The following is a 144,179-nucleotide window of genomic DNA, read 5'->3' as shown; positions in this document are numbered from 1 at the left end:
TTGTGTTCAGAAGATAACATGCATCAGTACAGAATGTGATGATGATGATGATGTTCTGGTTTTCCTCATCAGTGTTTCACAGTTTACAAACCATCAAGTGTTTACAGGCAAGGTGGGGCAATACCTTCACGTATACCTGCACTTGCCTCTCTCTGAGGAGAAATTATTGTTTAAAATATTGGTTCCAAACTTGAGCCAGTACCTCTGTTTAGTGCGGTGAGAGCTCAACAGCTCAGGCAGATTCTGACTTCTGTTCTTAGCAGGTACTTCACTGTGTGGAGTACGTTTACAAGCTGTGCATGACAAGACCCAATTTGTAATTTATAGACAGATTACTGGAGTGGAATCTGACTCTGGTGCTGGAGTCTTTAGAAGAGTGCTCCAAAATCCAAATTATAGGTGTGTATCTGACTTCTTCCCTCATTTACAGCATCTGAATTAAGATTACAGCAGCGATGCTTCCATTTATAGGCTCCTGAAGGTTGTTTCTGTGTGTTCTTTGAAAGAACTGAACAGAGCTGAAGCTCTTTTTGAAAAGACTGTTACACAAAACAGGAGTTTAAGTGGTTAAAAGCTAGGCTTGGAAGATAATCTCCAGCTGAAGCTGAACCGTCCTGCAAAAACGCAAGTTCTTCAGGAGAGGAGAGCAAGGATAGATAAGTGATGGTCTGGCAGCTGGAGCATGTGCTTGGGAGAGGGCAAAATTCATGGGCCTGTCCCCAGGAGACGTATTTTATTTTCAAAGAGCAGAAATAACCCTGTGAAATCTTGCCTTTGTTTTCCCAGTTTCTAAATGCCACCTCTCTTACATGCAGCCACCCACAACCAGTGAGGAACCTTCTGATCTGTTTTACTCGTTCAGCTACAGTGCTCAAAGCGGGATGCCAGGAGCGCGTCTGGCTGTGAATCACCTACATAAGACGCTCTGTTCATTGATATTTTCAGAATTGTATTTAGGCGTATTTTAGCCAGTTCTAGGCAATGTGCTGCCCAGAAAGGACACCTTCCTCCATCATTGCCAGAGTGCAAAGTGAGGAGTGTGTGTGGAGGGCAGTGCTGGAACGCTACATTTTACTTCTCCAGAATGCTTTTGTGTCCAGTGTCTGCCTCACAGTCAGTTTGCTGCTGCTGTTCAGCAGCGATGAAAAAGCACGTCAGTTAGATGTGTCTAACCTGAGCAGCGGTAAAATGAAGGTTCTTGTCATTAATCTTTAGAGTTAACCATCCTATTGGGATGATTGGCTATTCGCACCCTCCTCCTACAGCTGTTGTTTGAGGTTGTTTGTAAGCCCTGGAGTACAGGCACAGCATGACGTACGTACACTTCATGATTAGAATATTCTTTTAATAACCATAAGTACTGGAAACTTAATTTTTGCTAAGGAAAGTTTAGACTGTAGAGCACAGTTCTGCAGCATGTGGTAGCATTTGAGACAAATTTCATGGCATCAGCGCTGCAGAATGTGCTTTGAGATGTCAGATGTGCTTGTATGTAAAATCCAAAGCTTCCTGCCCAGTGGGTAGCTTTTGCTCAGCGGGATGCAAGAGCTGAAGGAAACCTTATTGTGCCTTACTCAAGAAGTGAAAGGGAGCCTACATCTAAGAACATTTCTTTTTTTTTTTTCCCTTCCCAAGGAAGCGGGCTGCCTGCAAATCAGTGAACGGGTCCCATAAGTACAAAGGAAACTCCAAAGATGTGAAGCCTCCTGACCTTTGGATCCATCATGAAAGACTGGAGCTAAAACCCATTGATAAATCTCCAGATCCCAATCCAATCATGACAGATACCCCAATCCCTCGTAACTCCCAAGACATCACCCCAGTTGATAATTCCATGGACAGCAATATCCATCAGAGGCGGAATTCCTACAGAGGTGAGCTATCGATGAGTACTTTGACCGTGATGTTTAAAATGAAATACATTTTACTGTATCTGGGGAAGTCACTTTATTGACATATTATTCCATTACTCTTATCTTTTTTCCTTCTTATTTTCCAAGTGGTGAATTGGGTTTGTGCCTAGTTTCTAAGACCCTCTGAAAAGGATGGATCACATGTTTTACTGAGAAAATTGAGTGCCCAACAGTTAAATCATGAATTTCCCTGGGTAAATACTGATTAGTCATCAGAAGATCATCTAACAAGTGTTTCATATTAAACTATTGAGAGATGTGTGTGACATTTTTTCAGCAAACACACAGTTGGGTTTTGGTGCTTTAACCAGCTACTGCTCAACTCTTGAGGTGTGGGTGAGTTTTCACTTGGTGAGTGGTTAATCCAGCGTGTTTTACCTGTACATGTGACTCTTTGTACTGCCAATCATTCCCAGAACTGCACTGCCAGAGGTTTGCGTTTGCATCATGGCCTGGAGTTTCTCCAGTGCCAATAATCTTTACCCTAACCGTCCTCTTCTCCACCTTCTAGTGAAGGATGAAAGAGCTGTTTTTATCAATTATGAGTCACAGAACTGCTTACAAGCAGGACAGCACAGAAATAAAGAGAGAGGGATTGAAATCATCTGGTATGGTATCACAGAAGTCTTGCTGCAATGATAAATAACCTTCAATGTTTTTCCTTCAGGGCATGAGTCAGAGGATAGCATGTCCACACTGGCAGGAAGAAGGGGGATGAGGCCCAAGATGATGATGCCTTTTGATTCTCAGCCACCTCAGCGTAAGTCAACAGCCCACCTACCAGCTGGCTTGACATGGGGAGCACCCAAACAAGCCTCACTGATGCTGTATGCACAGGCACGCACGCACACGTACTGCCTTCTGCGTACTGCTCCAAAGTAATTCTGACGTATCTGCAGTAGGAGCAGTTCAGAGACGGCATCCTGAACCCCTTGTCGTGAAGGCAGAGTTAGACCAAGTTCAAAGGCGGAACTGCGTAGCTGTATTTGAGTGAGCGGGAGGCACGCTGGACAAGCAGGGAAGTTAGGAATGTGTCCAACGGTCTGTCTGTCCCAGTCTCCAGCAGTGGCAACTGCAGGTGCTTTTTCAACAGCCTGTGAGCCTGGCTGCTTCTCATAGCCCATTCCCTTTGTGCTCTGCCAGCATCCAGCTGTTACATGGGAACTGTAGTGAGATGGTGAATTTGTCACGGTCTTCTCCACTGTTAGTTTTCTCCTCCCCAGACCAAACCGTCACGGCCTTCTTAGCCTCCCCTCACAAGGCAGCTACTCCATCTCCTCTATCACTTTACTTGTCATTCTCAGAACCTTCTCTAACTTTACTATATGCGTCTTGAAACTGAGCGAGGCCAGAGCTGCACACAATACCACCAAGGTCCTACAGAGAGGGAACAGTGTCCTCTGCCTTGGTCTCAGTCCCTTCCTTGCTGAATGAGGTACTACATTCTGTTGGCTTTTCTGGCTGCCATTGTGTATTGAGCTAGTGGTGTCAGAGATCTGTCAACCATATCTCCAAATACTCTTCGCTGAATGATAACTGCCAGCTCTGAGTTCAGCATCACATAAGTGCTGCTTGGATTGTTTTTCCGTCAGTGAAAGGGAAGCGATTGAAGCGATGCTGAAGTTTACCTGCCGTCCCTTTGCCCGCCCACTCAGTCTTGTGAGGCCCCTGTGGAGTTCCTTGCCATCACAATGGCATTTGACTAACCCAAACACCTTAATGTTATTGACAAACTTGAAGATTTCTCTGATTGCTTCTATGTCTGGGTCACTGAGAAAGGTAATTGATTAAAACCAGTCCCAGCACTAATACCTGCAGAATCTCCTGCTTACTCTCCTCTGTCTCGAAAATTGATCATCCAGTCCCTCCCGTGGCCTCGTATCCAACCAGCTTTCAGTCCATAAAAGAGCTTTCCCTCAGCAGCAACTTAGTGTTTTAACTTTGGAGTGGAGCCTTGTCAGAGCCTTTTTGAAAATTTAGCTGTATTATATTCGCTGGTTCCCTTTCTTGACATATTTACTGTCTTGCAACTCTGAGATTAGTGAAGCAGGATTTACTGTTACAGGAGTCGTGCTCACTCTTTTCTAAATGACCGAGTTCACCCATAGCTGGAGTGACCTTACTCTTACACCAACCAGAACTGCTGTCCCCACTGCATGCACAGCTATTTGTGAAGCAGTTCTTGACCAGCTTTACAGTCCATCCGCCTATGGCAAACCAAAATCAACGTGGATTTTTGCTCAAACATGATGGTGGCTCAGGAGCAGCTTCAGAAACAACTCAGCTGCCCACCCAGTAGGAGAGAATTAGAGGTGGGGTGATAGATCACCACACGTCTCGGTGCAAGACATCCCCACTTGGGAGCTAGTCCCCTCATTGACTGAGCAGGAGAAATGGCTCTGAAGGAGCAGCACTGCTCGGCTTTTGGAAAGGCAATATGGCTTTTTGGAAAGCCTGACGTATGTACAGTAGCTTCACTCCACAATGTGTCCGTTACACAAATTTATTAAAATGTGGAGGTTTTGTGAGTCTGGCAGAGCAGACTCTTAAATGAGGAGGATGTCTGGTTTGTTATTTCTTGTGTGTGTATTTCCCTGTCAGTTAATGATGATTTGAGCAAAAGTGCCGAATTGAAATTTTGTTGAGGCAGTAGAAATACATTTTAATTATTATTGTGAAATATTTTAAGAACTTATCTAGTTTTCAAATGATGACTCTGGGACAGAAAGGGACTTGGCTAAACCTCTGAACAACTAGACTGAAACCGTGACCTGAGAACATAAGCAAAAAGTACAAAGCTAGCACACAATGACAGAACTGTGAGGCAAAATTACATGGTGCTTATCTGGTGTGAGCTTTAGACTTTGCTGAGCACTATGTTCATGTTCAACCCTGTAGCCAGGTAATTGCTAGCACAACCTCTTGTGTTTTATGGGATGATTTCAGGCCAGTCTGTTACATTCCAACTTTCAAACATTTTGCTTTATTTACCTGAAGTGAGTGTTCAGTTTTCTTGGCCTCTACGTGCTTTCTCAAGTGTCCTGATTAGCTCATTTGTGAATTTTCTACTGTTGCCTTGTTTTACAACCTTTTTACAGCAGTAGTATCTTTTTTCTTGGTTTTAAAATAAGTAGTCTGAGACTCCATGTTTTCTCCCAGTTTTACATGTATGAGGAAGGAGTGGAGGGTCAGTTTTACACTAAGAATCTTTATTCTGATGAGTTTCTTAAAAGTTTGTCTGCTGTCAAATATGGGTGTCTAACAGGGGACATTGCGGCTATGTGGGATTCTGATGATTTCCTGCCCCATGCCAGGTGCTTGAACATGGTGAATTCAGACTTGTGTGACCCCGTAACAAACTCACACTGCAGTAAGTCTTACCTTGCACTCTTCTAAGGGTTTTTTCTCTAAATGGGATGTGGTGTTGGATACACATAGCATCAGCTAAGCTCATACAGGAGCCTGTGCTGAAGTGTGCTAAGTGCTCCACAGAAACAGCGTAGCAAAGTACCCCTTGTGCTGTGTTACTCAGTGAGAAAGATACTCAGCAACTTAGGCGGTCAGTCCGACATAGGATGAAAAGACATGCAGCTGACACAAGTGATACGGTGGTGTGTATTTCAGGGAGGTAGTGTATTCCAGTTCTACCCTTTGATTGTATTCAAGCTGATGTGATAATGCTGGCAGATACAGTTGTGTTGTGGGTATGATTTTTTCCTTGCAAGCCTAAACCCAGCTGCGACATCCCTTTTTGGTACCAGTCCTGCTGTGTTCGCTTGAAAAGCCTATCTGTTTTCCCCCTCTTTATTAGATATTGCCTTGCCCAGGAAGAACGAACGAGACACAGACACAGCTGGCTCGGTGTGACAGGTTAGCGTGATGCACTAAATGTCAGGAAGGATGCGTAAGGTCTTCTGGCGCCTGAGGGCTTGAGATTGTTTTTGTGACTTTGTTTGACTTTTTACCCTGTTTGCAAAAGCTCTAAGGGCTTCCAGCTGTAGGTTCCTGTTTTACAGTAAGTGGGAACATTAACGTAAAGCCACAGAGAAAACTGACGCTGGTACGTCAGGCCCTTTCTCAGCAAGCAACACAGAAAGCAGGGCCATTTAGTGTGTGTAAGTCTGTGCCCGCGGACACCTTCCTGTGGCTTACCCCCCTCCCCTACTGTAGCATTCAAATCGAGCTATTTACCTCTTCTGTACTGAATTAGGAAAATTTAGTATGTTCAGTTTTAGTATAATTTACAGTAGTGGCGTGTACCTAGTTCGTTCCTTCTTTGACAACTGGAATACAAAAATTCTGGAAGGCTGTTAGGAAGCAAAGGGCTGTTTCTTTCTTAACCTACTACATTTCTCTTTTATCTAGTTCTTCATCTGAACTTTTTATTGAAATCAAACAGATCATCGTCATCCTCATTAAGAGCCGGTGGTACAACATACTGCTTTTTGACCTGGACAGCTATACGTGATTTAGGTCTGATAACCCAGCACATTATTGGCCAATCCCAGCAGTTTAAGCTGGATGGCTAGGTGGCAGGGTAAACTTTCTGGGGACGTGGCTTTTCACTGGATCAGGTTTTCCCCACTTGCTCACCGGATTCTGCTTTGGATAGCACTTCAGAGCTACTGTGATTTTGTGGTGTTCTCCTCATCTCCAGGCTTTTAGGAGATGGCTTGAAAGGTGTAGTGTATGTGCATGATGTTTTATTGTGGTTGCAAAAACCCATAGGCAGTCTTTTCTACTAACATGCGTCATACTTCATAATGATTGAAGTGCTTGCTGAAACACAGGTGTAGACCAGTGGTTTCTACAAATAGAAGTAATTAAAATGTTTATGCCTGTAAAATTTTATGCCTTAAAATCTTTATGCCTCCTACCTTGCTGACACGTAACAAGAACTCCTGTTTTCTCTGATGACTGTTGCCTCTGCCCAGATTGCTGATGGCCAAGCTTTTGCTCCATTTGCCAGTTCCCTGCAAGACAAAGCGGCATTTTAATCTTGCTTGAAGCTCTTACTGGGAAAAACTGATTTTTCACATCCCCTGGACAGCTATCTCACAGGGCTTAAATCTAGAACCTACTGATTACTTGGTATTAGAGTTTAGTTACTCTTCATTTACAAGAGGCTGATAATGGCATTAGCTTTCTTTTGGTGTAACTCAATGGGAGAGAGTTACCAATAGCTGAAAATCTCTAAGTGTATTGCCTCCACTGATCAACTCACAGGTTGTTTTCCAAGAAATGAGGAAGCCGGAGGGTTCAGATTTGTTAGTCAGCCTCTGAGTTCAAACTGCATGCATGAGTGCAAGGAGTCTTATCTGAACTCACCATTCAGATAATGCGTCGTGTCATTGCTAGAAAGCAACTTTCCCAGGCAGCACATCTGGAGAATTTCCAGGAAGGGTTCAAAAGAAAATAACCAGCCACGACTTTTTCTTTTTTTTTTTCTCCTTTATGGTGCTAGTGGTAGCATTTCCCTCCTGTTTTTTGTGTTGAGACTCTTTTTTTTTTTTGTATTATTTTAAGCAATTCAGTATTTTAGTCTGTCATAAGAACTAAATCCTGCGCACACTTTTCTTCCCAGCTGATGAGTAGTGAGAGTTTGTTTTGCTGTTACCACGAAAGGGTGAGGGCAAAGGATGATTTGAGTATAAAATTCAAAAATCTCATACAGGGAAAAAAAACAGCAAGATAAAAAAAAAGAAAAAGAGGCTTTTGGTTTGAGTTTACTGGAGCAGAGCTCTACTACGTCTGCACAGAGGAATGAATGGAGCCTTTGGTGTCTTGCATTATTTAGTTAACCAAAGATGCTATGTTTGGTTACAACGTTAAGAAATTCAATGACGGCCAGAATTTTTTTTCATTTGAGCTCATATGTCTCCTGTGTTAGGTCTGACATTTACAGCACAGCGTGAATGACATGGAAGTTCTAAAGGGAGCTGAACTTTAATTTCCTCAAGTGTAACAAAGTGCTTGAAAGGTGCAGCCAAGAGAGTTGTACTTTCTGCAGAGGGCAATGGAGAGCTCTACCTCTTTTGGGGGCTTTGTGTCTTGGCACGGAGGGAGCTAAAGTGCTGGAGCAGGGTTGGAAAACTGGTATTGAAACAGGGCATCTTGGTGTCACTATAAATCTGCTGAGTGGTGCCTTTGTGGGAGAAGGGAGGGATATGGTGCATTTCAGTACGTGTGCATGCTTGTCTGTATGTTAAGCGTTTTTCTGTCTTATATTCATTCACAGCTGTGATTAGTGCTCATCCCATCCATTCACTCGATAACCCTCACCATCATTTCCACTCCGGCAGCCTCGCTTCTCCAACTCGCAGCTATCTCCATCACCAGGTCAACCCGTGGCCGATTGGCACATCCATGTCCCATTCAGACAGGGCCAATTCCACAGGTGAGATACAAATGATCAGATAGATTTTGCTTGTAATGAGTGAAACATGTGCAAATCAAAGCCTGAAACGTAACTTGGTCGGTCTCCATCGTGGTGTTCCATGAGAGGCAGAGTGATGGGTTTAAGTGCAGATAAAATCCTTGATAGGTTGAGTTTTCTGTAAATAGTTCTCTTGTGTAGATCAGATACTGATCCTTGAGATACATGATGGTGTCCTTGGAAGAGGAGGCTTAATTTTTTATATACAGCTTCAAATAGGAAGATTCCTTTTTCTAAAGTCTTCAGCCCTGGAGTCTGAAACATCAGCTTAAATCTAATTTGAGCTACTTAATACGATAACTTTTTTCCTAATTAGCGGTGTTTAAAACTGAGAGGGGACAAAAGTCCAGACTGTGCTGCTGAGAGCTGACAATCTTCCTGAAGCACCCAGCAAATTGTGATGATTTCTGTGCAGCATTTTCAGGCTTTTGAAGCACAGTCGTTTGCAATCATTTTTGTAATGTCTCCGTCCTCTGAAAAATTCTGAAGAAGCAGTATTGCTAAATTGCACGTAGGTAACATCTTGAGATGAAGTGAAATCTGAGCGTCTCTGGTTTAAGGTCTACATTTTAATTAAGGTGCCGCAGCCAACAGTGTTGTTTCCCGTTTCCTTATGAAAACAGCTCATGAGGCTGCAAATACACAGGCAGACGCTCTGTTAGAGGCAGAGGTTTCCCTTGTTCTGTTTATACTGCTGAAGTGACAGCTCTCACAATCCAGATCTTTTCCTGCCTGTGGTCCAAGTAGGATCCCAGTGCCCTAAATTCAAGGTACCGTCTCATTGTTCTCTCAGATCAGGGTGGAGCCTGCTGCAGACAAACAAATGAAGCCTCTGATTTCATTTTAGCTTTCAGCAAGTAAAGGGATTTCAAGTCTGTCTCAGAAAAAAAATTGGGCTCTTCTGTGTGCACTACAGTGATAAATGCCTAATGTATACCTATTTAAGAATGCAAATACTGTGAAATACTCAAGGGTAAAATGAGAATGAAGATTTGTGTTCCGTGGGGTTTATCTGAGGTCTTACTCCATGTAGCTGTTTCGGTGGAAAACTGTTGATTTGGTATTGCTTATGCCTGTGGAATCATTCAGTTCTCGAGCTTATTTTGTTAGTAGACGGCTGTTGCCCTTCACCTTAAAACAGGACAGTTACACAGGATTGGTGTCATTTGCTACACAGATGGTTAATCTGTGAATTCACTTCTTGCCTTGTAACACTGATCTTGGGAAAAGCGCTTGCAAACACTGCTGTTCTGTTTCCATCTGACCACACAGAACTTTTCTGTTAAAGAAAATAAACTGCCTTTTTTTTTTTTTTTGTCTGTCGTAGAATCTGTTCGAAACACGCCTAGCACGGACACCATGCCGGCTTCTTCGTCTCAGACGTGTGCTGACCACCAGGATCCTGAAAGCACCACAGGGTCTTACCTGGCTAACGCACAGGAAGAGGATGCGGCTCAGAACCTGCCTACAGCACACGTCCGTCCTTCCCACCCGCTGAAGAGTTTTGCGGTGCCAGCGGTTCCACCAGCTGGTTCCACGTATGACCCTGCGTTGCCAAGCACACCATTACTGACTCAGCAAGGTGAGGGGAGGGGGGGGGGAAAGTGGCAGAGACACACTTGCCAAAAAGAGAAAAAGGAGATTTTTAAGAAGAAAATGATGAGAGAAGCTCCTTAAGGAGTCGGGGGCTAGAGCTGGGCATCAAAGGAAATATGTCAGAGGCTGGAGTGAATTTTGTTGGAATAATTTTCAAGGCCCTTTCCTTTTATGTACATAGACAAAAATCCAAATTCAGCACTCCGTAATTTGAAGTGTTCATTTTCCTCTAATAGAATCCTTTTTATTCTCCTACTTTCAAGAGCTTTCTGAATTGGCAAAAGAACTAATTAACTGAGGCATAACTATGTAACAATTTACTTTTAGCTCCTAACCATCCAGTTCACTCGGTGAAGACTGCGTCGATTGGGACTTTAGGAAGAACTCGACCTCCTATGCCAGTGGTAGTTCCCAGTGCCCCTGATGTGCAGGAGACCACCAGGATGCTTGAGGACTCGGAAAGCGTAGGTACTCTTACACTGCCAGTGGCTTTCTTTGGCAGTGCTCATCAAACTGGGGTGAATCTCTCTTTATACAATACTTGTAAACTTCAGTAATGTCTGCACTGAGACTTCCGAAGGCAGAGGATAATGAGGCCTCTGACTTCAAGTGCCATTGCCTGTTAACCCACATAAAAAAGTTTAGTGCAAATACCTTCTACCCAAGGCAGTAAATTCAGAGAATAAGCACTTAAATTGCAAGTAGTAGTAGTGCTTTCTAAATCTGAAAAGGACTTATGAGCATACCTGCATTCCTAATCACACAGCACTGAAGAGATGCAGGGCTGCCACAAAGCCCACGCAGTCAAAAACTGAAAAACCTTCAACAGCATTTTGGCTGAGCTGGGGCTGTTAGCTGAACATACAGTAATGTTCTCCGAGGTTTCCTTTCTTGGCTCATGCTCAGTGCTTCTGGTTTCTGCTAGCCTATGGCAGTTTCAAGAAGAGGAGAGTAAAGACAGGTACCATCTATAGCACTGGTCTTTTCACTGTACACAGGGCCTAGTGGAGCTTTGGGTTATGACTTGGGCGTCCGTAGTGGAGCTGTACAAGGGCCCTGCACATCTGAGTTTTGGCTGCTTGTCTTGATGTAAAGGGCATCTTTGTTCACAGAGCTGAAGGCCTCCAACAATGCTGTTGGCTCTTTGGTTCTGCTTAAAATGTTGTGGTCGTGCTCCCTTTGAGATGTCTGCTTGCCAAGCCTGCTGTGCTTGGGTCCTGTTGAAGTCGTGCCACTGCAGGGCATCCGAAGAGTCATTGCAGATGGAGAACTCAGCATTAATGCCAGAGTGTTTAAAGCCATCATCCCAAATACATACCCGTGTGAAAGTGTTCTGACTTTCGGGGGAAAATGCAACCAACTGTTGGGCTTCTTTGGAAATAGCTTTTAAGAAAGGAGGACGTTTTGGGTGTCAGGCATGGGATGAGCTGTTTTCCTTTCAAATGGCAAGCCAAGAAGTTATTGTATTGGCTATTGTATTACTGCTACAGGAAATGCTTATTTTGAATGAATTTTTCTTTTTTTTCCTTGTTTCCTTATTGTCCTCTCCTTTTTGTCACGTTGTTTTTGTCACCCTCTTGGTTTTATTTCTGTATGCACTGGTCTAGAAACTGCGTGCATGCTTGATTTGGTGCACTTTTGCCCTTCTGTCCAGTTGTCACTCCTACTTTTTTTTTTTGTTAGTACCGAAAATATACTCATTAGTTTATTCAACAACAAATTTGTAATACTTAAATATAGCCATTAAAAAATTCCTTCATTAAGAAATCAGTACAATATAAAGTCACCACAGCACACTAAATACTAGTTGAATTATGAGTTTTAAGACTTAGGATTAGGGAGTGATTTGAAGTGATTCTGCTTTTTTACGAGAGCCTGCAGGAATGAGTGCAAGTACTTCCAGCTCTCTGCTGTTTGTCATTGTCAGCGGTTGGCAGATAAAGACACAGGACAGAGATGGCTTTTCTGGTACAATCTGGATCGCTCGGCAGAATGGCAAGTGCCTGCTGCATTCGCTTCTGTTTAAACGAAAGAACAGGCTTGTGCCTAGAAGCACGGGAAGTGAGATCACAGTCAGGGCTGAGGGCTCCACACTGGGGAGGCGTTTTATGGTGCACAATCAGCTGAGCTTTAATATTAGACTCTAGCCAGGAGGTCTAATAATGGACCTTAAGTATATAGAGCAGAACCTATCAAACAGGAGTTCTGTTGCTTCCAGTTTGGCATTAGCAGAGGTGGTACGTGCAGCCTGGCTTGCCTTCTGCAAGAACCATGTTGAGAGCGCGAAGGGGGTTTGGAGAAATGCTCCAAGAACATAAGGGGCAGAAAACTACACAGTAGTGGGAAAGACTTGGCCAGCTTAGAAAAGGTTTTGAGATTAACTAGTTCATGGCATTTGTCTACATACATGCATTGATAACAGAATGATGATAGCTGGTCAGTTCAGCTGAAGCTAGACAATTGGGGCTAAAAATGGAGTATCATTTTAGCAAGCATAATGATTCTCAAAACAGTTTCATTGAAGTGATTCCTTTGACCTTTTTTTCCAATTAAGCTGGGAAGATATTTCTGAAATATCTACTTTGGTTCAAAGGAAGCTGTTATCTTGAAGCAGGAGTTGATACAAGGAGAACAGCTAAGATGATCACAGTCTTAAAAAATCAGTGAAACTATGAATCACTATTGCAAAAAGATCTGCACTTAAAATAGAGAGTTGTTTCAAGTTATTAATTCCCGTAACTGTTGATAAATCTGCTTCTGCTTATTCATGTGTCAGGGTCACAACCTACACCAGAATCACTGACCATTTCTTCTTATTTCTTACTCTGTCCCTCTTTAATATAAAGCAAGTCACCTTGTGAATAACTCTCTGCATCTCCCGCAGAATTACGAACCGGATGAGCTGACCAAAGAGATGGCCCACCTGGAAGGACTTATGAAGGACCTTAATGCCATCACTACGGCATGACCACCTTCGCCAGGACATGACTCCAAACAGTTTCACAAGTCTTGGGACTCAGCCTTGGAACACAAGGAATTGTACAGAGGGAAAAAAAAAAAAAAGAAAAGAAAAGAAAAAAAAAAAGAACAACCAGAAAGAGGGACAGCACGTGAGAGCATACACAGAACACAAACGAACCAACCAGTGCATTTGTGCTACAGCTGGTCAAAAAGAGGTGACCTTTCCTGTCATCGTCCTGCAATGAAGTCATTGCCAAGTTGAATTCCATTTACCTGCCAAGACCACGCAGGATGGGACACATCGGGCTGAAATCTAGCATCCAGACAAAAGGAATAAAGTGGACTTCACTGTTTTTTTTCTGGTCAGGTTTTGTCTCAGTGGTGTGATTGCCCTGCCTTTTCAGTGTTGGACATTTGCATTTATGTACAATTTTATTTGTGTTTTTATTTTATCTTTTTTTTATAAAAAGGAAAAAATATTGTAAAAAAAAAAAAAAAAAAGGAGAAACTGTTGTTTTCCACAGCTAGACTGATGTTTGACTGCTTGTTCTATTGTGTATGAAAATTCATTGCCAGCGTGGATTGTTCTGGTTTTTATTCTGCGTATAATTACGTCCCCTTCTGGCAGTTAATCCATGGCCTTTTGGGATGCTGCACTGCTATTTGTAAGCTTTTTTTATTATTTTTATATTATAATTATTAAAAGCCTGACTTTCTCCTCTCATCACTGTGAGATTACCAGTCTGTTTGAATTGAAATGTAATTTGAAAGGCTTGTTTGTCGCTTTTTGTGCAGTTTCAATATTTTGAGTGGGGAAAAGTAGATGGGGAAGGGGAGGGGATCCAGGGGGAGGGGATCCAGTGGGAGGTTTCATTATTGTTGTTTTCCTGTCTTTCTGCATTGACTGGAAAGACTGAAGAAAATGAAAGCATCTTCTGTAACGTCCTTCCTTGTAACTTCAGCATACCGTGTCTCTGGTTACTGAATTGCAGTGAGAGTCTCATTTAGAAACATTAAAAAAAAAAAAATTCCTCCTGTGAAGTAGGGTTCCTTATGTTCAAATGACACTACAGCTTATTTTGGCAACAGTGCTCTGTTTTGTTGTTAGTTTAAAGATAGCATCATGAAACTTTGAAGTGCAGATTGAGCGCCTATTCAGCCTGGAGAGCTTAGCACAGGCGGCAGCACACAGCGCAGGACACTTCTCTGCTGGCGGTGCCTAGGTTTGAGCTACCTGGACCTCCCAGAAGCAGAGAGCTGTGGACCTCCTCTCAGCAGCAGCAGACCACAGCATACTTTTGAGAACATTACATGTCCACAGGATCCTTCAGCAACAAGTCCAACCCCAGTGCAATTTCTCTATCCCAGGCCATTTAAACAAGAGTCCTTCTCTTAAGGATTCTTCAGAGACATAAGCAAGGCAAAAACGTATTTTTATACACTTTTGAAACCATTTGAAAAGAAAAACAGTATTAGTGACTCAGGTGCTGTTCACATATCTGTCTAGAAAGGAAGGAAAGTTAGAAGGGAACTCTGTACAAGGGGAAGGAAGAGGGTTTTTTCTGTTCTCCTTGTATGACTGCCTGGCTCTGCCGTACTCTGTGAGGAGGAATGGCATTAAAAGAGGGACTGTGTTTCAGTAAAAAAAGGAAAAGAACAATACCCAGCTGCCTAATGAACTCATGTGCAATTTTCCTTTTAAGATGAAAGGAAACTCAGAACTTCCCAACGATTCAGATGGAGAATCTGTTCCCCCTGAGCAGTCGGGTTTGTGATCGCGGAAGCTCAGCGGTACCGATGGAGGACATGCAGGTAACAGGCCCTCCGGGTGTGGGGCACTGCTGCTGTAGCCCGCGGTGCCTCTGCTAGATGTACCTGCTGGAACACTTAAGAGGAAACACTATATAATCTGCTTAAATTTTAAAAAAATCCCAAGAACTTTGCTTCATTTATTTTCTTTTATCCATTTGACTAAAACTAAAGCTCTGGGCCCATTTTCATAGTCGCTGTCACTAAGAGAAGGGAGACCCAGTCACCCTAGAGAGCAGCAGGGGTTTGGGTTGTAGTTTCACTTCCTTTCTTTTCCTGGACTCTGTGTTGTCATTTCTGGGACATTTGCTGGGTTTATTTATTATTTGAGGGGGAGAGGGAATCAAATGAATTGGAGCACCATGGGCCACCTGGACAATTGATGTTTGGACTTTTAATCAGTACAATTCAGGGCAAAATAAGCTACAGAATATGTATTTAAATAATAAAATACACACCCTGGGGTGTATGTTTTCCTTCGCCTATTTTTTACCTGTACCCAAAGAAATACCATCATACATACACAGTATTCTTAGCTGGTGGGTCTTTGTGAATATTACTTATGTATAACACCATGAATGTTAATATTGTCATTGAATTTGGGGAGGGGGAATATTTTTAATGATAAAACAACTGTTCAAAGTTGGTTTTTTAAGGTTAAACTAAAAAAAAAAACGTTTATTCAATTCAGTGTACAATCTGTATTGCACTTTTTCACATTTTAATGCTACGTTTTCTTACATATCCTGTGATTTTAAATTTGGAACATTGTGTATCCTTGTAGTGTCATAGTCAAGCTGTTAAGTGACAGCTTCCCTCAGAGACATTTGGGGAAAAAACCAAACTTGTATATTGTTTTATGATTCTCATGTAGAATAATTTTGAGGACTGCTGTAGACGTCTACCTTTCTGTACAATTTTTTTTGCTTTTCTGTAGTATTTGCTGTATACTCTATGGCTTTTTTTAATAACTTCATGTTTATTATTTTGTATTGGAAATCCAATACACTTTTTTTAATCCAATCAAATTCTGGTCTGCTTGGAGTATTTGTTCTCATTTTAATTTATTCCTATACCTTTTTTTTCCTAATCACCATGGTGACCAGGTTTGGAATTTTACTCGCCCCTTTTTGTTGTGGTTTGGCAGGTTGTGTCTTCCAGAGAAAGAAGAGAGGAGCTGTTATTCCCCCACCTTTTTGCAGCCACTGAGCATTCTGGCTCACTACCCTGTTTCAAAACTCAATAAAGTATCACCTTCTACCAAGCAAGCATCAGAAGGAAGAGTTTCAAATCAGTGAAGGTACATTTCATAGCCTTAGTAAACCAGTAAATCACAGAAAAATAATAATTATTTGAATATAGCACTGTCTGTCTATAGGTTTTAGAGTGCAGTAATAGCTGTCCTTGTTGTTACCCTTGTGTTAACTCAAGACTTTCAGTACTTGCACCAATCGTCAGCCTCTTCTCTACAAGCTGCCACTTTCCCCAGTTAGCTGTGTCCCTTGCTCTTGGGACCATTAGACCATTCCTCATCCTGACCTCTGCAAACAGGAATACAGGCTACTACGCTGTTTTACACCCTCTGGTCCCACCCCCACCCCATTTGGCTAGTCAGATCCTTCTGTTTACTCATTAAATTGTGTGGCCATGCGGCGGAGGTCTCAGGTGGGAACTGGACCCTGAAACTCTCCTGAAGGGATGCCATGACCCTGCAGCTGGTCAGGGACTTCTCAGCCATGCTAGAATTGGTGGGCTGTGTGCACGTGTATGTGTACAGGAGAGGAGAAATGGGGAACAAAGGTATTAATCGTTGAGTGTCACAAGGCACATCCAAGCTGCAGACAGGCAGAAGGGATACAGAAAAAAAACCACACACCCCCCGCCCTCTGCTTACTAACGGCTACCTTTAAAAGCGAGTATTTCTTGCCAGGTTAGTCAGAGCAGGTTACTTGCTGTGCTCCTTGCCTTGCACATCAAGCCGGAGGAAACAAGGGACAGTTTCTGAGCAGCCCGTTTGAAGCCGGGTAGCAGGAATAGCGGCTGGGACTCGTGCCGGGCGCTGCAGGACAGGGACACTAGAGGGCACCAGTGACTCGCTGGTAAACAGAAAACAAACCAGCACAGCAAACCCACAGCCTACACCATGTTGGCACCCACCTACAAAAGAAGGTGTTTCTCTTCAGCCTAGGTTAAGGAGACTAACATTGGCGATGCTTTCTTGTTGGTAGCAGTTCAGCTAACAAGAACTCCAGTTAACAGAACTCCAGCTGCAAACTGTAGGTTTTTTACGCTGAGCTGTGGCTTTCCTTGATGGCCCTTTGGCTTCCAACACAGAAGCAAGGGGCTGCCTCAAACACCTTCAATAACTTGGTGCAACACTTGCAGGCTTTTTCCCATTAAGACCAGCTGCCTGTCTTAAGATGAATTGAGACTGAATTTAAACTAACAGCCAATACCTGTTCATCTCAAGTAAAACCATTCCTGTAGGGGCTCAACATGATTTAACTAAACTGACTTTGCCAAAAAACATTAAATTGTTATGACTTTTCTGTGGGGCCAGGTCTCCCCTTACTACACAGGGGTGTGCACACATACAACCTGTGTGACTCTCTAGAACCTTCCATAAGCAGACACAGCAAAATTCCTGCCTCCAAAAAAACTTGCCAGCTCTCCAGTGTGATGGGCTCCCTGGAAGCCAAGGGGACAATTATCCTAGCAAGCAAACATGCAGGGCTGACAGGGGCAGAGGCAGCAGACAGGACCAGCAGGTCTGGAAAATAAAAAAGCCAACCCTTGGCAGGCACAACGTGGAAAAGTTGCAACAAGAATGCAAGCGTGAGAGTGAAAAGGTGGTAAACACCCACAGACCCGGACTGTACACCTCCCTTTTGAAAAGGCAGGAAAAGCCTGAATGTGATAGAGTGCCAGGGAGACAAACTAAAATCCAGTGAGGGGGAGCAAAGAAGAATTCGGCCTACTCTGAGTGCTGCTGGCCCACCTTGCTGGGGGGCGGGGGGTGGGGTGGGGGGAGTGTTCTCCACCAGCTGAGAGAGGTTCTCTGAGCAGGATTCCCTACATGCACAGGCACCTGGCTCATCTGCCCCCACAGGCAGGGCTGGTAGCAGTTGCAGTAGGACAATAACCTATTCCCCGTCCTTCAGTAACCAAGAATCAACTTTCTCCAGTTACTTCCCAATTTCAGCTCCCATTTCCTAACCTTCTTCCAGCACATACTGCCTTTCTTCCAGCCCCTCCTCTCTGTAGGGACAGTGGCCAAGACAGCTGGCTCCCATAGGGCTGCAATTCGGAACAAACACTAATTTTCCTTGGTAGATTCTTAGGAGAAAATTCTATTCCCCAACGCGGCCGTCTCAGGACATCCCACCCACTGGCTAAGAGGATGCTGCAGGGTGCTCTGCCCATAGTGGGGTGGGTCACAGTGGCAGTTTAACCACAGCCCTTTTGTTCACCACACAAATTCACCCGTAACACCACCGCCACCCTTGGAAACATGATGTAGTGCGGCTCTAGTATCTGCAAATCCTCACCACCTGAACCAGACACAGCCCTGGTTACAATATCCTTCAGCAACTCCATCACTGCAAAGGCTGGGAGAATTAAATGAGACACGCTAGAGATGTAGCAATAAAATCATCACATGTTAACTTAATCCAAATCAGCAGTACTCACCCTTAGCAGGCTCCACGCAAGGGAAGACTGGACTGCTGCAGGCTCCTCTACCTGGAGGTTTTGCTGTGTCCCTTTTTCCCGTGCTTCATTTTAGGCTGGCTGGCAGTCCCTCCACCTCCTGTAATTTTAGCATTCTGCAAAGAGGGAGTGAGGTTGTCTCTCCTGGGCTGCAAACCTGAAGGGAAAAGAAAGAACAACCCCATTTGTAACCTCAGTCGCTGTCCCTGGCTGGCAGGGCCTCTGCAGGCAGAGCAGGGACATTCAGATGTGCTTGTTGGAAAGCCCTGGCCTGACTTCAGGCCCCCCTTAGGATCCTTTCACAGGGAGCATGACAGACACCCAGGTCCCACCTCACAGCAGGACAGGGGGGACTGGTTTGGGGGCACCCAGCTCCGAGGCCGCAGCACTGTCGGGGGCAGGGGGTTGCAGGACACTGAGGGTTTTTTCCCTCAGGCTCAGCAGAGCCTGGCTGTGCTCAGACACATGGCCTGGCCAGCGAGAGCCTGGCCAGGGGTTTCCCCAGGGGAACGGGGAAACCGGGGATGCTGCGTGCCTGACAGCCCCATCCTGCCCAGCATCCTCCCACATCCCAGCATCCCTGTACGTGAGAAAACCACCAGGCGCTATTCTGCCTCTGTGGGCTCCGTCACCATGGCAACAGCATCCACTTAATCCAGCCAAGCTCTGCGCTGACATGGCGAGGCCCTGGCAGCTTCCCCCCGCACAGGGCTTTCCCTGGCAGCTGCTGCTGGTTTATAAGGCACAGCCCCGGTCCTACACTGCTCCCTCTTCTGTCTGTGAGGAGGGTCCGGAGCCTTGTGACAAAACACCCCTGTCACCGGAGAAGGGCAAGGAAGTATCGGCAGTGAGCAGCTGCCAGGGAAACCTTCCCCAGGGGCTCTACACCACTCCCTGGTGCCATCTGTAAACCCAGGCTGGGCCCTCTCTTGCTTTCCTCTCCCTCTGTCTCTGCATGGCTGCTTTTGCTCCTCTGGAGCGAACCAAAGGTTACGGTATCTCTCCATCCACTCCTGAAGAGTCACGTAGCCCTCACAACCCCCCGTGCCCCCAGGCCAGGCTGGTGGCACAGCCGCATGAGGAGGTGCTGCACAGGGGCTCCCTTCGCCACGTTGCCTCCTGGAGCCCTACAGCGTTTGCTGTCCTCCCTTGCCCAGCGCAGATAACCAGGGTGGTTCTTCCCAGCCCAGCCTGCCTGGGCTCCCCAAGAGTTAATACCTGTCTTGCAGCATTTCACCTCGTCCCTAGTGCTGCCTTTTCAGTGAGCTCCCGCAGCCAACTGCTGCGATGGGCTCAGTAACCCACAAGGTTACTGAGCTGAGGCCACTGCAGCCCCATGTAGGATCAGCCGGGGTTAGAAGGGGGAAAAACAAATGCACTGCTGCAGCTGGCGCTGGTGGAGCACGGCTGGCTGTGCAGGGAAGGCGGTGAAGCCAAAAGGACGAGGCACCCCCAGACGTGGGGCTGGGGAAAGGGGGTGGGGTGGGGTGTGGAGGAAATGCTACCCAGTCCTATCCCCAAACCTGCTAGCACTGGGGGACCCTAAAGACAGAGCACACAGCCCAGTCACCAACACACTGCAGCACATGGCACCTTCCAGACCCTTTCACTCCAACCATATCCCCAGGGCCACCTCAAAGTGGAGGGCAGCCAGGGCCACGGGGGACAGAGTCCCCAGTGTGGACCAGAGTCCCCCAGTAGCACAAAGCCAGGGCTCAGCCTTTCCCCTACAGTTTCTCCCAGCAGCCAGGAATTAGAAGGACCACCAGCCCCCCCCCCGCCCCAAAAGTGGGGTTCAGATAGTGAGCCACCCCAAAATCCCCACCACCCCTCTTACCTAGACAGGCGCAAGAAAACTCTGAGGCTTACTGTGAGGAGCTGGGCTGGAGCCCACCCCTGTGCCCCAGCGCCCCCCCAGGTGTTTCCCACCTCCATCCCCAGGGCGCGGGCCCCACCCCAGCTGCAGGGCATCAGCCTGAGTGCCCAACCCAGTGCTGCTCACCACTGCATGGCCACCTGGCCGGGCTTTGGGCTTCGTTTTGCAAGCCAGCCTGGCTTGTTTGCAGGCCACTGAGACCTGGTAAAACCCAGCAAGCCAACAACACCACCATGACAAAGTAGATATGGATGCTGAGTCCCCAGTGCTTGTGACTCACAGCTCTCAGAGGATATTCCTGAGTCCCCAAGGCTGCTCTCTGCCTCTTTTCATACTACTTGAATCAAATTCATACCACCTGAACCAAACCCTGTGATTTTGGAGACCATTTTGCTGGAGGCAGGGAGGAAAAAAATGTGCGTGCTGTGTCCATGCACAAGTGCCTCCAGGTCTGCCTGTTCATCCCTGGGCTAGCCACAGCTCCTATAGGTACCTTCACCATGGCTCTACGGGGGTCACACTTGAGCCTTTGTGGTAGAGCTGATTAAAAGCTACACATTAAGCATCTTCCTAGAGCTAAGGCTCTGTGTTCTCAGTTGCCACAGCCTTTCTAGTGGCATGAAATACCAAGTTGTCCTGGCACTAAATCTTTACCACAAACCGTGAGCTGCAAGCAGGGCCTGAGGCACCAAGGAAGAGGTTAAAAATCCATCAGGGACACTGCCCCTGCCTAGCAGTGCAGCCATGAACTACAGATGTGGTTCAGGCCAGCAATGTCCTCCCCCTAACATAGTCCTGTGTTTCTGGCTGCTCCTGGGGAGGGAGGTAGAAACACTTACAAAGGAGCAGCACAGAAGCCCTGTCCTCCATCTTTCCTCCCCCTGCTAAGAAGAGAAGAAGTCATTCCCAAGCCTGCTAGGCCCTTCTGACTCCAGTGGGTTTGCGCCAGCAGCACCAGGATGTGCTGTACCCCCCACCCCATGCTGAGTGCTAGGGGTGAGCTCCCTTCTCCCAAGTGGCTTTTTTCCAGGGTAGTGGAGCAGCTGGGCCAACTGGAGCATCAGCAATAGCAAAGCACAACTCCCATGTCCAGCTCCCCCACTCTCTGGCCAGCCACCCCAGGGGCTGTAGTGGCCCACGCAGCACGGCGGAGCGGAGCAGCATGTCAGCGCTGAGCCTCGGCAGAGGAGCTGACAGTGATCGGCATGCACAGGGCCGGAGCTGACAGCATCCTTTGGCCACAGCAGGCGGCCAGCGCGGGTGGACAGGACACCTGAGAGCCAGCACCGGTCTGGCTGTGCCCTCCCATGGGCCACCCCCACTGGCCCTGCATGCTGTCTCCGACAGAGCTGGAGGGGGAGAGCACACGTGTTCCTCCAGAGAGGCTGCTGTGAGCCCTGTGTGGGCGAGCCCCAGCCATTCCCATCACAGCTGAAGAAAGCAGACGTATAAAAACATAAAATAAAAGAGAAGAGGGGAAAAATGACCCTGAAGAGCTCTCTAATTTGCAGCACAGTCAGGGAGAGCAGCTTCCCAGAGAGGGAAGGCATTTAGACATGTGGCACTGGGAGATGCTTTAACACCTTCCTGCCTAGCACTGCAGGACAGCTTCAGGCAGCTCCGTTCCCTTCCTGGCAGGCAGGGCAAGGCACACACAGTGCGGCTGCCTTGGTGGGGGGATTTCTGGAGGAGGCTGCCAGCCCTGCACACAGGGCAGGAGAGCTGCACCCTGCTGTGCCCAACAAGAGGTCACTCAGTGGAAGTCCTACAAAGGGCCTGGCATTTGCTGGGCTAAAGCTCCCATTTTAACCTATCAAGCTGCCGTTTCTCCTCCATTAAAACAAAAGAGCATCTACCTGTTCTGACAGAATTCAGCCAATGTCTTTTCTAATCAGGTGCCTGCTAAAAGGTGGGCTTGAGGAGAACAGTCACTGCTGGTGATTAGGGTCAGCTGGTAGCTGGAGGCTGAAAGGCAGTTGGTTTGCAATGCCTTACAAGAAAATCAATCCACTTTCCTGCAACTGTAAGCGGCAGGACCAAGTTAGGATTTTCTCCCCTTAATTTGCCAATAGTAGATGGCACCATATTCAGCTCCATTAAAATCGGAGGCTAAAGTCAAAGTGGGACTTAGGCACAGGCTCAGTGTGCTGGAATTAGCGAGACAAAATGTCTGAGGCCTCTACAAATGCTGTGACAAAACCAGTCTGCACATACTCCTGTGTTAAACTGCAGCCTTTTTATCAACAGGGAGAAAACAGACAGTTGTTTGAAGACACCTTGCCTATCCAGACAGCAGTTCCGTCAGGTTGCTGGGAGCAGAGACAGGCAGGGAGAGGGACAGGGATATCGGGAAGGCCCCAGCACTGTGCTGGCTCTGATCACAGCCCAGCCCTGGGCAGGCCAGACCTTCAGCTCCCCCAGAGCTTCACTGAGGTGCTGCTAACGGGGTCATCAGGGAGGGTGGCGCTGATAGCAGACAGCTCACATACAGGCTCATCGCACATGTCCAGTGAGGCCTCCTGGCCCAGCACCTTAAACAAGGAAAACACTTGGGATCACAGACTACAGCACTGATGGTCTGTGTTGAAAAACAGGTGGTGCTCAGCTGTGATTTGGGGCCAGGATCTTGGGGTGTCCCAGCTTCCCCACTTTGTTCCCTCCTGTTGGAAAAGCAGGGTTCAGCCAAGCCTACACCTCTGCAAGGAGGTGGGTTGGTTAGCATTGCTCACAATCGGCCTAACTGGCTTGATTTAATTTCTGCAGATTTCTGAGTGTAGCCTTGAGCTTAGAAACCTACTGGCTGGCAGTCACACCCTGCCTGAGGGGCCACAGGCACACATAAAAGCTGGCATCGCAAACTGAGCATTTCTTTGTGTGCGGAAAGGGAGAAATGTGACCAAGGAACTGCATGGCTGATGGAAAGCAGTTGCAAAACCACCTCTGACTCCTGAGGGCAAACCAAAACTGTGTCTTTCTCTGCTCTGCTTCTCTTCCCCACTGCTGAGGGGAATTATTGAGCCCAGCTTTAGCTCACTAGTGGGAAAGGGCCACCTACATCCCTACTCACAGGGCACCAGTCGGTCACCTCAGCCAGAGATGGAGGGGTCTGCAAGGGGGTAATGGTGGATGGGAAGGGCGTCTACGGCACTGAAGTGCCACCGGCAAAATTGGACTGCTTGTTTATGCTAGCACACCCCAGTTTCTTGGCTTTTACCCCCTGCAGCCATCACCCTGGTCCAGCTCTCCTGCAGCACTGCCCCACCACCTGGCAGAGGGGGGGGTCAGCACTGGAGCAGAACATTGGCACTGGGTTCCCAGGGTCCTGGCGTGGGCTGGCCTCCTTCCTCCCGTCTCCTGAGACTCGTATGGTACTGACACCCCAGCTGAACCTTTCAGGGGCTTGGAGAGGTGGCTGCCACCCACCAGTGCTGGGCAGGGAAAATTACCTTCAAGGGAAAAGATCCTGCCTCATCAGGTGCTGGGCCCACACTGGTACCAGCAGCTGCTGTCTCAAGTTCACTAATGCTGAAGCTGTAACACTGGCCTTGCCTATGGGAAGCAGAAACTCCTGGTCAACCTTTCAGTCCAAGCATGACCCCCAGGACCCTACTTGCCAGGGCTGTTGAGAATCCAAGCCTGGCCCCTCTCCTTTCCCTCCCTGGGCTCCCACTCCCTCAGCTACAGGACTTTGGTCCCACTCGGGTACCTCCCTGTATTCTGTATTCCCGTTCTGTACCCTTGTCCCAGCAAGCTACATGGTCTGCTGACAGATGAGCTGGGCTGAAAAGATTTCTGTCCACCCCCCCACCTAAGGTTATTAACATATTGTCTTCCTCCCCCCTCACCATGTTTCCAGTCCCACAGGGAGGTTTTGGGACCCATTCAGTCACTCATGTTCTCTGCAGTGATGTGTGGTGTGACAGTCATGTGGGTGGCCTGCTCCAGCTTTGGCAGCAAGGTATCAGTAAGGGGTTGGAAAAGGAAAGGAAAGCATTGCCAGGAATAGGTGTGTTCCGTTGCCTCCAGCAACACAAAATTTCTCACAAGGTCCAAGAGGTATGAGTTTGGGAGCCCCTGCCTCTCTCCCATAACCACAGACTGCTTGCTCTTCTCTAGGAGGCAAGGCGAGTGGGGTGGGCAGCCAGTCAGTGACAGTTTCCCAAGACAAGGCTGAAATTCCCATGAACAGCCCTGCCCAAACTGCAACTGGGGAAAGGGAGAAACCGCAAGAGCTGGTGATCCTGCCTTTTTCCCCCTCTGAGCCTCCACACCAGCAGGCTGGGTCTTCACAAGGCACTGCAGCAGAGGTAGCAGTGATCAGGAGATGGAGAAACTACCCTTTTGACAGGAGGGTGACTTGGCTCTGGTAACTGAACAAATTTGTTCTTGACAGACACTGTGCAAGTATCATGAGAGCCCAGTGCAGTCTTAAGTCCTTTCAAGAAGACGAGGAGGCATCAACACATACCCTAAACCAGTCAAGCCCTTCCAAGTGTGCTCTTCTACAACTGATGGGGGTTCTTACGGCTTCTCCAGAGAGTGGAGCCACGGCTTTTCTTTGGTCAGGGAAAAGCTGTCTGTGCCATCCTGGTCCACAATGGCCTAGAGCAGAGACATGGCTACTAGCTGTGAGAAATGAGCTAAGCCAGGTCACTGACCCCTCTGGCATCGTGCTTGTCACAAGGACCTCATGGTTACTGTGTTAGTGTGATCTGCTCTGCCCTCAGGGAGGGCATGAGATCCTCCTGATATAGTCCTGACCATCCTTCTGCAACTTGTGGTAGGGGGGCTCTTGAGTTTGTGGAGAACAAAAGACACGTTTCACAAGGAAGCTTAAGAGCTCAAAACTTGGATTTTGTTCTATCTCAGCATGAAAACCTTGAAAGTTTACAAATCTTCAGTGAAATATAATTTTAAAAGAAATTTTTGATTGGGCAGGACTCACTCACAATCCCAGTTCCTCTCTAAGAGTAATGGCATGGAAAATAAAAAAGCCTGGCACACACATTCATTCTCAAAGGCAAACCAAACATTTTACTGCCTGAACTTCCCTCACTGAAACTCCAGGACAACTGACCCACCAGGGAAGAGCCATCTGGTTTCAAGTGAATGGCATTTTCTGACTAAAATGTTTGGTTTACTCTTTCCTCACCAGCTCTGCTTCTTTACAGCCAGACAAGGTCAGAGAATTGATGGAGGAAGACTGACAGGATCTCCCATTTTCCTGTACCATCAGAAGCAGGAGGGAAAACAAAACGTGTATCCTGCTCGGATAGAGCCTGTGCTGTGCTGTGTCAGTGGGAGTGTGTGTGCATCTGTGCAGTCTTCTCTGCAAAACACTGATTTCATTCATAGCCCTGGGCCTTTTTTTTCCCTTCCTCCCCCCCCCGCCCCATCTCTAGCATTGGGAGTCCTGGTAAAAAAGGTCCTGGACCTTGTTCTCATCTCAGCAGGAAAGGCACTCTGTTGAGGCATTAGCAAATCTGAGTCTTTTCAGAGGCTGGGCAAAATGTGAGAGGGCAAAATTGAACCATTGGATGAGAAGGTACAAAGAAAATGAGATTTCAGAGAAGAAAAACTGAATGTGAGACTATCAGCAAGGCAACGTGAGGCACTGCACAGAGGTGAGAGGTGAGGCTCTTGGTTGGCAGAGAGGGAGCAGGGAGGACGGTGTCTAGCTACATCTCGCTGCCACAGGCTGTAGGACAGAGCCCAGCAGCTGGGCTGCTTTGCCCTACGTTTTCCTGGCTATGAAGAAAGGGCACGAGGCCATACAGCTCCTATGTGAGCTACTGACCCAAATCATCCATTTTGTGCAGGCTTCCTAGAGTGGGTTTGGACAAAGACTCAAAGAGGCCATTACAAGAGTGAAATGAAAGCTGAGAGTTGAGGCTAGTTTTACCTTCCTAAAATGCATGAGGTCCTGACCTTGGCATCACCATCCCAGCTTAGTCTGAGACATCAAAACAGCTACTTCCTTTCTCCCATTTCTTGTCCGCTTTCTTGGAATAGATGACAGACCCTATTCCAAGTTGTTAATGTCCATATCCTGCGGTAGGGCTCCTTAGGCTCTTCTCCGGGGATCACAAAGTCAGCCAGTTTCATGTCTGCCATTAATGTGAAGGATTTTCATACACACATTTGCAAAATAACTACCAGATTTCTCCTTTGTACTGTTAAAAATCCAAATATAGGCAAAAGTTTTAAACTTTTACTGTCAATGGCTTAATACAGACTTCCTACAAGAACGTGTGAGGTGGAGATGTGGCAACAGGTAAACACACTACTATAGCTCTAAAGACATCAGGAAAGTAGACAGGAAGTGAGACAAACCCTGCATCGCTGTTCAACAGGAAAGAGATGACTGATGTGCCACCAATTTTTTTTTTCTTCTTTAAACCTCATCTTATGTTGCCTGAAGTTCAACACTTAAAGCAGACAGCAAGTCAGAGGGATGGGTTTTTCATGTTTTTATTTACTAAGGTTTTTATTGTGTGTTTTATATTGCAAACCCCACCCCTAGAACTCTTCCCTCCCTTCCCCCCAAAATAAAATGAAAAATAACAGTAATAATAAATATAGTTCCACCTACTGAGACAAGCCTAGTGTTGACTGGGGTCCAGTCAGAATAACTCAATATTGGCTACTGCACTGCTAAGAACTGGAAAATCAAACAATATCCCCGTGAAAAACAAAGCAAAGGAACTCAACCGAAGAAGGATGTTCACCAGACTGCTGGATGGAACGCACGTCTACCAGAGACATCCCTCGGGGTGTTTCTGTGCACCTCCATTTGTCTGAGTGTCCACAGGGGTTGTTGAGATTCAAGTACCAATGCAGCAGTCACAGGACAGTCATCCATGAGGGCTTGGCATTGCTGGGCTGAAGACCTTTCCCACCTGCTTATATTAGACACCCCAGACCCAAACAGCTTAGCCTCCCAACCTCTTGAGATGCTCATTCTAGGGGCCCTCCAGCATACGGGGAAAAAAGATTGCTAAAACAAATATAAAACTTAAAAGGATACTGTGAGTCTTCCTTCTAGGAACTGCCTCATAGCTATGAAAATACGAGAGGGTCTGTGAGTCTGCTTCAATTCCATCAACTGATTCTGTTTCAAGATGAACCTGTACATATTTGGAGAAGCAGGGTCTATATATTATAATTATCGCCTGCCAATCAGTCCTACAGGAGGGTCAAAATTGACAAGTATTTTAAAACTAGGATATATATATATATATAAATATATGTGTGTGTGTGTGTGCTTACCCATGTGCATAAATAGACTACATATGTGTATAAGTGTATACTATATATATAAAAGCATGTGTGTATATATAGATACATATATAAAATCTATACACACACACACACACACACACACACATGCGTGCACACCCCTCCCACCACACACACTCACACATACATAGTTGTATGTAGCTAGTAGAAAAAACATTTCTAGAGTTCCCCTGACCCTTTAAGGAAGACCAAAGCTGATTACATCTGAATTCTGAGCCACCAAAGCACGTTGAAGCAGGAGTGCCCAGGAATGCTTGCAGCACATTCAAGATACAGGCACGTGTCAAGAGTTTTGCAAACAATTCGGTATAGAAAACAACGGTCAGCCAGTGTTTTAGGAGAGAGTTGGGGTGGGAAGAGGTGAAAGAGGGAGTTACATGGACCTGTATCGTTACTATGATAATAGTTTTTTTGGCACTGCTGCATCAAGTCCTGCTTTCCCTCTGAGGGCTGGAGGGACCCCATGATAGCTGGAAACAGAGGGAGGCTGGACATGTGTTTCTAACAAGTGTTAGAAAAGTGGAGCACCTGACTCTTTACAGTGAGGTGGCCGGACACACCTCTTGGCCTAAAAAAAAAAAAAAAAAAAACAAAAGAGAAAGAAAGGATCAAAGTAAAAGAAAAGGAGACATTTGCTCTAGAGGTAAAGGCTGTAGCTTCTCAGTGCTGTGTGCACCCAATGGCCCCTTACTGTCTTCATCCCACTTTGACTGCCTTAAATCAGGGGAGCCCAAAAAATCCAGCTCAAGGTGCCTGCCAGGCCCCAGATGTGTCCAGTGATGCTGCAACTGCAGGGTGAGACCAAAGCCAATCAGCTGCAGGCTGTTATTGCTGGTGAAATCAAGCAAACGATTTCAAATCCCCCATCAGAGGAGAAGCATGGACCATGGCTGGCCAAATTTCTGGTCTAATCTGGTTTAATGGTATAAACACAATGGCAAATCTGGAGAATTCTCAGCTGGGCACCAGTATTACCCTCGGTGCCTCAAAGCTCAAACTCCCCTAGGCTAAGGAGGAAGAGGGCTGGGGTGACTGCACACCACTTCTCAACCTTTTTCTACACAGTTCTCTTCAAAGCAGTCAGCCCATGGACACTGAGACATTAAAATGAGAGAGGGAAGGTTAAAGTGCTGCCTCTTTCTTCATCCCTCCTCTTGCTTTGCACGGCTCAACCTGGAAGGCAGCACACACGCTTTGCAAACCATGGAGAGGTTGAAACTTGGGCTCTTCTGCTGGCTGAGGCCACCTGCCTGGTGTGCTGGCAGACAGACAGGACTTCTCCCACAACCTATATCCACAACGCCTACAAAAATACAGAGGGGATAGCCTTGGCCCTCCTTGTGACTTACAAGGGATTGCTTCTTATTCCCACTAAAGCATCAGTGGAATAAGGAAGAGACAAGCATCTGAAGTCAGGCCTGTCCATCTCCTGGTCACTTTTATCTTCTTCAGATGGACTCCAAACACAAACTCAGCCCTTCTGAAATCCCTAGAGGTGACCGTATTGATGAAAGTCACCCCTCTTCTTGCTTCCTCTGCAACCTGCTGATCACAGGAGAAAACCTGGGAGGAAGTAAAACTTTCTGATGCACACAGTGAGCCCTCCAAGTCCGCCCATAACTAGGTGCTGCAGGCCAGGTTCACAGCTGGTGCAAAGCAACGCAAAGCTGAGGCCAACCACAGCTGTTCTAAAAACACCAGCTACAGGCCTGACCTGATGTTCCCTTTTATGGCCCATGTCAACCTCAGATCTTTGTCTCAACAGGAAAACCTTTTTTGGTGGCTTCTATGGCTGATCATTCATATGTTCCAGCTCAGGCACACGCCTTGTCTGTGCGTTACCTCGTTGGATTAAATTTGCTCATATCCTTTTGTTCCATGTATTAAAATATTCTATAAAATCAAGTGACCAAAAATCTATAGCTCTAAGAATACCTGGTTATCTTCTTTTTTTTGTTGTTTTTCATGTGTTTTTTGTTTGTTTCTAATCACAGTTAAACCTAAACAAAAGAAATGGAGAAAAAAAAGAGCGGGGGGGGGGGGGGGGAGGGAAGAAAAGGAAAAAATTATTCATGAAAGTCTAATCAGGAACTGAATTGCACGGCTGACATAACCAGCTCTCAGAAGGAGTCCTCACAAATTGGAGGGCAGTTTGGATCTGACAGGTTCCAGATCCCCTGTGAGCACTATGGATTCTTTCCGCCCACCAGCAGTCAGAGAAGCAGCGCCTGCAGCGCTGGCCCCAAACACCAGTGGATGTGGTAAAGAACCTGAGGACATCTGACGTGGTAAAGTCACGCGCCCAGGAATTGAGCTACAAGGCTTCCCAAGAAGTCCAGTCCCTCCACCAGGAAAAGGAGAGAAGCTGGAAACAGATTCTCTAGAGGAATGAGGAGAACTCTGGCTCAGTGTCTGAGCCAGCTCTTGGGGCAACGATGGCTGGGAAGCAGAAATCAACTTGATGTCCTGGTTCAGACGTCCTGGCGGCACAGGTGGTGTGCTCTTGGACTGCAGGATCTGCGGAGGTGGGCTGGCGGTCTGAGGCAGGAGCAGAGATCCATGAGAGCCTGAGGCCCCAGAAGGGCCACATTGAAAAGTTCTTGTTGCCACTGGGCTCTGACTAGGAGGACTAAGGCCAGAAGGGGTATAACAGGGAGAGGCGACACCAGACTGTTGTAGTGGAGACATGGAGGCAAAAGGTGGCCGTTCTTGGTGGAGCTGGGCTACTGTTCCAGTTAAAGATCCTAATGCACTTGGATGTGTTTGGCACAGGCCTGAGGACGGCCCACCAGAGGCCTGTGCCAGCTGACTTAGGCTGGAGGATGGAGAGTTGGAAGAAAGAGGGGGCTGGAAGTGATTCATTCCCCCCAAAGTCCCACTGCCCGAGAGCTGCTGTAACTGTCCCCCCTGCAGCGGTCTTGTGGTGGGCTGGAACTGGTTGAGAAGACTGGGGGGTGAGTTTGATGAGAGCTGGGTGAGTGACGTTGATGGGGAGCTAGTTGTGGCTTGCTGGAAGTGCCCAAATCCACTGCTGGAAAGGGCTGGCTGCTGCTGCTGCTGCTGCTGCTGCTGCTGCTGCTGTGGCTGCTGCATGGCCTGAGCTGTAGCTAAGGGTGATCCAGAAGGTGCATGTTGGAACTGGTTCAGTCCCACTGAGGATGAGCTGCTCAAACCCGGCTGGCTTGAGCCACCTGGAGGGGATCCCACCTGGAACTGGCCTAAGCCAGCGGCAGCTGAGAATCCTGCGAGCTGCTGAATGTGGAAGGAAGAGGACGAAGGGGTTTCTGCTCCTGGTGTATGCAGCTGGGATGGAGTACTGGAGGGAGAGCCAACGGCAGAAGGGCCAGTCGACGGGATTAGAGACTGAAGCCTTTTCAGCTGTCTTGGAGTCTGGTTGGACTGCTGTCCCAAGGAACCCAAGACAGACACGGGAGGACGGAAGATGGCTGTCGGGAGGCGTGGGTGGTGGGTCAGAGCTATAGCGACTGAAGTGGTGGCTGCTGCAGCTTGCAGGGGTGCCTGGATCAGTGGAGTCCAGATGACAGGGGTGGGTGTGGATGCGGCAGCGGCGGCAGCAGCAGCGGCAGCCTGGACATTGTGAGCACAGTGTGCCATCTCTCTGTCATGCTGCACAATCTGCTGGATGATCTCATTCTCTTGATAGTTGAAAACACCCGAATTGAGGTCATGCTGGACTTTATGCAGCAGAATGGAATTTTTCTTGCCTGTAGAGAAAGTGAAGAGAGAAAGAGTCATTCTGATATGTCAAAGCATGGGAGGCTTCCTCAAAGCTTCCTGACAGACTTTCCTTGAATTGTTGGCACTGTCTCCCCTGCACTGTCATTATGGGATCTGTGTACAGTCTCTGTACTCCAGCAACAAGATGATAAACATCACATCTTCTACTCTTGTGGTATGATCAACAAACTTCAAGATCCCATAAAAACGCGCCTGACAGGATACATATTCTTAGTTAAACAGTAAAGCTGCTGTTGGTAAGTGTGGCAGACTGGTAGCAAAGCTTATGAATCTGGAGATTCCCATTTTGCACGTCATAGTCTGAACTTCCTTTAGAAAAAAAGAGAATAAATCCAAAGGCTGCAATATTTTTGAGTTTGCAAAGGAAAACTTCAAAACTATACATCCAGTGAAGTCTCCGGAGTCTTCAGCTACTCTCCTTCAGCTACACCTTTTCCTCATCTGTCTCATGCAACTTGTTTACTCTGGAGTCAAATATGTGTTTTTAGATGAAAGGAAATTTCGCTATGAGTAAGAGACAGAAGGACTTTACATGCTGGAAAAGCTCAGCTGGTCCAAGTAAGAGACCTCAGACATGCTGCAGCTACCATCTTACTTGGCCGTGCCCTACTAGCCCCAACTTTAAGGAAACTGCAGGCTAGCAAACGTCATGTTCCATCTGGACTTCCTAGCCTGCAGCAAAATATTAGCTCAGCGCTTTGCCTTTCCAATGGGCTGGAAAATGTGGCGTAATGAGTTTGTCTGGTCTGAGAGTGCACCTGGCACTGAAGGGATGCACTCTCCTGGACTGAAGGACAGAACCATTCAGTGCAGGGGGATGAGATGCTGCCAGTGATGCCCTTTCACCAGAGCACAAATGCCTTCTCAAAGGAGAGGATTTCTGATGTGGACAGGCTCTCTGCATAATGGCTTTCATATCTCTGTTCACATAACAGCATGTGAATCGGTAACTGTGCCAGCATTGAGTTATAAGGAGCTGGTATATGCTGATTTTAATGATTTTCTTACAAAATTAGTGTGGATTAGATCTCTGATCTTGCCTTTTCAAGGGTCCTCTATCCTGACAACATATGCCAGTTCGAATTGATGACAGCACCTGCCTATGGGCTTCCTTCTCACTGTTTACTGAAGCTGTTTGGGTTTGAAGAGTTCAGCCTACTAAGCTCTGTGTGTGTGCACGCCTCTGTGTGGATGTGCACACCCGGCCCTCTGGTTGCATGTCTGTACACAGCTCAGTTTGTAGCTGAAGCTCAGGGGGTGAGTGTAAAAGGGTCACCTCTAGATGAGGCACCAGCCGGTTTGGATCAGATCAAAAGCTGTATTAATGCTCCTCCTGAACCAAATATATCCTCAGGCTCCGCACCCATTAGCAAACCTCTGCTCTGATTCAAATGTCATTTCTGCTGGTTACTGTCTGATCTCTTCTAGTTCCTGTACAGGACCAGGGCAAGCAGACAGCATCCTGGCAATCGCTGCGGATTTACAGGGCATGAGATAGTGGCAGGTATGGAATGGAGGCCTGGATGTATTTTCTGTATTTTAACCCCCAAATCATGTCATGCTTTAAGAATTAAAGACTGGGAGCACTGCTCATGTCAATTAAGTTTCCTGCAAACAAGGGCTTGTACATTAAACTTGTCTCCATGATTTCACAACTTTCAACATAAGTCAACTGTTGATATTACTGACAAAGACCACAGTATGATATTTAATTTCCCATACAGCATTCTAGTTTAAACTTGTCAGCTGATAGTTTCCAAGAAGCAATGGTTAAGAGTGGACTGCCATGTTGGGTAGTCGTTCCCTGTGAGATTCCAGAAGAATTTCCTTTCAAAACTACACCAGTCAGATCTCAGATCTTTATGTCCTGATGTGGGTACATCTCTGTGCATAGATGACATCCAGATTGTTGTTTGGGTTTCTTAGTGTATGATGTATCTTTTACATCTGTAACAGATACAAGAGTAAGAGTTTAAGGACATGCCTCTTACTCTAGCCAAATGTAAAACCAAACATCTGGCAGTAAGGAACTTGAATGACACTCTGAAGAGGGTAGCTGCTATCCTGGTGTCCTAAAAAGTAACTCTGAAATTAAGTAGAGTCTTGACTATAACTAGTTGAGTTCCAAATCTACCGCCAGAAAAAGGTGAAACAATTATTGCAGAAATAAGGAGAAAATTGTAAAGCATAAGGGAGATACTAGTCACTACCACTTATAATGGTAGGAAGGCATACAGTATGATGTTTTAGTTCTACTGTCTAGCTGCAAAGCATGAAAAGGTACAGAAAATATCCACAAGAATCAGGCTTGAAAAACATCAATGAATAAGTACAACGTATTCAGCTTCTCTCAGAGAAGAGGCAATTTGATACCGATTTATAGGGAATCTCATGGACAAAGGAAGCTCCTAAGAACCATTGCCTTCAGTTCCAGAAGGACCCACGAGATACTGTGATTTTAGACAAGCCCATAAAAGAAACAGGAGCAATCTAACTGTAATTGTAGTTAAGCACTGGAAAAACACACTAAGGATTTTTCCTTTACTGTACTTTTTAAAATCAAGCATTTATCTCTTCATAAAGGATGAGGTGCGTCTCCAGCAACTGAGCACTATGCAACAGTGCTGTGCAATTGTTCAGAGCAGGTAAAGCTTGCAACCTACAGCAGACTGCACTGCGCCATACTACCAAACCACTAAAAAAAATGCTGACAGAGTTGATTCTGGATCTGCAACTGGTGCATTTGGGACGTCTCTGTTGTGGGTAGTGGTACGGGAGGCTTAATGCTTTTGTGTTTTACATACTGCTAACCACTCCCTCCAAAAAAAAAGCAGTAAGGCATATGAACTGGCTTTTCTTATCGCACCCTGGAGAAAGATACCAGCCCTGGAAGGCCACAGTCCTGAAGGCGAACAGCGTTCTGAGCTGCTAATGTCATTACAGGGGCTGGAGAGCTTGGCTGCACTGGAAGCACATGTGTAGCATATGTATATAATGTCTGTTTCATTGCATACCAGACTGGAATAGACAGCACCTGACATCCCCTCACAGACAGACCCTGCTTCTACCTGCCGTTCATGCAGCCAGGCACACCAGAGGGAGCATAAATGTCACCTTTAAACTTGAGAGCTTTTTTGCAGTGAACATACAGCGAAAGGGAGTGAATGGTGTAGAGTGTCACACTGCGCGCGCACACACACACACACACACATCCACCTGGTATCTACTAGAATCACATACACGCTCACAAACAAATTAGATCACTAAGAGCTGCTTAAACCAAAACAGAAATACTAACGGCTCCAAGTTTCGGAGAGAAGGAACAACCTATCTAAATAAAATTGTCAGGTAAGAGAGAATCTGGCCAGCACGCTTGAGTTAGAGGGATTCAGACTGCAGGTCTGTAATCATTGTCTTTCAGGAGTGGAAGGTACAAATCCCAGCATGGGGAATCTGCAGCTATCTTGCACAACTGCAAGGTCAGGATGTGGATGGGAGACAGCATGCTGAGTTCAAAGCAGACAGGCAAAAAACCCGCCTTATCACATTTGCTTTCTTGATAACAGACTGTAGCAAAACCGGGCTGAGGAGGAATGGCTAGGGGTAGAAGAAGGAGCAACAGCAGATGTTGCTAGTGCAGCTTTCCAAAGAGCTCACTACTAGCAACTGCTCCGTGTTTCCGTCATTACACCTCATCTCACTCTTTTAATTCCACGTCACTTGTCTTTGGCTTCTGACTTGCTTGCCTGTGATTGAAGAGCTTGCAATTTCCAGTGCTGCCCCCGATTCAAATGAGAACTCATAGCGATGTTAATCAGAGCTGCACGGATGAATTGAGGGGACTGGTGTTTTCATAACCAGAGCTCTTGAAAACACAGAAAGAGCTGAACTGGTTTCTGGTTTCCTTGGCAGAGCGCTAAATAGAGAATATGCTAACATTTTCCAAGCATGCATACTATTTACTGGAAAATGGTTTAATCAAAGATCCTCAAATTTGTGTCAAATTGATAAAATAGTTCCAGCAAAACCCCTGGAATTAACTTTTTTTTTTTAGTTTTTAAACTGGAACATTTCAGTTTTCCTTTCAAATTACATTCCACTTCACTGTTCTGCTGAGCCAAACTTGAATCTATCAACTGTTTCATTAGATCAAATTTTTCTTTTCTGTTTTGCCAAGTCTCAAATTTCTGCTCCAGAACATTTTTAAAAAATTACTGAAAATGTTCTTTCAGTTACGGAAGAAGAGAGGAATTTTTCAAAACTGTAATTGGTTAGCAAACTGAAAAAACAATTGTTCTATCATTCTAATTAATTGCATAATTTACATGATGTTTCCACACACCAATATAAGTCTTATTAGTTGCTTCTGGAGAAAATCCTCCTTCCAACCAGCACCAGATGAGAACAGGCACACACAGCAGAGTCCTGGCAGGACAAAGACATTTTCCTGGCAGGTCTGACTAAGGTCCTGCATGAAATATAAGCCAACAGAGGAACAAGGCAGTAGGAGCAAGTTTGCTTGGGCCGGTGGTTCTGGGATTATTTCTCCTCCTCATCTTATTTATGAAATTGCTTCAGTTTCAAATTCATTTTTCCTGCTCTGGATTTATTGTGACAGCACCTGGCTCAAAAGGATAGCAGAAAAGACAGCAATCAGAGGACTGAAAGGCTGATTAGTTTGGCTCTGTGTAACCCTAGTTGAAATGATGTTCTGCAGCTCACAGCTACACCCAGTGAACCGCAATAGAGTCCTGTGTTCTTGCTAAGCCAGTGAGAAGCTTCATTAGGAGAAAGGAAAAGGGACTCCTGTTTCCCCTTCAATCTAATCATGGAAGCACGGAGGCTGTATGTACAGAGTTTCTCCTTCTATGTTGTTTATCCCACATAAATTAAAGTGCTGAGCAGAGTCTACAGTACTAAGATAAACAATCCACCCAAGCATTTCTCCTAAACCCAAAAGCACTACACAAATTTACTGAACTGGCATAGGAGCCATCTGCAACCACCTCATACACCAACTCCCCACCTTTGCTTGCTCTGAGGTAGCCCAAGGCCCCTTACCTTTCTACAGAGGAGAGAGGAGCTGCCTTGGGTTTCTGCAGGGCAAGTGGTGTGTGACAACCTGACGCAGGGAGGACTGGGTGGCTCCCAAGCAGCCACTCGGGCTGGATGTGCCCTTGAACAAGACTGAGGGACAGGTCAACTATAATGGAGCCACAGAAGCGCAGCCAGTTCAAGGACTTAAGACTAAAAGGTCTACATGGCACAAGTGACTTTTCTGTTCTCACTGTACAGCTCCTAACGCAGTATGGTTTTTTCCCATAATCAGACAAAAATAAATATCATCAATGGAATGCTCTGGGTTCTAATAACTCCCTATTTTCCTCGCTGAAACAACAGGCTAAATACAGGGGAAAAAAAGAAGATAGAGCCTAGAAGATGCTTGTAGCAAAGCTACTGGTGCTTTGAAGTGGAGTGGGTTACATAAAATTATGGAAACCAAGCAAATAGATGTCACTTCCTTAATAAAGAATTGCAAAGTCAGATTTTCCTCAACTGTAGACATCACACAAAAGAGCAGGGAGAATGGCTCATATGATTTCATAAAAGGAGCCAGCACTCAACAACAATACTTCTATCAAATAATCAAAATTAGCCTTCTGCTGTTAAAATTCTGCACAGACACAGGGGAAATTAGCTGTGACTTTCTGTTCATTTCTCCTTTCAGTTCTGCCTAAGCCCGCTGGCTGCAGTTTAAGAATGCAGGTCACTAAACTGCTTTCTGAATTTGCATGTATTTGAAATAATCTCACTTTATTAGGCTGGCTTATGCCCTGGCCTGCTGTCAAAGTGGCTGCCCTCTGCCACACAGTTACTTCTTTCAGGTCTTTGCTTCTTATTATTCATACAACTGGGTACTAAACACCCTGCTTGGATCACTGGTTGCAGCAAAGGGCTCACAGCACACCATAGCTTTGCAGGTGGTCTTTGCCCTCCCTTGCCTATGGGTTACTTGTGCCCCGAGCTGGTCTCCTGTGGTAATTCAGCTTGCTGCCATCGTCCCCAAGGGGCAATGCAGCAAGCGGCAACTGCAGGCAAAGAAACCCTGGACATACTCAATAACTGGCAGTTTGCCACAGCTGCTTCTGCGCCCCGGGGAATCTTCTGCACTGGGACTATACTGGTTGGAAGGTCTCGCTGCACCAGCTCTTGCCATTCTCTTAAGAGTCCGTGTATACAGGACAATTAGCTGGAACAGAGATTGCAAAATAATTCTTATCTCCCAGTATATGTGCTCTTTTCCTATTCAAGCTTGCCCTTCTCTCAAATATAAGTTAACCCACGCTGAACTGTACTAATTGTCGTGTAAACGTTTCTGCCCAGAATTGAGGTAGCTCTTGGAAGCAAAGCAAAGCCAGCTGGATCAAGCCTAAGAGCATCCACAGAGGAGTTCAGTGCACTTACAGATCTGCTCTAGAAAGTAAGTCAGATTAACTTTCCTGAGAGGCTGTCTGTAAACACATTACAAACTGGATGTACTCGATGAACTGCTCTGCAGTAGTTGCCATTTGTGTACTCTTATGCTATGATACGCATGAGGCAGCACCCACCTGACACCGCAGTTTCATTTCTCTGTTGCTAAAGCTGTATCCTTTGAACACCGGCAGTACATTTAAAGTACAACAATACCTCCTTCTCCTCTGCTCTGTCCTCTGCAAGGCTATGTGGAGTTACACCCGTACACAGGGGTTTTACTGTAGGAAAGCCAAATACTATATTGAAAGGGAAATAAATTTTATCTGTATAGAGCCCATTGTACTGGGGAGGTTAGCTGAATCTGTTTTCTTATTACCATCTCAACAAACAATAACGAGTTAAAAAAACTAAAATGGACAATTCCCTATCGTTCTAAGTGAAGGTCTTCCCTGCCTGTACAGCTCAGGCCTGCCAATGATTGCTTCTCCTCTTCCATAAACCAAATAGGTATCTTCCAAAATACGTGGCATCTCTTTTAACAGACCAAACACAACCTTTAAGTGGGCCAAACTGCTGTAGGTAAAATGATGCACGGTGAATAATGTTATCTGATGAATCTCATGACGGTTAAACAAAACTTAAAATAAATTAACCTCTTCCCCCCACTCTTCACATTTATGCCCATCATACAGAGCTTTGCAGAAAAAAACCTGAATATATAGAGCTGTCTAGAGCAAACTGTTTGTGAATATCCATGAACGGGTGTAAGAACTGTTTAACTCTGGAGTGCCTGTGATGCCCTGTGCTCCCTGAAGCATGGTGTCCTGGCTGTCACTTATCGCTGGAGATTGAAGCCAGAGAGCTGCCTTCTCCTCAAGTGGCAGAAGTGCTTGTGTCTGGAGCCAAAGCTCCTGCACTCAATTCTCAGTGCCCTACTGGAGCTGACAGCTGTGACAGGGACAGATTCTGGAAGACTCTGGACATTCTGGCACTGTTTTTCTGTCATTTGTGTGCTTTGCAGTGTAGTCTGCCTGCAGAGAGCTACTGGACTACCTTCAAGGCAGGAAAAGTCCCCCGAGTCTAGAGGTGTGGTTGGCAAGCAGGCCCTACTTTAGGTAATTAAAGAGGGGGTTGAAAATTATTTTTAAAAGTGTTGGAATGGTAAACTTGTTATCTGAAGAGATGTTTTGTTTTGATGCAGATAGCAAAGAGCCGTGGATGTGGCTCTCTACATATAAAAAGAATCTGGCAACTTGGAGGACCCGTGGAGATGGGGCACAAGCATCTCCTACAACTCACCCAACTCTCTCACTTCTGCTTAATGTTTCCCAGCTAGCTAGCTACCTGTTTGGAGTACTATTGACTCCTACCTAGAGGAGCAAACTTCCCAGAGAACTTGCACCCTGGAAGGCAGACATGGGTTGGGATAAACTGGTATGACCAAGGTCATTTACAAAGTCAAAGACAGATCTCCTGAGATCTCATCACCACCCCCACCTCTCCCTTCTATTGGGATGTCTTAGGCTTTATTTTCCTTCTAGAGTTGCATGAGAAATGGCACTTCATATTCAGGTGAACAGGGTTGCCAGTTCACCTTAATTAAGCTGAAGTAATTTGCATTCACTCACGGCTGGTGAGTTGCTGACATCTTTCCTTAGGCTAAACAGAAAATATTCCGAGTGTGGGCCTTCACTTCCAAATAAAAAAGAACTCAAGTATTCGATTCGTGCTTAAGTCCAAGCTCCTACCGTGCATACCTTTGCTAGATAGCATTTCCAGGGTGTGAGTCACCTAAGTCATTTTAGATATCCACCTTAGGGGAAGAAACGCCTTTTTCCCTCTGCTGACTATAAAAATCATATTGAGATCTCCACATTGTAGTGTTGGAAACGATGGGGGAGGACTTCAGGTGAGACGAATAAACACAGTGGTATGTGAAATTTGATTCCTCATAAACAGTTACGTTAGCGGGTTATTCAGGTGACAAGAGAGGACACAACACAGGAGAACCTGTCGGCCACTGATACCCTTACCTGCTCAGTATGTGGGATAATAAGATTCCACCTCCTTCAAGAGCTGGGCAGAGTTCAACGTGATTTTGAAATAAAGCTTTCTCCCAAAGCACACACACTCTAGCACTGCACACCTGGGCCATTGGAACTTTTACCCTTACATCACCTGTGCCTGTATCAGCAGCCTCAAGTAAGAACCATATATATATATATGTAGCCTTATGACCAAATCTGCTTGCTCATCTCACATGTGCAGCTCTTTGGGGGTTACTCACCTGCATACAGTAAAAAAATTTGGACTACAATGTGGATACAATGCAAAATTTATGCTGAGCACGCATTGTTTTATTTATACACATTTCAGTCCGTTTCACTTCTTCATATGATCTTGCATGGCACCTGCCACAAGGGAGTAGGCAGCTAACAAGCATTCAAAGACTGAGCTCCACCTTTGTTAGCGTTATTTTCCCTGCACAAGAGACGAGGAACTGAGGCACAGAGCAAAGGCACGACAAGGACAAGCAGGGAATCTGTGGCAGGGCTTGGCACAGATCCCAGATCTTCTCATTCACAGTTCACCTAGCCTAACCCAGGCCAGCCCTTCCTCTGAGGCAGCAGATCCCACAGTATTAGTCATGACCTAGACAAGCCGGGTTGCAAACCCAACAGGATTGCAATTGTAGAAGCGTGATCATGAGCTGACAAATAGGGTGCCCAGTCAAAAAGTCTGGGAACAGCTACTTTTGTGCCTTGTTTATATGACAAAGCTTTTAAAACTTCTACCACTATAATATCTTGAACAGATACTCCTGTACTGCAACAGTATTATACAATTATATTTAGAGACTGGTGTTGTGTTGTCTTAGCTTTTCTTTGTCTTTTCAGCATGCCTGCAATGCCTGGAGGAAATGCAAGGCCCTTTTAATCCCAGGTTAACTGGGATCCTTGTATCAAAACAGATGCAATTGGCATTCAAAATGTATGCATTTCAAACTATGTGGTGAAAAATTCCTGATGAAAATGAAAAATTAACTTCCTCTGGCTTTAAGTATGCTTTCAGCTCTCACCAGTGACCTTGATATGGACGGTAAGCAGCTTTACAACATACATTTATGGTATTTATTACAGCACAATGAACAATAAAAAATAATTGTCCCCCAATATTTTTTGAACACACCAGCGAATTTTGATTCGACAATATTCATGACCTGTATTGTGTTTACTTTCAATGAACATTTGAGCGGTTGTGTTTTACAAGTGCAAATACTTGTGAAAATCTAATTTTAAGCTTCAATGGTCACTGAAAGCCAGTTTCAAAGCCAGTCAGGAACAGAATGATGTGACTTACGTAATTGACGCATCGCAAACTGGGACGATTCATAAATGCTTGTCAGACAAAGAATTACTCACTGGAGAAATGAACAAATCATTTCAATACACAAATACTACAAAGTCTTTTACAGCTTGGTCAAGAACAAGAAAAAGAGGAAGATTTAATCAGTGATAAAACGATCATTAATCAGTGATCAGCCTAATTTCCGAGACTCAATCTTCAGGTCCTGAGCCTGTGGAGAGTTAGGTGTGTGATATTCTGCAGGTTGAGGAAGTCTGAAGTTACTCAGAGAGCAGAGTTAAGCAGGGACACAAATCTTTGTAGAACCCCAGCCTTAGTCAACTCATGCAGACTAATCCCTTTCAGTCTTTAAAGAGCTCTGCAAGCACAAACCACCTGGGGAACGTCTTCCCCGGCCATGCATGGCACAGGCAGGAGGCCAATATCAATTCCCGTTAATAACAGAGGTTAGAAGGATTTATCAACATGCCCTTTGCCAAGCGATCAATGTAGCTGACAGCTCCCTGGAGGGCTGTGCCCTTCATGCTGCTGCACTGCGCATCTACCAGCAGGAATCGGTGGGGGCACACAGATCAGGGTGCCTCTGCCCCTCACCTTCCCCTCTGCCCAGCCACAGGCTTTCGAATTGCATTTGCTGTGCAAAGTGAATGCCTCATCGCACCTCCAGTCAACCAGTACTGCTCCTGTTGCTTCAAGGGATGAGGTCTTACGTTCTCATCCTGTCTCCCTGCTACCTAGGTGAACTTAGACCATGCTTTCCAAATCCGCCATAGAGCTGGTAGTTCTGTAAACATCTCTCCAGTCACTGTGACTGGATGGACTGAGATTTTTCTCCCTGCTCTCTTCATTCCTCACTGCACAGGGGGAATACTGGATGGATCTTATCCTGGTACCAGAACAGTGATAGAGCCCTCTGAATCATTTTATGTACTCAGTGAGGCATGGGCTTCTCAAGGACATGTTGTCATCTGGGTAGAAGGGAGTTAGTGAATGCACCACTGACTTGGAAGGAGGCTCCCATTTGCTTCCATCTTGTGTACAGATCCTGAGCCAAATGTAACAGGAACCAAAAATATGGTCCTGCTTCTGTTTATCCCTGGCTTTTATGAACGGCTGTTCCTTAACTTCAGTCTTACAGAATAATCCCTCTGCTTTCAGAGAGAGTGTCAGCAAAATGCAGACTTCCCTAAAAAGTCACGTGCTGTTACACAGCTACCACACTGCTCTTTCTGGACAGTGCACATTTCAGGGGAAGGTGAAGAAATGCCTTACTTATAAAAACAGGGAATTCCATGGGATCTGCCAGTTTCAGTAGGGTGCGCATAACTCCCTTAGGCTCTTTTGGGAAATTCGTTGGAAAGTGCTATGAAGGTGCACTATTTTGCAATAGTAGAGGATGTAAAGTTGAGAGAACAGGCAGCTCTCAAGTCTGATTGCCAGGGAAACAAGGGTGGCACTAGGATTTTCAGTGTACGACTCTGAAGGTCTCTACCTTTTATATGGCACAGGGACTGATGTTGTCTCAGGTCAGCAGAATGGCAAAAGGAGGGGAGGACAATGCCAGAGCTCTGCACCAAAGGGCCTGTTATTCCAGTTGCTCTGTGCCACCTTCTGACCTTATGCTGACATTTTGCAGCTGCCTGTGGAAGGAAATTTCTCCTAGGGGAGGAAGCATGTGAGGTTCTTTGTGCTGGGTCAAAATTTTCCATGAATTTTAGTCATGTGTGCAGCGGCACTCAGAGCAAAAGACAAGAAGCACAGGGTGCCCTGCCCACCTGTATACACAGTCACAGACAGCATCACGCTAGGAATCTGAGCAGCACTGACCACCTAAAGCTGAAGAATTTGAGATAAAGTCAAACTGGCCCATCCCTTGTTGTGCCTGACGTTACATTTTCTTAGTGGTTCATATAGTCTAATTTAAATAACTCAAGTGATGGGACTATTGCCATTTACACTAGGGCCTCATTAGTGTGGGCTTTGCCAAACTCTACATATTTAGCTCATAACCTTTCCCTCAGGGGTCACACTTTCTGATTTGCAGCAGGTAATGAGATGCACAGAATACAATGTTCCTGGCATGAAAAGCCCCAGAGGCACTTCACCCCTTGCTGGGATGCCAGCTTATTCCCTACCCCCTCACCCCATTATCCTCCTCGCCTTCTGCATTGTGCTCAGAACTGCACTGACCTTTTTGATTCTGAAAAGCAATGAAAATGCATGCAGTTTTAAGAGATGTATAATAAGAAGCTGAAGAAGTTAGACTGGGACTCTGAAATGCTCGGTCCGCAGCTCTGCAAAAACTTCTTGCATGACCTTGTGTAAGTCACTTAATCTTTCTGTGTTAAACGTCTCTGGTGGTGACCAAGGAATGCTATTGTGGTCTTCTCTAGTTAGGGATGTTTGCAGCACAGGGTGTCTCCCACAGGACAGGAGACCATCTTGGGATGGGTCACTATGAGCTATAACAACCCAGTAATACTCTTTGGTTAACTGTGTTTACTTTGGGCTCTGAGAGGTTAGTCTTTTATCAATGGTGTATTTACACATTCTAAGCAAAAATTCAAAATCTAATGAATTCACCAGCATGGCCCTGACAGCCTCGGATTGCAGATCTTAGTTCTCAAAAGACCTCTTGGAAACAAATGGAAGCAGGAGCTGGCAGAAATGTGTATGTGCGAAAGAGAGAGAAGGATGTGGATTTAACTGATTGTGAATGGGGCTCCTTGTAGGAGCTGAAGTCAGGCAAGAAGAGACAGGCTGTGATCTCCTCCAGGTCACAACTCCAGTAAAGGAACTAAGGACCAAGCCTGACGATGGGGTGTCAGGGCAGCAGGTAATGGGAAGGAGATCCTCACACCTTCAACTTACCAATTCTGTCCAGCCTGTCAAGAGCCACGGTTTCAAAAGCTCGCCGCATCATGGGATACTCTTCCAGCACCTCGTTGAAGTTGTCCACTGAGAGGGAGTAGAGCCGGCAGTAGGTATCAGCTCGCACGCTGGCTGTGCGCCGGCCACGGGTCAGCAGGCAAATTTCTGGAATGAAAGACCCAGCCTGAGCGCATGGGGATAGGCACCATCACCCCTGCAATACAAGACCTGGTACTGTCACTCACAGGTGGTCCTGCCTGCCACCCAGTCACCTCTCTAGCAGGACTCTACCTGCTCTCCCACTGAAAACATCAACAGTAGTAATATTCTGCATATGCAGTAACATTCAAAAATACCAGGGGCTCAGTTGTGGCAGCTGCTACACACAATTGCACCTCAGGGATTCTGTTGATCTAATTAGCCAGACAAGTTTTGTTATGGTGGATTACCAAAGATATCATCTGTGCAGTCAGACTGGAGAAGCTGTCTTTCTCCAGCTCCTCATAGGCACGGGGAGCAAAAGGTCAAGCCATGCTCTCATTAAAGCTAATTCTCTCTCTAGATTTGTAGTAAAGGCTCTGTGCTGACTTGTGGCTTTGGTGCCTGGTAGTAATTTTGATGCCCATACCAGGAATATTTGTATTTTCAAAGTTTTCAAAGCTTTTGTAGATATGCCACAAGCTTACAGATCGTCAGGGAAAGCCAAGTTAGTGGCAGCTACTAACTCTTGGCATATTTACTTGCAGTCATCTACTCCTAGGAGGATGCTCAGCTGGTTACAGAACAGAAAGCCCTTTACCATAAATGCCTGACTTGGGCACAGATACTCCTTAAACACTCAGCAGAGAGCTCCCAAGTCCTGCTTTTCCACTAATTACACACAGCGTATGGGCAGCTAAGACAGGCACTTAAAGACAGATGGTGTGACCTAAAGACTGACAGCACTCTTCTCTGTGCTGAATGTGGGGTGCCAATCCACCACCACTGCTCTCAGGATTCATTCTGGGTCTATCCCAAAGCACTGGTATAGCAGCACTACAAGGCTATGGCGTGTTATTAGGCTGCTTTCCTAAGGAAATTATGCTGATGAGACCATGCCATGTGTGTGAGGACTTGTGCGTGTGGTATCTAAAACACATTGAATGCCGTGGGCAATTTTAATCAAACCTGTCAGAGTCAGGGTATCCTGATTTCAACCCTGTAACTTCAAATCCCAGCAAACTCACCCAACTTGCTTGCTAGAGACATGCAAAATCCTTCCAGGTAGGTGCAGACAGGTTGTTTCACAGGAACTAAGAGTCTAAGAAGAGTGTAGGAAATGCATGATAGGGATTTTTTAATAGAGAAAAGGCCTTATAGAAGGGAAGGAAAGACAGGTTTCATTCTGCCCCTCTCAGTAGGCCATTAATGTGGTGCATTCAGTGCTTGTACTGAAACTTGCTTCTACCAGGGAATGTAGGGCTTGGGCTGTCTTGGGCTGTCAGTGGGGTCTCCACAGGGCTCTGACAGGTGGGGTGTTTCTGTGTTACTCATAAGAGCAATATCCTAAATCTTCTCTTATAGCCTTTTCTGGCCTCATGCTAGTTTCACTGTTCCAGAGCTCTGCTGCAGATACATTATGCCTGCCTGCTGGGCTTCACGACATTTTGCTGAGCCACAGGCTGGGGAGATGACGGACTATGTTTTTTCCTCCATGTTTATACAGTACCTCATATGATAGATGCCAGACAGTAGGACTAGGTAACACTTATAAATGTGCTTGGAGAATTGAGAATGCTCCATTTTTTTCATTGAGGTTCTCAGCTTCACAGATCTGTCAGTTTGCTTGGGGCAAAAAAGAAATGAATCTACAAGAACTAAGTTTCCCTTCTCTGTCTTGTTATTATTTATTATCTAGACTCCTGCACTACCCATGAGTTCCAGTCACCTCCCACCACACAATTTACTATATGAGAAGCTGCAAGACAGGTGAGATGAACAGAGACCTCTGTGGTGGAGGAGGAGGTGCCTGGGCTATCAGTTCCACATGCTGTCTTCCCTGTGTGCCCAGGACAAGTTAAGGAACATACGAGCAATAGCAGTGGGTATCGCTGTGTAAGGGTGATTGACTAACACGCACCTCCAAAGTAGGAGCCATCTGCCAGCTTGGTCTCCTTGTTGCCTTTGGTGAGGACGCTCACCACCCCATGCTGGATGAAGTACATCTTCTTGCCAATGGTTCCCTCCCGGATGATGTAATCCCCTGGCTGAAACACCTCGAACCGCAACTTAGTCAACATGGATGTCACAAAGTTGGGATCTGCATTGGCAAAGAGGGGCATGGAGGCAACCAGCTTCCGGCAGTTGAAGTTTATGATTTCCTGACCACGATGTGATACAAACGAAAAAGAGAGAGATGGAAGGGGGAAGAAAGGATGGGACAGGAAGCAGAAAAGACACACACATATGTTTAGTCAACACCTAATAACATATGAAGATTCCCCCCCTTGACCTGTACATTCCAAAGTGGAAAAAAAAAATGCTGTTCCCCTAGTCTGGCTCTCACAATGCAGGCTGGAATGGGCTCTGGATGCTCAGAGCATGTAGCAATGGGAGCTGAAGCTGACAGCTTGACGCCACGCTTCACTGCTTTCATTCATATGCTTTCTCTCTGAGCAGGGACAATAGCCCCTAACCTCCCAAATACATACAATATACCTCTTTCTGCAGGAAACCCTAGACTGTGAGAGGTGCATAGCACTGGTGAAATGCTGTATGAAAAAGCCCAGGGCTCCTCTCTGGGAAAATGTTATAACTCACCTTGGCAGCCCTACATTCTCTATTGCCCTTGCTTGTCAATGAGATGTTAAACAGCGCAAATGTGCCAAGGTGCTGAGAGAAAGAATTATCCTGGGCAGATGGGGACAGCATCGAGACAGGGGAGGGAGAGGTACCCACCATGGGGCATGGGCTGGATCACCAACCTCAGATGAATAAAACCCAATTCAGCTGTTCAGCTGTCATACAGTAGACAGGGACTGTGCCTCCTCCTGTGGCTTGGTGTCACTTGGAGGGTATGACAGCATTTTACACTGCACAGGAGCTGCTCTGTGCCATGTCAGCTCAGACTCCGAAAGTGGCAGAAAGTGATACTGAGTAAATCACCTCAGCACAATGCTCCCCAGCCAAGCAGAGAAGGAGCATCTGGATGACTGAGGCAGGAAGAAAGAGGGCTGGGGAAGCATCTGTCTCCTCCTCACTGGGGTTCTTTTCAGAGTTGCCCTTTGAGACTTTGGCAGAACTAATTTTAAAATATGGCTGGTAGACCCTCAGCTCTTCTCTCTCCTATGGAGGTACATTAGTGGAGGGAGGAAAGAGAAGGAAGAACGCTTCTAGTGCTTGTGGGTAACATATTGGAGGCATATACTAGGGAGAACCTGCATTGCTAGGCTTCAGCCTAGAAGTTCCCTTGAAGGAGCTCCCTAGAAGGGAGTTTACTGTTAAGACACCTTTGAAGGGTGGGCCCTGCTAGAAGGCTCCTCCTTCCTTTGACTCTACATGCTGTTACAGCTGATGGATGGGGCACAGATGAGGCCAGCACACTGCATGGTGGTTTATATAAATACATGAGATACAGCTCAATATTAGGCAGCACGAGGTGGGAGCTTACTGAGACGCCGTACCAGGCAGCGGTGCATGTTTGTGCAAGGAGGGAAGGGGGCTTGCAGAAGTGTGAGGTAAATGCAAGGCACTTTCTAGAGCACTCTCCTGCAGGGGCTCTTTGGGAAAGAGGACAACATTGCCAGACATTGCCAAGGCCTCAGAAGATGTACCTACTCACACGCTGAGTGGGTGGCAGGGCCTGCATATTGCAGCCTCCATTACTTTTACGTCAGACATCACTTGTACTGCACCATTTAACAGACTCAGGCAGGAGTCCTGCAAATGCCAAAGGCCTGGGTTTCTTTCTCCACAGCAGTAACTTCTGCCGTGACCAAGGCAAGGGAACATCAGACATACATTAACAGCTAGGACAGTCACTCTCTCTGAATGAAACTGGGTCCGACAGAGACATAGCCAAGCTGTGGACCATGTTCTTCTTGGCCTTCCTCTCCCAGAAAGTCAGGCACAGCACAGGAATAGGTACAGCCCCAAGCAAAATGGGGCTTTTACGGCTGCTCAGACACATGGATGTGCTGCCTCTGCTGGGCATGACACCAGAGCACACACACAGCCAGTGCTAACGGGAAAGCTGGACTCTCACCACTCCCATCACCTGATGGTGTACCCTACACAGGACACTGCACACCAGGAACTCCACAACTGCCAAAGATGACAGGAACATGCATTGCCCATTCACTGCCCGCTCCTTACCTCTCGGAGGGGCTCACTCAGCTCTCCCAGGATGCTCTCCTCATCAAACATCTTCCCCTGGTAGCGGTGCTCATAGTAATCATGGATGCGCTGCCGCATGTCTGCAGGGAGCTTGTGGAAGGACATGTACTGTTCCACTTGTTTGTACTGCGCAGGGGAGAGAGGAAGAGAGGGAGTTACCAGGACATGCGACAAATGGCAGCTGCTCATGGACTGGCACATGCTAGACCATAGCCATACCTGCTTCCTTCAGGCCAAGCCAGGCCCAGGCAGATAAATCTGGTGCAGGAGAGAGCAACTGTCTGAACACACAAGGCGTTTGCAGACATCTTTGTTACATTCCCCAAATGGCTGCCCCATGTTTTAACCTTTAAACTTATCCTCAGCCAGTTACACTGTGGAGACAACTCCTCATTCTCTGGGTGCTGAGCAGCTCAGCTGCTGATTCTCACACACACACAGAGAAAAAGCTGGGAGCAGAGATGAGTAAGAAGTGTTCAGCTGAGAATCTCCTCCCAGCAAATATTGCTGAGTGAAGACTGTCCAAACCCCGTGCAGAATGAGAGCAAGGAAAGTACAATGTGCCCTCAACAGAAGGTTCTTCCATGTCACACAGCAGAATGGCAGCCAGGGTGTATGACCTGTCAGCTTGGCTCTAGACCAGTAAGTGATGTGCAGCACCTCGAGGCCTCAGCCAAGCACAGGAACCCACTGTACCAGGGGTTGTACAAAACAGCAGAACACAGTTCTGCCTTGGATGTTCACAGTCACAGACAAACTGAAGGACACACAGAGACAAATCTGAGTTATTCGGTTGAAGCTACAGTACCCATAGCCTGCTCTTCCTCCCCTCTGTGTTCTTGTCTGCCCCGCTATGATGGCTCCTTTGCTTTCCCACCTAGGCCTGCACAGGTCCTGGTTTTCTTCACCTTTTGCTGTGTCCCTATTGCCCCATGCACTCGTGCTATCTAACCTGTCCATATTTTTACTTAATGATTTGCATTTCCACCATGTCACTTAGAGAGGAATGCAAGGGCACATTTTGACTGATGCCATAGCAGAATTTGGGGATCAATGGTGCTTTCTATGAAGAAAGGACACCTCCTCAAGGGCACAGGACTGTAAATGTGCTTCCCTTGAAGGAAAATGTGCACTTCCCTTGAAGGTGCTGCAGGGACAAGGTGCGTGCATTGCAATCATCATGCTCCCTCCCACTGGTACGCAGTGCAGAATATGATCCTGAGCGTGTACCGTACTAAATAATGCTGACAAAAGGAGTATGCTCCCCCTTTGCCATCCCTCTTTCCCCTCTTCTCCCCGATAAATCTGTCCCTGAATGTCCCTTCACTGCAGCTTGTGCTGAAGAGCCTAATTACCCAACTTCTGCTCATTACAGACCTCCCCTGCACACACTGGTGTCACTCTGCTCTCGGTACAGCCTGTGCTGGCACTGCCTTGCATGCTAACAACTTGATCTGCACCAGAGAGGAGAAGGAATTACTCTAAGAAGCCAAGGTGGCAGAGGGGACACTCGGGGTTTCCTGGCATTTCCAGAGCTTTTTGTCTGTGGCTAGCAGCAGAGGAGCTGGCTGTAAATATTCATGATCACTACAGCATGATCAAAGTCAAGCGAGTCACCACTTCCCCACAGGGAGCCAGGCAGAGAATTGGCAACTAACGCTGCACTTTATTATTTGGATTGCTGAAGTTCTGTAGAGACTGGCAGGACGGTGTAAGGTGGCGCTATGCTGGGTGCTGCCCGGAGTCTGCAGCTGGTGAATGAGGGAGATAAAGGGAGCAGAAACCAGCATCTCGCATGTGGACACTCGCTGCCCCCCATTGAGAATTTTGCAGGTGATGTTCTTAAATGCAGAAAGCTTAACGGCTTGGCTCAGATGCCTGCTGCCACTGGAGATGCACTGCAGCGTTTGAGACATCCATGGGACCTGGCAAATCAGACATAGGATATACAGGATACTCATTATGGAAAGGGGAATTATTAGGCACCAGCTTTTTCTGACCCGAGTTTATTAAATTTATCCTAAATCCACAAACAGTTCTGCTTGTTTTAATGCTGCATTTTTGTTGAATAAATTATTTGCCAAAAATATCACCTTATATTCTCAGTTTTAGCCCAATGCCTTGAATTCGACCACTGACCAGGTCACAAGATGCCTCTCATCACCTACTGCCAGCCACGTGCCTGCTACCCCTCTTCTCTCCACCATAAGCACTTGCTATCAATCTTCAACTGACCTTTGCTTCTCAGGAAAAATACCCCCAGCTTCTCAGACTCACAGGCATTGGCTGGATGGGGCGACTCAGACTCTGTTTACTCACGACTGTACATGGATTTATTGCTTTGTAACAAAGAGCAATAAATTACTACTCTGCAAAGTCCCTAGGGCTTGTCAGATTCCCCTACAATCACTGTCCCTAGATAAGGTTCAGAGTAAAACCAGGACAAATTTATTTCACCAGAAAAAAAAGGTTCTGCTTCCGATTATGAACTAAAAGCATGGTTATAAAAGAAAACTGTAAAATAAGAAACCATAATTCTCTAATTAACAAAAGGTACACATCTTGGCTCTCCTGCCTTTGCTAGGGCTCCCTCCTCTCACCCATGCATGCCAGCTGGAGTTTTGTGGGCTCTTAACTCTCCCTTGCACAGAGATGGAGTCTGCAGAGGTGCTTAGAAATGAAAACATCAGCCCCTCCTCTCTACATCTGATAAACTGAAGATTCATGTGGGGTTTTCCTCTTTTCCTTGGAGCTGCTCAGCCAGGCTGAAGGCCACCACTCTCGCAGTGTCAAGCATCAATAGTGACTAACTGAAAGGCCACTAAAAAACTGCATGAAGGAGGGCCTTTCAAAGTGTAGTGGGATGTACATGTCTCTTCTCAGCTCTAAGCGAGATCGCTTCTGAGGTCACCAGTAGTGCTCAGTGATGGGACAAAACAAAGAGGCAAGGGTAACTGTGTGGTGAACATCAACAGCAGAGTCCATGGGGATTAAAGACTTTGCCTGATAACCCTGAATTTACAGGTCTTCCTTTTTTTCACTGAGGCCCTGATACCGTGCAGATATGGCACTCTCTAAAGCCACTTCATGTCCCCTTGAGCTGGTACCCCTTTGAGTGCCTTTCAGATGTGGCCAGGCCTACCTCGACAGCCCCCTTTTGCCTCCTTTCTCCCTTGTACTTTGTTCAGTCTTCCTACTTGTCTCCATGTCCTCAGTCTGACCTGTGCTCAGAGGAACGCGCAGAGATTAGTGGCCTCTCGGAGTTCGACTAAAAAGACTCATTTAGGAATTATTTAAATCTCTCTGAAGACAACTGAGTCCATTTAATTCCTAACTCATTTTCTTAAGTCTGTTTTTCCTCAAATAAGCCCTTGAAGGAGGTATTAATATATCAAAAGAAAACCATTTAGCTGAATATTTTTCCTTCTATAACTGGCCACTTTCCCTAGTTGTCTCACCACTCCCCTCCTCTTCTACCAAAGCTCAGATCATTTACAGTCCAAAGGGAACTAAATATTTTTAACTCCTTCCACGCTCTCAATCTCTATCATGAATCCTCCTCTCTCTGGCAGTAATAAATCACTGGCCGAAAAGGCTCGATTATTTCCTTGCCCTACTTCTGAATAGAAAAAAAATCCTGCATCTGAGAAGAGCTGCTCCTATCCCAGTCCTGGCATTGACACCTCCTTGAGTCCTCTTCTGGTCCACACACATCATCCTTCAGAGCTTCAGAGAAACGTTGATTTCCATTTTTGCATCTCAGTTAATTCAAACACACACACATTCACAGTACACCTACCGACACGGGCACACCCACATAACCTACTGTAATGAAGGCACTTGGGATGCTTGTCTCCCTCTATCCAAAGATAAATACACATTTCCAATCAGAACTGTTGTACTGCTTGCATCCTTCCAGAAACAGGCTGAAATCACTGTGCGACAGAGTTTAATCTTGATCACAGTCTCCACATCTGGACTCCATGGAAGTCAACAGAGATGCACTTGTGTAAGAAAAAGGAGAATCAACCAGACTAATGCATTTTCAATTAAGGGAAAAATGATGATGCTCTGACAGTATTTCGAATGCTGGTAGTATATAACCTGTGAGATTGGATTAAGATGCACATAAGCAGCCACGATGTACAATGTTGTGGCTCTGACAAGTGGATTAGTGCTTTATAGGGGTAAAGATCAAGTCATGTGATTCACCAGATGGAGCGTCTTGATGGGACACAGTTGTATCTTTGTTTTATTTTCTCTGACCTATGATCAGGACTAGACTGGTGCAACTCCCCAGCATTTAGTAATCATCAAAACCAAATAAATGGTGAGTTCCTTTTATTTTTTGTCTTTTAAGCCATTCATATTCCATCCTCAGGATTTGTTCTATGACCAGATCTACATGTTACTCAAAATGATCGAGACATGCACTCTCGTGGAGTGAAATGACTCTCGGAGTGAGTGGTTTAAGGGAAGAAAAGTGAACTTTTATAACACAATAAAATAATGCTGACACTGCTGGTGTGATCTTTGCTGGTTTCCCTTTACAGAGCTCCATGCTTGTAGCATATTTAGTGTCACTCCTTGCTTATATAATTTTGCTCTTCCCTCTTCCTGAAATTTTGCTGAGAACTGTAACTGGTGCGGGCTACCACAGTTTATCCAACGCTTATGAATGTAGTTGGCTCTACACACATACTCATGCTCATGAGCACTGTCCTGCTGTTTTCCGACAAGAATACAGACATTTCGTAAAATTAAATGTGCACAGGGCTGTCTTCTCCATAGCAATAGGGAAGTGACTGAGAGGAGCTGTATTCAGGCATATGCTGTCCTTCCCACATCCTCTAGCCCCCAGGCAGCAAGAGGATGGGCTCACAGATGAGGCTGAAGAAGGAGCTGCATTCCTTCATGGAAGGAATGAAAGGAAACTCTAAGTGAACTAGTCAGTGGAAAGACAGCTGGGGTGCCTGCATGAGAGGAGTGGTAGCGGGGCGGGGGGGGTGGGATCAGAGGGTGATACAGGCAAATTGTAGCAAGTTGTATAGGAACCAGTAGTTATTTCCACACCAATTCAAACAGAACAACTCACACCACATCTAGCACAGCACCAAACGCTATCAGTGCTACTTTTACTTTCTGATTAACGAGCTAAATTTAAACCCACATCCATCCTCTCTTCAGCTTTGGAAGCCATTTAACAGCTACTTCCATTCTGCAAAAAGCTTTACGTAATGTCCTGGTCCTGACTTCTTCTGAAGATTGGGTTAATTTTTGTACCACGGCAGTAGCTCAATTTGCTACAGGAAGATGACTTTTAAGTGTTGCATGTTACATGCTTAAAAACGTGGAACACTTTTACCCTTACTGCAGTGATACCTTCAGAAATTACCTTACTTGGAATCAGGCTCTTTATCTCTTGCTGTGTTACAAAGACCACAGACAATAGCAGAAAACTCCTGGAGCTTTTTTTCCACTTTCCATACAACATTCATTACATTGAGGATGGCTGTAATGATCAGCTGCTGTAGCTGCCTCCCCTTGCTGTTAATCAGTACCTATTCAGACAAGGATTATGCTTCAGACAATCCTGTTTCTGGGCTGTGAGATATCAACGGACTGAGTAGGGTCAATTATGAGCCTGAGGAAACAGTTGTTTACTTCCCCCCATCAGCTGCACTGCTGCAGTGGCCACAGCGCAAGCCAGGGAACCCCACCACAGGGGATGGCGCCATTAGCACGTAGCGCTGAGTTTGCAGTCACGCACCCAGAGGACATGGCCTGGCTTTGCTGCCAGCAATGGAAATGTCTGCTAACTTCAGGAGTCCTAGGAGAGCAGATCCAAGAACTTTGGGACAAATCTCTTTCAAATGTTGTGGGCAATGCCCTGTTCACCTGCTCTTACAGGTGCTCAGCCTTAAGGTCTAATCCTGTGCATCACAGGAAGCTTGTGCAATGACGAATGTGTAAAGTACAAACCTGTACATCATGGCTACAGAAACAGCTTATTTTCCATGACTAGCTGCAGCTTGGGAAAGGCACCTGAAGAGAAGGCCTTGCTGGGTGTGAGAGGTCACATCCTAGCGTAAGTCAGTAGTCCAGCCCAGGGAACTTCTGGATCTGGTCAATGAACTTTTATTATTCATTAAGCACTGTGAAACTCATATCACAGCATATTTTGGAGATGTCAGGTTGTGTCACTGGATCCACATAGCTAGACGTGTGATGGGGAAAAAGAGATCAACATTACTTTCATCAGGAGAGCAGAACAAGTGAGATGAGGTAAAATCTGCCACCAGACAAAGGCTAGAGATGAGGAAAAGAGAACAGTGAGTCTGTGCAATTTGAAATCAGTATTGCTGGGAGCAGCCTTTTGCCAGGAGAGATGGCTCAGCAGGGAGGCTTAGCGCTTCGCAATATGATGTATTTATTTATTTATTTACTGTTCAAGTGCCAAAATGAATTTCAAAACTGATAATGAAGTTTGAAATCCCACACTGGGATACGAAGAACTGCTGAGGCAAGAGCACTTTCCTTTCCATGACACCACGCGCCGTGCTTGTGCATGCACAAACTACTTCTCAGACCAGGCTGCCATCGACATTGCTCAAAGAACAGAACTATTTGTCTGGCTTCCGCTCTCAGAAACAAGGTGTCAAAACCCTAGCTATAATCACAGGATCTCAGATACAGCAAACCAAGACGAATCTCTAACGTAAACCTGCTGACAGAAGGCAATCTACATGGCAGGTCCGTTTCTCTTTCTGTAAAGATGTGCGACAAAGACACTGCAATGTCACCGACTCCTTCCTTCCCTTGTTGGTGTGAGCATCGAGAGGGACTGCATGCACCCCTCACTTCATTACAGTCATGCGCTCCATATAGGCACCGCCACCCCTAAGACGGACACACTCACACACCTGGGCACTGAACTGTCTGCTTTCAGTGCTGACTGATCACCACCGCATAGATACCTAGAAGACATGTTTTACAGCTTCAAAATGGGCTTCTCTGAGCAACATATGGGTGAACAGTTTCAAGGAATAATAAGTTCACCGATGAAATATTCTTCTGCAAGAGCAAAAACTACTCGACCCCAATTTAGTTAAGGCCATAAAGGGAACATAATTTGCACTGCAAGATGTTTTTAAAAGAAACCACTAAGTTTTCATTCAGAAAAGATTTCCATTTTATAACCAACCCAGGATTCTTTCATGAAAACGATTAAATAACCTTAAAACAATTGATACAAATTTCTGATTTTTTGGTTGAGCTGAACTGAACGAATCATTATTTACACCACCCCATTACCTATTTCTTGCAAACATGCTTCTAAAATCGAGATGGATGTGGTATCTGTAAAAGGGCAGCTGCTTTGCAGTGCTGGATGCACAGTCCTGAGCCTGGCATTCTCATTGAATCTTGCCTGCTCGCTTTTGCATCACAGAGTCAAAGAATTATTCAAGTTGGAAAGGACCTCTGGGCGTCATCTGGTCCAAATCCCCACTCAAAGGAAGGACAACTTACATGAGGTTGCAATTTTCTGGCAGCCTCCTTGGACTTACTATCACACGTGGGTGGATATGCAGACAAGGTGGGGATGGGGGACCCTTTGCTATTCCAGCCATTCTTCAATACGTCAGGGGGGAAGCTGGACCCCTCCTGTTAACTTAAGCTGCACCTAACCTTGCTCCTTTCTCTTGTTGACTCTAGACTGCAAACCAGCCAGAAAACCCAGTCCTGATTACTGCCTAGAGGCAGTGCTGAGACATCAAGTCCAGTGCACATCAGAGACGCTTGCTTCTAGACACAATCTATAAAGCGCATCATTTATAAGCCTTGTTATCAACCCCAAATGCTTTGACTGACAGTAACATGGGACACCATAGTTCTCAGGCCATCTCTTAACAGACTGAGGTAATATACTGCTAGTGCAGTCATAACAGGATAAAGCAAGGCTCTCCAAACTTTTTCCAATTAGGAAATTCGATTAAATTTTGCATTTGATTTCATTTTCCAGACACCTTTAACTTCTGGAGTGCTGCACACTCCCTACCCACTCCTTCACACACATTACCAGAAGAGTAAGGGAGCTTTGCAGCTTTCCCGACATCCAGAACTGAGACTTTAGCTCAGGAGGGGACTTCTACATAACCCCTTTGAACGCTAGGAATATGGGAATGCCACCTGAGAACCTACAGATATTGGTGACCAATCAGCTTGGGAATGTCACTTCAAATCCTGTCCAGACTGCTAATGAACATGAAATTTCCCATCTGACAGCGTTGTGGCAGAGTAGGTGTGGGAATAATGGCAGTCTTTGCCCAACTCCACGCTAACAGAGCAGCTGACACTAGTTATCTTAATGTATCTATGCTGTGTCATCCCCAGGGTAGCACCGGTTAAGCCAACCCTGGAGCCACAAGAATTAATACAGCTTCGATACAGTACTGTGCTTCGGTTAATTAGCTCTGTGTAAAGGAGGGGTGGAGGGGGGCTAATCAGCAAGGGCATGTTGCCAGGCTAATGTGATTATACTGTATCCAGGACCCCAGCTAGGATCTCTGCACCAAATCCCCTGCACACGTTCATTTGGAGGCAGTTCAGAACACCCACTGCAGAGTAAAACGGTGTAGCCATGAAGGGTCAGGCTGAGGGCTCCTCTCACCTGCTGGTGTGTCTCTGACAGCTTCAGGTGCTTTGAGGAAGAGGAGAGAGAATAAAAGAGGCACACAGCAACCCAGCTCCTGGCCATACCCTCCTAGCTTTTCTGACAAAAGCAGATTAGGGATACCCACTGCCAGGGTTTGTAGCTGCATCTTAGCATTCAATAGCACTTGAAAGATCTTCCTTATGTGAATTTGTCTAAATATTCCAAGGCTAATTGAACTTTGGACCTCTGCAGCACCCTGCAGCTCTGAGTTCCATAGTTTAATTACATATCAGAGAAAAATTCAAATCACTCCTTAAACCTAGTGCCTAGTAAGACTCTATACTACTGGTCTCCAAGAAAGAGCAAGGACTGAGTAAGCCCATAAGATAGATTCTCAGCTGTCATTGTTAACGCTCCAGCATTTACATTTACTAAATTTTCCCCAACTAATCTTTCTTGAATTCAGGCTGATGACAGAAGGGCTGAAATGTTCATAGCTGGTCAGTAAAGTGCCTTTTTGCTTGGATAAGCCAGACCATGGGATGTGGCAAGAAGGACTCTGAGGATGGTTAAGCAGGGCTGTTTGAGGAACTCAGAGGTGATGTCATAAGTGCTTCTGCAGGTTTTATAAAGTGATTCTCTCTTTAGTGTTACCTGCTTGCAACTGTGCTGCAGCAGGTGCTTCTTCAGAATAACGACAAGCGAACATGCAAGTATCTGCCCAGTTTCAATACACATTTTAAGAACAAGAGGCATTGGATAGACTGTTCAGGGAGGAGGAGGAGCAGGTGGATGAATGTGGACAGGCGAGAGCTTGAGAGAATGCCAGTGTAGCAGACAGATCTTGAGGACAGATGAGGCTCTGGAAGGAGAGATTACAGCTTTACTGGGCTCGCAACGCTGACAGCAGCAATTCCTACCTCTCATCAGTCATTCTTCCATATGTACCTGAGAAGATAACATGGGAGAGTTGAGCCTCTCTGCAGGATGCCCACCACTGCTTGCATCCTGCTGGGATGGGAGAGCGAAGCCCAGAGCCTCCCTCTGTTTTGTTCCAAGGAGCACGGCTGCAGTAAGCAGCATAATCACCGTTCCCAAAAGCCTCAAGGTTACAAAGTCTGCCGGGGAGGATGAGTGTGTGTGTGTGGTGACTTGACATAAATATTAATCCAGCTGAGCTTTAGGATTAGAGAAAGAAATTAATAGGGGAATCTGCAAAAAGCAAGAAAATAACTTGCATATGAGTCTAGTTTATTCATCTCCTGGGCAGGAAACACTCTTCCTCTCTTGTGAGCCACAGTTACTGCAGGTTGTGGGGTAATTTCACAGTCAATGATGAATTTTCGTGTTAAGGCTTGAGCTGATCCACGAATAGCTGAAAAGGTCCTTGTGCTTCTGCTCATGCTTATGGACCTCCTCCACCAGCACCCTGCACCACCTCTGGCACTCACCGGACTCTACAGTAAGCTAATGCAACCCACCAATCTGGCAGAAAACTAACCCAAAAGAAAGAAATCAGCTCAGTAAAGGTCTGAGAAGTATGAAAGGTGGTGCACAAGAGTGAAACAGCGCAGCTGAGAATGGTGGCAGGGAGCACTGGGTGAGAACGGGTACGTGAGGCTTCTCTTTGGTCAAACCTATCAGATCGATTCAGTTAGAATATGCAACTGCACAACAAGACTTTGGTAAATTTTTCTATCAGAATCCTTCAAGGTGGACTTGTAGCAATATTCTCTCACATGCAGGAAACAGACAGCAATCTTGGGTGCAAAAACATTTCGGAGTTAAACACCAGACTGAGGTTAAGAGACAAGAGCCAGCTCCTGATCCTGCACCGACTCTCTCTGTGACCATGCGCAAGTAATTTAGGGCATAACACACCCTGCAATGCAAGATGGGACAGACAGGTCCCTTCTAACTTTGCCTCTGAGACTGGAAAGAAAACAGTCACTTCAGAGTGCCAGATCTAAAGAGCTGTTCTGATTCAGAGCTTTTCAAGGGAGGCACAGAGCCAGACTTACTTGATGGCTGTGCCACTTCCAGTGCCTGAGCTAGTGTGAGTGCTCTCTGCCACATGGGACTCTCCACTTGTACTCGGAAACACCAGCACTATGCTGTCTTGGAGGGTGCAACTTCCCTCTCCAAATTCTCCATGCTTCCTACCACCCCAACGATCCTACACAGCTTCCCTGCTTTTCAGAAACCAGTATAGCATGGAATCAGATGCCACAGGAGGAGATTTAGACAGGACAGGGATTGAACACCCAAATGTTCAATGAATCCACCCAGAGTGAGACAAGCTTGCTACTGAAGCCAACAGACAGCACATCCTGGCTTTCATTCCTCTTCTCAAAAGCCCTGTTTGTGCAAGGGAAGAACAAATTGGTTTGGCAGAGATCTAGACAATCTGAAGCTTCACCACAAACTCACTCCTGAACCTTGTCCTGAAGCTTACACAAAGCAAAGCCTGTCAGCACAGTTACTTGCTGTAACCTTCTGTCCTGTGACTATGTTATCTCTGCTATTCCTCTCCCTCTTGCCTGTCTCCCCTTTCTTTTGCTACTCCCAGAACAGCTGCTAAAGTCTCTGTAGCCTGAGCCTCTGCTGAGGCGAGAGGCAGAGCCCTCTCTGCAGCCCAAAGGTGTACTCAGCAGAGCTCTCTAAACTTCTGTCTGCTTCTACCAATCGACCTCCAAACTCGTTGAGATTCTTTGCTTATAATATGCTTCAACAGACACATTGTCCCATGAGGACTGAACGAAATTGAGTGGCAGGGCTGCAAATCACGAAGCAGCCTCATTTTAATCATGGCTATTCAAGTGCTAAGGAATGCAGAAAGTAAATACATATTGCGTTTTAGGCCATCATTTGTCCCATTTGCAAGAGGAAAATGAACATACTCAATCCCTGAGGTGTTAATCCTAGGAGAATACCCTGGGAAATGAACCTGCTATAACCACTACACATGAAATACACCCTATGTTAAATCCTCTACCCACTACTTTTGTCACAAAGCTTTTCTCCTGGATCTACTAACCCTCTCATTCACATCTCCACATTATAATAAGGCTTTAACATTTCACACTTCTTCTGCTACCCCCACCGCAGTCCCTGCCAGCTTACTGGTGACTGATTTCCCTGAGCACTGACTGGAATCCAACTTCCAGGGTCAACTTCTGCCCTTGTCTTCAGATCTGACTTAAGAAAAAAAGCATAGTGCCCAGTCCTGCAGGTGTAAACTTGGCTGCGGCTAGATTGACCAGGTGGTTGGATCTGCAAATCAGTCCTTGACTTCTATGCTACTTCAAACACATTTGAATAAATACTCTGCATGCACAGATTTGATCAGCTTGCGTTCCTAGTGCTGCAGTGTCCTTTTCTTTGGCACGCCTTACTCCCGATTAGAATTAGTCCAGCCAATCTGTAATACAGTCGTAAAACTCTATACAAAGCCCAGTACTCTGGTTGCACCCCAGTCCTCCACACTTCTTCCAGGCTTTTTCCATCTTTTAGTTCAAGCTGTGGTTTAAGATCTTCCCTATCCTTAAAGCACGATTCAGCCTCTGGTCTTCTCTGCTTTCACTCTCTGCCCTACTCTCTTTCTGTGGCCCAGCATTGTAATCCCCATGTCTCAAACCTGTTCCTAGGTCATCTAACAAATCGCTTCTCCCACCTCCTCCCTGAACTTTTAAGTTTTTCACCTAGCCTGTGCATGCTAGCCATAGTTTACCCACTCGAATAACAGCTACCCTTTCACCTAATCTAATTGCACTTGGCAGGGTCGGAATAGGGCTAGCAACTACTTCTTCCTCTTTGTAATCTTCAGAACAAACGTACCCACAAGACCCTTGACCACCTCCTTGCCTCATACTTGTGGCATACTCAGCCTGACTAACTGGGGGCAGTTGCTTTTGTTGATGCCTGACAGTAACCTGCTATCTGTGTCCCTTCCTCACCTCTGAGCCACCCAGGCCTTGCGCTCCTGTTTCGTGGAGGTGTGGGCCTACCAGTTCAACCAGAAGTTGAAGACAGAAGTTTTGCCTGTCTATGTCCTGGAGGGAAAAGTATCATTGCGCCAGCAGCCCCTTCATTTTAGGTAACAAAATGTCATTGTACAGATCGCAATTCACTGAAGGCATGGAAAGAGGGAAGGAACTGATGCAGTTCCATGGGTTACCCCTCATCAGCTGGATCATGGTGACTGATCCTGTTTGCTCCTTATCATCCTGCAAATTCACAGCACCACCATAAACCCACCACCACCAGTTACTGCTGCTGCAGTGGTAACCTGCTCAGCTGTGACATTTCTGTCTGTGCCCTACATTATGCAATTCAACAACTGTGCAATTAATTCGATAGCTACCTGGGGAACCTGTTTGGAGCTCCTGAGGTTTGATCTGTGCTTTGGGGTTTGTTACATAGTTTCACTCATAAGCACTGAAGTGAATAATCTGGATACTCTTAAAGAAAGTACTTGCTAAACAAAAGCTGTGCATTCTGGAACATTCACTTGGGATTTGAAACAAGATCTCGGAAAGGAAAATGTGACTTACAGTTTTAGGTATCAGTGACATTGATAATGTTGATCTAAAAAGACAGTCAGAGACAACAAGAATCACCCACTTGCCCTACTATTATTCATCTGATCTTGCATCTATTTCCTCCTGAGGGTCTGTTTGAGTGAATGCATGGGTATGAATTACCAATAAACTGCCACGGTGATGAAGACACCACACCTTTGGCCTCTCACATGGGTCACTGATGGTCCTGGCTTCCTCCAAACAGTATGTAAACCACCCCTGGGTCACACAAGGGTTGCAAAGGCCAGTCCTTACCTTCTCCTGGTACTGACGCCGTGAGGAGTCCAGAGACTGGATTAGGGCTGTGGCATGGCCGATGAACATGGCATAGCAGGTGGCACCGACAATCATGCTCAGCATAGTGAGCCACACATCTGACATGCCAACGGGCGCCTGCTGCCCATAGCCAATGCAGAGCATGTGACTCATTGCCTTGAACAGCGCATAGGAATACTGCTTCCCCCAGGAGTCATTCTAAAGAGACAGATAGACAGACAAAGCTTTAGCAGTGGGACAAGACATTCTCTGAGATGAACACATTTCAAAAGCATACCTAACCCAAAAGTCCATGTTTAAAGCACCTCTATATGTTAAACAGGCAATTTAATTCTTTGGTGGCTTGGAAGTGCTGAGTGCACTTGATTTGGAAAAAAAACCAAAAAAGCCCAAGTTTAGTCATCTGACATTAACTGACTCTGGCCAGGGTTTTTACAGATTGCATGTACTCTTTCCAATAAAACTTTCCAGAAAGGAAGCCAGACAGTCTGACACACTGGTAACCTGGGATAAACTGAGATGATGCATTGGGATAGTTTCAAAATTACCCACGTGTGGGAGAAGGAACTGAAGCAAATTATTACTCCACTGGGAAATGGACGTTAACAGAGAACTGGTAAAAGAGAGCCTGAGCAAGCCTGTCAGCAGCAAGATCTTAGAGTGGGGAAAATTACTGCCCAGCAATTTAGGAAATGGTCAGGATCTCTGGTCATTACCTGAAGAGATGGGAAGGGCAGAAAATTAAGATGATAATGCCCAGACAGCAAGTTCTCAGTGTAAACCAGGTCTTTTTTCAGGGAGCTGAGAAAACTACAAATAGTTGCATTTAAGAGATGCAATAGACCACCATGACAAGCCAGCTGAAGTCAATGGCTTCTTTCTGACACCCTGGGCTCTCCCACTGCAACTAACACAAGAAGCACCTCAGCAATTACATCATTGCAATTGCAATTAAAAAAGGGGAAAAAAAACAGCATAAGTTTCATGATTATTCTGATGAGCCTGAGTTCATGGAACAGCTCAGGGTACATTTACTATCCTGTAGGTATTATATGCTAGCAAGTCCTTGCCACAAAACCTTGTAAAGTAAATGCACTGTCATCACACATTGCTATTACAAGGTAGGTGAAAAAATACCTCTGCTACAGTGACATTCATTGCAGCACATAATCATTACATTCATCAGTCTTCCTTCTGTTCCTAGGAAGGTGTTAACATTATGGATATAGCTGTGCAGACACATATACCATGGCAACTTAGAAGGTCATTGTACAGAAGGCCTGGTTTGTGGCTTGTGAGCCCTGGAGTTTACTGGACACCTCCTTGGAGGTATCTAATCACAATCAGGTGGACAGCTGATTAACCTCTCTGCAAACAGCTCTCTGAGTGTCATTAATGTTGATGGAAATTTTTCAGTAAGCTTACAAGTAGTAAACAGAAGCAAAGCATACTGTCGCTGTTTGTGAGCTGTGGCAAAGAGCTGGAACCTCTGGAGAGTGTTAATGCTTGGTTAGGAGATAAGCACATGGACAAAGACAGGCGATAGTGTTACCCTGGCCATATTTGGTTACATTATGCAAGACAGGCCTGATTCACGCTGCGACAAGAAGGGCAAAGCAACAGAAGCGACAGCGAAGCGGACACAGAAGAAGCAGCACATTCACAGCCCCAGAAGAGACTGCTCCCTGCTGGCGCCAGCCTGTCTGGGCTCACCTCCCTCACAAAGCAGGAACCTGTTCACCTCCTGCACTGGAAAAAACTACCCTTGAGTCAACAGAGAGAGACAAGAGACAATGTGTCCATTGGTGTCTCTCTTCCCGGCTATGCAGTTGGCTTGTCAGTGTTTGAGGAGCTGCAGCCCAAAGGGAAGCCAGCTACAGATGAAGGGAAAGAGCATTTGTACAGGGCAGCAGGAAAGATGTGACCACGGGGGCTGCCTGAGGTGTAAGCACCAAATCTGCTTACTCGTTTGCCTCACCCATGCCTATGCTGTGGCTCCTAGAGTCCTAGCCAAAGAAGGGGCAGGGGATTTTTCCACCACCTAGCTTTTGTGTAGACCCACTTCTGAGCTGTGAAGGCATCAGGCATCTGACACACCTTACACAGACATCCTTGCATCTTCACTGTTAACATTTCCAGGAGCCACAGTCCCTTTCCATCAGCCCTGTAGTACTAGCAGTCATAAAGCTGTGGCCCCTGCACCTACAGAACAGCAAATGCTGTAAACTCTACAGCTTTAGTTCATCTATTGTCGATGCTTCAGCACAGAAGTCATCACCCTGAGACAATGGGCAGGAGCAGACACACTTGACCAATCTTTGCTTAAAATGGTGCATCACCTGTAAAGCTGAGCAGCACATTCACAGCTTTACTGGGGCAGAGGCAGTAGTGCAGGTGTCTTGCCCCATCCCTTCCTTGTTAAATGAATTCCTTTCTCATGCAGGCATTTCTCACTGGACATTGTAGAAATGCTGCTGCCTTCGGAGTTCAGTGTGGCAGTAGTTTAACAAGGCAGCACATCTTCACAACAGAATTGAGAACAGGGAGAAAAGAAATGCCAAGCTGAAATTCCAAAGGGAATTTGGGGAGACAGAACAAGAATAGTTGAGCTGGAACTTAATATATCAGGAAACTGGCTGCCAGGGTCTTTAATGGCCACAAATGATCACAGCCTAAGAGGAACATTTGGGTGTCAGGCAAGTTCAAGTTTTAAAAGCCATTCTTCCAGCAACTTGCTGCTCAGGAGTGTTGTTTACGAGGAAGCTTGCCAGTGTTTTGTAGGAATTAGTCATCCAAAACTACAACATTCAACATCACTGAGCCCCCATAGCCTGCAGAAACACTTCTGGCTCCCTGGGAGCTCTACACTTACAAGTCACAACCCCAACTCCCATCAGCAGCACGGCTCCCTGTGAGGACAGCTCGCTTTGTGCCAGACTGAGGAGATTGCTGAGTAATGACAGACTGAGGGGCAAGAGCTGGAGGAAAACACGGAGTGTTTAAAAAAAAATCCTGAGCAATGTGGTCTTCTGGGAGAAGAGATCAAGGACTGCTGAAAGAGAGGCACTTCCATGAAGGGGAACCCTTTCAGAGCAATCACCTTTAGGATACAACCTCTGAGCAATCTGAGCACCTGTAAAGAGCACTGGATCCTCATGGCACAGTCCATGTGACGACTCTTTGCTTATAGGTCTCGGTATATCTTTAGTTTTTAGGCCTGCTCTACACTTCTTTATCTTTCACAGAAGAAGCAGGCAGGTCAAAAATGCAGTACTTTAAGCCAGACTAGTAGTATTGGTTCCAAATATACTGTGGACACAAGTTTACTAGCACCACAGTGCCTTTTACTGATACAGCTTGTTTCTGTAAGAGCCATACCCCTATACTCAATATACCACTATGCCAGTCCCCAAGGTGGTAGGGTTGTATTACTTCAAACATACTGGAGTGGCTAAAATGGCCCATTAGGGCAGGTAAATGAGGCCTTAAACTGCAGAAAGAAAATGACTCCTCGTTGACCAAATCTCAAAGCAAGCTAAAATGGGGGTTACAGATCTGCGCTTGAACATAGTCAAGAGGGACGTTATCTCAGACACATTCCAGGCACTAAGAGCATTTCCAAAAGGGAGTTAAAATTACTTTGAAGTGGTTTCTCAGACTCGCTTGTTTTTAACATCCACACTGGCAGTACTATAAGGGTTTCTCTGGGATTAGTGTCTGGACTGCAATGCCTCTGCTCAGATCCACCCTTGAATATTTAGAGACACATTCCTGGAACTCTTCAAAGGCAGTGTTTGGTTCTGCAGTACCTTACAGAAGCACCTAAAGAAGCAGTATGGTGTCTTACAGCACGTTCTGGGTCTGATGTACATGTGAATGTACCCAGTTGAATCCTCACTGGAGAACACTAGAGAGTGAGAAGTAAAGACACAGAGAAGTACTAGCAAATTATTGGGGCAGGGGCGTAGTCCACAAGCAGTGTTATGCCTGACTTGAACCACTAACACTTCACAGTATTAAGGAGCTGTCTGTAGTGAAAGGGTAGATTTGCATCTTGTGATCTCCCACATTTGTCTCAGCAGTGATCGTACCTGGCTACAGAGTTGTTACTCGAGGTTTGCTACTGCACAGCACTTAAGTCAAGCTGCGAAATACAGCCTCTGAACATCACTGCCCTCCCCAGGGCAACACTGTCACTGCTGGGCTGGGAAAACAGTTTGAAGGGAATAGCAGGACAAGAAACGGAGATAGATCAAACTTCACGTTGGACAGAATCTGCCTGTTCTGGACTTATTTCCAAGGAGAGCTTTGCATGGCCTTCACCTAACAGAAGAGATTTTCTCAGGACTCTGAGTGCACCAGTCTTAATTGCCCCAGCCAGCCTTGCCTGAGACCCCCACCCATTCACCCATTGTTCCTGGAGCTCCATTTCAGCACAGGCCTGGGCACCCAGACCTTGCCTGAGCTAGCTGTACCTGTGTCCAAACCTGGGCCCTGAGTACGAGCTTTAGTCTCGTTTCCAGCCTTGCCTCTAACCCCATCTCTTGCCGCTCCTAACTGGACTCCCTGGGTAGACCCTGGACGTGACTCTCGCCCTCCCTTCACAGGAATGGTCAATGGACCCTGTTATCACCACTTCTGCTCTGCCCACCCTGTTTCAGACTGGTAGGACTGTGCCCTAGCTGGTGAGGGCACTGCCTGTGCAGGGGTCATGCTTGAGTCCTGGCTCATATCCCATCGTGGAGCAGCCCTACTCTTGCTGTTCCCCGACTTGTTTTATAAAATATGATAATCTACTACACAGCTTCATATGCCTGCTGAGTGAGGGTAGGAGGGATCTCCTGGACCAGAGGCTTGGGATGTAGTTAGGAATCATACAGGAGATCTACGCAGGATTGCTGTCTTCCACAGCACATGCTGCATCCGTTTCTCTTCCTCCTTTCTATCAGCAACCTACAAGAATGTGTTGGGGTGTGTGGAGGGGGATTTAAGCTCAAAGTAAAGCTACTCTTCTTCTTTTAGTAGAAGGGGAGACGATTAGTATTTCCTATGCAAGGTCACTGCATTTGACATGGGGATATTTGCCTTCCCTGCAGGGTTTATCAGCTCAGCACAATACCCAAGGGAGCGAGCCACGTGTTTCCAGCAGCTTTCAGGTCTCAGCAGAGCTCAGATTTCTCTGATGAGGAGCTGCCAGGCAAGGGTCTTGGGGAGATGCTGCTGCCTGCACACATGCCACTCTGCAGCTGACTCACTAGCGTTTCTCTTTTTAATAAAGTGCCCTGTAGGGAAGCTAACGCTGAAGCCCCTGAGATGGGGGATGAGCAATTAATACTGAAAACATCCTTTCCTGCCATTTCAGAGCCGGTTCAGAAAGAAGTCATATAGAGACACATTCCCTCTACAATTGCTAAAGATGAAACATGGTGCATGTAGAAAACACCATAATGAATTGGAACCAGGGATTTACCAAGCCCCCAATATGATTTTGGCAACACCACACCCTTCACAGATCCTCTGGAAGAGGATCAAACCTTTAGGAAGCAGATAGGAGGTGACAAATCTTCTTTCCCTGCTGCATTGGAATCAGAGCTGGTTTTATGGACTGCCAAGTGGCTAGGTGGGAAACCTTGGAGCGGTGGAAGAGCTGCACCAGCATACTCAAGGAGAAAGCCTACAAAGCATTTGGCATCTTGGCTGTAGCTGCTTCAGAAGTTTCGGTTTTTTCCTATAGTGGTTCCATCCCAGCTTTTTGGCTCCTGTGTGTAATCAGGGCAGTTGTGCACCAAGCATATTTATCTCCTCAAAGCTGTGACCAGGTCAGTACAGAATGTCCCAAAATCCACCCTACTGACTCTCTGTCACAGATGTCATCCTGGCCTCCCACCTCCAAACCCTGTTCATCACAGCTCTCAAACAGAGCCATTCTGGAAACTACCATCAAGAGCTTGGCACCAAAGTCTGAGAACAGCCCAGACCACTGGTTTCTCCTTCCTAACTCAGTGGCCTCTCCTATTACTTCACTACAGACTACACGTAAAATTGTTGCACTAATCATGCCATCCATATCCATCAGTGGTCCAAATGACACATCTGGAAATCTTCTCAGGAGATTAGAGGGCAGAATCTTGTTGTGAGAATAAACTATCTGATTCCAGAAGAACTAATTATTCTCTTTGTTAAATGTTATAAAACCAAGCTCTTTTGGGGATGGCATATTCGTGCACAGCTTCTGGAGTGGAAGCCACCTCAACTATATATAGGTGGGGCATATAACCATCTCTCCAGTTCTTCATCCCAGTTTTCTGAGGCTCCATTTCTGAGACAGTCATTGCGACAGTAATATTTTTTTTTCACTTTTATTAAGTGGAAAAAGTGAAGGTGATTTAGCTGCAGAGGAGGATTGGAAAAAAACACACAAGGCAAGTTTAATTCCCAGCTTCCCAGGCTCTCAAGGCTGGAAAGACATGTACTGCAGCGTGAGTCCTTGCCTGGTAAAGCTCTGCTCTGGATAGAAACTTTCTACCCTATTCCTCCTGGAGACTCCACTGAGCCCTAGTGCCTGTGGGATGCATCCTTCCCCCCTCTCCTCAGTCTTGCTGCTAAGAAAGATGCCTAGGCTAAATCTTTTCTTCCTCTGTCTTGTCTCCTGCCACCTTTCAAGACTCTATCCCTTCACTACACAGTTACTTTGATGGTCGATTACAGGCTCTGATCATAGTCTGGCCCAGGTAACTCTTTCTCTAGATTATATAAATTTAGCTTTGTTTCCCTCCTCATCAGGCTCTGATACCACTATGTTTGCAGCTCTTTGTTCCACTGGGTTACACAAGTGGTTTTCTGGCTTTACAGCCTCTGAGTGAAAAGTGTCCAAGAGCCAATTGGCATTAGCTTGCCATGCATTTGTGCAGCCTGCTCAGTACAACCCGAGGTCTCTCCGCCTGTTTTAGATACCTCCCATCACAGCATTCACTTGTTCTCAGAAGCATCTGGGGAGGAAGAACTCTCTGAGCCTCCCATCTGACTTGCCTGGGATCACACAGAACAGAGTTGGGAACTGAACTCAGGTGTCCCACTTTCAGTCAGTGCTTCACTGGATTATTTTTCCTCTCACCAAGTGTGTCTGCCATTGCGAGTTATTACCTTCTGTGAAGGTTCTCCACCCTCCAGTTACCAGCAGACCTGGTTGTTTTGACTCTTCAGGTCACTTTGCAGCTTGTGTTGCAGCTCTCATCCACTGGCCTTTGAGCCAAGTGTGCTACTCACACTTGTAACTCTGCACTTTTACCTCTTCCCCAGGGTTGGATGGGCAAAGCAAATAAAAGTTGTTGCCATCAGACAGCAGGCCCCAACCAAACGTTAGGATAAAGGAAACATGTTTCAAATCTGCTGCTCTGAAGCTGTCCTGCAAGGACACCATGGGCAAGTCGCTTCACTGGATGGAGATGATTTCTGTCTGCACCTCTGAGCTATCCAGGATGAGGAGCTATATGTTCAGGTGAACCTGAACAGCAAAAGCACAATGGGGCCCTGCTCTTTCATTGCTCCTGTCATATAAACAATAAAAGGCAGCGTGGGGGAAGATAAGGCAGCTGCTGCATGGGTTGTTCTTCTGCTGTAGATAAACAAAGGGTTCTAGTCTCCAGAACTGTCAGTCTGGCACCTTTCAACAGCAGGAAGCAAATTATTATTGCAGAGGGAAGAAACGAATAAATAAACACCAAACAGACGACTTTTTCATGGATGCTCACTCTTCTCAGGCATGGGCAGCATGTGCCCACAGCTCCGCATGTGGGAGGCATGGGAAGCTGGCAGTTCTTTTATACGTTTTACATTTGTTCTGTTCTGCCCGAGTGCCTGATTATTTTTTTTTTTTTTTAAAAAGAAATTGGCTGGGGGAATCTGGAGGTTAAGAGCTGCAATAAGAGGCAATTTTTTAAGCTTTGTCAGTTTTTGCTGCTTAATCAACTGGACATTGTCCCTTTGAATAAAAGATTCTGAATTCTCGCTGTAATGGTTGAAAGGTACCACGAACTCCCCGTGCATTTACCATATGGTATAAATCTCCCTTACAGCTAACAGCAGAGACAGCAGCACAGCTTGGGATGTTATCGGGAAGTCTGGCTACTTGAACCCATGATGGGAGGCTGAGCTGTGCCTTGGCAGAGTCTCAGCTCACTCTAATGGGATATTGTGCCTTCTCCCCAGGGAGACGGGTGGGTGATCACACCGACCCCTCAAGTGGATACGGAGCAGAAGGCTTAAGAGTTTCCTTGGGACCAGTAATGGGCATTATGGATCAGACCCAGCTACGGCTCCAGGACCCCCTCTGCCTCCGGCCTTTAGCTCAGTATGCCCAGACCCCAGCAGAAAACCGTTCCCATTCTTGCTCTTTGCTGCTTCCTGCCAGCAGGGGGAGCCTGGCTCCTGCCTTCTGCTGCCGGCAGCTCGCAGCAGGCTCTGCTGGGGCTGGTTCCTGCTCTGCAGCCCTAAGACTGCCTCGTTGCAGAGACTGCCTCCAAGGAGCCTCCATGCCCACAGTGCCGTGGCTTTACAAGCGCCTGCTGGACAGTGGAGGAAGGCCCTAAAAGGAGGTGGGGGGAAATGGGAAGCTGGGGGATGCCACGTTAGTGCTGGGAGGTAGATGCAGAAATGGTGATGTGACCGAGGGCCTGGGTTTAGGGCCGTGAGGGAGCAAGCAGGGCAGGCACTTACCACCATGCGGTTGAGGGACACCCAACAATCGTCAGGGAAGTCCTGCAGCATAGGCACAAGGAACTGGAGGCAGCCATCCCAGTGACACAGCAGCAGCATCATCCCAATCAGGTTCACAATCCGCACCACTGCACTGGCCAGATCGTAGGTCATGTGGAAGATCTGCAGAGGCCAACACAGAGAGCAGCTTAGATGGCAGCTCCCCAAACAACCAACCCCACAAAACTGGATGCAGAATCAGGGTCAAGAACCTTGCTAAAGTAACAGAAAGGGCTGCATCAGCTCAGCTCAGGTCAGTCCCTGTATGCAAGCAAAACCAGCTGAAAAACAGACTAAAAAACAAAACGCAAAATCATCATCATTCACCCTCTTACCCTTTGATTTTGCCTTCTAATTTACATTAAAAGCTCTGTAACTCATTTTATAAAATAAGTTGGTTGCATATATTTCTGGAACATCAGCCACTCCTCAGAAATAAACTCTATCATTACACCTTTTTGACTGCAATGCCCTTCTTTGATTTCTGCTCTTGCTGAATATATGCTACACACTGACCCATGGTGGAAGCTGTCTTTGTACTGGATGTCAGATGCAGTCTCTGCAAGTATCAAATGCAAGAAAGAATGGCCTCAAACTAGCAGAGACTTCTAGAAGAGGATCCGATTCAACTGTTTTCTTGTATCTCTTGTATTCTCCTGCTGTATCACTTCCAGTCTTATGTGAAGGTGGGCAAGGAAAAGAGAAACACGGCAGAGCTGTACAGCAGTTCTTAGCAAGGAAGGCCAGGCAACAGCAACCACACCTCTGCAGTCAGTGCTCTAATGCAAAGGGAGTCTATGGCCGTGTTGTCCATTGTACTAGTCAGAAGCAGAACACACCAAAAAACTCAGGTGCCCTATTATCAAAGCTGCATATGCAGTCAAGAATTACTTGATGGACACTATTTTTTTCCTACGAGGTGGTGTGTGGTGGAGATATTGGGGGTCCTTGGCTCTTTTATGCCCAGCTTTGTGATGACAGGCACACAGGGCGTGCCAGTGGCTCCTATCCTGAGCTACGTAACTTCCCAGGTGCGGTTTTCCCTACCTTACACCATGCCACAGTGAGGAAAGATGGGCTCTGGACAGCGTGGCTGGCCCCGTGTGGCTCAGCACAGAGCCCACCTTCTGGCCTCTTTTGCCATTAACACAGCTCATGGAGAGAAGAGACCTTCCAACTGTCACTGGGCAACGGTTTGGATCCAGTAAGGACAAAACACAGTCCTCACAGTGTGCTGGCTTCCAGCTAAAGAAGCCTACTGCATTACTCTGAAAACTAAGACCCTGAACACATCTGGCATCCTCTCCCACATGCTGTTGTGTCACCACAGCAATTTGTGACAGACATGGGATGGATGGAGGCCTGACAGCCATGCCCCAGCCCTGCCAACGCGTCCTGCCCTAGAGCCTTCTCTGAAGAAATGTTACTCACTGCTCCCCACACATGGTCTTGCTGTTTCTGGTACAGAAGGAGTGAAATATTTGGACAGCTGAATATGAATGAAGCGGAGAGACTCACTGCTGTCAGCTGACGTAGCTGGGCCTTCTCAGGAGGCTGCCCCATGCTTTGAAGGCACATACAGCCTGGTTGTTTTGCAGCCCAGCCCACGATCTGGTGACACAATGTCCTAGTTGGATTTCATGGAAGGGAACAAAAAGCAGAGGAATGTGAGGAGCAAAGGAGACTGCTGTGATTCAGATGAGGCTGGACGTCCCAGCTCTACTCCTGCACTGCCACCCTGACCAGTAGAATGGCACTCCCTTCCAGGATGTATTTCAATCAGCTCTGTCCTAATCCAGATACATCAGCTTGAAGCTTCCCACAGGGATTGTTTACCCCACCCTGCAGCCCCTCCTGTTCTCTCAGTCCTGGACTCCCCAACAGCCCTGCCACAGCCCCTCCACTCCGGCCCACAGCCTCTCTGCAGTGTCACCTGCAGAGTCCCCCTCCACAGCTCTGCTCTTGTACCGCAGCTCTGCCCTGCTGCTCCTCCAGCCCTGCGTGGTCACACTCTCTTTTCTGACCTGCCACCTCACCTCTCATTGCAGTCTGACTCCCAGTGCTGCTGTAAAACTGACCTCCAAGTGAGCCACGCAGAGCACACAGTGACACCTATCCAAGCTCACCATTTCCATAGGGATGTAGCAGGATTAACCGTCAGTTCTTCAGACGTAAAATAAATACGTAAACACAACTTACTTATGGGGCACCAGGCAGTGGGCCAAAAGGCAGTTTGCTGTGTTATTGATAAAAATGGACAGTGCAGTGACTGAAACTGCAGGGAGAAGCAGACCTAGTGCCTCCTGAGCGCCGAACACCCCCAGAGCACTGCCTGGGCTCTACTGAGCCTCAGTGCAGGAGGACAGGCAAGCAGCGAGAGCGGGTGACTCAGCTGCCTGGGAATCACCTCCAGAGGGGCAGGCCTGTTACTGAGGAAGCTGACTCTCAGGGAAGTACCTGAAGCAGGGGGAAGGCCATAGGCATGCTGTGTGACTGTATGGCTAAGTCCATGTAACTCCTTGCTGCCCTGACAGCGAGGGTCCTGCTCCTCCCAACCACCCATGGCAGTATGTACCTGCCATCTTTGCCTATACCACGGATCAGCCTCCTCTGATCCCATAGTGAGTAAGCTCAAGAAGCTAAAAAGGCAGAAAACTTTTGTTATAAAAAAAGGAATCATGGTTTGTCAGTTTAGCTGCCTGAATCGGCTCATCACTGTGTTGTCAGAGCTGGCTGTTCAATTTGAATGCCTGTTTCCACAACAGATATTAGCACTTCCTCACCTAATCAGGATGCCATGAGGCCATACGCATTGAGAGATGCCGACATGCTCAACCCAGACCGGGAGGGAGCCACAGAAGAACACTGGAAACCAGAAGGATGAATGATTTGGATAACTGCTTCTAAACTCCATTATTTCCGCTGCATCCAAGATGCAGCTGGAGTCCACAGTGTCACTTAGTGTGAGAAAGGCCATTCTAGCGATATTTCTGGGACGAAAAGAAGAAAATATCCAAAATCCAGCATGAAAGGCTGCTCTAGGAAATCCAGCTCTCATTCCTGACTCAATAGGTCAGTATGAAAGCTGAGCACATAATTCATAAAGAATAATTCCTACTGGTTTCATTTTTTTTTCCATTGCAGAAATGATCATTCTCATTTAGATAACCCAAGGCAAATCCAGCCTATTTGAGTGACAGCCATGGGCTCTGCTTCTAATGAAGCCAGAGCAGCAGTTTGCAGAAGGATCTCTGAATGGATCTTTTGTATCACCAGGGTTTTACTGTGCTAATGACTTCTCCTCTCCCACCTATGTGTGTTTTTCAAAGAGCTCCAGCCCTCCTGTAACCCAGGGAACTCCAGCCAGGGACAGGGAGAAACCTTGTCAAATTTAGGAAGTGCCTTTCTTCCTTTAATATATTAAAAACAGAGGGTGAAGAGCCTGAAGGAATGGATGGTTGAAGGGAAAGGTGAATGGACATGGAGCTCCTTACATGATGATTGGGGTCTGTTCTACTCAGGCTAGGGCAGAAAGCCTTTCTTCTTTTGTGCACCTCCAAAAACCAGGAATAAACAAGTGTGATTGGTTCTACCATTAGGCCCTGCTACCTCCTCTCATGTATTAATAACCGATACATTTGCTGGCAGCCTAGAAATGGCACCTCTGTGCAGAGTGTGTACATCTAGGCTCACAGGTCTTCCTTCACTGCTGGGTCACCGCCCATCACATAACCCACCCGTAAATGTAGGACCCAGTGTTGAAGCACAAAGGGGAGGAGAGTTCTGCCTCTGTATGAACACAAGGGTGCATCTGCCCAGACGCACAGATGTTTCCAGTGCAGAGCTCAGAGTGGCCAGGAGCTCAGTGGCCACTTGGCATTGCCCTCTGATGCCCAGCACTGACCAAAGGGAAGGATGACAACTGGGCTGACACAAACTTCCCACACAGGCAGAGACAATATCTACTTTACTCGAGGGTGGATTCAGCTCACCTACTTGGGACCTTGAGATCTAACTATATCATTAGAGTCACTGGATGGAAACACACAGCCAGAGGGTGACACATCCGTTTTGTGGCACTTGTTTACCCGAGAAGGAGCTGCACTGCATCTCAGGAATTCCTGTTTCTCTCTGCAGCCCATAAAGTAAGCCCAGATAACGAACTCCAACTATAAATGTCTGAACTGCAGGTGAGACAAATCCAATTTCAAATGCCACTCTCAGGAGTTACCAGCTCATGCCCACTCTTTGGAATACATTTGCATTCACATGCAAGAGAAAAGTAAGAAACACTCACTGTGCAGCACACAGGAATAACTGTGAAGGGATGTGAACGAACACCTTTCACTGAGAAGAAGCTCCTACTGTAAATAGGTGCCTGTGTTGCGGGGAATACTAACTCCTGTAAGTGTGCTGGAGAGTGTCTAAGCCAGTGCTGCAGTGCCCTAAAACAGTCTATAGCTTGCCAGGGGGAGGTGGGGAAGAAATATTCTAGAATAGCCAGTCTACGAGCAGAGGAACATGAGCAGTAACTGGAACTTCTCTGGTTTTCATCATGAACACTCAGGGCTTTCTTGTCCTGTTGTAACACAACCCAGGCTGGGTCCCAGAGCATCACACCTCCTTCTGCTCCTGGAATTGCTGGTGCTTTCCGGCTTTCTGCAGCCTGTGATTTGGAAAAACGGAGTGAGGAGGAAGATAAGGACAAAGCACAGATTCATGCTTAAAAGCACCTCTTTCCAAAGGTATTCTCTGACAGAGAGAATATCCCTGTTTCTTGATTGTCCAAAACAAGCTGTGGCTTCAGAATCCCTGTCACAAAGTTGGGTCTGTCCTTCTAGCCAAAGGACACCTTGCAACACTTTCTGAAAGGACAGCCTGGGAAACGGGGAGGACCAAAACTTTCCTCAAGAAAGTCATCTCTAGTTATGTAAGAGCTCCATCTTGGAAATCCTACTTATACAGAACAAGCTATCGGGATCCCATCAGTATGAATCTGAAATCTTGTCAGCCCCAAATAATTCTGTACAGTACTTCTCAATTGGCTCTGGACTGCAGCAGGATTCCTCTAACCTTCCTCACTTGAGCTGGAAGAAATCAAGGACACCTTGGAGAAGTGGGGGCCTGGCTCTGGCAGTGAAATAAGGGCTTTGACTGAAATCAAAGTTGTATGTTTAATTGAGTGTGTTGTTTTAGGTTGGCACACAGCTCGGTGTGGCTATCCAAACCAACAGGTCACCAGAAGTTCTCAGATCCTTGACAGCAACGTTGCATCAGTGCATCTGTCTGCCTAGGGCCATGGAGGCTGGACTGCTCTGAGAGACTGAGAGCGCACCGAGGGGACGCTGCGGGGAGTGCTGTGCCGGCAGCTCGGTCCAGGCACACTCTGCACCAGCCCTGCCAGGCCCTGGCCAGCTCTGGCAAAGCCTCTGTCTCTGTGCTTAGCTCCTCAGAATGTCAGGGTCTGCAGGCTGGGGTGTGACTCCAGATCCCGGCTGGCTCGGCATGTAACACAGGTGCTACGTTTGGAACAAATGGGTTTTCCTGAGGGGCTGGAAACCGCGACGCAGAGGTGTACCAACGATTGTTTGGAGCCAGCACGGCTGAGCCAGAGCTAAACACCCTGCCAGAGAGAGCTAACAGCATCCTTACTTGCTCAGCTGAACGCTGGCTCTACACAGAACTGACTTCCATCCACTGGGTTTATGAACAACAGATTCTGCACCACAGGAAAGCAGTGAAACTGCTTGTTGCCCTTCGCTACCTCTACAAGCAACATAAGAGTGTTTCTGTAGCACTGCATCCAAACTAAGAAAGCCTGCTGGTCCTGAGCCAGTGCCTCTGCTGAGGATAGTCTATACCCACACTATGGTTAATATACAACTGTGATAAAACCCCTGTGGATAATCAAGTAGCTGTGACACTGCTCCAGCTTTACAGAAAGCACAGAATTTACTCTTAATTTACAGTTTCAAAAAACCAAAGATTCTAAAAGGAAATACAAATCTCAAAAGAGAATCAAAACAGTATCATATGTCATTCTGAGTGCTGTAGGGTAGAGTTAAGGTTGTTCTGCTGTGAGGAAATACATGTTTACTTACATTTAAGAAAAGTATTTGTGGACTATGGGGAAGAAAGTTGACATGTCTTTCACGCTTCCTTTCTTTACTTGGCTTTTCTAGATAACAGAGGTAAAGATACACTTTCCTCACAGAGGCATTAGCTGCCTTTTCAAACTTCAGTGTTAATCTCTTGATATACTGGGGATAGGTGGTTGCTGTGAAGAGCTTTTCTGAGCCCAAAATACTGTTAAGACAAATTACTGTAGGGTGGTTGTACTAAGTCCCTGCACCATCAGCTACAGCGCCTCCAGGTATCACCTATCTAATCACTGACTGGGCCCCATCCTGTTTAGTTACGAAAACTGATCGGACAATAGCTTCCTCATTCTGGCCAACATGCAAACTCAAGGCAGCTCATTGGAAAAACAGTGGCTTTGCTTATTTAGGGATCACTACCACAAATCTGTGCCAATTCTTGTGGCAAGGGGCAAAATGTCACCTTCTCCACACTCTGCAAGAGTCTTGACTGACACAACCCACCTAAGAGGGGAAGGGAGCTTTGATGCGCAGATCTATCCTGGGAGGCTGAAGCAAGGGGAGAGACAAACAACAAGCAGAACTCGCAGGATGGGCTTCCCCCAGGAGGAAAAAATCCTCTCCAGGCACACACAGCATTATGCACATTAAAGCACCGAAGCATGGAAGCCACGAGCACACACAAGGCGCACACAGAGCCAAAACCCCTGAGCAACTCAGACGCAGTAAGGACGCACAAAAATCAGAGTTGAGAGAGAAAGGGCAGCTCCCCAAGAAATTCAGCCTGTTGAGTAAACTCAAACCATTGGGAAACACAATGTTTCAGCAAAGCAACACAAAAGATCTCAGCTCAGGCTGGCCTGCTGAAAAGGTGCTTAGTTAAGGAAGAAAAATTATATAAAAGAACGCAGTTGGGCTTATTTACAACTTCACAGTGTACTGGGAAGCAGGAGTCCCTTATGAAGGAGCAGCTTTCGGTCAGACAGCTTTGGGCTGTGCTAAGCACAATGTGTTGGGCAGAATGGCACAGTGGTATAGGAGAGAGGGAGCTTTGGGATCCAGATTGTATTGGGACAACGCTGAAAGCACCAGCCAGCACACAGCAGATGGACTGGAGATGGGAAATCATCTGTGGTGTGCAGATACCTCTGCAAGCAGCGTGCAGATTCAGAGATGTGCTTGACAGTTGGAGATGGTGTGGGATTTGGTTTTGCCTGCTTTTTGCTGTGCCAGCAAGGAAAACTATAGTCAGAAGATCAAGTTTTAGATGAAGGCAAGAGTTTGGGGTTGATTCTCTTTTTATGCTTGCTTTGCACCAAATGACATAATCAATGTCAGCAGAGTTGCTGATGCTGCCTTGAGTCAGTGCGAGCGGAGAATCAGGTCCGTGATTCATTAGGTTTAATGCTCATGGGGGATGATACTGTGGAGTGTGCTTGTCTCAGGGCTGCCTGGAACAGTGAGTTTGAGGGAAGTGCACTGAGTGCCAGGTGTTAAGAGAGATATCCAAGTAGATTTTACACTTAAAATATAATAATCCTTTGTGCTGCTGTGGCAGTTTTCATCTGAAGGTCTCAAGGGGCTCAGCTGACATTAATCTGGTATGCTTCAGTATCTCCAGTGAATGTGTGATCTCCATTATTCTAGATGGGCAAAATGAGGCACATAAAAGGGAAAAGCCACTTGCCAGAGGTTGCACAGGAAGCTGAGAGCAAAGTTTTGAGCCAAATCTAAGGATGCCAGCTCTGATCTCCTGCTCTAATGACTGCTCGTGTATTGTGGCTACTAACTAGAGCCCAAGGAGGTACCCTTCACGTTCAGAAACAGCCACTTCAGCAGCAAGAAAAGCCAGAGTGTGTATGTGCAGGCAGGGCAGGGAGAAGCGATCTTGCAGCAGCCTGGTGCTGTTAAAGCTCTGTAAGAACATGATGTGAGCCTGCAAGTCTCTACCTCCTCCTGAGATGATTTAACTCTTCCCAGGCAGCTTGCTTCTGGCTAATGGAAGTTCTTCTCCAGGTAGGAGCTGAGGGGCTTTAGACAGAGAACAGCAGAAAGCCCATGCAAAACCAAAAGAAAACCAAAAAAAAGCATTTTCTTGCCTTCTACCTCAGAGACTTGTGTCTACTGGAAAATATTTACAGCAGAGAAAGGTGAAATAGCAGGACTAATTAGCACTGAGAAAGCTAGCATAAATGGCAGATGTTTATAGATATATATAAATCCCAAAGATCCTGCCACCGCCATGTGTTTTGCCTCTTGCACTCTCAGAGTTGAGGTTGCCATGACAACAGCCCCCCTTCCCCTCCCCATGCCACCATTCCCAGCCTAGACTTTAATCTTCATCATTTTAAGAACTTTTGTCACCACGGCAACGTGACACAGACTTTTAAAAATATTTTCTAGCACAACTCAAACGACTGTCTTTCCTGCATGGTTTTCTTTAAACCTCTAAGAAAAAACACTTGGGGTTGGATTCTGTCTCCACTGAACCTAGCTGTAAGCCTCCCATGGATGCTAGCTAGCCGGGACAGAAGCTGGCCAGTGCCCCCAGTGCAGAGGGACAACGGCATTTCTGCCTCCCAGGGAACGTGCCCCAGAGCAGCAGGAACGCAAGGACTGGGGCCAGGGCTTTTTCAAGAACCTCTATGACTTTGAAGGAAGCATCCTTTTGCTTTTCGATGGGGCTTACGTTCTCATACGCCTACGGCTCAGGTTTTCAACAGTATCTCTCGATATAGTTAAATGCCTTTGGAAAAAGAAATTCAAAAAATCAAGCCCCCAGGGCTGTAAGTAGGTTAGGTGTCTCACGCTCAGTGGGAATTAGATATCTTACCTGCCTAGGCATTTTTTTTTTAATCTCTTATGGCTCTTATCGGCATCTTTGGGAGTTGTAGTTCTTCTCAGAGGCCAGCAATGAATCACTTCTGAAACTAGGTCACAGGCTTTTTTGGAAGTTTAAGAATGACCACAGTCATCAGGCAAAAGGTCTGCCTAGCTCAGTAGCTATACATAGATATGCCTAGGGAAAGAAATACCTGGGAGGCTGAGGGGAAAGGAAGCATAAATACCTGAGAAGGAGACAAGAAACACAACTGGTTTGAAACTGCGGCCTCAAGGCCTGGAAATGGCAGCAAGAAGGAGCACTATGTGGTCTGATAGGCTGGTCCACATGGCTCTGCGCTGGACTGGCACTCAGTGAAGGTATTCATTGCTGGAAAAGGCAGCTAAGCAGCAGGATGAGGTAATGGATGGATGACTCAGATGATGTAGGTGAGTCCAGGCTGCAGCCTATGTCAGAAGGACCTCATTTGTGGTCTGATCAAAAATTCACTGAGCTAAGTGGGAAAACACTCCCTGAGTGCAATGAGCTGCCAGGCACAAAGTCAATTAAAACTGTTAGCATGGACAAGTAATGAGACAAAGTACTAATGGCAATATTGATCAGGTTATGCTATTACCTAGGTCAGTGACATGCTTCCTCTTGGAGCATGGATCTATTTTCAGCCAGGAAGTTAAAATATTTTGTAAATAGGTCTCCTGAGGAAGGGGATCCCAATCTTCTTTCCTCCCAGCAGCAACATTAGGTCCCAAAGCTGGGCCATGTCATGTACCGTTTTGAAGCTGCTTGCCTTCCACTAAGTGATAGCTTCACCATAGTTTGGGGATCCCAAATTAACAGGTAGGAATTAAAAAACAGTAATTATAGAGTATCTTCTGGGACGGTTTGGTGCAGGAAGGAATTAATGACAGGCAGGTAAGATACAAGTATCCCACAAAGACTTCAGTATCATGGGATAGGCTTAGTGCTCTTACCTATCCTCTCTTACCCAAAGACAAAAGGACTTGGAAAGTGAAGGATCGGCTGATGAGAGGAAATGCTCTTTTTTCCAAACAATCTGCAGTTTAGTTTGTGGAATGTATTGCCGCAGCAATCCTCCAGGCCAGGAACTTGGCAGTATATTAAATACACGCCTAAATAAATAAATGGCTGACTAATAATAACTTTAAAAAACTAGTTTATAGTCTTCCTTTTCATTGCTTAAAAAAAGGCCTTGAGGAATAAATCTACCTGTGAGCAGATTATTTTAGAGCTGTTGCTTTAGAATTCATCTCATGCTTCCTCTGAAGCATTTGATCACTATTAAGAGCAGGAGGGTGGCTAAATGAATGCCTCGTCTGCCACAGTGTCTCCCCACCCCCATTTACATATGTGAAAGAGCCTGACCCAGAGAACTAAAGACTGCCAGCTGTATTTGTATCCATACGCACATAACCAGAACACAGGAGAAAGAAAACCAGATCGAGAGAACAGACCCTTCAGACGAGAAAGAAAATTGTCTTCTCAAAATTCAGATTGCCTGTAAAATAGCCCTAGTTCACATTGTAAAGAAAGTTGTTGCAAAGATATTAGCAGCGAGCTTTGTCTTCACATTTCTTTCAGTCACATCTGAATGTCTTAGTTTAAAATTCAGAACAGATTTTAAAAAATCCCAGATTGTCACTTACTGTACTTACAGATTCATATGATTACCACCTGAGATATAATATAAACTTGTTAGGCCCTGCCCAGTAAGTGCAACCTTGATGAACAACTACAGAACTCATGCAGTTTACTCCTGATCAATCAGTATTTCTTTGATGCATCTTGCATTTCAATCAAGAGAGTAAAGCACGTGCCTACTAACCCACTCATGCCCTATTTGGATATCTGTAAGAGTACACTGAAAGAAGGTGAGCCAAAAAACACACACCCCAAAATGGAATGAACATGCACCTGATTGTCTTCAAAACGCGTCTCTCTGCATAAGCAAGGCAACATTTGCACACACAGGTGAGGCCCCCACCGCATCCCAGAATGGGCTCGAGCAGTTGGAAGCAGAAGAGCTTATAGGCTCTTTCCCTACAGAAATCTGGCCTGTGGCTCCACAGCTAAACCTCCATATGGGGACCCTACAGAAGCAGCATGCAGAGATCAGGGCAGCAGCCAAAATGAGTCCTACAGGCTCTTTAAAAGAACTACAGCTACACATATTTTCACACTGATCTCTTCTCAGCTCTGCAGCTAGCATTTGTTTAAAGGATCAGGCTTTCTGTCGACTGAAGTGATGGCAAGTTTCTTCCTCCTGTTTTTAAACAGAGCTGATAATGCAAATTTCTACATGCTGCATCTGCCCGCTGAGGCTGGGAGTGTGTTGCGTTTGATTATACTTATGTACAAAGGCATAACCTATTGCTGCTTATAGCACAGCTCAGCCTGCCAGGATGGTTCACATTCTGCAGGGAGATTGAGTACTTTCCACCTAACTCAATCCTCTGGTTTAATTCAATTACAACCACGGCAACCAAGCACAACTTCCACCCTTGACTTTTTTTTATGCTGTTAGTGATTGTAACACCCACGAAAGGAAGCGGCCTGGCAGGCCTGGAGACTTGAATGGTTTCATGCGCCATGAGGCAGAGAGTGTGAGCAGAGGTAACAAAAGCTCCTCTGGCTGCTAACTCGGTGACACTGTATTTTAATGGAGACCAAAGTTCACAGACTGAGGATGCTCACACAACGGCCTGATTTTCAGATGGGCTGAGCATTTGCCTGCAAAGTCTCCACTGATCCACTTTGGGCACTCTTTTCTTTTTCTTGCTAGTAACATTTCAGAAATGGCAGATGAAACGACCAGTGCACTTCACACCAGAGTGATAAAAATTTTTTGACTGCAGCCCTGGGCAAATTCAGGAGGTGTGCCAGGCTGCTGCTGGGTAGGCTGCTGTTCGGTCCCTAGCAGCACAGCTTAAACTGCTTTGTTAGTATTGGGTTTTTTCTTAAAATGCTTTGACAGAGACCGGTCTGAATATTTCAAACAAGGATCTGAATCATCTTTTGGGGCCCCTGAACAGTTTGCCGGCAAAGCACCAAAAGATTTAATTGCATAGACTGATGTAAATTTATTTGAATATAGTGTGTCACACATGTCGCATCTGGCCCAAGACAAGTAATGGAGACAAACGCCCTCCTACTCTTTTAAAGTAATCATAGCAATATAACCTTTCCAGTATCGCAACACGCACCTGAGAGACTACGTCTCTTAAAAGAACAGTGCAGTGAAAATAACTCCCTGAGTAATATACCTCAGAATACCTGTAGCCTCCCGTAACCTTCACAGAGGACAGACAGCAAAATTAGAGGAAGAAGAGCTGTGGGAGGAAATACAGCCATTACCCTCACAGGCCGCACTGATCCCAGGAGGAGAGCAAAGAGGGGGAAGTGGCTGCATGCATTTTACATTTGCTTTAAGAATCTGGGGCATGGAAAATTGTTTTTTAACCAACAAGCAGCATAGATTGTATTTATGAAAATATGACAGGTTAATTCCTGCTGTAGTTGTATACAGATAGCTTGGCTGACTATAGAAAAATGAACCAAGTCAGAACAAAGATGTTTAAAAGCCATATTTAAACTTCACCCAAAATATTCTGAAACCTCCATTAATATATGCTGGGCAGGAACACAGTCCCTAAAGGCTGCCATTTTAATTAGAAATCCAACAGGAAACGCTGCCTGATGACAGGTATCAAGGCAGAAATCCCTAGAGCTGCAGCCCGGGAGAAGGAGGCGATTTGCACAGCTCTTTTAAGGGTATAACATAAAAATATTATAATAATCATAGTAATAGTAATAATAACAGTTTGACAGGGCTGTTGTATGCTCAAGCAAAACAAAAGGTGTTATAAAAAAGTGCTGCTGTCCCCTCTGTCTCCAGCTGTGCCTCAGAGGTTGAGGCCTGGAGGCATGTCATCAAGCCATAATGTAAAGGGAGTCCCTCTTCTTACTCACAGTAAAGGGCTTTTCTGTCCTTGAAAGGAATCTTCAAACTTTGACATTCTTTCGTTGCAGCAAACCTGTATCAACCAACCATCCAAAAAAGCAAGATATTACTAAGTGCTTCTAAAAGGCCATGCCCTTCCACAGGACAGTCTTTATCCTTTTCCCCTGAAAAAAAAGAGGCATTTGATACTAAGTCCCTGTCTGTCAGGGCTGGAATGGACTCGGACACCACCACAGCATTGCCAGATGCTTGCACAAATGTTAATGAAGTCCTAATGAAACCTTCTCGTTGCATCATGTGACCAGAAAGTATTTTATTGGTATTTCTCTCCAAAAAGGACATTGCATGATAGAATTATTTAAAGAAAGCTACTTGCTTTGGCCCATTTTTTTAATCTCCCTTCTGAAATGGCTTTGCTGCTACATCTCTTCAACTTCTCCTTTTAATCCCGATGGGAACGGGACCCACCACTCTCTCCTGATTCACTCCTCTCCCACCTGCGAGCCTGACTTCCTTCCCATCAGCATACGCAAACAATAATTTCACCCACTTCAGCTGAAACCCCAAGTGAACAAGGTCAAACCACATCAGAATGTGGAGCCCAGTTGCTCCAGAAAGCTCTCTTTGGCAGCAACCAGGATCAGTTAATTCAGAACAAAGCATAAGAAACCTTACATCAGGCAGTGGGATGATAACCCACCTCCTTTGAAGACTTCACCTGAATGTAATATTGTGAGATTGATTTAATCTTGGAAGCAGGAGCGGCTTTTAACCTTCCAAAGCTCTTGTCTACCTTATAACTCTGGATATACTTATAGCTCACATAAACATCCAAACTGCCCTTGAATTGTGTTGTCTGTGGAAGAAGCTCTGATGCCTGAATACATGGTGTCTGAAAGAGTATTTCCTTGAATGCATTCAGAATTTGCTGCCTTTTCAATTTCATTGACTGCTCTATATCTTTGCTGAATATGGCAGGAAAAATATAGACAGCTCTCATCTTTTTCTAGCTCCCTTATTACTTTACAGGCTTTTTCTTTTATCTCTTCCCCTTCAAGAATTTCAAACTTTTCATTTATTCCAGGTTGTTCTCAATCACTCTCACCAGTTTTCTGTGAATTCACTTTACTTTTACAGTGCAGAAGTAGCCCAAGTAACTAAAAATGGGATATTTTTATACTCAGTTATCCTACAATGGCCATTTATATTATTTTTAGTGCTTGTCTCCACCCTGTGCTCCCCCAATCCCAGTTCTGCTTTTTTATCCCCTCCAGCAGAGAACCAGACAGTAAGAAGCTCTACAGATGAAGCTTCTATAAAGAAGCTATACTATGAAATAGAAATGGAGCTTCTTTAAACATTCGTATTTACTCTGCTTGGTTTCTTGTTCACTTTTAAAAGAAACTGAGTCCTTTTGGAATTCACTTCATAACCTGCTCATTTGACCTCTCCTGCCTTGCTCTCTGTAGTCTGGATCATTCTTCAACTTCTGCTGCCTTGTCTGATTTAAAGATGCCTCATTGCTGTGAAAGCCCCCAGTCCAGCAGTAGGAAAATTTGCCCCCATCAGTGTAAGAAGAAACGGGCAGAAGAAATGATGGTAGCAACTCTGAAAAATTACCAGGGGGAATGAAATACATAAAAATGACAGCATTGATCATTCTTTACAATCCCCTAGCAGCTCACTGCATGCTGCAGCAGCAAAGCCTCCCTTGTAAATACCTCTGCATATTTTTTCAGAGAAGTAGGGGTAGAACCTGCCTTACCTCTGTGATTGACAGGGCCTTACAAGAGCTAGGTCTACACTGTCTATGCCTACAAAGGCTACAGACTGTGTACACAGATGCTCCATCTACACTGGAAAGCAAGAAAGGACTCCAAGCAAGCAATAGGTACGTGGAGCCAGCCTCGTGGCACACACTCTTCCATCCCTAGCAGTGGCTGTAGCTGTAGCATCAGTTCAGAGCATCAACAGCGAATTTAGGAGGGCTGAGTATCATAGGGTGTCTGCTCCTGGATGGTGTTCAGCCTCAGTCACGCTTCACCTCTCCAGACCACATGAATGAGAGCTGTGCAAAAGGGCAGAAAATACTCAGGCCCTCCACCTTGGAAGAGGTAAGGCTATGAAGTCATCCATGTCTGGATGTGTGCTTGTAAAGATGCCGTGCAGACACTGGACAAGCTGGGACTCAAGACAGGTTCAGACTCATGCTGAAGTGACCACAGGAATGGAGAAAGGCTGACATTGCCTTTTCTCCCCCCAAAAAGAGTACTAATAGAGTGGTAACACAGGACTAGATTTCTGCCCTAGAGAGCAAGCCATCCTGTAATAAGGGATGGAGAAGGGACCAGTGCCGTGCTTCAGTGGTTTGCATTTACTATAATGAGTGTCTTTTCCATGAGCACTTCTAACCTAAGGCAGAATTACTATTAAGTGTCAGCAGTGATTATAAATGAAGCCGGATCCCTGACCCCGTAAAGCTCTGGCAGAGCAAGAAATGTGAATCAGGACACAAGTATGTCAGGCAGAGGATGTAGATACCAGGAGCACTTGCAACATATGAGATCAGGCAGGAGAACCAGCAGGACAATAGGGACATTCTTCCTAGACAACATTGCAGTACTCGTTTCAGAAAGCTTTAGCACTAGGAATAAATGATTCTCTGTTTTAAATAATACTATTAGTTTCTTTCTTTGTGTTTATGGCTTTCCCCTCCACAAAGTAAATATGGAGTGAAGTTGCAGACAAGGAGCTCTGCTACAGCAACACGGGACAAGAAACAGCTGGGCTGTTTTGAAAACCAACTTCAGGCAAACTTGACCCCTTCTCAGACTGCTGTCATCTCAGCAGCCTGAGAAAGAGTGGCGGGGTGCCTCCAAAAAGACAAGGTTAAACTGAGCATGGGATGAAGCAAATGCAGGGCACCAAACTTGACCTTTTCAGATTTCAAAGCCGGAATGGGAGAACCTAGACATGAGCCTGCTACATCAGTTTAGGTCTTAGCATGAATTCAGAACCACGTGATCTCGTTTCTCAGTTCCATGTCCTATACCATTGAAATCTCACACACCAGAAGATTCTGCCTCCTTTCACTGAACTTAGAAGAGTATCTGTTGGGTTCACAGCACCATGGTATTTCAGAACTTTGTGCACATGGTGGGCAGCTAGTGAGACATGGGAATTGCCATGAAGTTTCTCTTTGTGACCACCTACGAATTGGGGACTTCCTCAAGAGAATTTGCTCTGAAGCACACAGATTGGTGTGGGCACTCCGAAGAGCTGTAAACAAAATAATCTGAGGGATCAAATATTTCACAGCCCCCAGTGCAAAGACTGAAATGGAAGGGAGTCAGGAACAGATGTCTGACATCCTTGTTATTAGTTTGGATCTTCCTAAAACCCCAAGTACCTCGATCTCTGGAAGGATTAGATTGGCGTCCAAATTTTTAACAAATGATTGGTATTTAAATCTGAACTAAGTAACTCTCCCTTCCACAGAGACAAGAAATTATCTGAACATCAGGATTTCATTACAGATCCCATCTCTTATCCGTAGACTAAGTATCATGGAGCATGCAAACACTTTCGACAAGACTAATAAAAGGAATTTGGCAATTGTCTCTTCTTCAGATCTACTGGATGTCAAGAGGGAGGTGAAGAGGAAAGTGTTGAGGATCATTAGGAATGAGGTGAGGGGCATGGAGTAGTGTGTATTGGGATGCAATTAGAGAAAACCCTGAAGTGAACATCAAGGGAAAATACTGATTGTAAGACTCTTTTAGCAGCATTACCATGGTAAAGGAAAGGTAGGAAGCCACATCATTTAGGGCATCAGAAATCAGGGCTGGTATGGAGTACAGGAGGCTTCTGTGAGCAGCTGCGACTGCACCTGGCTCTGCCCAACCCACCAAATCTTCACTATGATTCAGTACACCTAAGGTGACCCGGCAAATCCTTAGCATTGCAAAAGACATAAAAGGAAGACCAGCAGTGACAGCCATGGACAGGCTGGGCCAGCCACAAAGACAAGTGTCTGGCCAGTATGCCCCGTCACCCTCCAGCAAGCCAGCTGGGCTTTGCTAAATTGTCGGCCCTATACACACATACATACACATGTATGCAAGATGAAAGGATGTCTCCACTACAACTGCTGACCACAGATGACCTCCACCTGCCATTGCTCCAGTAATGAAGAAGATCTCTCCCTGGTCAGCCCGTGAACTGGCTGAGATTGCTCTCCCGTAATCACCGGCTGCAGGGAGCTTAGCCCTTTGCACCTGGCTTCCAGTCTTTCCAGCAGTAAGCAGAAAAGCACACAGCTTGCTGTCCTGCTCCCAGGAGGCTCCAGACCAAGGACTTGGAGCACTCCGCTGCCCTTGCAGTCAAGCCTCCCAGCCAGCCACCTGGTCTGCCACATTTCCTAGGCTTTCAACACAGAGTAATGCACTAATCCCCCTCACATGGTTATGTGCTGGGCTCGTCTGCCTGCTGCCACCCTGGCTTGCTCCTGGCCCTTTCTCCTGACACTTTTCTGATGCCAGTGCTGGCATGTGGAGTTGGCAGCTGCCTCCCATCCATCAGCACATCCCCTTTTCTGTGCCAGCTGTCAATTAAGCTGGCGCATTGGTGCAACCTTCCCACCTCCCTGGCTCCAAAAAGCAACCCACAGCACACTGAACTGCCAGCTCAGAGGCAAGGAGCTGGTTGTTAGCTGTCAGACAGGGTAAGTTCTGGACCATCTGGAAACAAGTGATGGGACGAAGAAGCCACTGTGTGGGGTGCTGATGCCCAGTCCTCACACTAAGGAAATACCTTGTCTGGAAAAAAATAGGCTCTGTCCCTCTTAGCTTGGTCTTTCCACTTCCATCACTGTGGACATATCCTCTCCCCACTCTTCCATTTGAAAGATCTCTCCACAAAATAGTTTCTCCCCACTTCCAAAACAGTACAGGAAGTTTTGGGGTGGTGTCCTACAGCTCACGGTTCCCCTAGGAAGAAGGGAACACATGCAGGCAACTTTTCCTCCAAATGATCAGAAAAATTGCCAGCTAATCAAAACAGGCACTGCTTCACTCAAGTGACTGATTGTAGCACTGCCTCTTCTCCCTCTCCTCACCCCCATTAGCTGATCAGGGTCAAATGCTGTGCTCTGAGGCTGCTTCCCCTCTGCCTGCTGCTGCCGGCCAGAGGCTGCACAGGTAGGAAGGAAAGGCCGAAATGAGCAGCACATCCTGCAGCTGGCAATCACTCAGGCTGGGGCAGCACTCATCAGGCAAGGAGATGGCAGAGCAGCCCAACGCGCTCACACTCAGGAGCTCGCCACACTGCATTTGTTGCCCACAGTGGCAGGTTTCCTTGAATACAAAGAGCAGGGACGATGAAGCAGCACAAGCCTCCACAGGGGCTATGCAAATCTCGCCAAGGCCCACGGCTATTCAGTGCGGGTAGGATCCTGCTCTGACATGTAAGGTCCCCACTCCGGGGTGCTCTTGATATCCAGACTAGAGCAAAGTCGCAGAGATACATATGTATTTTCCTGCAACGCTGGTGAATCTTTAAAAGGAGGAGGGACGCCTCTCCCATGACAGTGCATGGTTGGTTTAGCGGATGCATTGCTGCAGACTGGCTGGGAGGGAAGTCCAGAGGGCTTCCTCCTTTCAGCAGCAGATGGAAAGCTGCTGCCAGCCGCTGCAGGTCCCCAGTCAGCACTCTGTGCACCACGTCCACATCTGAAGGCTGCAGATAAGGGAAGAGTGCTTTGCGATAAGGTTCCTTTTTAAAGGAACCATCTCCTGTAGGAGCTTGCGGTATGCTGTGTCTCAGGAAGGGGGGAGGGGGGAGAGGGTAAAGGCCAGAGGACATGTTCCAGCCTGGCCCCAGACCTCATCGTCTGCATTCCTAGCACTCACAGTGAGCCAGGATGGAAACTGAAGGGTATTTTCCATCTTCCTAAAGTAGGCTCTGTTCTTCCTTGCTTGCCAGCTGCTAAAATGACCTTGAAGAGGGCAAGGAGAGGGGCAAAAAATCTATATAGGAGAAGCATCATCATCATGTGCTTGTATCTCATCTCCAGCAACATTATTGCCATGGGTCATGAGAGAAGCTCTAGGAAGGATTCCTCAAGTTCCCCTGAAGCGCAGCTGCACTTTACTCCACATGCACTGTTTAAGGCAGCAAAGCAGGATGGAGCTGCAGTCTGCTCACTGCTACATGCTGACCCCTCTCCCTCATAGTGGATACGAGAGAGATCTCTCCTTTTGCTTTCCATGCTGGAGAAGCCAGTTTCTTCCCCTCAGCTCTCCACTCTTGGGCCCACTTGTTCTCTGTGGACCAAAGCGCAGTGGGACCCTGGCTAAGCACATCGATCTACTGCATTGGAAAGTAATCAATCTCCTTCACAGTATACAAGACAATGCTGCAAGATGCACATCTCAAAAAAAGGGACAAGGTATTGCTGCTTGACTCATTTAAACAGCCCTTGAAGATCAAACTGACAATTCTGTGCCAGGACAGACTAGATGATGCAGTGGGCCTTCCCCATCTCTCATTTCTACTGTCTGACTTCACAGAAGCCCTCTTCATTCTGCCTTCCTCCCACCCCACTGGCCACCTTCTGTATTTCTTTCACTTTCCAGAGTTGGGTCTGCCTTAAGCTCAGGACAAGATACAAACATGTCTTTCAAGTCTAGAGGGAAGAGCAGGAAAGGGAAAAGTTCTTAGCTGCCTTCCTCATATCTACAAGCTTGAGGTGATTTATCAACAGCAAAAGGCAGTTGCTAGGATGTCTGTGCATCCTGGCAGGGAACGGACCTGTTAAGTGCTCAGTGCGTAGAGGAGCGAGGCTCACTCACAGGCCAGGCCTGTGGGGAGGGGGAAAAGCCTGCTGGAGAATGCACAACCAACCTGAATCACCCTTTTTTCCCCCTCTCTCTACCTGTATGCAAATGACAGCTCTTTTTATCCTCTCTATGCATGAAAAAGTAATATGGAAATAGAGAGGAAGGTGATCACGGCACAAGATCCCCACGACTTGTGAGGAGCTCCACTTTGCATCTCCCATGGATGCTGTAGAACAAGGCACGGATGGACATATAGGGAGAGCGAAGAAGTGCTGGGCTCATCTGACAGCCAAAGTTCATCAGTGCGTTACAACACACTTAACACAAACCCACCAGAAGAATATCCCCCTCCGGCTGAGGGGCATATTGCCAGCCTGCAGGGAGCCCTGGGAGGTGTGCAGTTGGGTAGGCTTTTCCTAGGTCTCTTCAGATATCCCTGTGGCATGTAAGGGCAGGTAGGGGCCATGGTAAGGCTCTGCCAGCCAAGCCATTTGTCAGGGCTGCTCCCAAGCGGTTCTGACCTCTGCGATGTGCTGTAACAACTTTCCAGTGCAGCAGAGGCACAGTTCCCCTGACCAACCACTCACATTTTTCAGGGAAGATTTGTGTGTGGTGAATTTAGGGGGATGTTGCATCCTTCTAGCACTGAAAGGGAGGAGCTTTCTCAGTGACATAGTCACATTGACATGTCTCATCTCCTCTAGGTAGACCCTACTACTTGCATAAACCAATTAGAGCTGGGCCCAGTGGATAGGACTAGTTTTGGGTGGTGGTGATGAGAGGATGACTGGAAGTTACTTATCTGATCAGGACCTTTCATTCGTGATCACTGCTGGGTCCCGACAGAAGTCTCTGGACTTTGGCTGCACCAAGTTTGTATAACTAACTACACTATTGCAGCTTAATTCTTTGTAGCACCAGAAAAGCCAGGCACACTGTTGGGATAAAGTGGAATTAGTGGATGTTTGGGTGATGCATACTGGAGAGGAGTCTAATCAACCCTATTTGAGGGACAGCCTCTCCAAACTGGGCTGCACTGAGACACAGCAAATCAAGAGGAATTAACACCCGGCAGTTTGCTGGGTGGAAAAAAAAAAAAAGAAAAAAACCCCAACAAACACAGCTGCTGCGTCTTAACTGCTCTCCACCCCCTCCAGGGACTTGAGGAAGAGCAGGCCTGTCAGCTGCTTTAAGGGACATTATCCTCACAGTTTCTTCCCAGTGTTTACAAGGAAGCACTGCTGCTGCTTGTTTGATTCCTTGTCACTGCCAGCACAGAGAGAGGTTCTCTCAAAGTTCACCCTCCACAAGCTCCAGCACGTGAGAGTGGAAGCAGACCGAAAGTGATCCTACACAAGGGCAGGCTCCCAGCTGCTCCCTGGGGTACGGCTCTGTGCACACCCCGGCACTGGGCAGTGTTTTGTAGAGTGACTTCCCCTCCCTGAGCTCGCTGCCCACAGTGTCGCTGCTCTCTCCCCCACTAGTGTTGCACCAAGTCACTTCTTTTCCAATTTGTCTCTAGCCACCTTCAGCTACTGGCCCACGCCTGACTCACTCCTTACCTCCAGATTCTTCCCTCAGACCAGTCTCCTTCTACTCCAAATCCACTTACAGACTGCATAGACCATCATCCTTTCTTGATGATCCATCCTGGCTGGATCCAAACCCGAGAAACATATTCTCCAGATTTCTCCTCTCCTAACCCTTAGGGATCTAAGATACAGAGTAACCATGATAACATCCTCTTCTATGCTCATCTACCTTGATGACCCCAAGTCAACAGGTCAAGGGAGAGGATATTAGATAGACCACAGAATAATGAAAAGCCACAAGGGACAGTAGGGTGTGCTAAGATAAAGCTAGGTATGTCCCACATTGGATTAGGGCTCTGTTTCTAGAGAAGAGTAGGAACAGCGTCCCCCCAGCCCTGGGGGCAGGACCTGCCAAACGGTACTTAGCAGAGAAGTATATGTTTATGTTATATCTGAGTGGGATTGCTCAGGGTCCGTGTCAGAGCAGATCCCAGGCCTAATGACACCTCAGAAGCGTGAATGAACTGCAGCTGTTTAAGATCTGTGCGGTGATTACATTATTATCTTCATTTCATAGAAATGAACACTGCGGGACTACAGGCATGTGGCTTATCCTAAACCCAGAAGTAAGCTAGAAGAAATCTGGTGTTTCTGTTTTCAGATCACATCTCTCACTTTCTTTTTCCAGCTGTCGCGAAAGGCAAAATGTTTCCCATGATCAGGCCCTCCCTGATGTCTTGCTTCTCTCTCATAAATACTGGCTAAGCAAATGGCCAAGATCACCAGTAGTTCAGCAGGGACCTGCCTGCTACACGGCTCTGCCAAGATACGTAGGGCCACCATTGCCATTTTACATTTACAAGGAAAATAGTTTTCTCTGTAGATGAAAAAGCCAAAGTCCACAGTCTTCATTCCCCTTTCCCCCTGTATAGGCACACATACACTCTTGTCTTCTGCCCTTGACAAACGAGATTGTGTGGAGAACCACCAAGGTGAGAACTGAGAGTGCTGCATGGTCCAGGCTCCTCTGCAGCTGATCCAGCTCAGCACTGCACAGTGTGTGGCCGGCTGCCACCATCCGTCCCTCCGATGCTGCAGTGCATCCAACGGCAGCACTGCTGAGTCACGCGCTGTGACCTGCTCAGGGAGCCTTGGGGCGGGCTTGGGCTGCTCTGTTCTTCGGGACCGTGGTGTCATCGATCCGCCAGGAAAAGCTTGAAGCAAGGGGCCCCAATGAAATGTTCTTCTCAACTTCTATGATAGAAAACCCCAGTCACAGGGCACTGATAAGGGGGAGGGGGAGAGGTATAACTCACATTTACCTGAAAGAACCAAAAGAGTAAAAGCACTTTTACTTTTTTTACATAAGAGAATCACAATGGGTAAGGTGGCAGCAGAGTAAGCCTCAGCTGAAGATTTTTGTTGTAAACTTTTATCTTTAGTCTGCAAGGATTGTGCATGCGCCACTAGACTAAAATACTGTATGTGTGGTGCAACCCGCTTCAGAAGTGCCAGGGGTAGGAGAGGAGGTATATTAATGAAAAGCAGGGAAATTACCCTACTCTCTTCAATTTTATGGCACACTCTTGTTGAGGAGCTTCTGGACAGGCATTATCTAGCTCACCGCTCTGGCAGCTGCTGTTCTGCAGGACTTCTTGTTTAGGAAGGGGAGAAGACACAAGGGAGAAACAGTTACCATAACATCCCTGACCATGTGGGAGTAGGGCAGGCGACAGATGTAGAAGAGCAGAGAACATGGGACACGTGTACCTCGGAACGAAAAACTGGGGTGAAGATCAGCACCGTCAACAACACTTTAGAATTCTTCCCTAATGAAGTGGTGCTTGAATGAAACGATTAAAAAGGTTCTTTACTGAAGACATAGATGTACTTCCAAGTCCTTTTCCAAGAAGGCAACAAGGAAAATTTTGCAATGTATTGCGAAGAAATTTCAGAAACATTTTCCATTGTAATGTGACTCTGGGAATTTGGAAATTGCCTCACCCTTTCCTCTGGCCCTTGGGGTATTCCTGCTTAATCAAAACTGGGAGAGGGAGGAGTTAAAGGAGAAGAGGAAGCTTAAAAATATGCATCCTTGTGAGAGAAGCAAGAATAAAATGTCATCTCTCAGCTCTCAGAAAGTTACCACATTGATTTCTGCTTCATAAAAATGAGGTTAAGTTGAATGCATTAAGCTGGCAAACTGGATAATTGCATGTCCTGAAACTGTCTTCGAAACAGCTCTTTTCACAGCGGTGCTCAGAAAATAACTTCATCAATAAGGCTCTTGCCCATTAAACCTTCGCAGCTCTCTGTGCCTTGCTCAGGAGTGAAGCTTGTCCTTCCCAGGAAAGACTCCTTCCTTTCACCTTAAACTAGTGGGGAAAAGTAAGGCTATTTTGCATTACATTAGCATATTTCTGGGAAGAAGAAAAGAGGGTGAAAACCAAACATGTTCTCAGGACTGGGGCTTTCCAGCTCTGGTTCCCCACACACAGTGTGTTGCAGAGTCTTGCACTGTGGCTGGCAACTTCTTCTCTAGAGTGGAAGTGAGAATTCTCAGAGTCAAAGCCTGGCCTCAGGTTTTGCTGCCCTGTGGAAGAGCTGAGCCCTTGTGCAGCCCCGCCAGCAGGATGGGTCCTAACCTTTCTGCATGGCTGACATTGCTCTGTCTCCCTTCTTCAGTACACAGCACCTTCGAAAGGCAACAGCTTGCCTTCGGCTACTTTGCTTGCACAGCAACGCATATGAATTCTTCAGCTCACAGTATTACCCAGTGGTGGTGCTGGACCCTGAGGTCTGAACACTGCACTCCATCCCACTGAGCTTTGTCTGGGAGAGGGATTCAGGCTTCTGCTTTGCCTTGAGCTCCACAACACAACAGCACTTGCCACAGGGTGTTGCATCTACAGACAGTGAGGTGTGTTGGCAATCGGTTGCTCTCTCCCACCAGCCCTATTCACTTACTAGAATAAAATGGACTAGGTAGATACCTACTACTCTGGATTCCCCCGGTATCCAGGGTGCCTCAGACTGCCCACCAGCTTCGAGGGGGAGAGACAAGCAAAGCAAACCAGACAGAAGAAACCACACACATGTCTAATGGTCTGTTCAGATACAGATTCTTTTCCAGAATCTAATCCCTTAATGATGCCAGTGAGTGGGGTATTTTTCTCTTCCCTCTAGCAGAGACTGGCTCTCCCTTTCATTCCAGCTCCAGCAGGAGCAGCTGTTCAGGTCCCTGTCTGGCATTTCCACCTGCCCAGTGACTGGCTCAGAGCACATGAAGATGCTCTGTGGGGAGATGAAGTAACTGACTTCAATCTCTTTTAGTAAAAAGCAACTCCATGCTGTCATGATTCCTCTTACACTCCAGAATCACCTTTTCTTCCTCCTCCACTAACCAACTTGATTTTATTTTCCTATTTGGGCCAAGCTCCTGCTTCATTCAGACAACTTACAGATCTGGCATGTTCCTTTCCAACCCTGTCTTGCTAAATACAAAAAGTGAGGTGAGAAAATGATGTTCTTTTCAGCTACCTCATTAAAGTTCTTCACTTGATATGAATACAATCAATAATGCCTTCCTGGAAGAAGCTCCAATGAGAGGAGCAATTAATTCGCTACCACTTGCCAAGGCTAATGTGCCTTAGACACACTGGCCTTAAAGTATAGGGTGAGCTTGGCAGAACATGATTCCCATACTGCTAAAAGAAAAAAAAACAGATTTGGCATTGGATCAGCAACCCAAATGGTAACAGGAATCTCCCTTCAAAGGGCTTCAAAAGCTGCCTTGGCTGTTCCTAACATCAGCACTATATATAAGTACATCACATATACACCATACGATCTATTGACACAAGGCTGTGTAGAGCACTGTGCAGGCTGGTTAGGGCACATATACAGCCTGAGGTGCTGAATCCCAGCCCCACAGAGGGGACAGCCCTTTCAGGCTGGCCTTCACGTGCTTCTTCTATGGGGCACAGCCCTACCGAGGTGTGAATCTGGGTTCTCACACACCGAAGCAAACTGGGCCCTGCCCTTGCTGGTTCCTGGGCTCACAGGATGTTTCTGTGATTTAGAAAGCTCCCAGGAGTTTTCCTTAAGCTTTGCAGTCAGGGTACAGGGTTGTCAAGATCCCTCTTTCTGCTACAAACATACTCGATGCAGGACACAACACCTCATATGTCACCTATATGACAGCAACATGGCTGGCTGTGTTAAATTGCTGGGGGCCCATGGTCCCTGCATCGCTGCAGCTGGAGCATGCCCCATCAATAAAGTGTGTAGCCTCCATGGTATTGAGTCTCAGAAAATGACACTGATTGCAGGAGGAATCCTCATGCCAGACTCCAGCACTTCTCCTTTGAGGACCCTCTGTTATTGTAACACAACAGCAATAACAAAGACTGCCAGAAACCCCCCCTCCAAAAACAATGGCCTGAAGAAAAATGACAGGCAGCTGGCAAGAGATGGGTGTTGAGCTGCAGGCAGCTGGTGCTGGCAGAGAAACACAGAGACGTGAGATCCCCGAGAGAAAGGCAAACTTACCACAGTGTCCAGTGGAGGGACACGTATGGAGTAGGCTAGGAGGAGTCTGAGGGAAGAGGAAAACGAAAGGCTGGAGCAGCACCCGGCTATTACAGTGATTACAGTTCATTAGGAGACCAGCCTATCTCTTTTGAAAACCTTTGTAATTGCACCCCAGCATAAAAGCCCAGACTGATGGCCGTTGTGACACAGAGAACCAGAGGCTCCTACAGGCAAGACCCTCTTATTAACACTTCTTACACCCTGGTTAGTGGGGACTTCACTTCAGATGTAGGGAGTTTAAGCCCATTGCTGCTGCTACAGGGAGCCTGAGGCTTACCAGGGCCAGTCCCCCACAGGATTTTGTCACACAGGCACCTGTCTGCTAAGAACAGATCAGAGCAAAAACATCCATGAGACAGCAAATGACTTTCACTTGCTACAAGCTGGATCTGAACTACTGACCTAGAGACAAATGGCTCTGTGTCCTAATCCCAACCCCTCAAGCCGTCTATTCCCCCTATCATACCATCCTGTTGACAGAAGACACATTAAGCACTGCCAGAAGGTGACTGTACAAAAAATAAAAGGCTTTCTCCTTTTTATGGCAATTTCTGTAGCTGCTCAGCTATTCAAATATTTGCCTGGCTCCTTATAATTCATTATAACCCAATTTTTATTATATTGTCTTTGAAACTGTATTCCCATTGCCCAGGTGGGAAACTTCATTTGCACCATAGCAGTAAAACTCCCTGCTGAAGACAAACTCCACTAAAAACTTTTTTAGGTTCCCTTTTCCTGAAAGGTAACACGGCACAGGGCAGGGGATGGATCACTAGCTGCCCCTGGGCAAGTGAGAAAAACACAGTGTCTGTACAGGAATGGAGAACATCCGTTTCCTTCTGTTGTCTGTCCTCCTTCCACAAGGATGTTGTGCTGCACAAGTGAAAACAGTTCAATGTAAAAGGCTGTGGTAAAATCCTGAACAACCTTCTTCTAATATGTCAACAAGAGTTTTTTGCCATCGATTTCAGCGCAGTCAGGATTTTCTCTAAAAGGAAAAGATGCTCAAGTTTTGGGTCACTTTGTGCAATGAGAATGAAAATTACTGTAACTTGCATTATGGTTCCAGTAAGCTCCTCTAACGACATTAAAGACAAATGCTTGATAGTGCTGCCTTCAGAAACGAGGCAATGCAAATTTAGGAAGAAACCCAGCCCATTCTTCCCCTCCGTGCCCCAGTACCAGTGTTTGTTGAGTCTGATTCTCCTTAAGGGTGGCCAGAGGTTTTAATGAGTTACTCTCATGGGTCTGCCCTCCTATTTAACACAACAGAATTGCAAATCATATTGCTAAAAAATCTGCCAAGCTATTTTGAACTGCTTATGGAATGGGACCCTGCTGCATTACTTGAGAATAATCATTTTGCCCACCTCCTCCCCTCTCGGGATCCAGTTACGGATTTGGCCTAACATTACATCCCCCAGGCCACTAGCCACATTATTTTAATTTAATTTAAGGAAGGCTACAAATAGGTGAGAAGAAACTAAGAGAATTAGCTTTGTTAGTTCAAATCAAAACAAAAATCAATTGGGAGCCATATTCTCATAGTTTTTGGAACCTCTCTCCTAGTCCTTCCACACAGGCCCTCTAGTCTTTGAACCAATTTTCTGAGTATCTCTGAATCTCCTTAAAAGTGATGTCATCTTTCAGCTGATGTAATCTATGCCCAGTAACAGACCTGAGAAGATGCATTCCCTCCATTCTAAAATGTAAATGTAATATGGACATTCAAGGGAAGAAAAGGACAGCATTCAGGAAAAAGTTTTCACTGATGTAATAGTTTGAAAACCACCAAATTGTCCTTTCCTTCAGGCTTCAGCTGCAAAAATGGAAAACTATACATTTTTTCTGAAAAAATTCTCTCATGATAATGTTATGATTGTGATATATATCAAACCCAGTTAGTTCTCTCCTTCTCATCATAATCCCTCACATAGATTCTGAAATCAAAATATTTTGGTTGTCTTAGCCTATGTGCTATTTGGAAACCAATTTATAGGAGTAGGATTTTACTGTTGTCCTTGTTTCTAAGTCATAATAGTTTGATCTTAAATATAGGTTACTGCATTCCTGGCACCAAACGCAGGGGTAGATGCTGTGCATAAAATAGGGAAAGCTCAGCAAATTGCTCTTAGAAAAAAAAAACCCTCAATTATTTTTGCCTATGAAAACCTAAGAAGTTTTTTTTTGTCTAACACTCACAATCTGAACTGCATTGGTTCATTGTGATTGCGTATATGGGTTACATGTTATTATTCTGCTTTTATTCTTTCTGCTGGGTGACCCTGGGATAAGGTTTGTAGGATGTTGATGTTCAGAGTCTGCTTTCTCTGAACAGTTTCTCAGAGACAACAGTGTGAAGGTCCAGCTCCCCGACTCTGCGAGCAACAATGCGCCTCCATGTTCACATGGTCAAGAACCACTGACCAACCCAGAAACTCCCTGTTGGAGAGGTTCAACGGCCGAGATGATGAGAGCTTCCCTGGGTATGAACAAGGCATGACTGGAGTACCTCTGTTTGTTCTAACCCTGGCAGTACAGCTCCAGACACGGACTATATCAGCCCTCCTGGATCTCTGCTTATGGACTTGGTAACTACCAGACACTGAAGATTATAACTCGATATTCAGGCAAGCTAGGCTCGAGCCAGTGTGAGTATGCCTTCCTACATTGCAATCAAGCTTCCGACTGCAGGGTAGATACAGCAGACACTTCAAAAAGACTCTATTTATATTCTGCCCTACTGGTAAATTCATTCGTTGGACCACTCATGCAAAATGGATAATGCAAATGAAACTGCTACATTTGGAATTAAGCTTATTTTTGTACTCCAGTGAACATGACTGCATTAGATACTTTTTTCTTCTTTTTTTTCTTTTCTTTTTTCTTTAGGTTGTTTGCCCAGCTGTAGTCCCCAAAGCACTTGTTTCAGAACTGGGGGAGGATGTCAGAGCAGTCCACTGCTGAGCCAGAATGGTGCAGGCACTTCAAACCACCGGCTCTCGAGCCCACAGACTCATGACTGGCATTGATCTGGAACTGATGAGTGGCTGGCTGTTTTACAGCATTGCAGCCTTAGAGAAGGCTGCTCTCTCCTCACTGCAGGGTGAGTGATAAATTCATGCAGAGCATGGACAATTGCAGGGGAAGAAACAGGGAGGCTCACTGTGAACTCAGGAAGCGACCACTTACCGCTGTACTCACTCAGAGTTACACAAACACACAGATGTAATGTTCACCTAGGAGCTAGGAGACATGGTAAGTAAATTAACATCTCTGTGTATACTGGATCCCCTCTCCTCCTCATGCAGGACCCAGAGTCTCAGCGCTAGCCATAAGCAAGGCAGCAGCGGCTGCTCCATCAAAAGTCACTGCATAAGCTCAGGACAGGTGAGTGGGGATGCTCTATCCCAACACCACACTGCATGCTCCCTCGCTGACTAGTCCATCCACCTCTGTTAACTCTGCCTCAGACTGCCCTACACACATCCCTGCAGTTCACACACAAACTCTTCTCCAGCGGACCAGCATGTCCCACCCACAAGTCTTTTTTATCTTACCTGTTCATATGCAAAAAGCCTAAAAGAGAAGGATACTACCTAGCAGAGGAGACAGAGTGGGATAGTGCAGGGGAGTAAAGGAGAAGTCTTCAGCAACCTCCTCTCCCAACACTCCTCCTCCTTTAACTCTGCACAGCAACCTGCCCCTTGCATACACCCAGAGTAAGTCTAGTCCAACACTGCTCTGTCCCTCACGAATTAGCACTTCCAGATCACCACTGCTGATCCGTGCAGCGAGGAAAGACTAAATGTGAACTTTCAGAGATGGATCGTCTGTAGGCACTTCAGAGTAAGAGGAAGAAATAACTGTCAGTGTGTTCCAGGGAGCGCACCCATTTGCTCCCACGCAAAGCTGAAGAAGCACTTCTCTTCCCCGTCTCCTTGCTGCTTTGTAGCATGCACTGCACCAATGACAAGGGATCGCCCCTTCTCTCTGCTTCCCTCCCCCATTTGAGAAGGTGTAAAACCTCCCAGCATCATACTCTCTTCGGGAAACTGCTGCTTGGGTCGAGCCCTGTTTGAAAAAAAGACTGTCATGTTTGCTCTGCTGGGCTCTGCAATGCATAACAGAGTCCTCATTGCAGTCTCAAACTGCAATCCAACACCATCTGTCCCTTCCACTTGCAGCACTGCATCACTCCAGGGAGTCTGTTCTTCAGGGGGGATCCAGAGAACACCTGGCTGTGCTGGCCCCTGGTACCCATCACAGCCAGCAAAAGGGAGAAATGCCCCACTGATTCGTATTGCGAGACTGAAATTAGAAATGGCTGCTCAGTGAAACTGCATGAGAAGCAAGACAGGGAAAGTGCACTGATTTGCTCTTATTATTTTTTAAAACAAATTCAGTACAATCAACAGCAAATATACCTATATCCTCTTCAACCACCTTACGGAAAGGAAGCGAAGGAGCAGAGACAAGCAAGCACGGAGCTCTGCGCTGCTGTGGCTACATGTAGATCTGTATGAAGGAGCTACTTTCACAACAGCCTAAACCACCAACTCGCCTTTCCTGAGCGTTCTCGGATTAAAGGACAGGGAAGCAATGCAACCAAGGGACAAGACAACGGACTCGGAGATATTTCAGTGCTCTGCTCAGTCTCTGACTTACTGAGTCACATCGGGAAGGACATTTTTCCTTTATTTATCTCCATCTCTCTATGCACTTCCTGCCTGCCTGTGCTATGAAGCAAATTAGTCTAGTCGTGAATTCTTCAGGGCTGTAGCCGTCTCTCCCTGTACATCTGTACAGCACCTTGCACAATGTCATTCCAAACTTCAACAAGGCATTATGCTCTGCTATAAGTGAAGCATGCACAAATTATAACACCACAAAGAGGAAGCCTGAAATTTGTCAAGCATGCACTAGTGCGCTCCCTCTGAGTCTGTGATGCTGGGAGGTTCAGCTCTGTCATGAATTAGTGTTCTGACAGCTCGGTGCAATCTAGCCATGACTTGCATGGCTGCTTTCCCTTCACAGAAGCACACTCTGCATTAGATCATGCTCTGCATCAGGCCCTGCTCCAAAGCAGAAGAGAAAGTATGGGGAGGAAGACTAAATTGCCTTAACCAGCTTTCCTTGTCCTGAAAATATGCTCCTGACATGTGCAGAAGGCTGCAGGGAGCTTTCTCTCTGCTTTGGAAAGTATGGAGACAGAAAAAAATAACTAATTTTCAAGCTACTTGTATGGTTGCGGCTTCCGTCACATTATGCCTGACAACTCACCCTGCGTATTGGAACTCCCCTAGGAACAGCAAATGATCCAGGGGTAGCAGGGCTCTTGCTTTTCACCAGACCTCTATGTCTTTAAACAGACCCCATCTCTCTGCAGATTGCTCTTCTTTCCTCTTCCCCTTAACATAGTGTCAGAGAATTTAGAAAGCAAGAAGCTTATAAATACATCAGCAAGCCATTGATTCAAGAGACAAGTATGTAAAAGAAGATGCTTGGGTAAACAAATGCCACAGGTTCTGCAAATCAGCTCTCTCTAGACCTTTCCTCTGAGCTGTTTCTGGACCTTTTGGGGCTCTGAGGGGGCAAGACCCCACAGTCTGGCTAACTGCTCCGCTCACAGGCAGCTCTGTAACTACACACTTCCTGCAGGGGGTCCACCTGTACTTACTCTCCTCCCAGCCCACACATTATTTCCACAGATTATACATGTGATTGTGAAGCAGATAGCACAGTCTCAAGTGACTAAGTAACAATATGCTGAAGGCCCTCTCAGGAACCTGCTAAAAGCAAAGTGTTAGAGTGGAGGCACAATTCTTTAGCATTTGCACTGGGATGAAGTAGGAGAATGGGCATTTGAAGGAAGCACTTTTGTGTAATACCAGTGTAAATGGAGAAAAGATTTAGGATGCAAGGGCATCACAGCCTCTGCTCACCTCCTCCCACTGATGAATATAGCGGATGAGCCGGGAGAGCCGCAGCAGCCGCAGGAGGCTGAGGATCTTAGTGAAGCGCACGATGCGCAGTGCTCGGGCTGTCTTGTACACCTCAGAATCAATGCGGGTTTCAACAATCAGGAAGATATAGTCCACGGGGATGGAGGAGATAAAATCCACCACAAACCAGCTCTTCAGGTACTTCATCTTGATCCTCTGTGGGTCTAGGATGATCTCTGTGTTGTCCTCCACCACAATGCCTGTTCGGAAGTTGAGGACAAGGTCGATGAGGAAGAATGTGTCCGAAACCACATTGAAGACAATCCATGGGGTAGTGTTTTCATCCTTGAAGAAAGTGATGCCCACCGGGATGATGATCAGGTTCCCTACCATCAGGAGCAGCATGGTCAAATCCCAATAAAACCTGGACAGCAAGACAGAGACATGTGAGATCAGTGGTAGCACAGCAGATCAGGGAGCCCAGGTCAACAGAACTAGTGTGCTTTATACATCTCTGCTGTCATTCATTCCCTACGCTCTGCTAGTCTGCCTGATGTACTCAGAGTGCACAAGCTGCTAATTAAGTATTTAATATCATAGGAACACTCATCTACTGGCTTAGAGGGTTCAGAGAGGAATTGGGTATGTGACTGGACATACCACTTGACTAGGACTTCAGGGCCACCCAAGAGACTGACATACTTGCAGCTACTACAGCAACCGTTAGGTAAAGAGAGAGAGAACAAGTATTTGCAAGGCCTCAGAGTCCATATGCCAACAAAGCCACTTGGGGTTAAAATCATCAGGCTTGCTCCTACTGCCTGATCCTTCTTTAGAAGTAGCTAGCATCGGGATCAGGATGGAACTGGAGAATGTGCTGTGAGCTACGTGTTCAGTTCAGATTTCCTGCTGAGCCAAGCTTATGCTGAGCCTGGACTTTAGGAGTTTAGCCCACACTCTATAGACTCCTATGTTGTACACAGACGATCAATAAAGCTCAGCGTCACGTGCCTGGAAATATCTATTTAATTTCCAAAGTAAGCAACGACAACATTTAACTACTGTTCCATGAAGCTTATCTTCACTTTAGTGGCAAGTCAATATTATCCAATGGGCCTTACAGAACATTTCTTTTTGGTTTTGAAGGCACACACAGTCTGAACATAGTTCCTAATTTATTTGTTTGGGATTTTTTAAGATTTTCCCCAGGTAAAAGTGTAAAAGACAGCAAATCACACAATGTTGCTGCAACTCACGCAGAGTGAGGGCTAAAATTTTTTCTGGGTCTCATACTTCATTGAAGGGTCTCACAAAGGAGCCTCATTGCCCAACACAGTGGTGCTCCACTCCCCTCAAAATGTTTCACATGTAGAGATGCCAACATACTGTGATTTCACACTGCCAAGATTTAATCAGCTTCATGTTGTATACTACAGGGTGGCTACTATAACATTGTGAGGTATTATAAAGAACTTGTATTAAAATGCACTTGTCACAGCAAAGCACACAGAGCAAACTGAGTATCGGGTTTTGTTCCTTAAACCTGCAACATTCAGAAAGCTGCAGAGGCTCTTCCAGTCAATCACACAAATTAGCACAGTGTTTATATCCTTATTAATCTCTTGAGTTCCAAATAAGCCTAACTACCTAGACCATAAAAAAGGTGACAGCAAGTTAATTCAAGGGAAAGAATTGAGCCTTCCTTTAAACCAGTCTTCTCAACAGTAGTGAAGTCAACAGTGACTCTGGATTTACAATGCTGTAATGAAGGAAACTTGGGTCGCCTGAAGAATGATACGCACATGCTGCTTCTCTATCTGTCTGACAGATCACAGTCAAAATATTTTAGAAGAAATAGTTTTGCCCTAAAGATCCTCAAAATCTTGCTTTGGTAAGAGTTGTTCAGCTTAAGCCTGGGCCTTGGACCAGACTGAGCTGCTGCAGAACAGTGTCACTATAGTGAGGGAACTACACCGATTTGTTAAACTCTCAGCAGGAAAACAAAAAGGGCAGAACATGCCTTAAAAGCCTTCTCTGTATAGATTCTCTCTCCCTGTTAAGAACATAACACTTTAAAGCACCTAAAAGCATATTTAAGAGCCCAGCTATTACACATGTACAGACAGGGTCACAAACCAGCAGCACACCAGTGATTGTCAGAAACCTTCAGCAGAGGCTTATGGGAACTGACTTCGGCATGAGCAAAGTTATCCACTAACGAGGTTTCTGAATATGTCATCAGCCATCTCCTCCTTGCTCTCAAGGTGCCATAGCCCTGCAGGCAAGGTAGCATGCAATCCTTCACTTAGCATAAAGGTGCAGTTGGTGCTGATAGACACTCAGCAATGAGATTTGTCCATATGCTTCTAAGAGCAAGGCCGTATTGCACAGCAATATGTATTAATTCTGTATAAATCCATGTTGCGGTCTTCCTTATTAAGGGCCTGAGATGATGCTGCAGCTTTCCTAGTCAATTAATCTAGATAATCGCAGAATAGCAGGAAGTCTGGAAGCAGTGTGTATATTATTACCGAAAATAAATAACCTCCTAGCCATCTTTAATTTGTCTTAGGGGGTACAGAAGGAGATATGCACAAAGAAAATTATTTTTCCCAAGTTTCAAATTAATGGCATGAGACAAGACATGGCCAGACCTGCAGAGATGTAAAGGTAAGTGGCTTTCTGCAGAGATCTTTGGATTTTTTGTGCCTCATTTTTATGCTGTCTGGTGACTTCAATACTTAGTGGCAACTGGGGACAATGACAACAGTGGCTAGGATGGCTCACAGTTTAAGAAAGATGTTTTCCACACACAAAACCCCAGTAAAATGCTTTCTGCCTGACTGCAGCACTTCCTGCTACCCCAGGCTCTTACAGTCAAGCATGGTCACACCACGGTCAGGTGTCCCGCATCCCGATTTACAGCATTTCTTGCTATTCCAGTTGCAAGATCTTCAAACTCACTTCACACACGCTCTTCAGTCCCAGTCTGCTATTACTGCTGAACTGTCCACAGAGAATCATAGTTTGCAACGTGGGCAAGCAAAGATGGAGTGCTACAATTCATTGTCGTGTGTTTCTTAAACCACAGTTCTCCTCAAGGGCGTACTAGTGACTCAAGATCATTGTCACAGGCTCCCCCCAGTTCTGATCTTTAAAACCATCACTTACAAAACACAGAAAGTAAACCTTTGTATCCAATGCACCCCAGCTAATAAAAGGGTATCCAAGGTGTCAGGGAGCAGATAACCTTTGGACTCTACAAAGGAGGCAGAAAAAGCTGAAAACCACCAAGAATTTGGTCTGCACACCAATTCCAGCACAGGAAATTCACCCGCCTTTACTATGTAAACTGCCTAGAAGTTAAAACTGAACTATTAAGACTCCACAGCTCCTGCACATTTTAATTTTACCCATATATGATGTATGATCTGCTCAGGATGGCATCACTGGATTTAGACTGAATAGACTCTCAGGGAGCGCAACACCTCAGAGGTCTAATATCATCTATGTGTCATTTTGTATTTACACTGAGGAACATCTTTTCACTCCCTGTAAATTATTGGCCAGAATGACTAACGGTGCATGTGATGTATGTAAGGGCAAGCACCAGCTATTAATAACCCATGTTTTCTGTATTTCTGTTGTTCCTTTCACCCAGGGATTCCACAGAGCTGACAGTGATGAAATTTGCTCTGCTGCACCCATGAGAGGCAGACAGAGTTATTATCCCTGTCTTGCAGATAGAGAAGCCACATGGCAAAATCAAGAGAACGGGATTTGTCCACAGAAGTCTGAGTCTAAATTAACAGTTAGGACCTGAATTTGATTCTTGAGTCAAACCAGATCTGAAGCTACTCATATGGCATGAAAAAGAGTTTAACAGAGATGCATCTCAGGGACATCTTCCTCTGATATCCTGTCTTCTTCTCACTTCTATTCCTCTTTTCAAAAGCCTACATAAAAAATAAATAAATATGAATGTATTGTTTTATTATAGTTGACTCAGGGCAGCTGAACAGCCCACAGCAGAGGGAACAGCCACCACTATATAAACCAGATGTCTTGCTCAAATATACTTGGTTTTTATACTACATCCTACTCTATGCACGCTTCTTAGATCTTTAGATGCACTGCTACCTCCGATCTTTTAATTCCCAATGTATTATTTAGTTGTAACAGAATGCGCCTGAGAAGTAGTGTGGCAAAGACACTTCAGGAATACATGCTCTTTAAGCACAGTCAGTGTCACTCAGTTGATCTAATAGCATGTACACTTTGTAAGCATTCGTTTGGGGTTTTTAACCAGAAAGTTAGATCATCTTTCTGTTTTGTCTAGTGCATAATGTAACAGCAGGCTAGGAATATTGCTTTTGGATGTCATTTTTTTTAATTAAATAAACCTTGATTTTTCAAAACTATTCCATGATGCAGTGTAACCAATTATAGCACACAAGCTCAGGAAGGATTGTGACCAATCGGAGAGAAAACTGAATTGCAGAGGTTAGCCCAGTCAGCATGGCGTTCCGAACCTGCCCCTGAGCGGGGCATGCTTGTGGCCTTAACTTCTGTTCTTGCTCTATAGTGTTTGCACTGTCAAGAAAAAATAGACTTGAGCAACCTCACCTCTAAATTAACAAAGCCTTTTGGATGTTTTCAGCTTCTGCTGAAAGGCAGCCAACTCTGGGTTGAACTGAGGTGCTGCCTGAAACTGCACAGAAATCAAGGAAAAAGAAAAATCCATCTAAATGAAAATGCCAGGGAGCCAGGATATTCTCACCAGCAATGGAATTTAGCTCAGACACCATGGCCAACCGTCCTAACCTTACAAGAACAGATCGTTAATGAATATCTTGCTAAAACCAAAACCAAAGAGAAATCCAATTGCTCTCCCAAGCCCAGGCAGGAGCACTGGCTCCGTGCTGACTCAAGAAACAGAGTGCCACCTACTGAGGCACAAATGACATCTCCATCCTCTGCTTCGCACGGGGAGGAATTGCTACATTATTCCTTTAAAGAGCCGATGAAAATCTGCCCTTTTCTCCGGAGTGGCAACTCCCTTCCCCCGCTCTGGATTGCATGTTGAATTAGACACTGCTGTGCTCACCAGCAACTATCCTGACAGGAAAGAGGTCGCGCTTTAATTCCAAGCACTGCTAGTTGGGCTAGAAATAGAAATCATCTTTTGTAAGGAGCATTAGCGGATGTCAGTGTGGCTGGAGCTGAAACGGTGGGAGGAAAGTTTACTCCAGAAAGCAGCCATTCACATAGGTATCTGAACACAGAGGAGAGAGCAAGAGAAAAAGCAGGAAGAGATCCTTCCCTGTCTTTGGAAGCATTACTTCTCCCACATATGAGTAGGCGTGTTTCTACTGGAGAGTTACAAACTTTGCATTATTCACAGAGATAATAAGAGGAACACGGTGATTCACTGCTTCTAAACACACTAAAGGACACCTAACCAGCTACTGAGCCCAAGAATTCACTGGCTAGAAGAATTCCTTTATTTGTAGGCAGTTACTCAAATACCTGTGCACTTGAAAACCTCTTTGAAATGAATATCAACCAAAAAAAAGGGTCAAATTACTCACAAAAATATTCTGCGTGCTATGTAATGGGAAATGATTAGGGAGACCGAGCTAAAGAATAAGACAAACAGTTTTAATTCCTTCTGACCAATCTATGCAAATAATATGTATCCTCTGCCATCCTGAATAAACCCCCTGAGAGCACTCATAATTAGCCATGCATTACAACAGCATGAGGAGAAGAGCTCTGCTGCGTCCCAGTCTCCTCTAGAATTCCCTGGCTGCCTGCTGCAGCAGCGCTGGCTGCTTCTCATTCAGCCATGGTTGTCCCTGTCTGTTACAGAACATGGGCTGCACCAAATCCAACTTCACTGCTGGTTGTTGCTGTGCAAACACATCGAAATAAACAGTGGGGAGATACACCCAGGGCTGAGACAGTGGTTAAGGGCTACACTCAGCTTACCTGCACCTATGGGTCTAAGGTAGATGTTCCAACCACCTCCTCATGATGACAGTAAGGAGGCAGGACTGGGAGCCCTGTGCAGCTGGGAGTCTGAACCAGTTATTTTTCTTTTGAACTCTGATGCTGTAGTCATCATGATGCATGGGTGTCAGAGAGTATCAGTGAGTTACTAAGATAGGATACAATTCTGCACGTGATTAAGTTTCCTATCAGGAGCAAAAGGACTATTAGCTAACGATGAATTTTAAGTCCTTACATAAGCAGGTTATGATTAGGGATATCTCACAGTACAGTGTCCGCTACAAATGAGGGGTATGCCTTGGAGAACTTTGCATCTAGACTTCTTAAAACTCGTATCTTGTCTTTCACAAAATTTTCAATGAATTCAACTGTTGGTTTTACTTGAGGCAAGATATTTTTCAAGGTCTGTATTTAGCCTTTGATTTAGATTCTCTCCAATCTACATAACTGCTCACCTAATCCCCTCTGAACAGTGCAGAATTCTATACCGTGTTTCGAGTTTAACACATATGCTCATATTATTACCTTAAAATGTAATTACACGGATTTTGGTGAGTGGAAAATTAAGAAAGCTACTGCTTATGTAATACTTTAAAATGGCATTTGCAGTCCAAGCATGGTAGCATGTTAGCTTTTTATTGCTTGTCTATCATCAATTTTTAAATCTAACGCTACAGTATTAAACAATAACCAACACCCCACATTTTTCAAAGTAATGTCCATGTATTAGTTAAGGCCCAACAGACACAATTAAGAAGGTATTATCATCCTATATTACAAATCGATAGACTATCAGATGCTTAAGATTTAAGTATCTTATTCAGAGGTAGAACTATTATCCAGAAAATACGGTAGCCTGGTTTCAGAAGAGGTTTCCAGTCATGTTACATACTGTAATTTGATCAGTAGCAGCAAAGGGGAAATTTCCTTTCTTTTCCATTGTAAAAATATAAATACACACATTACTTCGTGGTATTTTTATTCCAGCTATAATACTTGACAATTGCAAACAACACGTTTGAGGCACTGATGCATTTAACCAATTGTAACATTGTACACTGTGAATTATGCCCTTTCTTTAACTTACAAAACACAAGGCATTACATCAATGTGAGTTAGTTTAAACTATTAGTTCTTTGATAGTACCTACAATACACCCACTCCACTGTCAGGCTTCTTAAAGAGATGAAGATTTGCATGACATCCAGAGAGACCTGGACAAGCTCAAGAAATGGGCCCCTGTGAACATCATGAGGTTCAACAAGGCCAAGTGCAGGGTCCTGCACCTGGGTTGGGGCAACCTCCAGTAACAATACAGGCTGGGGGATGAAGGGATTGAGAGCAGCCCTGCTGGTAAGGACTTGGGGAGTACTGGTGGAAAAGCTGAATGTCAGCCGGCAATGTGCGCTCGCAGCCCAGAAGGCCAACCATGTCCTTGGCTGCATCAGAAGCAGCCTGGCCAGCAGGTTGTGGGAGGGGATTCTTCCCCTCTACTCCACCCTGGTGAGAGCCCACCTGGAGTGCTGCATTCAGCTCCAGGGCCCCCAGCACAAGAAACACATGGACCTGTTGGAGCAAGTCCAGAGGAGGGCCACAAAAATGATCAGAGGGCTGGAACACCTCTCCTACAAAGACAGGCTGAGAGGTGGGGTTGTTCAGCCTGGAGAAGAGAAGGCTCTGGGGAGACCTTATTGCAGCCTTTCAGTACTTAAAGGTGGCCTATAAGAAAAAAAGGGGACAAACCTTTTAGTAGGGCCTGTTGTTAAAGGACAAGGGGTAACAGTTTTAAACTAAAAGAGGGCAGATTTAGATTAGCTATTACGAAGACATTTTTTACAATGAGGGTGGCGAAACACTGGCACAGGCTGCCCAGAGAGGTGGTAGAAGCCCCATCCCTGGAAAAATTCAAGGTCAAGTTGGACGGGGCTCTGAGCAACCTGGTCTAGTTGAAGATGTCCCTGCTCACTGCAGAGGGGTTGGACTAGACAACCTTTAAAGGTCCCTTCCAACCCAAACCATTCTATGATTCTGTGTGACAGAGATTTTTACAGAGGAATTTGAAAGAATTGAGGACTAGTAAAGCAAGTTTATGTCGAAGGTAATCTACCAAGGAGCATGTTTGTCTGAACTACGAAACAGCTCAATGGTGTGAATAAACATGGAGTTTGGCAGCGCGGTCAGAGCAGACCACAGACAGCACCGCAGTGGGCAGCCCCCTCAGTCAAGTCCAGGCTTTTATAGCCGTGACTGTGAAAGCCTTGGACCTTGCACTTCCCACCGGCTCTGGCCAAAATGTACAAAATGCAATGTAAGCTCATTACCAGGAGAGTTACCTTTTCTATCAAGTATTTGCTAAGGAGAAACGGCAAAGCCTTTACCTCGTGTGGGCTCTGGCCTCTGCAGGGAGGGAGAACATGCCACATGCCGGGACCTCCAGGGAAATCTCCCTTCCAGGGTACTTTTGGATAGCTGGGACATTCAGCATTGCCTATGGGAGCTGCTAGAGGAGACACCAAGAGACTGGTGGTGATTGTCCATCATAAAAACTAGATTTATCGAGACAGAAACATTTCTATGGCCTCCATCTAGTTAGTTTAAAACAGGCTTTGTGAATCGGCCAAGGCAGACAGTCTTGATGTTCTGTGACATTGTTGGAATAACTTTGTTGTGTTCCTGTCTCAGAAAACCCAAGCATTTTGCATTTTAACTTTGTGCTGAAGTGCACCAGTCATGGACCGCATTAAGAGAAGTATTGTTCAAGCATGTAAAACAAAAAAAGGAACTTTATCTCAAAGGGCTACTGACACTCCTTTTCATAAGTATATTTAACTTTCACTTAGATAGGGAAGCTGATGACAGGATTTAAGCGACTTGGCTAGGACAATAGCACTCTAACTACTGGATAGAGCTATCTTTCACTCCAGTTCCTCCAAAGGCCATACCGGGAACTACACAGCAAGTGGTATCACTAAGCTCAGTTTCATGGAGACTGAGCAAACCTCGCAGGGTGTCATCTCATTAAAGTCCGAGGCATGTCAGGACAGAACTTCATGGAGACTACAGCACTGCTGCCTGGCTTGCACGTGTTCTGGGATAATGACAGTTCTTGACATCTAATCTGTACAGTCAATGTCTACCACCTAACCCTGCAGCGTGCTGAACAGAAATTGTATAAGCATTTTCAAGCGTTTTATGTGCAATCTGCCATTCGATAAATGCAAATGTATTGGAACACTTACACCTAGTCCTCGGTCTGCAGATGTAACTATCACACAGAAACAATATGCTCCTGCACTTCATTTCCAATAATGCTGAAACATCAACATGCCACAAGAATAAGAAAAGTCATGATAGATTCTGCACAAAGTAGTCAATTGACCACACTCCTCCACTCCCACCACCTTCCTGCCTGCAGATACCATCCTAACAAATTAAACTGTATCTTAGATCTATACTTAGAACTCAGTCTTCCCAGAAAGGTAAAAATAAACAAGATTTCATTTTCCCCTTTGGGGAATGCACACACAGAAAAGAGATAGCCACAAGACACTTTGGGTGTTCTGGCTCTAAATTTGGACTATGGAGGCCAACAGAGCACACATCCCATTTCTGACTAAAAATGGCATTAATAATATTTTCTTACTTGCCTGGACACAGCTATTACTAGCTTATGCAACATTGCCCTGTGACAAGCTACAAAAGCAGTGAAATTTTTGTGGGTACTACCTGTAGGAAAGCTTATTCCCTCTCTTTTTGAAGGCCCAAAGGAAGAACTTTTACACAGTGAACCTAGACAATTTATTGTTGTTCTCATAGTACCACTGAGATGATCAAGGATATAAATTGTTCTGCAGTGGAAATTCATTGCAGCAGTGGCTGCAGACACCATTGGGAACATAATACAGTACAGATTCAGTGGGAGATTTATAAGCACTAGTTTCCTCTAGAAGGAAACCAGGTCAGTGCAAACCAAGCCCTAACCTGTCTGGACAGACTCCTCTCCCTGCTGGTGGTATGTTAGACCATTTCAGGCTCCCTGTCGAGGGAAGGTACAGACAGACTGCACACCAGCTGCTGGTGGTCTGGGATTACCTCCTACAGAGCCACATCACTGCGTAAGATGTGCTCCACTCTGTGGCTGCCTCATTAAACTTCATCAGAAGGAACCTGCAACACCACATCCTCCCAGCGTTAAAAAATGAAGTAGATTTTTCTATTTGTATTTTCACCAAAACTGCGCTCATGGCAGAAAGCCCAGGCCAGAGAGCTTAACCGTCTCTTCATATCCCACCCTACCGCACTCATAAATATTTCTTGATTCCCTTCTCCTCTGCCCCCCCATGCTGAATCCCAGAGGTTCTCAAGGTGTTAGATGTGTATTGATTGCACAGAGCTCCCAGAATACATTATGTGTAAGACTGGCATGCTAAGGGCTTGGCAATTCTGCATTGTTTGATCTTCTGAAGTCTCTCACTTGTATGAATATGGAAAGGTTCCTCTTTGTTTGCTGTCCATTGATCCAGACATTGACCCTTCTCTGTGTGCATTTATCTCTGATGATCTAATAATGAAAAAGACCAATAAACTGAGGAAAGGAAGGAAGCCCCTTTAGGGGGACCTATTGCCATGGAAACGTGCCATATGTTGTTGTTGTAGAGAACAGATAGATCAATAAGGGCTGCAGCTTCCAAGTCATCATGAATATGTTGTGGAATGTGAAGGACTAAAACCTAAAGACATGCATAAGTTGTGACATTATGAAGTTCAGGCCCTGGCCCATAGCCAACATCCAGCATGAGTCAAATTCAAATGTTCGAGCAGTCTGTTAGAAATGTGGATCTGCACTAGGGAGTTCTGAATTGTCTCAAAATGCAGCAATATTGGGCCAAGGGTTTGATTTGTACCCAAGTATGTGAAGGACAGCGACTCTGTCTTATTTCAGAGTGCTCAGACTCCAATCTCTGAGACATACAGGTAGAGATTTCAAAGCCTACTTCTCTGAATCTGATCTTTCACCTTTACTTGCCAGAGAATTAACAGCAGCTCGCACTTACAGGATTCAGTGCTGCAGGTACAGACTTTACCTCCATATAGATGATATAGGTATATGTACATATGTACATTAGTTCAGAGTAAATGCTACTGCAAGAGTGGCAGAGGACATACAACACCAACTGATGGAACAGGTATCTTCCACCAATTTATCTTCTTGATAAGTTACGAGGATGTCAGCCTGGATTCTTAACTATTTTGTATTCACATGGCTCTCCTGGCATTATATGAGTTTACATGAGATGAAGATGTCAGCCTCATCACTAGGAACCCAAATTTACTAAAATTAAACACTAAAACAGGTCAGAGAGATGACATGAGTCACATAACTAGGTAAGAATCACAGTTTAGAAAGTGAGGGGCAGTGGAGGGGACATTGCTCTTTCTTTCTGCTAGCTGTTGTTTTGCTTTGGATTGACACATTTGTGCCCTCATGCTCTGCAGGAGTCCATAAAGAGGTAACAAATGCATGCAGCAGATAGCTAAGTCATCTGCCAGGCTAAGAAAAAGACTTCTAGCCATCTGAGATGCTAAAAATGTTCCTCCCAGGTATTGCTAGGCCACAGCTTGGTGTTGATTAGGAATCACAACTCCAGCCTCCCCAAATGGAAGGCGAGGTGAAACAGAAAGTCTCTTTACTATAACATCTAGGCTCTCATAGAGGCTCCTAGAGACCCAGGTTTGGGGTACCCACTGTAACCTTCAAACCATGCAGCATCAGGACAACCATCTCTGCAGTGGGTCACCAGTGGGCTTAAGCAGCCTTAGAAACAACTATGTATGTCGTTTAGCTGAGTAGCTGGCCATTTACAGCCAGTTAAGAAGCTGAGGAAGAGTCTCCTGGGCCTAAGAATGGATCAAACCTTAATCTGAGGCAGCTGTCATTCAGCTACATGAAGCAGTTTACTCAGTGAGATACATCTCTGCTTGCAGGATAAAGCACACATGCTCTCTCACATTCTCTTTCAACTTTTAAAGTTACTAGGATTTACGTCTGAGACAAGCAAGTCTCTGCCAGACTTCAGCACCTGTGCATGCTTATTCCTACCACTCTGTGTGAGCCCTGGATATGCCAGATGGGGCAGGGAGAGAGTTTAACCTCTTTCCCGTTTAATGGTAGGATGGGAATCCAAAACACTGCCAGAAAGAGGTAGTAGAAAGTAGTTTGGGGTTTTCCAATGGTCTTCTGGAATGATCATACTCAAAGCTGTGTTACTCTAAAGGCTCAAAACTTCCTAAACCACATGCTCACTGAGGAGAGAGAAAGCCAGTGGCAGAACACATTGCCTGCAAGTAGCTTTCATCCCTGACAAGGACACTGCACCACAGACCTAGTGATTACACAGCACAGGGGTAAGAAGACCTGGAAGAGAGACTTCACTCTCAACTTACACTCCCAAGACAAATGCCTTCTTTAACAGGTATTGCTTCTGAGTCAAACACACTTTGGCCAACAGGGATGGCAACTCTAGTGCAAACTTTCTGCCTACTCTGTGAACAGAAGTATGGCTTCAAGTGTTAGAGGCTGAGGAAGTGCCAAAGGAGCAAGGTGTAAGGACCATGGACTGGGATGGATGGAGTATATATTTTCTACTGTTTCCAAACTTCAGCTCCTACCCATCAGTATTGCTTTATGAGAATCAACAGAAGAACACTGATGTACATCGATACTTTCAGCCCTGGTGAGAAATGTTAATGCTGGTGTCACTGTTTCAGATGAGGTGCCAGCCATAAGCCTCTTTCTGTGCAGAAGAGAAGATGGGGGTGGAAGGGAGTAGGACATCTAAAATGATAATGGGGTAGTGACTATGTCTGTTTCAGTTTCAAAAGCAGAAAATATTTTTCCTCCCCAACTCTCCTGCTGCTAACATCAGATTCCTGCTTGCAATGAGTTATTCAGGCTGGATTGGAGCACAATGAATCCTCAAAAAGACTAATGCTCCTGGGATCCTGGGGCTATTCAGGTATCCAAGACCCCAGACAAGAGATGAATCACCTTCTAAAAATGCAGCAGTTAAGGAAAAAAAAAAGTCCAATTGCCTGTGATTATTTTAGGTCTCAGAAGAAACACACTGTGCTACGGCTAAGCTTATCTAAGGCACCCACGTGAATCCACTATCCCCTCCAAACATCGGATGCTGAATTAATTACTGCATGCACTGAAACAGTATGTAGTTCACAAGAGATTTTTTTCCTTTTACCCTCAAAGCACTTTACAGCAGGTGGCTTGAGTCTTACCATCAGCATCTGCCAGCTGGGGAAACTGAGGCACGAAGAGGCAGTTATTTCCTGAGTGCCTCACTCATATGCAGGTCCACAGCAGAAAGGAGAAGGGAGAGCAGGAATCTTGACATCCACTCAAGTGTCTTAAGGTCACTCAACTCAGCTCACAACTTAGCACTTCACCTCCACAGAAAGGCAGTTCCTTATGCAAGGAGCTGCCGTGCTCCAAAGTCCTTTTCCGTTTCTGAGAAACTATTATTTGTTGTCCCCACAAACATTTCTGCATTGAACCGAGTGAAATAAGGAAACCTAGCAGAAGCTTAAGGGCAGCAGGAGACTTGGGGAAAAATGAGGGGGTCTTGGTGCATACCTTTATTGAGACAGGAGAATGAAAAGCTCAGAAAATGGACATTTAAACTTGCCCAAAGAGGATGCTTTGAATCACCAATTATATAGAATCTAAAAGATTCAGTGGCCACATACAGGGCACATAAGGCCTTTCCCTTCACGTCAGACTGGTAGGAGCCATTTTGGCTTTTCATCTTCCTGTGTGGCACGGAGCATGCTGCACAACGCTCCTGTAAAGCAAGCAGGTGCTAGGGGATCTGGGCATTTTCATTTAACACAGATCTGGCTTTTGCCAAGACACAGGATGTTGATGGACCTTTCCTGCTTTTTCCAGGACACACTGCAAATTTCTGAGTTTAGATCTTATGTAGAAAGGGCATACCTTTGTGGTTTGGTGGGGATTCCCAGGGGATTCTCCTTTAGGAAAACTTTAATCCATGTGGCAAGGTCTCAGTGACCCACACAGTCCTCTCCAGCTGTTTGCTCCAGTCAAGAAACCTTCTGGAGCAAGTTGTAGCTGCAGCCCCTTCTTTCCTCACCATTCCAAATCTCCATTATGATCAATAGGAGTTTGCATAATGCTTCTCTAAAAAAATACACGAACCAGGAAAACAATGGTTGCAAAACACAGCAGCTTGCTGTAACTCTACTAATAATGTCTGCTGCTGCTCCTCCAATATATATAGTACTTATCTGCCAGAGACATCCAGACAAATAGTGATGGGCACCATTAAAAAATGCTTAGTAAATCTTTTCCAGTATGGGCTGGACTTGGATCTGCTCTATTTAAGTCAATGGAACACAGCCATTGAGCCCTAGGGGAGCAAGTGCCAACCCTAAATCTTTTCTTTGATTAATTGTTCTTGGGAAGGAAGAATTCATTAAGCATTCTGCTCAGCAATTAGAAATAAATATATTTTTAGAATGAACAACCTGCCAGAAACAAGTTGTTTCAGAAATATATTCAGATTGATGCAGCCCATTTTCCGTCAATACATAACAAGGAGGCTCCAGCCTGCCAGCTTCCGTCCTACCTAGAGGGACACTGCAGAAAAAGGTAGGACAGTCTTGTCACTGAGGAACTACTTGTGCTGTCTACACAACTCGAGTTCAGATTCTGTGAGCAACTTGCTAGAAAATAATGTAGTTTCTCTGTAAATTATTTTCCCAGGCATAAAATGGGAATATATATCCTTGCTATTCCACAGAAATATTACAAAGCTATTTCTACAAACAGCTGGGACAGTGCAGATATGATAGTCATGAAAACCCAATAAAAAATGAAAAAAAACCCCTGTATTTGCATTTCAGCATCAGGGCTCAGGCATGCTACAAAGTGAATGTGAAGTAACAACCTCTTTAAAGATTTTTGGACGTATGACCAACATAATTACCACAGACTTCAGGTGTAACTGAAACATGCAAGTAGTTTCACTGACACGGTAAAGAATCACCAAAAGAACAGAGGGATAGCTGTCAGTTCCAAGGTAGTGGTATTCAAGCACTTTCCTGCCTATTTAAGGCAAAGATTCCACTAACAAATGAGGTGTAAGGGTATATTTTAAACCTACCTGTTTTAAATTTTAAATCCCCTTACTTCAAGGCAGGAACTCATCACAGAGCTCTTTCTATCTTCTTTTCCTCTTTTGGTGAGGACAGGGTCTATGCATGCCTGAAGCCCAGAGGAGCACATGCAGCTGCAAGACAAGCAACGGCACTTTGCGGATGCCACAGCCCTCCTCACCAATCCAGAAAGATGTACTTCTGGTCCCAAATCTGGAAGAAGAAACCCTAAAAGAACCTCAACATGCTCTGGGTACTGAAAGCTACAGCCACAAAAGACTATTCCAGACTTTTAAATTTTGTGTCTTAAAAGGAAAGTCATGTCTTATCCTTTGCTTGTGGTGCCTAGAGGCAAGTCTGTTCCCTGCCCTGTTTTGGGTACCTAGGATGGCAGCAGCGTCTTGATGAATTCCAGCTTTTCCAAGAAGCCACACAAGAACACACTCTCAAAGGCCCTCTTCTCTAAAACATGAAACACACTTGTAGTTTTTTACTTCTACGCATACAGTACCCAGTTTCAAGGCCACTGCAGCAGACACTGACTTAACCTTTGATTTCAATAGGAGCAGGGATGTGCTAGCATATTATGTAAATTAGCCGGGCACTTGGGCACTTCAATACTGCTTGACTACACGATTTCTGTTTTTCTTCTTTTTAGTCCTTCTGTTTAAGTAAGCTTAGTAGTAAGGCAAAAGCTAGGGTTTACCTCTGTGTTCTTTCAAATTCATCCCACCAGAAATGTATGTGATATGACTTAGCCCGACTGGCTGGCACTCAGCAGATCACAGGAAGGCTGAGAAAGTATAAAGATGGTTCAGTGATTAGGGTACCTAGAAGAAAGTCACGCGAGCCAACACTCTCAGCACTCCCTGGTTTCAGTGGGGAAGAGCAGAAGGTCTTTCACTGGAGTCCAGGAAAACCAGATAGCAGATTAGCTCTGCTCTCAAGTATACCCAAACCCATTTTAGCTCATTAGATATTCAGATTGTAAATTAGGGATCTCCTTTATGAAAGACAACACTGAATCAGAAATGGATATTTTGTGGGTGAAGAGCAGAAAATTCAGTGCTCTAAAACACTTCCACTGGAGCAACAGAGAGCTAGCCTCACTAAATGCTGCTTTGAAGATCCATTCCACAAACATCAAAATGTGAATGGAATCTGGTATCTCTCACTGGAGTGCAATATTAGCAGGTCTCAGACAGTGCTAGACACAGTGCCCATATGTGCCTCAGAGGTACAGATACAAGAGACACAGGCCAGAAGTAGCTCCTAGTGTCACCCCCCACTAGCTGCAATGGATTCTCACCCAGGAATTTGGCTCCATACACCTACTGATAAAAACTAATTTCAAAGAAATGATGATCCATCCTTCTGCATCCACAAGAACCCCAGTGTGTGGAGAAATAATTTTACCCAGGACTGTAGCAAGGCTAATGCTGAGGTGAAATGCAGCCATCACACAGTCCACAGCAGAACAACACACAACTACTGCTTCAGGGCAGAGTGTGAATAAAGCTGAAGCACACCACTTAAACTGTACTAAAATCACTCGCAGTGTCACCTGGCTGCCAACAAAGTCTAGTAGTCTGCTCTATCAACAGCCCTGGATTTTGAATGATCAGGGTAGTTTATATTACCACAAAACTACTTTATTTGGACTAGCCTTCCATCTGCTTTCTGAGCTAACCAGGACCATATATATTTTTCCCTTGAAAAACAAGTTTTCAAAAAGCTTGTGAGGAATTCTCTCCCCTCCTCTTGTGACCAGCTGTAGGAAAGCTACGCTCAACCTTGAACCATCACAACTGGAGGTACAGCCAAGTGTTATCTTTTTCCCTAACGGGACTCCAGATCCTAGTATCCAAGTTTGGGGTGGGCACATACTTACCTGTCCTTACTTGAAAGAGGTGTTCTTTCCCTGAAAAAACACTCAGCCACAAGGATGCATACAGGAAGAAAGGCCGAAAGCTTATTCGTGGGCCAAGCTGAGGAAATGTGAATGACTAACATCAAGGCATCTTGTTCAGCTCTTTCACAGCTTGTCTCTGTACATCTTATCTAAGAAGACTGGAAAGAAATGCTGATGGCCTGCCATTACTGAGGAAATGTGTGTGTGATGATTACACTGGAGGAAGTGTTTAAGAACAGCTCAGCCTTGTGAAAATAATACCCTATAACAGCTGCCAAATCCCAGAGGGGTTAGTCTCTGGACTCCCCAAGTCACGCATGACTTCTATACATCAGTGTCTCCAACAGCTATGCTCATGGATAGGCATTGTCTTTCATCTCTATGGAGAAGCCCACACCTCTGTCATTTCCTATTCACCATGGGGTGCTCTGCCCCGCAAAGAGGGTTGTGCTGATTGGGGGACTGAGGTTTTGAGAAATTTCATTGATTTTTTTTTTCCCTGCTTTTAAATTTCAGCTGTGGGAAACAGGACTGGAAAGACATCTGAGGTGTTTCAAGGTGGAAGAAAGACTAAAAAAGAGGTGGTGGTGGTCCAGACGTGGGAATCACCATCCTGTGGTGCCAGGAAGAGAGATCTTTGTACAACTGTTTGACGTGCTTAGTTCTGTTTTACGCTTCTCACAGCCACATCACTCACGACGTACTGTATTATTAGATGCACCCCCGATGTTATGTATTAATTTCCAAAGCAGACTCATTCACACACACATAACACATCCGCCCACATGCAGTAATGGTTAGACAGACACAAAGCCATCCAGCAGCCAGTTATTTGGGGTGGGAACAGCTTGCATTAGCTCATGATGAATCTTAGCCTTAATTCTGAGATAGAGAGGTTGGGAGCTGTGCATTGCTCTCCTGACTGACTGCAGATCCCAGAGCAGGGCAGAGGATGTCAAGGCAAATCTTTTTTTGTCTGCAGTGCAGATTCTGCTATGTGAATTTACTTGCAGATGAGGCTCCCGGATCCCCTGTTCAAAAGGAGGAGCCCTAGGCCATACCCACATCTGCCACTGTTAGCCTAAATTCCTGTTTGTGCTGCAAAAGAAGCACGCAACCAGCAGAGCTGCCCTTGCTTGGAAGGCTTTGGCCCAACTTTTAATCAATGTATGAAGAAACCAGAGGAATTCGTCCCATTTGGGTGATGGAGTAGATGAGAGAGGACTGCCTGTGGTGCAAAGAGACAGCAGAGGAGCCCAGTCATAAGAGGAATACACCAAGAGAAGCTCTGAACGATGTAACTTTACATGAGGTTTTGCAAAACTGAGGACCAGAAACTTTCCAAATGCAGTCAGGGCTGAGCCGACAGTCACTGACAAATACGGAGTTTGATTTAAGTATGTCTTCGACCCAGGCATTTGTTCCAATTCCCAGCTGTGGAATAAGCCTAGCTGCTCTCTAACCATGGCATACACAGTGTTACCACCTTCATCATGGCTGGCATCTCAAGCACACTTGTGTTTGCACCAAAAGCCAAGGGTCACAACAGATTATTCAAAAGATGCAACAGTCGGCGAGCTTAGAGGATGTTTTCTAAAGCCGCCACACCACAGAAAAGGACAGACACCTTGCCAGCTCCTGGGAGTGTTTACTAAAGACAAGAAGTCACATATTCCCAAAGAAGAGGGTAGCACACCTTGCAATACACATGACTGGTGAGGAAAAGATGGAACATTTTCTTTTTAGAGCATCTCCAAACCCCATGCAGGGGCTGCACAATTCTCATTTATGGACACAAAAGGTAAAATTCATCTTGTCTCCCTCCCCAAGCAGGCTTTTCTTTTATCTTTTTCCAGCCTAGTTCTAAATGTGCCACACAATATAATGCTGTACATGGAATTGTACAGGTGTTGGTAACCCATTTCCTTATTAAGACAAAGGAACTGATTAGTTAGAAATTCAGAAACAGTACATGGATCTACTTATTTTTGTGGCCCTAACAAAACATGGACAAGAGATGTAAACAAATCTACAGTAGGATCAAGAAAAGGATAATCATGAAGAAATTCTCATGAAACTGCCTTGCAGATATTAACCACACCCTTGCTGACATCTACTCCGGCATCTTCTGTTACATTAAAATATTTTAGAGTTCTACAGTATCTTCCATGGCCCCTGGCAGTACCATCACCCCGTTTTCAAAGTTGGGCAAATCAAGGCACAGAATATTCTGTGTTATGGCTCACAGGGTCAAAACTAGATGCCTGACCTGCCTTCCAGTTTGTCCTTCTATCTGTTATACATTGCTTATGGTTCAAAGTGTATCTGCAGCTAAATGAGCATGGGAGAACGATACAAATGGTTTGTATAGGCACCAAGGGGAACAGACTGTGATCTGTAGTCTAGACTGGTCCTTTCTCCTGCCCTCCCCACAATTCACAGGAAACCAGGGATGCAAAAATATATTCCTCTTGTTATCAACAGAAGTATAATTTGTGCACACATTAGGACTTTAAAGCAAAGGTGGAAAGATCAAGCATCAAGAATTTGTGCTTAATCAAAGTGGGTTTGCTATTGCTAAAAAAGCTGCATAGAGTCAGTCATCATTATCATTCCTGTTATCATTTTGACTGTTGGGAGAGCTAGTCCAAACCCTGACACTGCCAGGAAACGTCACCTTTGCACTGCTTCACTATGCCTAATGCAACTTCTGCTTCTCTGCAGAGAGCCAAGATGTCACTCGCTCAGCCCACACCCCTGTGCCATCTGCACCATCCCTCCAGCCTAGTCACAAAGGTGGACAGAGGTGAGAGAACATGCAGAGCAGGGCTGGATAATTAGGGGCCTCCACTTCCTCCTGTCCCCGGAGACACGCACGTACGCACGCGCACACACACAACTCCTTTGCAGATGAGACCTTGCACTGGATAACAATGATGTTAGCGCTGTGATGAGTTAGCACCTTGCCCTGAAATCACGTGTGAAGCAACGGCTGGGAGGAAGGGACTTACTAATGTGGAGTCGTCGAGTCTTTGGAATGCAGCTGTTATCTCCCTCACAAGCTTCAGAGCACTGATAACTTTGCTAGACGCTTCTTTCCCACACCCAGGCAAACCCAAATGCACTTCACTAGGTTTTCCATCCCCCAAACACGCACGGGGTGGAACTGAGCATCGGACTGTAACAGCGCTCAGCAGCTCTGACCAGGAAAACTGAATCCCATCTGAGTTCCTCTGCATACAGTCTCACTGGGGCTGTGTACAGCGATGAGGAGTTACTCAGTGTACAGCTACTGATTTCCTGGCAGTCACAAGAACCCTGAGCACAGCTGTGAAAATAAAAAAAAAAGAAGTTATAGCTCCTACATTAGAGTCAGCTGGCAACCTGCAGCACCCCTCTTGCCTCTAAGCTCTTTAACAATAGATGCATAAACACAGACAACCTCTCCATCCAAAGAGGCAGAATTTAAATCCTTAATTAGCACATTTGGACGAGTCACCACAAATGAGATTAGCTTTTGCGCATCGCTGGGGAAGCAGTTGTGCCCCTATAATGTCCAAGTGGTGGGCCCTCAAGCTGACCTTGGAATTCCCCTTTGGATGCTCTTCTGCTTTGCTGTCACCAACACTGTCTTCCTCCGCTGCATGCAGCATCTCTTCACGAGTTAACAGCCTGGTTTTACTACAGTCTGGTGCTAATACTAGGCACGGGGTGACCATATTTGACGTCAGCCACTATGAATATACTGCGTGGAATGAATAATTTCAATTTGTAAAGGGACTTCCCAGGTAGCAAACCATTCAACATGGAAAAGGGGCAGAGAAAAGGTCTCTATAATACCACCTTGTTAGCCCAGCACACATCTGCTCTCTCTTCTCTGCTTCTGGAGTCCTAACGGCTTTGTCTGCTGACAAAACCCTGGTTTTAGTGCTGTCAGCACTGCAGAGCTGTAGAGCTGCACAGAGCCAAGCTGCGTTCTCATCTGCCTTGTGCTTCACCAAAAAAAATGCCAGTTCTTCCTGGTTGTCACATATAAAGCAGCTTTGATTTGGAGACCCCAGGATGAACTTGCAGTGCCGCTTGGTCAAGAAACCTTGTTGGCAGAAAAGCGACTGGTTTACAACCATCTCACTAAGAAATGCTCAGATAATGTGGGATAAGCACTGTACTGCTGCTAGAGGAAGAGGTTATCTAAATGTTCCAGAACAGAACTTAAATCAACCCTGTCCACCATAATAACTGACTCTTCTGCAACACAGAGCAAGTAAATCTCATGAAGTTATACATCACTGGACACCAAAAAGGTAATGATGTCACCAGCCGGGTGCTGCCTGATTTGAAAGATGGTTATGGGTACTACACCTGCATCAGCAGTCACAGGAGCACACGTGGGACACCAAGAAACAACAAATGAGGAGAAGAGGATGTAGGTCTCTCCACATGGAAATAAACCCATGCTCTGTTACAAACCAGGGAAAGGATGTAAAAGCATTGTCAGAGTTGGTGATTTTCTTAATACTTCCTCCTGCCTTGAGTTCTGGAAATAGTCTCACCCCTCTGCAGACAGAACAGCCTGGACCTTGTTCAGCCATAGACCTCGTGGCATAAACCTTTAGGAGTGAAATCTTACGCTCTCACTAGCCACTTCCCTACAGACTGGCCTTTTCCTTACACCCATCAGTGGAAATGGGTTTTTTTGAAGTTTTCAAAGACAGAAAAGGAGTTGGCACCTTTTTTTTTGGAGTGACATTCATCTGTAGGTAAATTGATTTAATAGCTTGTTAGAGTGCCAATTAGAACCAACAATAACTCAATTGACCTATAACTGCCTTGGCACCAACACAGCTTTCAAAAATAAGAGAAAGGAAGAAATCTGTGCTCTGGTAGAGATGAGAGCTCAGATAGTTGGTTTCAAGAGCAAACTGAGGGATTCATGGGCTTGCTAATGAGATGCTCATAACACATCAGAAACAAAGACAAATTTCAATGGTTTCAAGCTAAAATGACACTATGTTATCTCCAGACAAAGATCACACTTTTATCTGTATAATAAATGGATTTCAGTGCAGCAGCAGTTACTCTACAGTAGAAAAAACTCAGTGCAACAGAAAGCACAGCACAGTTACCTTACCAGAATAACACTGTACTGAAAACTTAAGTTTAAGCTGCTCATAATAGTACTGAAAAGTCCTACACTGATTCTGTGTGTGTCTACCAATAAACACCTTTAGAAAACACATTTTTCCCTCAAATAAAATCTGTTTCACAATAATGCAGTGGAGATAGTGCTTCTATACAAATTCATCATTTTAAACGCTTAGCTCCAAGGACTGAGATATTTCAAGTTTTAAAAAAAATCAAAAATGGTTAGAGTTTGTCTAAACATTGCTGGGCTGGTAGTGTCCAAGGATGGAGAGACAGATACTGTGGAAGGGTTTTAAATTACTAGGCAAAATGATCCATTCTTAAATCAGGAAGGAAAGCAGGGACTGAGAAAACTGAGATGGTTTGAAGAATCAGAGGGAAAACAGCAACTAAGAATATATAGAAAGAGAGGAAACTAATTTGGGGAGACTCACCCCGAAAAAACCATGAAGGATAAGGATGGAGACTGGCAAGGAAGGGAACTGGACTGAGTAAAGTGCCAAGCGCAACACACTGCAACTGGAACACTGGGCAGGGGGAGCAGCATGGGAGACTCATTACTAAAATGTAAGGCGAGGTAGAAAACAACAATCAGATGATAAGCTGCGTATTGGGACTTAGGACTGGCTCGACAAGAAACCTGCCATGAAAAGCCTAGAAAATGGAGATAGGACTGGTGGGATAAGAAACACAAACTTGAAGTAAGGGATGGGGAAAACAACAGGTTGGAGAGTGGGGCAGAAGGTGTCATGCTCAGGTATTAGGGAGAAAACAAGCAGAGTTTGCAATAAGCAGAGTATATTTCCCTGCAAAGGCTGGAAAGTAATCCAAGAATCTGGTGCACCCTTGTTCCCTTGCTGTAACTACTAGGTACGGCCATTGCTTAATTCAGAGCAGAGGGCAGTGCAGTCATCTCCTGGAAAAGATCCATACCTGCTAATGAATCCAGAGATATTATTATGATGAGGATAGGGAATGATTTGTTGTTTAAAACCTTAACAACTTTACAAAAACATTGTATTAAAAATTAGACTGCAAAGTCAAAAGCTCAGGTTATGAAATAGCAGAATAGATGTTAGCTGTACATATATACTATGTTACAGTCATTACATGATTCAAAACAGTACTTCCCATAGAATTCATGCATCGTTCAAGATGAGAGGAAGGGCTTGAGGCAGATGTGTGCAGGAAGGAGATTTTCTATAGGAGCTCATTTCTTGCACAATCTGGAAGGCTTGCAATAAAAGAGATAAGGAACTGCAGAATGAGACGTGATGGCTAGGGCAGATGAGCGGTGCCCTGGAGAGTCCGTCTCTGCCAAAAAGTTCCTGCCGAGGTGTTAGGCAAATCATTCAATCCAAAACTGTAATTAGAATAATATTCTCAGGTGATGATTAAAAACAACACTATGTCATTGTTTACAGCTATGATTTTTTTTTTTTTTTTTTTGCCACAACAACTGATAAACTAACAAACATCAGAGGCTTGGGAAGAACGTGGGTGGGATCAGCAAACCTATTTCTTAGCCTGGCTGCTCACCAAGCTAGTCTAAGAAACGGTCCAAATCAGAATGTCCCAATCCTCTTAAAGCACCCCTTACTCTTAAAACAGGTAGTCGTTATCTCTGTGCCCTTGTCTTCTGGGTCACAGTCTGATTCCTTACTATGGACCCACCAAGGCAGAGCTCTGAACACAAGGTATGCTGTGTAATGCCATGGACTCTGCAAAACAGATCCTCAAATTGACTGCACCAAGTTAATGCATGATTTTGACCTTAATTTCTATGAGTGTCTGCCACCTTGCTATAAACTGAGGATGACAGTACCAGGTTCCTAGCCAAGGTGTCAGGAAGCAAAATGAACATTTATTTGTATTATAGTTGAATATTTTATAAGTGCCAAAGCAAAAAAAAAAAAAAAAGCGGCCATCAGGAAACAACCCTGTTTTTTTCAGTCTGAGTAAGATATAATAAATATGTCATGGCATGGCATCTTACAAGGAGAGATGGAAAAAATGTTAAATAGTTTTTCACAAAGGAACCACCCCTATGTGCAGAATGAGGCACAGGCTTCTGTGGAAGAGATAATGTGCTCATCTATTTGCAGAGATTTGTAAGAAGGGCCTGAATTAAGTTTATGCAGAAAATCTTAATCATAGCAGTTTCTTAAATCTCCATGCTTGCTTTAGTATTTACTTATACTCTTTCATCCCATTTTCTGCATGTGAACATACATGAAAATACTGTAATACTATATGATCATAGTCTTAAAACATATTCTGGTGATACACTGAGGTGTTTCATCTACTGAGGCCTTCCTGTTTTCAAACACTGCCTTTTGCAGCATCTGAGTACGTCTCATACAAAAAACTATAGCCCCACATTGATTGTCTAGCGTGGGATTTTTTTATCCTCTGCCTCATGACACGTGAACTAGGGCATGAAGCATGTGATGATTTGCCCATGGACATGGGAAGTATGGCTGCTCTAGTCTGGTCCCCTTAATTCATGGTCACAAAACCAGGTTTCTTCTCCTGCAGCTTGATACACAGTCCACTGAAGACAACGGAAATCCAATCCATGCTGTTCAGTGGGATTTGGATTATCCCTCATATTATTCCTGTTTGGATCCCCTCGTTCCGCTCCAGCAAAACTGCCCTGGGAATTGGCAAGAAAGTTGTCTGCAGCAAAGACAGCAAGATCTGACTTCAGGAAAACATCTCCCCTTCTGTAGCTAGCAGCATCCCCACACTATTTTGAGGCAACTGCCATCAGCATGATCAAGAAAAGAAGACAGACAAGTCTATGAGGTGCCTCCCAATAAATCTGCACCTGATTTGCACTTTGTGTTTGTTTCTAAAGACAGGCACAGGTTCTGCTACTAATGCAACTGTTTCCCCAACGTTTCCCTCTAAGCAGAGGTGTCACTGAACTAGAATTTCAATTTGCTGTACATAAGGCTCACACAATGGGCAGCTTTCATCTTACTTTGCTATGTTCAGTGGGCAAGTCACAAGATCAGAGTTTGCCACTGTGGGCAGCTTCTGAATGTGGACAGGCATGAAGCAAGGCCAGCACAAGCAGCAGCATTCTGGGCAGCAGGTAAAGAAAAGGGCGTTATTGTCTGAGAGCAGGGAGTGCAACAGCCACCCAAGTGAACTGCCAAAGTCAGTACGCAGAGCTGTATGCCTCACCAATTGTTTATCCTTCCTACACAAGAGTGAAAAGCTTACGAACGAGAAGAGTCTCCACAAACAGAGCAGCACTCTGTGAGGCACTCTGGAAATCAGTTCTCAGGAGAGTGGAAAAGGTAAATGCACCTCCTTCCCATTTTTGCTCAATCCCACCAGCGGCATTGGGTTCAGCATTCAGTACTTTCATTAGCAAATCCCACTGATTGCCCAGGAGAAGGCAGGCTGAATGACACTGCTGAGCAGTCTGGAGCAGCATGAAGGACAGCAAATGGTTTTGTTCTTCAGGAATTCCCCTACCTTACACAGTGCACCTGAGCATCTATTTCTTTTGGTGCCACAGAAACCTCCCTGAGTTCCCAAGCAGACAGGGGGCTCTGGCAGAGGAAGCGAATGAAACAAAGGATCTGTTTGCAGACAAGCATTACAAGTAAGGGAGAACTGGAAAAAGAAAAACTAAAATCTGAAGTTGGGACTGTTACTGAATGGAGTATTTTCCATTGTTTTCAAGAAGGCAGTAGCTTCTTTTTTCTGTGAAGAAGTTAATAGATTACTGGGCAGTGAATAATGTGCAGTTCTATTTACATCCACTGTTTGGACTATTTTGGTCCTTCAGATAGAATATCTGTTCTGAAGCCCTTCTAAAAGCAGCATGCTACACTTTTTGCAAGCAATTCTGGATAGCAGCTACAAACCCATATGCTTCAGCCAGCTACAAACTAGATAGATCATTGTTTGTCTGGAATTTTTTTATTAAACCAATTGTACTGGATCAATGCTTCCTCTAAGCAATAAATTACAATTCTATCTACCCAGTGAAAAAGCTTTCGAAGTCACAGATAAATCTTGATCTAGGAAACACAGTTTGGCTCTGCACTGATGTGTGATCAGCCACAGATGCAAATAAAGTCAAGCCACGAGCACATACATCTGCACCTCAGAATAGGAGCTAGTATTCTTATTTTCATTAGAAATTGCCAAGACACCTTTTAAGTGCTTCTAGAACTAGTCCACTGCATTAGTCTTGAGTACTCAGGGGCACTGAGTTTGGTTTTCATAAAGGTCATTTGGTGCCTTTTCCCCTCACAATAGACTAAAAGCAGAAATCAACAGAGCCTTAATCTATATTAATTTGCTTTACTCTTTGAGGGTCATAGATTTGCCACTGGAATTAGCCATATCAGATGCTAAAATGATAATTTAATGAGATGATGATGAAAGCCTCTGTTCTAGTCTAAAACAGGAGCTCCTCTCACAGCACGAAGGAGAAGCGACTCCATGAAGTCAGAGGAATTACATCAATGTCATTTCACAGCAGAATCAAGCTCCAGTAAATAGGGCTGGAGTGTTCCATTCAAAACTTTACATCTCAAGCTGTACTGAGACAGGAGTCATGAGGTCTGGAGCTCTACCTGGAGATGCACCTCACTCTCAGAGGTGACACTGGTTTCTCCAAACAGACAGAAAAGAAGATCTGGCTCTAAATATTTATTAGCTTGAAACCTGTACACCAAATGCTGCTGCACAGCTTTGGTGACAGCAAAGTGCAGGATAATGGAGACATGCCTCTTAAAAGATCCCAGCGCTCCAGAATCTGCACCCATCTATAACAAGGAGCAATCACGCATCGCACTGCGTAATTTGCAAAGCAGAAAAGAGAGGCCTTTGGGTCAAGGATGTAGCTCTTGCAAATATTTTGATAATATCTGCTCTTTGGTGCAATCTGCTGCATTTCAGAGGTCAAAAAATGTTATTCATATTCATGTGAGTTTTTTCCAAGACAGATGCTTGTAGCATTAGTAGCATTCAGAGAAGGTGGGAACACAAAACCCGAACAGAATCTGGGAAAGCTCCCACTCTTCTCCTTCAAGGCAGCCATTGTTCATAGGTCATTTTTCATGGAAGCCCACACATTTTCTCTAAGCAGCATTCATACTCAAACAGATCGGCTGCAAGTGACCTAGAAACGGGGGTGAACAAAGTTCCCCAGAAGATATACACACTGGCCATACAGTAGCACATCCAACTCCTCCTGGTCTCTTCAGATGTCTCTCAGTGGTACAGTCGGTACCACTGCCCGATCCAATGTTGATAGATAACAGCAGGGAGAAAGCACAGACTTGTGTGCTAGGCTTCTAGCATCAATTTAGAAGAAATGGAAAGCAGCAAGATATCAGCCCACCTGGAATCTAACACCAAGCAGAGAGTGTCTTGCACAAGGGTACAGATACCCAGCTCACTGTGCTTTCTCTGCACAAATGCAAAGCTACTTCAGGGCAGGATTTTATTATTAATACTAACGAGTCATACATGCTTTCAGATATATCTGCATGGATAGGAACATCTGAGTGTCAGCAGACTCGGTGTGGTCATCTGGCTTGGGAGAGTCTAAGCTTGTCTGCATATTTCATTCCTTTGTGTAAGGCTAGGAGTGGCCCCATAGTCAAGTACCTCCAAAATCAAAACTTACCTCATAATATACTGTGCTGTTTTAAGGAGTAAGCACTTGTTTACCACAAATCTTAAACAAATAAACTCGTAGGACCATCTCACCTTGGGCAAGGTGGTTACCTCAGCTACCGCTACAATCCTTTTCCTGAAGTTTGCCAGTCTGGTTCTATGCTGAAATCATAGTCATAAAGATGGACGGGAGTAAAACCACTGTACAGATACATAAAAGATACGCAAACTGAACACTGCTTTTGCATAAATCCAAATACAATCCAGAGACTAAATCCAAAATTCCTTGAGGGTGCAACACACAGAGAACACCTTGCTAGAATAACCCCAGAGAGCACAGTAGTAGTTTTTAACTCCAGGCTTGTGGCAAATAATACAAAGACCTATAGCCAAGAGTATGAAACTGGTTTTGTTCTTTTTAAAGCTAACCACTCTCACATTTCACTGTTTGTGAGATGTTACTTGATCAGTCACAACTGCGAGGCAATTTTACACTCTTTCCAATCTGGGTTTGAATAAGATTGTACTTGCAAGGACTATGTATCATGATGTAGCTACTGGAAACCCTCATATGCTCGGTCAGCTGTGAGCTTGGGACACTTGAATGCACTAAATTTAAACGACAGTGCAGTCTTCCAACTCACGTAGCCTTCTAATAACATTTGTTAATCCAAGCAAATATCAAGGAATCTGTTCAGTGCCAGTGTTGAATCTTCTAAGCATGTGGACTGCTTACCAAGTCCCTAAAAGGTAGTGTCAATAGGTTTCCGTCATTTCTGTCTTTGGGCACTCAAATCCACCCTTCCCGCAATTACCTTGCTAACTGTATTTTAGGGAATAATGCAAGGTTTCTTGAAAAGTCCAAAAATTCAATAAAATCATGTCGTTTGATAGATATGTGTTTGAACAATGTTCTTCTACTGTGTGCTTTTAAATGTGAGATGTAAGCCAGTTGTAATTAAAGTTGAAGCAATAAACCTTAGCCATTGATTGCACTAAGTAATTAATTATTGATTGCAGTACTTTACATACATATTGCAGAGGACAAGTCACCTGTGCAGTAGACAATGCTCTCCTCAGAAATACCCAAACACAACCCCTCTGCTACACAGAACTACACAAAAATTTGCTCTAGGGTTTACAACTTAATTTCCTTATTAACCTTCATGGAAATGTTGCTGAGTGAAAGCAAGCCATTACTTTCATAAAGACAATGTTAACTATTCCCTATCCAAATTAATTTTGCAAATAAGGATTTACAGATGCAAAAGAGAAAATCTTTCTCTGTAAGACTCTGAAGGAGTTAAGTTCCTTCTAAATGAATGCTGCTATCCCCTGCACATACCAATTCCCGACAAGTGATGCTGCAGTAAGAAGCCCTACAGAACAGCAACAGTAGCAACATCCTTCCCTAACTCTCGGGAAGAAGGGAGAGGACTTTGAGGTACGAAAATGGGAACTGACACATTAATCAGGCAGACCATACGTTCTGAACTGGAGATGTAGGACTGGTTAAGCAGCAGACACCATGCTTTTAGTCTGGACTTGTGTATCAGGTGGGAACATTTTTCCTCATTTACACTGAACTTACGGAGAGGCTTTTCCTTATAAAAATCCAAAGCAAATGACATTTGTTGGTTTAAAAACACAATTTGAAATAAACAATGGTGTGGGGACACTAAAATTAAGCTTAAATATAAATTAAAGCTGCAGATTGTTTGACTGGAGCAGATCTCAGATGTGTCTTCCAGCTCCTCTGGGTGGGAAAATAGCAAAGAAAGTTATGTCGGGGTGCGTGTGCTGTGCAGAAAGGTTTGAGCTGGACATGGCAGGGGAAGGGGCAGGCCAGCTACTTTTGAGTGGGCCAGGAGGGGGGAGAATTGTACCTGAAGTCGCTGTAGGGATGGATGATCCAGAACCCGGCAGACTTAACCCTTTCCTGCTCCCTCTCCACGGCCTTCTGGCTGCCAAACATCCTCAAGGAGAATTTGTTGACCCCCGGCTGGAGCATGGCCCCGAACTGCCTCTGCATGAAACCAGCTTGGCCCAGCCTCTGCTCCTCATCTGGGGTGATCTGGTCGCACCCTCCACCTCCTTCCACTTTGATGGAGGTAGAGGAGCAAGCCCGCGGGGGCTGCTGCTGGGGCTCCGGGGGGGACGCTGGTGGTGGGGGCGCTGGCAGTCCCTGCTCCAGCTCCCCACTGCCGGGGGGGCTCTTGTCCTCACTGGGGGAGGCTGGCTCCCCTTCGCCGCCGATCAGCCTCTTCTCCTCGGCCGTGTCGTGGAGGTGCCTGCTGGTCAGCGAGGACAGGCTCCCTTTGAAGCGGCGGCAGTCCCCGTTGGTGCTGGTCTTGGCGCCCTTGCTGCCTGCCTCCGTCTCCAGGAGGCCGGGGTCCCCCCCTCTGCCAGGGTCTCCCCCGAGCGCCCGGGTGCTCCCAGCAGAGGGCGAAGGCAGTGGCTTCAGCCTGATGCTTTTCCTCCGGGTGTCCTTGTCGCTGTCTTCCTCCTCGTCCATGATCGACGCCTTGGGTCCTATCTGCTGGGGCAGGCTGTAGAGCCTCTTGCGCATGGAGGGGGGTAGCTTGTCCATGGCCGATGCTGCTCCTGCCGCTCAGTTAGAGGGAGAGACCCCTCGGTTCTTCCCAAGGAGGGGAACTGTCACTGCCCCCAGGCCCCTGCCCCCAGCTCAGGGGGCAGAAGGGACCAGAGACTGGCGTGTCATCTCCTTACCAGGCTGTGGCATCCACAGGCTCTGCATCAAAACACAGGCTCTGCATCCAGAAGGGAAGGGGAAAAAAAAAAAACAACAGGGAAGGCAAAAAAGCTCCCCCCCCCCCCCCCCCTCCGTTGTCCCGATTCGGCTACTTGCTGCTTGTCTCCCCTTGGTGAGTGTTACTGCAATCCCTGTCTGCTCAGATCCAGAGCACTGGGCAAGAAGTCTAGAGGAGAGCCACACACTTCTGGCTGAAAGGCGAGGGAGGGCGGCAGCAGCAGCAGCAGCCGCCTTGCCATGTTGGCTTCGAGATGCAAATGTGCCGTGTCTCCCGGCGGGCAGACATCATCCGGAAAGCGAAGCTCAAGCCCGGGTGCCTCAAACTCCTCAACCTGCCGGCCAATAACACAATGAACTGCAACCTGCAGCAGCCACTGCTTGCTTACATCACTGTCATCACTTATTCCTCATGCAGCTCCTGCTCCTGGGAATATTCATGAAGCGATCCCATTCTATTGGGTTGCCATAGGAGCGACTACTGCACACAGGCTCTGCCTACCTGAGCCAGCACCCGAGCTTCTTAAAAGGGCAACGCCTGCCTGCCAAGGGTGCGTGTGCCCGAACGGGCGCCGCAACGCCGCGGCTGCTGCCGCCGGGCTGCAAGGACCGCGTCGCCCCGGCGCTGCAGAGCCCCCGCCGCCAGACCTCGCCCGCGGCGCGGCTGGAGCGGGCAGTGCCGGGAGAAACGCCGCCCCCGGTTCAGCGGCAGGCCGTACCGGGCGGCCGGGGGTTTAAAAATAGCAGCATCATAAACATTAAAAAAAACCCACAACAGGAGCAAGAAGACTCCTGTTTCTCTGAGATGCTGGCGATCCTTTCTCCTGCTGGAGTTGGGGCTGCTTTGTTGCGGGATCGCTTGGGAAGGCGCAGGGGGAAGGGGCAAATGCAAACCTAAAGGAAAAACAGCGGTTCACCTTGAAAATCTCACTCGCATGCAAAGCAGGGACTTGGGGAGTGCCTGTCCTTTCTAGTAGAAGTTTCCCTGCTGGGGAACACGTTGTGGTTTGTACCTGTCTGCAAACTACCTACTAAGGTTTGGAAGGTTTCTTCTTCCTCTGCTGCCCCGCTTCCCCATCAGACATGCGAAACGTTACTATTTCTCCCCTGCGAGGCTGGATCTGTAGAAGTCATTCAAAAAAAAAAAAAAAAGCAGGCAGCATCTCCAAGAGCTCCCCTACCGGACTGCAGGAGGCTGGGCTGGGCTGGCCAGGAGGCAGCGGGTGGGACGCGTGGGCTCTCCCTACGACACGGGGAAACCCACTTCCCAGTGGGCACCCGAGTCAGCGCTTTCCGCCGCTCGCCCTCGGCTACCGCCTCTCCGCGGAGCTCGGTCCCGGGAAACGGACAGCTCTGCGTGGGAATCCCTCCTCCTCTCACTGCTGGCTACAATGCACCTGTGTAACAGAGGCCAAAGCAGTGGGGGGAAAAAAAAAAAAAGGCTAAAATCAGGCATTTCCCTATCTTTTGTTCTTTGAGAGCATTTTTGGAGAAAAGGAGGAAAAGAGGTGGCAATGGCTGTTTAGTCTGCTATGTTAAGACACTCTTAGATTGATAAACCGGTTCAAATTATTTCCTAGTGTAAAGCCTTTGAAACCAGTGGAGTTAAATTAAGAATCCATTTAGCCACAAAGAGACTGGTTGCATATATTTTTGCACAGATTCAATATGTGAGGCTTTCTAGAATGTTTGTTGTTTTATACATTTAAAATCATACCTCCTAGGAAAGGGAAACCACGTGAACTCTGCAGCCAGCCAGGGAGGCTAAATGCAGGCAACGAATGCCCACTGCAAGCAGTGAGGAAATCCTCGCTCCATGTCCATGCTTCTGCTTTCACAAGCAAAGATTCACCTTTTCCCTTCCAGGAGTCACCTGCCACTCGCCTAAGGTAAGTCTGCCATTTAAAGCAGCAGGATGTTACTTAAGCTCTTACTTCAAGGAAACGCAGCCATCAGCAGTGACTTCACCATACACACAGACAGCACATGCTTCCTCATCTTCCTTTGCCTGCTCTCTCTGGAATCCTTTCTCTGAAGCATTCACCTGCCTCTCTCCTCCTCCCACCTCCTGGCACAACCTAAACTGGCTGTGACTCATTTGAAGTACTCTACAGTGAAGCTACCCAGTGCAAATATTATTTAAGATTATTATTTTCATCACAATTTCTGGTAGAACAAGCTTTTCTGGGGAAATAAATCTCGATTTTCAAATGGTCCTGTAAATAATGTGAACTGAGCCAGTGATAGCATTAAAGGTCTTTTTCCTCTTCTTCTTCCCTCCTCCAGGCGCTAGGAATGCTGAGGTATAAGCACTTCTGTGCCTAAGCTGCAATCAACTGCCTTCCAAAAGGATGTGTTTTGATTAATGAGGTGCATAACATCTGAAACTGATGCAGCTTCTTAAACACCATCCCTAATGTTCCCAGAGAATGACAGAGCAATAAAGGACGTGCTCAAGGAATCAAGCTGTTTGTCCTCTTTCAGCTATAGGTATTCTAGCTGGCTCTTGCAAAATACCCACGCTCTTTATTTCCTGGCCTTTCTGGGATTGTTCTCCGAGTGCTGCCTTATTTGGTGTCACAAATAAGATTCTCTTCCAGCCCTGAAGTGGGGACAGAACACAACAGAGCATCCAAGCAGCAGAATGCTCCTTTATCACTTCTGCAGCAAGGAAAGAAATTACCAGGTGCAAAGACTGAGTCAGGCTGACTGGCACACTGCTGCCCAATTACAGAAGCATGCAGATATCCCCGTGCCCAGAATTCTGGCTAGCACTTCCCAGCCACTAGTGTCCAGTCTATATACGATGCATATGATTCCTCAGATACGGAGAAGTTTTTTAAGTTATTGTTTTGGGACCACGTTTGTTGCATTTACATCTATCTATAAAGCACTAAGCTTCACTTCAGTATCACATCTGTTTTGAAGCAATTTTTGAGGACACCATTTTAGCAAATACTATAGTTCCATTAAAAAAAAAAAAAAAAAGCTTAACCTGAGATAAGAACCTAAGTGCTGTATTGAATCTAGGCCTTGTCTAGCGGATAGCCCAAAGCAGGTAGCCCAAACGGCTAAAAACCAGAAGGTGCATTCTTGTGTAGCTCCGTCTCCAGGTGTGGGTTCCTAAACACTTCTAAAAACTTGGCTCCAGGAGTTATAGATACCAAACTCAGAGGAAGTTTTAAAGTCCTTAAAATGTAATGACAATTTTGTGTCCAGAGAACTTAATGATACTGTATTTGAGAGCCTTCCAAGAACTAAGTGCAGGAGGCTGGGAATTATCCTTGTCTAATGGTATGAAACTACTATCACAGACATTATTTATTGTCAGCATTATGGCAGTGCTTTCCGTGTCAGCAAATGGACCTTTATAGGCACATTTTTAGAATATTTCAGAAAAGCTAGGACTGTTGTAGGAGTAAGTCTTGCCTTTCATTGTCTGCACAGTATATTCAAAGGGGGTATAGAGAACATACCTGCCAGGAAAAGGGAGAACTGTTTTTGAGGGAAACGATCTCCTTTTTAACAATACTTGTCAGATGCTGCTCCAAGACTTGGCAAAGATACAAAGGGAATGGATTTAGTAGGGAGAATGCAGCTGAAGCAGCCAAAGATTCATTTGTTTCTTAGGGGATTTTGCCAGCTCATATATACATATATATATGTACATATATATGTGGTGCTATTTTACTAAAAATCCATTGCTGTAATGCAAATATGAAAAATCACATTCCAAACGAGCTCAGGACTATAACAGAATAGACTGAGAGCCATAAACCCTGATATCCTGTAGCTCAGGGTACAGAAAGCAGCAGTGCAAGCTTTCTGCACACTGGCCTGTTAGGACCACCCTTGCTTGGGTGACAGTTGCAGTCATCACCCTTGAACCCTTGGATTCTCAGATAAAAAAGGAGTCAACAAACGTGGTACAGATTGGAAGAATGGGAGCAAGTCCTTTCAAAGCTGCCTATTGTTCCTAGCAGGCTGCAAGTAACTCATAATTGGCATTTCAAATTCATAAAATATTCAACACTACAAAACAGGGAAATTCTACCTCAGAGTTTTAGTGGCAGAGTCTGCACTCACTGCCTCTGCAGCTTATACCATACCTAGAAGATAATAAAGAAATAATCACCGTAAATACGCAAATCCTATCTCCTCCTCACCCCTATTAATTACCCAAGTGTGCTGTCATACTTGCACTCATTGAAATTCAGCCAGTGCTTTCTTATTGCTCTATCATGTTCCTTATAGAAACTGTAAAGGGGGGATTGAACTGTTGGAGCGCAAGTTGAAATGTATTTAAGGCACAGAGAAGAGGGTACCTGAGCATCTGGCCAGGCTAAAGGAAACAGCTGAGCAATGGGAAGAGAGATCCATGCCAGGATGTCAACTCTAGGGAGTCACCCAGAGGGAAGGAGGGGAGGCAGAAGAGTCCCACAGAGCTGGACATCAGGGTGGAAGGAAGAAGTCCACTTTTGCCATGCAAGAATTGTTTTCGGTTGGGAGAAAGAATGGTTTGAAGTCCATCAGTGGGAGCAGAGGGATACTAAACAGAACCTAACAACAACGGACTGTGGAGTCTGACAAGAGAGGCAGCAGCAGATGAGATACACAACAGGGTGGAAAAGCTTGTATCAGGAAGTACTTGTAAAGCTATGTTCATTCCAGCTTCCAGTGGTAAACAAATCTGGAGCAATCCCACTCTCTTCACCCTTATAACCAAGATCAAAATATGAACACTTGTCTAGGATATAGGGGGGTTGCTGGGAATGTGCTTAAAACTAACAAACAGCTTTGCCACTGGGCTGCAAAACCAGAAATGTTATCCAAAGAATCAGCCACGTTGGTATCTATGGTAAGAAGTCACAATGCAGAAAATAAACCTCGGAGATTTCCAGGACATTTCAATGTTTTGCAAAAGCTGGTAATCCTCACTGGGGCAAGTAGCTAAAAATCATAGCTAGAAACAGATTGGTTAGCATAAGCATCTTGCCACCTGACCTTTAATACTCCCCTTAGAGAATAAAAAACTTAATAGAAATAGAAAAGTAGAGACAGGTATGAAGCTATGAGGAAGACAAATTACACAGAATCTGAGAAGCTGCTGAGATTAAAGCAACTATATGATTTAGTCACAATTACTTTTCGTTTACGAAGTACCTACATTTTTACATTATCGTCTAAACTCTACCAATAGATTTTCCAATGTTCACACTGAAACACTCATATTAAGCTTGTATCTTGGACTTCAGTAAAATTTACCTTCCAAACACATGTTCCATCAAATTTCTATTTAAAAACCGAGCACTAGTTTATTTTTCTACCCTCATATGGAATTATTCAGGAGAGGGTTGAGACAGTGTGGGGAGGTTTGCTCAAACTGGATCAGTTCAGTGACAATCAAACGACTCTGTCTCAAAATAGCGCCTTTCACCAGCATTTAATGAGCTGGAGCTTCACAAAGAATAATGGATCCCTTTTCACGAGTTTGTCCGTGCCGATGTATCTTCTGTCTACATGAACTGTACTATTTTTGATTATCATGCAGTGCTGGATTTGATGGGAAATGTGCTATTGTCTCCAACAACAGTAAGGGCAGCCCCCAACTTTGGGAAGTCCAGACTCTGCTCTTAGTGAGCTGAATTCTGTCAGGACTGACTTTAACTCTTTCTATTCCTCAGTAAGGGAATCAAACAAACTCAACATCGTGTTGTTGATGCAACTGCAAAACAATTTCACAACCATACCACCTGTCAGACATTTACAGCTCTGATTTAAGAACTCCTAAGCCTAACAATGTCTCCCTGCAGCAAATTGCTGAAGACAGGCAGAAGATTTAAAAATCTGAAATAAGAGACTAATTAGAAACAAGATGCTCTGTGAGCAAAACACCTATGAAAGAAGAGTCCCATAGATTTACGCCTTGTGACTGCAGTCTCCCATGTCTAATGTGCAGGATTCAACACAAACTTTTCCTCCATAATTCATAATTGTACTGTCATGGATTCTCTAATGTCTAGTAATATATTGATGCAGGTGCCATGGGCTGCAGCAGCTTTGAGCAGAAGACCCTCAGAGATCTCTTCCAACCTAAATTATCCTTTAATTTCATGATTCTATGACTCAAGAGGTATTCTCTCTTTACTCCAGCTACCTACTTTCACAAATATGTATGAAGATACTATCTTTGAGACAAAATCCCTCTGACAAATTTGTTTTAAACCATCAAACAGGTAGAAATATTAGTAGGAGGGAACAACAGCCTGATCGATATGAAGCGTGACTGTATAAGCTTCATTTGCTCAGGTAAGCAGCTAGAAGTCATTTCATGATTTTGGAGAACAAACTCACACATTCCATGCTTATTCATGACTTCTGAACTCCTGAAGAGAGCAAAATTGCAAAAAAAAAAAAAAAAAGCTTAGCCAAAATGTCTAAACAATGTGGCAGTAGAAGAGCTTGAAGCAGAAGATCCTCGTATATCATTACCCCTTACAGATACACCTGGTCACGCTACAACCCACAGAGCGATGTTTCAGGTAGTTATCCCTCCCACTCAGTAACTTAAATGGAGTATAATTTCACTGCCAATAAAACAAGGCCAAAGGCAAGGGAGATACAGTATTTCTGTCTGCATTTCATACCTTACTGGCCTAAGTACATCCTCTGCAAACAAGCAGCCAGGTTAGGCCAGTCTGCGTCCTCGAGACATTCCCATTATCTTGCAAGAGAAAAGAGTGATTGGTGCCACCACCATGTCTGTTGCTCAGCAGCAGTGTCTGCAACTGTCAGCAATGCTGAGTGCCTCAGTGAGCCAGCAGATAAATAGAGACTACAAATAAAGGCTGCAAATAATTCGATGAGAATAAAATAAAGGCCTCCTCTGACTGGGCTTTGCTTACAGAAACCAGCCCTTCAGTGGTACTGCATATAACCTGCTCAACACCAGAAAGATCTCCTGTGGTTATCATAAATCTGGAGATTATTTCCTTGAGTTTGCACCTGCTTATGTCTACACACACACATTGTGCTCATCAAGCTTCTACCTCAATTCTGGATCAAAAAAGCACTCCACGTCGAGTTTGGGCCTCTGTCTGTCACTTGTTACTGTTGTTTAATCATAGAAGTTACTGAAGCATCTAGAAAATCCTGCTGATATCAAAACCCCACCAGAGGAAGGCAGTCCAGTCCCAGTCTAAACAGCAGAGGAAGAAAATATAGCAGCAGAGTGAACAATCCCATGGTTTTCAAATGGCAGTTCAGTGCTGTCTGTTTCCTTTGTGCTTGTTTAGTTTCAGAGAAGGCTTTGCTGAGAGGAGCTACAGCAGGGAAAAAAAAAAAGACAGAGAAGGGTGGATCCAAAGCAGAAGAGAAGAAACTAAGAACACGGAAATGGGGCAGGGAGAGAATTGTCTGCATTCACCTTTCTGTATGATAAAGTTGTGCTGCAATGCTACCATTAAGGGAGGGTATGAACTTCCACTATAAGCTGCTTTATGGTCATTCTTGTTCTCAACCAACTAAGCTGACATTCTGAAAACCTTATCTTTACCAAAAAGTGGATTTCCTTCTTTAGAAAGTTAAAGCAAAACCTGCTGGTTTTGGAAACAAGAAGGTTGTATATGTAGAAGAGAAAAAAAAAGAAAAGGCACTTTTCTTGTTCTCTTTTTAAAAAGGTATTTTAGGAACCAGTGTATTACCCAAGCGTCTAATAATAAAATGAGATTTGGACTACCTAATAAGAAGAAGTGCAAGTGCTGTACGCTTGACAATGATTAAATACCCAGTAAACCCAGGAGGGTGGAGGCAGAAGGTTCATTCAGCGTTTTCTTATCTGTGACTCTCTTTCCCTGGATGCTCCTTGCCAGCCACATCTATGCAGACTGTATGCCCTTGTGCTAATTAATACCCATCACACAGGCATCTCCTGAGTTCTCAGGCAAACAGACTAAGGACTAACTAAGATTTTATCTTCCATGGTGCCACACAAGCTGCCCCTGATTAAACAATGTCAAATGCTCAGATGCTCCTGGAGCTGAGCTGCAAGGCTGTGTTCAGCTCTGCCCAAGCAGGGAGTGACCAGCCCTGCCTCACACTGCAGCAGGTCTGGAAGTCCAGCCAGGGACTCCCCATTGATTAATTTTCGCAGCCTGTGCTTTCATTTGTTTTCAACACTCCATTGACCTTTGTGTAAGAGTTTAAACAAAGCTCTACAGACTCTTGAGGCCATTGCCTTGATAGTATCAGTTCATCATTGTATAAATTTGTCTCAGTGGATGGTAGTCTTGTGTGTGTGTGTGTGTGTGCGTGCGCACGTGTGTGTGTTTTTGCAAGTGTGTGTGCGCGTGTATGTGTGTGTGTTTTTGCGAGGGGGAGAGATCCCGCTCACCTGGCTCTTCTGTAAATGTTGAAGCTTTACTTCACTAAAATCAATGAGAAAATTGCATACTGCATCTTATGTTACTGCTCTGTGCTGTTTAATGCAAGGGCAGGACAACACACAGCTGTTCTAGATGCTGCTTCCTGAACTCTGTCTTCTTTTTCAACAATGCCTTTCCCATGTGATTTGTAGAAACATTCCTGGGAGCAGGACCAGAAGACAGGCCTTCTTGATTTTCCCCTAAGCCATTAGCTGACAGAGTCATATTCCCTCCTGTGCTCTCCTACTGACTGATGGTATCTTAAATCTTCTGTTCAATGGAGCAACTTCACAAAGATGCTTCCTGTGGGAACAGGAAAGTGGCATTTGCTTCACTAGCTGCAATTTAGGAGAAGAGTAAGAATTGGTTTTTGTTTTTTGTTTTTTTTTTTTTTAAAAAAAAAAAAAAGGCATAAATCTTCATGACAGTGTTCTAGATGATGTGAAGATATATGCAGCCCTGCACGTGGCTGAACTGTGGTGAGATGATGGGGAGAAGCAATTTGTGGCTAACTTGATTTTGTCAGAATTTCCCTCATGGCTAGGTTGCTTCCTGCTCAGCACACGGGCTGGCCTGTAGTCCCTGGAGAGCCACTGGGCACAGGATGGGAAGGTGCAGTGTCCCAGTCTGGGCTTGGTCAGGCCCCCAGGAGCTACACACTGCAATACACGACACCTTTCAGTGCCTATATCCTTCACTGGGTCTGGCATAAAAAACTTGCCTGAGGTGACACAGTACATCTGTCCATTTAGCTTCCCAGGTTACACATGTTCCTATGGTGTCTAGCAGAAAGTTACTAGCAAAACACATTTATTTCTGCATGCTGCTTCTGTTCACTACTGCTGTAAAAAATGTACATAATATATACAGAAAGTAGCTTAGTAAAGCAGACCTAGACACTGCAATCATTTTCTCTTCCTACTCCCATAGAGGGATGTCAGACTAAACAGCACTCTGAAGCTGGCGACATCTCAGTGCATACTCTACTCCAGAGGAAGCGCTTAAGGTTAAACCACAACAAATACCACTTTCACCCTTCTGAGCAACTTCATGTCCTAGTGGAAGCTCAACAGGCTGCTGTCCAAACTCTGCTCAAAGAAAAATTGTAGCTATTATTAGGCACTTCTGCGCTTGTTAATTCTTTGTTTTTCACCATTCTGCAAAACCCTTCACAAATCCCTGTTTCAGTGGAGCAACAGACTTTTACTTCCTTGGATTTGCAGGTTTCACTTAACAGGATTAGGTGACAGGATTTATTTAGAAATGTGTGGTGATAAAAATACCCAGTTCATGAGTAATGGGGGGAAAAGCTCACCATGTTGTTGTTGCCTTTTTAAATTCAGACTTCTCAGCAGGGGAAGAGGTTCAGATGAGGTGTTTGCCACCCACACTTTTCAGTACTTGAGAATGCTTAACTTTTTCTAGCAGGGAGAAGATTGGCGTAGAAGAGAGAAGACTGAGTCTTGCTGTGAGACCTAAACAATGTGAGATTCAAACTGGCTTGAGCTTCCCATCAAGCCTAGGGCTGACACAGAATTTGTTAAAACATCTTCCTGTGACTTTAACTTAGTCTGAAGACTTCACTATGGCTTTTCACAAGAGGCAGCCCCGTTAGTCTAAACTAGAGAGAATAGGTAGCCCTCAACCATGCGCTTACTACCTGCTCTACAAGAGGGTGGTATCAGAGCTGCTTTGGTGATTCTGCCCTTCCCCTTCTCTTGGAAGGCCTCCCCAGTCAGGACTGCCTTTGCTGCCCGTGGTAGATGATGTTAGCAGCAAATCTAAGCTGAAGATCCTGCTCAGTGGAAAAGAACTGGAACACATACTTTAATAGAAAAGATCCTGGGAGTTTAATCTTTTTTGGTTAAGCAAAAGAAAGTATAAGTAATTATTTGATAATAATCTGTAAGTACCCACATGGAGAGGTGGAGACCTGAACACAGAGGAATCCTCATACCAGCAGACATAGTTGCAAAATAGAAGCTGCCTGGAAGCTACACACCTTCAGGCCAGAAATAAGTTAATAATTTTTAATGTTGAGGGCAACTAACCTTTAGATTAACATGATTAAGTTTTTTTATAGATTCTCTGTCACAGGAAATTTTAAAAACAAGATTAGGTATTTTTTATAAAATATCTGCTTTAGCTCAATCCTAGATACTAGACTTGAATCTGCAATTAATTTGGGTTAGTCCTAGATCATGTCACACAGGAGGCTAGAGTAAATGTTAATAATGTTCCTTTCTGCATTAAAATCTGGAAAACCAAATGACCAGTAATAGTAACTAGAAGGCTCACACCCTTTTCTGTGTCATTTACGAGTATGCTGAACTGCCTACATCCCAGCACAAATCCCTGAAGAACTCTGTTGGCCCTACTGTGAGGCTTGATCATTTACTTTTACCATCTGTTTCTTTTGTTTACCCAACTACTTACCCATGCTAGGACCTTCCTCTATCCTCTTTGGCTGCTTAGTTTCCTCAAAAACTGGATTTGCCAAAGCCTTTTGAAAATTGAAATGGCCAGTATAAATCACATCACCC

The 144,179-nt window shown here is 45.6% G+C and overlaps 2 protein-coding genes across 5 annotated transcripts in view; one reads left to right on the top strand and one right to left on the bottom strand.

The window, feature by feature from the left end:
• Positions 1 to 12,913, top strand: part of NEO1 (neogenin 1) — a 206,986-nt gene extending 194,073 nt beyond the window's left edge. For all 3 annotated transcript variants that reach the window (XM_086471584.1, XM_086471583.1, XM_086471582.1), the window contains 6 exons: positions 1,636 to 1,874; positions 2,581 to 2,673; positions 8,152 to 8,310; positions 9,677 to 9,931; positions 10,273 to 10,409; positions 12,830 to 12,913. In XM_086471584.1, coding sequence (XP_086327710.1) covers positions 1,636 to 1,874; positions 2,581 to 2,673; positions 8,152 to 8,310; positions 9,677 to 9,931; positions 10,273 to 10,409; positions 12,830 to 12,913 — 967 coding nt within the window. The remainder of the gene's footprint in view (positions 1 to 1,635; positions 1,875 to 2,580; positions 2,674 to 8,151; positions 8,311 to 9,676; positions 9,932 to 10,272; positions 10,410 to 12,829) is intronic.
• Positions 12,914 to 29,731: 16,818 nt separating this feature from the next.
• On the bottom strand, positions 29,732 to 133,033 carry HCN4 (hyperpolarization activated cyclic nucleotide gated potassium channel 4). 2 transcript variants are annotated; one of them, XM_086471521.1, is made up of 9 exons: positions 132,330 to 133,033; positions 102,540 to 102,963; positions 70,673 to 70,834; positions 61,937 to 62,155; positions 48,425 to 48,571; positions 46,191 to 46,431; positions 44,072 to 44,236; positions 30,752 to 31,323; positions 29,732 to 30,646 (listed from the first exon to the last, which is right to left on the bottom strand). In XM_086471521.1, exons 1-9 carry the CDS (start codon positions 133,031 to 133,033, stop codon positions 29,732 to 29,734), a joined length of 3,549 nt encoding a protein of 1,182 aa, XP_086327647.1. The 2 variants fall into 2 exon arrangements, with proteins under 2 accessions (XP_086327647.1, XP_009945037.2); XM_009946735.2 differs by having other exon boundaries at positions 29,732 to 31,323.
• Between the last annotated feature and the right edge of the window lie 11,146 nt (positions 133,034 to 144,179).

The sequence above is a fragment of the Leptosomus discolor genome, chromosome 11, assembly GCF_034619465.1.
Source record: "Leptosomus discolor isolate bLepDis1 chromosome 11, bLepDis1.hap2, whole genome shotgun sequence".
In the NCBI taxonomy this organism is placed as follows: domain Eukaryota; kingdom Metazoa; phylum Chordata; class Aves; order Leptosomiformes; family Leptosomidae; genus Leptosomus; species Leptosomus discolor.
This window is presented reverse-complemented; position numbering and strand designations above follow the sequence as displayed.

What these genes read in the sequence shown, in the direction of transcription:
- HCN4 (XM_009946735.2), bottom strand. Translation starts at nt 133,033, where the DNA reads ATGGACAAGCTACCCCCCTCCATGCGCAAGAGGCTCTACAGCCTGCCC. An exon ending in GGCGTCAGTACCAGGAGAAG is followed by an intron (nt 48,572 to 61,936) that starts GTAAGGACTGGC and finishes TCCCCTGCGCAG; the next exon opens with TACAAACAAGTGGAACAGTA. An exon ending in AGATGGCTCCTACTTTGGAG is followed by an intron (nt 44,237 to 46,190) that starts GTGCGTGTTAGT and finishes CTTTCATTCCAG; the next exon opens with AAATTTGCCTGCTGACCCGT.